The sequence below is a fragment of the Amia ocellicauda genome, chromosome 7, assembly GCF_036373705.1.
Source record: "Amia ocellicauda isolate fAmiCal2 chromosome 7, fAmiCal2.hap1, whole genome shotgun sequence".
NCBI lineage: Eukaryota > Metazoa > Chordata > Actinopteri > Amiiformes > Amiidae > Amia > Amia ocellicauda.
The window spans coordinates 320730-459901 of NC_089856.1; the positions used below are offsets into that span (position 1 = coordinate 320730).

Sequence of the window (139172 nt, forward strand, 5' to 3'; positions counted from 1 at the left end):
GCACTGAACTGAGATATATAGACCAGTGCAGTGAACTGAGATCTATAGACCAGTGCACTGAACTGAGATCTATAGACCAGTGCACTGAACTGTACTGTGTCATAGTGCAGTGTAGTTGTAGAGAGATGTTACAGTGTTGTTTTGCAGGGAGGTGCAGAAGGCACTGGGCCGGGCGCGGGGGCTGTTCGGCCACTGGCAGGAGCTGCTGGACGGGGAGGAGCTGGTCAGCAGAGACGAGCTGGACTGGAGCTGCAATGAGCTGAGGAACTGCCTGCGCTCCATCGACTGGGACCTGGAGGACCTGCAGGAGACCATCTGTATCCTGTAGAGAGAAGGGAGGCTGGGGGATGGGAGGAGGAGAGGGAGGGTAGAGGGGCAGGATGGGGGAAGGGAGAGGGGAGGACAGGAGGATGGTAAGGGGCCGCTCAGCAGGGTCAGCGCACCCCCCACAGTGTGAGCCCTTAGCAGCTCAGCCATCGTGGAGTCGAACCCACGCAAGTTCCGCCTGGAGGAGCACGAGCTTCAGGAGAGGAGGGAGTTCGTGGACAGGACCCGAGAGGCCGTACAGGTGACTGCCCGTGTGTGTGTCAGTCTGTATGTGTGTGCATGTCAGACCGTGTGTGCATGCGTGCGCATGTCAGACTGTGTGTGTATCTGACCGTGTCTCTGTCTTTTCAGGAGATGAAGGAGCAGTTGTCCAGCCCTGCAGCGGTGGCCCAGACTGAGAGGAGGACCCGGCAGGTCAGTCACACTGCTGCCCGTCTCTCTGCCCGTCTCTCTCTCTCTCTCTCTCTCTCTCTCTCTCTCTCTCTCCCTCCCTTTCTCTCTCTCATCCTCTCTCTGTGTGTCTCTCAGGCTCTGCTGGGGGTCCCTGGTCCAAGGGCAGGACTGCAGTTAGATCGGTACTCCACTCTGGACCAAAACCTGGGCTCGGCAAACTCTCGCTTTATAGATGACCAGCAGGCCCAGCAACAGGTGAGTGTGTCAATGTGTGTGATAGAGAGAGAGAGAGAGAGGAGGGGGGGTGCAGAGTCACTGGCTACACTGACAGTACCCCTGTCCTTCACTGTGTCCCTCTGTCTGTCCCTCGACCTCCAGCTGATTATCCAGGACCAGGACGAGCAGTTAGAGCTGGTGTCCGGCAGCATCCGCGTCCTGAAGAACATGTCCGGCCGCATCGGGGACGAGCTGGACGAGCAATCGCTGTGAGTGACCCCTGAGAGATGCTGCTTGTCCCCTGACACACACACACTGTGTGCAGTGTTGTATACAGTGTTTTATGCTTTTTGTGAGGAGTTTATGCGTGTTGTATACAGTGTGTTTTATGCTGTGTTTGCTTGTTGTATACAGTGTGTTTTGTGCAGTGTTTGCGTGTTGTATGCAGTGTTTTGTGCAGTGTTTGCATGTTGTATACAGTGTGTTTTGTGCAGTGCTTGTGTGTTGTAAACAGTGTTTTGTGCCGTGTTTGCGTGTTGTATACAGTGTGTTTTGTGCCGTGTTTGCCTGTTGTATACAGTGTGTTTTGTGTTGTGTTTGTGTGCAGAATGCTGGGGGAGTTCAGTGAGGAGATGGAGCAGACCAGCTCACGCATGGACTCTGTGCTGAAGAAGATGGAGAAAGTGTCTCACATGACCAGCAGTGAGTCAGTGTGTGTCTGTGTGTGTATGTGTCCGTCTGTAACAGCAGCTGTGTTTTCACAATATGAGTCGCATTGGAATAAAAATGACAATGAATCCAGTGAATATTAAGATAGCACTCTCTGCCTGTGTGTCTATCTGTGTCTGTGTGTCTGTCAGGCCGGCGGCAGTGGTGTGCGATCGGCGTTCTGGGAGTCATCGTGATAGTTGTGCTCATCCTGATCTTCGCACTCTGACCTTTGACCCCTGACCTCCTGACTCCACGCCACCTCCCTGCTCGGCCATGTTGGGAGCGCAGAGGTACAGAACCTCGCCCGTCAGCCGTGGCACTGTGGGGGGCAATGATGTCACAGTGGATTTCTCCCCCTCTCCCTCTCTTTCCTCTTTAAATGCACTGTGTGCATCACTCTATACGTTTTAATATACAGATACCTATATTTTTATCTATATACACTGTATGTATTTAATAGATTCATATATATATATATATATATATATTTCTTCTCTCTGTGTCTCTACACAAACACATTCTTTATCTCTGGGAGGCCTGGGAGGTACGCGCGGGCGTGTGTGTGTGTGCGCTTGTGTATGTCTTTGTCTATGTGTCTGTCTGACAGGGAGGGGGTGCAGGCGGGCTGTCATGCAGGGGGTGCAGGTGTGTTCATGGCTTTGAGGCTCTGGTGTGGAGCTGTGTCTGTTCCCTGTGCTGCTGTGGTTGAGGGAACGGACACCTGACTGACACACAGACACGGCAGCGACTGCGCAAGCCAGGGCTCGGCATGAGTGAGTGTGATTGTGTGTGTCTGTAGTGTGTGTGTGTGTGTGTGCGCGTGTGCGCGTGCGTGCGTGTGAGTGAGTGAGTGAGTGTTTACGTATGTGTGTGCGTGTGAGTGAGTGTTGTCAGCAGTGGGAGCTCATGCTGTTGCCCTGTGATTATGGTGCCTTTTGTGGGTCAGAGATGCTGCAGAAAGAACCTCAGACTGGTCTATTGAGAGGGGAATTATTATTATTATTATGAGGATTATTATTAGAGGAGCCGCTGTGTACAGCTGAAGCTGAAAATGTACACGGCCCTCGTCTGAAACAGTTATTCAGCCATTTTTAAAACAATATATGAAACTGTATTTAGTCTGTGATGTATATTCAGTTTGTTGAACTCAGACCCACTGACACACAGACAGAAACAAAGACACACACACTCAAAGACAGACAGACAGACAGACACACACACAAAGACAGAGGCACACACACACAGAGACACACACACACACCGATGGAGACACGACACACAGACACCCACACACACAATCGGTTGAAGACAGTCTGAGTCTCAGCACATCGACAGCCTCGGCACTATCTGACTTGATTATTGTTCTCATTGTCAGTAGAAGTTGATATCTGTTCCTTGTTGTAAGTGTTGTTTTCATGATTAAAGTGAGACGGTACTGACCTCTGACAGGGCTGTCAGAGTGTTTCTTCAACAGCAAAGATCAAATAAATATTTTATAGTATTTGATGTGTATTCTTTTATTCTTGATCTACTTTGCTTTGCCAAACACCTTAATGGCTTTAATGACCAGTAGACAGCAAAGCCCAGCCCAGCCCAGTCCAGTACAGTCCGGCGAATGGCTACAATGCCTCCTGCAGCAGCAGCTGGATCTCTCGCCCTCTCCCTCTCTGCCCCCTGCACTGTAGTTTACTGCAGCACATGTTGAACAGTGCAGTATACTGCTGTATAGCCTTGTGCAACACAGCTCTGCTCAACCCAAACACATTTCTGATGACTGGAAATGTGTGTGTGTGTGTGTGTGTGTGTGTGAGAGAGAGAGAGGGAGTCTGTGAGAGTGTGAGTGAGAGATAGAGAGTCTGTACGTGTGTGAGAGAGGGAGGGAGTGTGTGTGTGTGTTTCCCCCCAGTTTCTGTCACTGCTCCTGCAGTTGCAGTAATCCATTTTTTAACTCTGTGCTGTGACTGTCACTCTGCTCCACCCTGCCCTGCTCTCAGTATTATTATTATTATTACTATCATTATCATACCCCAATTGTTTTATTTCTATAACATTGTTTGGCTGAAGCCAGTTGACACTTGACGCACTGTGTGGTTCTGGGCTCTGGGCTGCAACGTGTCCAGAGCTCTGTCTCAGTGCTCTGTGCTCCCCAGACAGTCACTGTGTTGATCTTGTCTGACGGTTGGTGCGATGCTGGGATGGGGGGGCTGTGCTCAGTGTTACCTTGTCAGTCTGCCTCATTTCAGACACCAAGATAACTTATAACAAGCATCTGTTCCAATTATAAATGTCTTCACACACACACACACATATATAAATAACATTTCTAATGCTGCGCTCTGTAACTGTCTGCTGCTTGGACTGCAGACGGTTGAGAGAGGAGTTTTTACGGTGCTATAAATAAACATGGAGCTGCTTCTTAGGGCTGTTTGATGTGTCTGTCTGTGTGTAGCTCAGAAGCTGACGTGATTTCCTGCCAGTCTGCACTCTCGAGTTGGTAGGGAGTTAGAGAGTGACCTAATTCTTCCAGCAACTGAATAATTTGGGTTTTGGTTTCACAGATTATATACAGTGCCTATAGAGAGTCTCCACCTCCTTGAACTTTTGTCTGTGCCTCCGAGTTTCATGCTTTTAAACGAGGATTGTTTTCCTCTTCACTCCACACTGATAAGGGGAAAAGGGATTTATTGTGAAAAATATGAGATAGTAAAAATATGAAACTGAAATCTCATAACTGGATAAGTCTCCACCCAAGTCGATCCTTGTTGGAAGTCTGTGAGTCTGTTGGGATCGGTCTCCACCTCGATGCGGCCATATTGACCGCTCTTCTGCACAGACCTGTTCATCTCCCCACTAGTGGACGTTCACTCCCGTGTTCCTCGGCCGCTCCAGTGCAGTCAGTCCCAGTATCTTCTTTCTCACAGAGGGCAGCCAGGTTTTCCTCCAGGACTTTTCTGTTCTTTGTTCCCTTCGTTCGCCCTTGTCTCTTGACGAGAGCCCCAGCATGCCGCTGCCCCACCGAGCTTCACAGCAGGGTGGCGTTCGTCCGGTGATGCGCTGTGTTGGGTAACGCTTTGCATTCCAGCCAAAAGGTCCATTTTAGTTTCGTGAGACCACAACTTTGTTTGCCACAGAGCTACAGAATCTCCTGAGTGTTTCAGGTGGACTTGCTTGAGTAATGGCTTCCTATTTTCCACCTGTAAGAGAATTCCATATGCTTGTTTTTTCAGTCAATCTTAATAAATAGTTGAACTGAAAACTCATAGGTTAAATGGTTTCTCTTTTAAGATTCTTTTTAGAGAGAAGATGAGGTCAAGTCACAGATGTGCAATAATCATTTATTTGTGACCAAAATAGAAAACCAATATCATTTAATTATATTACTGAACATAAGTAATCTAAAGCTTCTGCTGGATTACAGAAAGGATAGGATATTACCCCTGTTCTCCTCTTTTCCTCACAGGGCAGCTTTGGTCAGTCTGGTCAGGTTGGCAGCAGTCTCTCTCTCTTCTCCTGCTCTTCCTCCTCTTCTTGTCTCTGTCTATTCCTTCTGTTATAAGGTTTCTCTTCAACTAATGACATTTTGCCAGCATCACAACATATTTCGATATGGCAGTAAGAAACCTAACTGTTTGGCCTTGTACTCTTATCTCTAGTTTAACTGCTAGCAGGGCCCTCGGAATCTGAGAAACTAGGCAAAAAGAGGGAGATGTCAGACAGCAAGATATTTCCCATAGAAAAATACATTCTAACGAATAATATCTTACACACCCTACTATAGGGGCCAGATGTGTGCAGTGCTGGGACACAGTCCCAGTCTGGGGGTGTAAAAGTGTGTGTGCAGGGTGGGCGGGTCAGTTCAGGGACCCTGTCCTTGTGTGTGTGCATGAGTGTGAATATGTGTTATATGTGGGGTGTTACTGTGTGGGGTTAGGGAGGGATGTTTGTGGGTTATTGTGGTCTGTGTGGCTTTCCCCGTCTTCGGGTGCTACGGCCCGGAGAGCGGTGATTGGACGGGAGGGAGTCACCGGACAGGGGGATGTATAAGGGCGTGGTGACACGCCGCTCGGGGAGTTGAAGGAGAGCTGGACAGAGAACTACACCTGAGTGAGCATTTTAGAGAACCTGCGCAGGCAAGAGTGAAAGTTGATGTACCTCTGGAGAAAGGTTAATAAAACCTCAGTTTTTGTTTTGAAATGCAACATCTGGAATTCTTGTAAAGATACCTGAAATACATTGAGATATCTCCAAATCATTTAAATATATCTGCAAATTACTTCCTGAATGTCACCTGAGATGATCACTTTCTGTTCACTTGTTCATTCATTTCTATGTAACTGAAAGCGCAATAACAGCAGGTGTCCACAGATGGGGATAGTGCTCTTTCAGAAGATGTTTTAGTTTTTTTATCAGTCTAATCGTATATTTTCAAAATGCATTGTTTAAATATAATGTGGTCCAATGCCTGCTGACACAACAGCGCATCTGTGTGTATACAAATCTAATGTTTTAATTTAGAGAGGCTATGAGGGGCATCTGAAGTGTGGTTAAGTATTGTAGCGCTTGCTTTTTTTCCAAGCAGTCGACCCCACTCATCATTGCAGTGTAGCAACAACTTGTTATATTGATTATGACTGCGGCACACGCAAAGCCCCGTAAATGACTTAAAGATATCTCTAAATGATAACCTGGCTTGCCATAGATCTGTGCCTTTCTACAGCTCTGTCCTGGATTTCCACTGGAAGCTGCTTGGTGCTCATGGTTGAGTCTTTACCCTGAAACCATGTGAATCACTACAGTTTCAGACAGGTGGGGCCACTTGACATGGTGTGCAATTCCCACACCGACACTACTACACAGACACACATTTCAAAATCAGTGCTTTTAGTTTAAGATATTTAGATTTTGTTTTGTTTTTTACAGCAAACCCACACATTGACACACAATTAAAAGCAAACAATTGACCAAAGGGACTCATGTTTTTGTTACAAACTTTTTATTAAGATATTCAGATTTTTTTAATAGTTTTTTTTTTAGTTTTTTTGTCTTTTTATTATTTTTTTACAGTAGTTAATGTGCAATTATCTTTATTATTGGGTCACAGTTAGGAATTCACAAAGTTATTGGCACTTTGAACACAGAATAAACACTGGCGATACAGGGTCACAGCGGCTGGAGCTTCAGTGGACGCTACTGCATTGCTTTGAAAAAGCGTTTCTGGATTAATACCTCATGCTGTGAGAGCACACCTAACAATCAAACTTCATTAGTGCTTCTATGTATAATATACAGTATATATATATAGAGAGAGTGAAAAAGACCTGCAGACCCCAGAGCAACAGAGACCTGCACCTCTGCTCTTTCTCTCTCTCTCAAACTCCCCCCCATCCTGCTGCTCCAAGTCAGGTTTGCTTTTTCTGTTTCTTTTGAATTTGCAAAACAAGTCAAAGGAATCCTAACTGAAAACCATGGGAGAGAGAGAGAGGGTCTCGCTCTCTGTGCCCAAGCAGGACGGGGTAGTAAGACCAGTGAAGAAGACAGGAGAGGAGAGGGAAGCCTGGGGCTGTGGGGTGGGGGGGGCTCAATTAAAACGGACACCTGCCAGTGCAAAGAGAGAGAGAGAGAGAGGGGGGGGCCGGGGCAGACTGCAGCATCTCCTCTTACGGCTCCGGGGTCGGGATTACAGCGGATATTTAGTTGGGCTCTGGATAGGAGTCTACAGGAGCGGTCAGCAAAGAGAACGGAACGCACACAATGAACAGATGAGGGGGGGCGACCGCAAGGGCCAGGCCTGCAGCGGGGGGGGGGGGGCAGCTCCAAACAGACCGGCACAGTGACCAGGGCGCGGCCCCCGGGGGTGGGGCACCCGGACCGGCACAGCTGCGGCCGCCAATCTGCCCCCCCACTGCAGATCCGGCGAGCAGCCCAGACCCCCTCCTGCCTCGACACTGTGAAGAGGGCAGACAACTATTGCACCCCCAACAGCACACACACACAGATACACCCCCTCAGCAACCCCCCCCCAGGCTGCGGAGGTTCAGGGAATGGATTTACACAGTCTTCCTCAGTCAGTATTTCATCATCATCATCATCATCATCATCACAAGCACCCCTGCCAGAGCCTGCCTGGGGGGGGGCAGGAGAGGGAAGGGGGGCAGGGGGAGCTTTACAGTTTAGAATTAAAAAAAAAAAAAAAAAAAGTATAAAAAAAATAATAATCACACAATGACCCTCTCCCCCCACCCCCCCCATCACACTCACAACAGAGAGGAATAAAAGTCATAGAAGGTGCTGTAGTTCGGTCACACAGTGGACCAGAAGGTGCTTTTCATGTATTTATTCCAAGATGAGCAGAGGGGCAACCGAGCGCCTCTCTGACCCCCCCCCCCCCGCTCACTCACTCTTATTCTTCTCTTCGGTCATATAAACAAGCCGCTCGAGTCGCTAGGTTATTTATTCATTTATTTATTCATACTTTGTTTCCTTGGTTCAGACTAAAGCAGCTCTTCGGTAACTTTAAAATATCCAGATCAAATTTAAAACATTAAATCCACCCCCCTCCCCTCTTCCCCAGTCAGACACCGCAGAGTGGAGAATCCTCGTCTAACACATCCTTAACGAGCAACTCATTGGTCCAATTAAGCCAGAGTTCAGCCGCAACAACAGAACAACAACAACAACAACAACAACAACAACAACTACAACAACAGCGACTCTCCAGTCCGGGACCAGGGCTGTCAAACCCGCACAGAATAGAACAGACACACTGTAAAGATAAAAGGCTGTTGATTTTGAACAAGGACATTTCTTCTCCCGTAGGAGCAATGCATGTTGTTTCTAACTGCCCCCCAGTCCGAGCAGTGCAGGTACAGAAGCAGAGACGGGGGCCAATTACATCAATTACACAAGTGCAACTGAGCACTGCCCTCTGGTGGTGGGATGCTGTAAGGGCAGCAGTGTAACAGTTCAGCACAGCAGGGTCTCCAGCCCTGGTCCTACAGATACCCCCCCACACACCCTGCCTCCCTCAGCACTTAAGCGGTCACTAATGCTGTACAAATATGGTTCCTCTCTCTCTGGCAATCATACATTCTCTCGGTTTTATGTTCACGTAGTTTAATTGTTTTATGATGAAGAGCAGGCAGCTGTGCTCGCTGCCCCCGCGCATCTGTGGGAAGCGAACGCTGACGTTAACTCTGTATAAAGACAGGAGTGACGGGAAGGAAGCATTACAAAAATTAAAAACAGCACGTCTCATGTCACAGTCTGCCTTTGGGGGGCGCCGTGCTGTCCGAATGGACCAGACCTCGTGCAGACTGGGCTGGTCCCTCACACCTCCCTGCCGAGCGCTCCGCCCCTCTCGCCCTTCTTCTCTCTCGCATTATTTCATTTTCGCTCTCTCTCTCCCTCCCCGTTCCTGGAAACGACAGCAAACGGACGGGCTCACAGCGCCGTGCGAGTCTGTTTGCGTTTTCTAAACGTTTCAGCCCCACACAGCCACTCACACCTCAGACACACCCCAGCAGCACCACACCTGTCCCCTGAACAGTCAGTTTCAAAGTCTTGGCAATCTTAGGATTTTAAATCAAAAGACAGACAGACAGACAGGCCTCAAAAAATACATCTATCAACAACAGCAGCAGCATCAGCTGTGGTCAAAAACAAACACTTGTTAATATTTACATCAAGAGTCTCAGGGAGTCAGACAGACAGACAGATAGACACACAGCACACACAGAGGGGCCACTCACTGGACACCCCCACCCTCACTCCCACCCTCACTCTCACTCACTCCCACAGAGCCTTGCTGTATCTGCTAACAAGCTCTCCCATTAAGGCAACAATGAAACTCAGTTTAACAGTGTGCAAAATCCTCCCGCTCCCCCTCCTGCCCGTCGGCGCGGCCCATCTCGGCCCGCTCCCTCCTAGTCCCCAATGCGAAGCGGGGCCTGGACCCGGGGGGGGCACCGCTGGGTTCTCGATACGAACCGCCACCAACATCAACAGACAGACAAACAGCCAAAAACAAACCAATAAAAACATATTTGGATAGATTTGGAAATGCAAAAATATTCGATTCGTCTTTTTTTCTTTTTCTATAAACTTTAGTGGGAATCTTCTGGACTCGGCGCCTCGGCCTGAGCTCAGCCTCGTACAGCCCCCTCATCTCCGCGCACAGCCGCCCGCACATGTGCGTGTCTATGTACACACTTACACACTCGCTCATAGATCGCTCAGCAGTCTCTCGTTTCTCCTCCTCCCCCTCCCTCGTTACAGTCTTCAGACCCGTTTCTCTCGCTCTACCTCGGTCTCGGGGTCCTTGGCATGATCGCACACACGCACACGGACACGCACGGTCACACACGCACATGATTGCACACGCACGTACTCGCACTGCTTTAAGCCGACCCTCCCCCCCGCCCCAAAAATAAAATAAAATAAAAAATATGAACAGAAATTAAAAACGCCACCCACAGCGCTGCTGGCGAAGGGGGGGGGGGGGTCAACCGGCCGAACACACAGACAGAGACCCCCCGCCGCACTGCAGACGGACCCCTCTCTCGTCTCAAGATGCCACTACAGTACAGGACAGTGTGCCGGCACCCCTCCCAGCCCCGCCCTCGCACAGATACATTCAAACATCAGGACAGTGTCCTCCCTCCCACGCAGGAAAGGAGAAAAGAGGAGAGGCAGACAGAACCCTCCTCCTTCTCCCCCTCAAACCGATACAAACACTGTGAGCGAGAGAGGGATGGGGGGGGTCCCCACACTGAAAGGTGGATGAATCCCCCCCCACACACACACTCACTCTAAACCCCCCCCCCATCCCTCCTCCGTCCCTCCTCAGTGGCGGGTGGGCTCTGGGTGGCACAGGACACCGGGGTGGGAGGAGGGGGATGGGGGGTGTCGGTGTGTGTGTGAGGGGGGGGGGGGGGGGGGTTTGGGAGAGCGGGGGCCATAAAGGTCAATTTATTAGGGTGCACCCCCACCCCCCACGGACCCCCACATACACTCCACCCCCACCCCCACCCCCCGCACAGTCACCAGGGTCACTCACTAGAACAAAGTGCTGCCGTCCGCGCCCCCCCCCTGCAGGCTCTCGCCGGCCGCGCCCGCCTCCCCAGGGGCCGCCCCCCCGCCCGCCTCCAGCGTCGCGCCCTCGAAACCGTGCTCCGCGCCCAGCCCGTCCGCCTCCATCTTCACCGCGTCCGGCAGGAAGGGTGGGTATGGCTCGCCCTCGGCCATCAGCATCTTGAGCTTCGGGATCCAGCTCTTGCGCACGACGCGGCGCGCGTTGGTACACATGTCCGCCGCGATGGCGTTCATCTCGCTCTCCTTGAAGCTCGGGGCGAAGTTCTGACAGTAGACTGTGAGAGGGAGAGGGAGGGAGAGAGAGTTTGAAATATTATTTGGTCTAAAACTAGAAAAGCATTAAGATTCCATATAGTTATTTTTGTGTGCGTGTCTAGTGTAGTGTGTACAATGTGTGTAGTGTGTGCGTACAGCGTATACAGTGCATGTATAGTGTATTAGGGCTGGGCGATATGTAAAAAATATCACATCACAGTATTTTTCCCATTTTTGACAGTATGTTGTTGTTTTTTTGGTTTGATTTTTACAACAAACAGGTCTCAATATATTGAGACTATTTCATGCCCCAGAATGGCAACACAATTAAGTGGTTTTCATGGCCATTTCATACTGTTCGTAAAGCAGAAGTAACAGGACACAACTAGCGCTGAATTATGCTCCGCTGCTCCGCGTCCGTTGTCCATTGCCAGACCGTGTCCGCACTATCAGTGCCGCTGCATCTTTCTCTGGGACAGATCCACTGGGTCCCTTTACTGGGAAGTTTCACCCGCACGACTCTCCTCCATCTGTACACTCGTCAGGCTCGTTTGTTTGTTTACATCAACATGCGATGCACGTGGCATTTATTTTCATTAATTGGCTGAGGCAGCATTCATTTCAAACCAGGGATCGCGTTCGAGACACGCAGTTCTGCGCAGATTCTGAGCCCCACCCCCGGAAACCTGTGCAGAATCGCGCAGCTGGTGCAGCTCTGAGCAGCCGCTGCGGGAGGCGAGCGGGAGACGATGCAGGTCAAGAGGGACATGCGAAGCAGAATGAACACTAATGAACACTACTGCCGACCTCGTTATCGCATGCGGAGGTCAAATTATCATCACACATCGCAGCTGTGATCGGCACTGTCAACACCATTGATGTAGAATCCCGGATCGACACTTCAGCAGTGTCAATGCTTCATTAAGTAACAGTTTTTTTCGTTATACCACCCAGCCCTAGGGTGTACAGTGTGTGTATAGTGTGTACAGTGTGTGTGTAGTGTGTACAGTGGGCAGTTTGTGTGTACAGTGTGTGTAGTATGTACAGTACACAGTGAGCCTCACATTTGACAGCGTGCAGTACTCGGCTGTCCAGCGGTTTGCGGCTCGGGTCGTTGGTAGAGGAGCGGATCCCCGTCCCACAACTGTTGGCCAAAGTGTTCCTGTGGAGACACAAAAGGTCAGGGGTCAGGGTTCAAGCAACTCTTTACTTCAGAAATGATACTCATTAATGTTTCATTAGGTTTTCCTACAACACAATCCACTGCAGTGCTGCAGAGTCACTGACTGGACCACACTGTGCAACACTATGACAACCCCGTCCAGACGGGTCCAGCGCGGCCTGCGGGCTCCAGGCTCACCTGTCGAAGAAGGAGGCGAGCAGCCGCCGCAGCAGCACCTTGTGTCGCGTGCCCGCGCTCACGTGACAGTTCATGAGCTGAGCACGCGTGATGAACACGCTGGTGCCTAAGAGAGAGGAGAGAGAGGACATTACTGCACTGTTACTACAGCCCCCTACTGTCCCAGCACTATTCTACTGCACTGTTACTACAGCCCCTACTGTCCCAGCACTGCTCTACTGCACTGTTACTACTGAACGGTGCTAAACTGACCTGTGACCAGCTCCAGTTTCTCCGCCGGGTCGCCCTCCTCATACAGTTTGGGGTGGCAGCGGTTGCCGATCTGGGTGATGAGCTCGGCGGGCAGCGAGGCCAGGTCCTGTCGCACACGCATGCGGCTCCGTGTGTCAGAGGTCAAGTGGTCGGGCAGTGCGTCCACACGCTCACCCGCTAGAGAGAGAGAGAGAGAGAGAGAGAGAGAGAAAGAGAGAGAGACCTGTGGTTAGAGTGAGTGACACACAAAGACACAGCAAAGCTCTCGACCTCCTCCACTCCTCTCCTCCTCGCTCACCTGCCGGCCCCACGTTGAGCATGCTGTACATGGTGTACATGTTGCAGATCTGCCGGTACTGCTCCTCCGTGCCCTCCTCTGTGCCTTCCTCCTCCTCGTCCTCGTCATGGTAGGAGTTGGGCGAGTCGCTGGTGTAGGCACTCAGGGTGCCGGGGCTGGTGCCCTCCGAGGCGCTGTGGTTGTTGTTGTTGTTGTTGTTGGTGCCGTGGGCCCCCACCGTGGCCACCCCCCCGGCCCCGCCGCCCCCCACCCCCCCGGCCCCGGCCTGGCTCTGGATGGCCCCCGCGCCCCCCCGGCCCGCCTCCTGCGAGAACCGCGCCGCCTTCCTCATGCCACCGCCCCCCCCACCGCCCCCGCCGCCGCCGCCCCCCCCCGCCTCGCGGCTGCCCCCCTCCCACAAGCGCTTGGCCACGGGGGTGCAGACCACCGAGTAGGACGTGGCCTCCTGCTGCTCCATCTTCACCCGGGACACCAGCGGCAGGGGGGTGAGGCAGGAGGAGGGCCGCCCCGCCGCAGACGCACCCCCCCCGCCGCCAGTCTGCGTGACGGGGCTCTGTGGCTCGGACGGGGGCGTCTCCTCGGAGTGCAGGCCCTGGGAGTCGCAGCTGGGCGAGCTGACCTTCAGGAAGAACTCGGTGCCCTTCTCCATGATCTGCTGGATCTGCAGGAAGCCGGCGGTGTACATGAGCAGGAACTGGTCGCCCACGTTCATGCTGAGCCGCCCGGTGTAGCAGAAGGCCAGGATCTGCTGGAAGCTCTGAGGCTGCACGGCGGCGGGCAGCTCCACCACCGCGCTCTTGCCGCCCGTGTTGAAGAGGTCACGGAAGTAGGAGCTGCTGGCGGCCAGCACGGCGCGGTGGGCCTTGAAGGAGTGGCCCTTGACCACCACGGACACGTCGCAGTACAGGCCCTGCAGCCGCTGCTCGTTCAGACACTCCAGGATGTTGTTGCCGAAGTTGGGAATCGCCATCTGCAGCGTCTGAGCCATGGCGATACGCCCAGCACCACAGCGTCTGGGGGGGGAGAGGCGTTGTACACAGTGAGGTGACCTGCCTGGTGACTGCACGGGATTATTCATTGTTCACAATACTTATAATTCATCATATTAATAACATGAAGAGTTATTCAACAAGGAAGTTGAACAGGACTGTATTTTGCAGGATACAAGAAATAACTATAACAGAGAGGGAGACAGAGACAGACAGACAGACAGACAGAGGGAGAGAGAGAGAGACACATAGACAGAGACAGAGGGAGAGAGTGGGTCATATTCGGCAACACCATCCACTGACACTGTCCACTCTTAGTACAACTCTGTAACCATGTGTGTGTCTGTCCGTCTCCCCATTGACAGTCGACTCTTACGTTGCATTTAAATCCATCACCTGGACACAGCGCTGCCTTGTCACAAATACAGGACAACAGCCCCTTTCTCTCTCTCCAGCCCACCCCCTCCCTCTCTTTCTGAGAATAATTAAGATGTGATATCAAATGCACACACGTTTATCTTTCAATCTGAACTTCAAGGTGCAGGAAATTAATGATTGTGCTGTAGACCTGTTCATTTCCTGCTTCCATTTAAGGTGTTAATCCCTCCAATCCAAAGACCCTCGTTTATTTAGGTTTATTGAAGTTCTATTTATATCATTTTAAATATGTAATCATTCATATGAAATAATATAAAATATAATTATATATATATTATACATACACACCTGTCTGTATCTATATTTAAGTGCATGAATCCAGAAAATAAACAGGACATCTCAGAGTAGCGCCGCTGCAACACAATGAAGCGCCTGCCAGCGCGCCTACAGCCGCCGACCCACATCAGACACGAATAAAACAGCAGCTCCGAGAAATGCGTGCATGAAGGTGCGAGCCGGGGCTTTGTGCGGCACTGGGCGCTGCGCCTGCCTGCCTGGCGGGCCGAGAGGGGCCGGGCGGGGGCGCGGTGGCAGGCTGGCTGAGCAGCCGAGTGCCAGCCTCTCTGCCCGGCAGGAGCGCCCGACTGGCACCGGCCAGGGGGCGACGGTGGCGGAGGCAGGCGCACTGTGATGCCCAGGCGTCCGCCTCGACTCTGGGAGATGAGCTCAGCTAAGCGGATTTCCAGCACGAATGAAGGTTTTCTCTGATATGATGCCGTGTAACCCGCCGCACGCCCCCCCGCCGAGCCCCGCCGCCCCGGAGCGCCCGACAGCCGGGCTGAGCTGCTCGGCCTACAGACCCGGGACAGAGCCCGCGGTGCCAGGCTGCCCGCCCCGACACAGCGCCACCCAGCCGGGCTGTAAGGCACACACGTCCCTTTAGGCATTCGTGGATTATTTTATTTTATTCTCCGAAATGTATATTTGTTGGATTTATTTTTTTTTTTTTTTTTGGGGGGGGGGCGATTGTGTGTGTGTGTGTGTGTGCAGCACAGGGGTCACATACCTGACCCGCACCCCGGCCCCGCACCCCAGCCCCGCACCCCGGCCCCGCGTCCTCGCTGCCATCAACAGGTCAGCTCAGGACAAGCGCAGAGCGGAGAGCCAGACCGAGCCGGCGGCAGGGGGCACCGCGCCGCTTTAACCACTTGTCGCCGGGCTGCGGTGCGCCGAGCCGGACTTCTCGCACTTTGTTACCGGGGGGGAGTGTCCGGTCCACGGCACGGTCCTGCGGGGACAGCCCGCTCTAACAACCCGTCTGAAACAAAGTTGCGGCTCCGCGGCGCTGCCCGCCGGCGCTGGCGGCCCGGGGGAACGGCAGGGGAGACGGCGAACTGGTTAAAGTTTTGTTGGTGCCTATCCTACCAGCCCATCCCCCACCGCACACCTTCCCAAAAACAATAACCCCAAAAAGCAGTCCGAAGCGCGGCGATTTACCCCCGAAGGGAGACCCTCTGGGGGGCGGCGGGCTCCCCACGGCCCCCCACGGCCCACCCGACCCTCGGCGGCCCCGATCGAGCGGCGCGAAGCCGGGAAAAACTCACCCCCTCACTGTAAGCTGTTGGAAAGTGTTTCAATGGAGGAGTCTGAAGCTTTCTCTCTCTCTCTTTCGCTACAAGCAGCCATTCATTGTCAGCACAGGCGAGCCGCCGAGCGCAGAGCTATCGAGGGCAAACACTTCTCCCAGGGGCTGCCGAGCGCAGAGCCACCGATCGCGCACGACTGGCTGAGTCTGTCCTGCGCTGAGCTCGCCGGCGGTCCGGCCTCCTGTGGTCGCGGAGACCCGGCTGCTTCCCGGCGCCTCCTGCTACTCTGAGACGCAGGCTGGGGTTCAAAGCAGAGCATTTTGAAAGTGTCTGGAGATCAAGACAAGGGACGCGGAAAGTGGCGAGCTCTCCACTCAGACGAGCAGAGGATTTATTATTATTCATATTTTTATTATTGGCAGTACATTTTTTTTCTTTCTATTGTGTCACATTAATGGATTGATTGTGTTGAAGTGACTTTTAAAAATTAAAAAGACATTAGTGCAGCTGTACTTATTTGTCAGTTGTTATATTAACACACACCGACCACAGCCGCATATAGCAATAGAGCAACACTGTACAGTACCACATACACACACCCCTCATGGTACCACACACACACACACATACACACACACATACACACACCCCTCATGGTACCACATGACTCATGCCCTTGCTGTTCAAGTTATAGTTCATGATGAATTAATAACGTCCGAGGCCAGAAATGTGTCTGTTTTTTGGCAAGTGTGAATCTCACTGGGCGTCTGCTCATGAAACAATGAATAGATTATTAGTTAATATCAATAATAGTAATGATAATAATTCTGCAAGGGAACAGACTAATAAAGCTCCTGGATCGGCAACACAGCCAGAAAGTCCCTGTCAGTCCGGAAGTCACAGTCAGTCTTTACTGTTGCAACATAGGGAAGAAAGGTGTGTCTTAGGGGACAGGGGCCCATCATAGGGGTCAGGAGTCTGTCTTAGGGGACGGGTGTGTCGTAGGGGACAGGGGCCTGTAGTAGGTGACAAAAGCGTAGCGGCCAGATCTTTGGTCCATGTAGTATAACACTCATTATTAGAGCACTACTGGTCTGTGTGTGTGTGTCAGTCAGTGTGTCTCAGTCAGTGTGTGTGTGTGTTTGTCAGTTAATGTGTATGTGTCAGTCTGTGTGTGTGTGTGTGTGTGTGTTTATCAGTGTGTTTCAGTCAGTGTGTGTGTGTGTTTATCAGTCAGTGTGTGTGTGTTTGACAGTATGTGTGTATGTTTGTTAGTCAGTGTGTGTGTGTTTGTCAGGTAGTGTGTGTGTGTCAGTCAGTGTGTGTGTGTTTGTCAGGTAGTGTGTGTGTGTGTTTGTCAGGTAGTGTGTGTGTTTGTCAGTTAATGTGTATGTGTCAGTCTGTGTGTGTGTGTGTTTATCAGTGTGTTTCAGTCAGTGTGTGTGTGTGTTTATCAGTCAGTGTGTGTGTGTTTGACAGTATGTGTGTGTGTGTCAGTCAGTGTGTGTGTGTTTGTCAGGTAGTTTGTGTGTGTCAGTCAGTGTGTGTGTGTTTGTCAGGTAGTGTGTGTGTCAGTCAGTGTGTGTGTGTTTGTCAGGTAGTGTGTGTGTCAGTCAGTGTGTGTGTGTGTGTGTTTATCAGTGTGTGTCTCAGTCAGTGTGTGTCTGTGTGTTTGTCAGATAGTGTGTGTTTGTCAGTTAGTGTGTATGTGTCAGTCAGTGTGTGTGTGTGTGTTTGTCAGTCAGTGTGTGTGTGTGTGTGTGTTTATCAGTGTGTGTCTCAGTCAGTGTGTGTCTGTGTGTTTGTCAGTTAGTGTGTATGTGTGTGTGTGTGTGACAAAAAGCGTAGCGGCCAGATCTTTGGTCCATGTAGTATAACACTCATTATTAGAGCACTACTGGTCTGTGTGTGTGTGTCAGTCAGTGTGTGTCTGTGTGTTTGTCAGATAGTGTGTGTTTGTCAGTTAGTGTGTATGTGTCAGTCAGTGTGTGTGTGTGTGTGTTTGTCAGTCAGTGTGTGTTGGTCAGTCAGTGTGTGTTTTTCAGTATGTGTGTGTGTTTATCAGTTAGTGTGTATGTGTCAGTCAGTGTGTGTGTGTGTTTGTCAGTCAGTGTGTGTGTTTATCAGTTAGTGTGTATGTGTCAGTCAGTGTGTGTGTGTGTGTTTGTCAGTCAGTGTGTGTGTGTGTGTTTATCAGTGTGTGTCTCAGTCAGTGTGTGTCTGTGTGTTTGTCAGTTAGTGTGTATGTGTCAGTCAGTGTGTGTGTGTGTGTGTGTGTGTGTGACAAAAAGCGTAGCGGCCAGATCTTTGGTCCATGTAGTATAACACTCATTATTAGAGCACTACTGGTCTGTGTGTGTGTGTCAGTCAGTGTGTCTCAGTCAGTGTGTGTGTGTGTTTGTCAGGTAGTGTGTGTGTTTGTCAGTTAGTGTGTATGTGTCAGTCTGTGTGTGTGTGTTTATCAGTGTGTCTCAGTCAGTGTGTGTGTGTGTTTGTCAGGTAGTGTGTGTGTTTGTCAGTTAATGTGTATGTGTCAGTCTGTGTGTGTGTGTGTTTATCAGTGTGTTTCAGTCAGTGTGTGTGTGTGTTTATCAGTCAGTGTGTGTGTGTTTGACAGTATGTGTGTATGTTTGTTAGTCAGTGTGTGTGTGTGTTTGTCAGGTAGTGTGTGTGTGTCAGTCAGTGTGTGTGTGTTTGTCAGGTAGTGTGTGTGTCAGTCAGTGTGTGTGTTTGTCAGTTAGTGTGTGTCTCAGTCAGTGTATGTGTGTGTGCGTGTGTGTGTTGGTCAATTAGTGTGTGTGTCAGTCAGTGTATGTGTGTGTGTGTGTGTGTGTGTGTTTATCAGTGTGTGTCTCAGTCAGTGTGTGTCTGTGTGTTTGTCAGATAGTGTGTGTTTGTCAGTTAGTGTGTATGTGTCAGTCAGTGTGTGTGTGTGTGTGTGTTGGTCAGTCAGTGTGTGTGTGTGTGTGTGTGTTTATCAGTGTGTGTCTCAGTCTGTGTGTGTGTGTTTGTCAGTTAGTGTGTATGTCTCAGTCAGTGTGTGTTTGTCAGTACGTGTGTGTGTTTATCAGCGTGTGTGTATGTTTATCAGTGTGTGTCTCAGTCAGTGTGTGTCTGTGTGTTTGTCAGATAGTGTGTGTTTGTCAGTTAGTGTGTATGTGTCAGTCAGTGTGTGTGTGTGTGTGTGTGTGTTTGTCAGTCAGTGTGTGTTGGTCAGTCAGTGTGTGTGTTTATCAGTTAGTGTGTGTGTGTCAGTCAGTGTGTGTGTGTGTGTTTGTCAGTCAGTGTGTGTGTGTGTGTTTATCAGTGTGTGTCTCAGTCAGTGTGTGTCTGTGTGTTTGTCAGATAGTGTGTGTTTGTCAGTTAGTGTGTATGTGTCAGTCAGTGTGTGTGTGTGTGTGTGTTGGTCAGTCAGTGTGTGTGTGTTTGACAGTATGTGTGTATGTTTGTTAGTCAGTGTGTGTGTGTTTGTCAGGTAGTGTGTGTGTGTCAGTCAGTGTGTGTGTGTTTGTCAGGTAGTGTGTGTGTTTGTCAGTTAATGTGTATGTGTCAGTCTGTGTGTGTGTGTGTGTGTTTATCAGTGTGTTTCAGTCAGTGTGTGTGTGTGTTTATCAGTCAGTGTGTGTGTGTTTGACAGTATGTGTGTGTGTGTCAGTCAGTGTGTGTGTGTTTGTCAGGTAGTTTGTGTGTGTCAGTCAGTGTGTGTGTGTTTGTCAGTTAGTGTGTATGTGTCAGTCAGTGTGTGTGTGTGTGTGTTTGTCAGTCAGTGTGTGTTGGTCAGTCAGTGTGTGTTTTTCAGTATGTGTGTGTGTTTATCAGTTAGTGTGTATGTGTCAGTCAGTGTGTGTGTGTGTTTGTCAGTCAGTGTGTGTGTTTATCAGTTAGTGTGTATGTGTCAGTCAGTGTGTGTGTGTGTGTTTGTCAGTCAGTGTGTGTGTGTGTGTGTGTTTATCAGTGTGTGTCTCAGTCAGTGTGTGTCTGTGTGTTTGTCAGTTAGTGTGTATGTGTCAGTCAGTGTGTGTGTGTGTGTGTGTGTGTGTGTGACAAAAGCGTAGCGGCCAGATCTTTGGTCCATGTAGTATAACACTCATTATTAGAGCACTACTGGTCTGTGTGTGTGTGTCAGTCAGTGTGTCTCAGTCAGTGTGTGTGTGTGTTTGTCAGTTAATGTGTATGTGTCAGTCTGTGTGTGTGTGTGTGTGTGTGTTTATCAGTGTGTTTCAGTCAGTGTGTGTATGTGTTTATCAGTCAGTGTGTGTGTGTTTGACAGTATGTGTGTATGTTTGTTAGTCAGTGTGTGTGTGTTTGTCAGGTAGTGTGTGTGTGTCAGTCAGTGTGTGTGTGTTTGTCAGGTAGTGTGTGTGTGTGTTTGTCAGGTAGTGTGTGTTTGTCAGTTAATGTGTATGTGTCAGTCTGTGTGTGTGTGTGTGTGTTTATCAGTGTGTTTCAGTCAGTGTGTGTGTGTGTTTATCAGTCAGTGTGTGTGTGTTTGACAGTATGTGTGTGTGTGTCAGTCAGTGTGTGTGTGTTTGTCAGGTAGTTTGTGTGTGTCAGTCAGTGTGTGTGTGTTTGTCAGGTAGTGTGTGTGTCAGTCAGTGTGTGTGTGTTTGTCAGGTAGTGTGTGTGTCAGTCAGTGTGTGTGTGTGTGTGTTTATCAGTGTGTGTCTCAGTCAGTGTGTGTCTGTGTGTTTGTCAGATAGTGTGTGTTTGTCAGTTAGTGTGTATGTGTCAGTCAGTGTGTGTGTGTGTGTGTTTGTCAGTCAGTGTGTGTTTTTCAGTATGTGTGTGTGTTTATCAGTTAGTGTGTATGTGTCAGTCAGTGTGTGTGTGTGTTTGTCAGTCAGTGTGTGTGTTTATCAGTTAGTGTGTATGTGTCAGTCAGTGTGTGTGTGTGTGTTTGTCAGTCAGTGTGTGTGTGTGTGTGTGTTTATCAGTGTGTGTCTCAGTCAGTGTGTGTCTGTGTGTTTGTCAGTTAGTGTGTATGTGTCAGTCAGTGTGTGTGTGTGTGTGTGTGTGTGTGTGACAAAAAGCGTAGCGGCCAGATCTTTGGTCCATGTAGTATAACACTCATTATTAGAGCACTACTGGTCTGTGTGTGTGTGTCAGTCAGTGTGTGTCTGTGTGTTTGTCAGATAGTGTGTGTTTGTCAGTTAGTGTGTATGTGTCAGTCAGTGTGTGTGTGTGTGTGTTTGTCAGTCAGTGTGTGTTGGTCAGTCAGTGTGTGTTTTTCAGTATGTGTGTGTGTTTATCAGTTAGTGTGTATGTGTCAGTCAGTGTGTGTGTGTGTTTGTCAGTCAGTGTGTGTGTTTATCAGTTAGTGTGTATGTGTCAGTCAGTGTGTGTGTGTGTTTGTCAGTCAGTGTGTGTGTGTGTGTTTATCAGTGTGTGTCTCAGTCAGTGTGTGTCTGTGTGTTTGTCAGTTAGTGTGTATGTGTCAGTCAGTGTGTGTGTGTGTGTGTGTGTGTGTGTGACAAAAAGCGTAGCGGCCAGATCTTTGGTCCATGTAGTATAACACTCATTATTAGAGCACTACTGGTCTGTGTGTGTGTGTCAGTCAGTGTGTCTCAGTCAGTGTGTGTGTGTGTTTGTCAGGTAGTGTGTGTGTTTGTCAGTTAGTGTGTATGTGTCAGTCTGTGTGTGTGTGTTTATCAGTGTGTCTCAGTCAGTGTGTGTGTGTGTTTGTCAGGTAGTGTGTGTGTTTGTCAGTTAATGTGTATGTGTCAGTCTGTGTGTGTGTGTGTTTATCAGTGTGTTTCAGTCAGTGTGTGTGTGTGTTTATCAGTCAGTGTGTGTGTGTTTGACAGTATGTGTGTATGTTTGTTAGTCAGTGTGTGTGTGTGTTTGTCAGGTAGTGTGTGTGTGTCAGTCAGTGTGTGTGTGTTTGTCAGGTAGTTTGTGTGTGTCAGTCAGTGTGTGTGTGTTTGTCAGGTAGTGTGTGTGTCAGTCAGTGTGTGTGTTTGTCAGTTAGTGTGTGTCTCAGTCAGTGTATGTGTGTGTGCGTGTGTGTGTTGGTCAATTAGTGTGTGTGTCAGTCAGTGTATGTGTGTGTGTGTGTGTGTGTGTGTTTATCAGTGTGTGTCTCAGTCAGTGTGTGTCTGTGTGTTTGTCAGATAGTGTGTGTTTGTCAGTTAGTGTGTATGTGTCAGTCAGTGTGTGTGTGTGTGTGTGTTGGTCAGTCAGTGTGTGTGTGTGTGTGTTTATCAGTGTGTGTCTCAGTCTGTGTGTGTGTGTTTGTCAGTTAGTGTGTATGTCTCAGTCAGTGTGTGTTTGTCAGTACGTGTGTGTGTTTATCAGCGTGTGTGTATGTTTATCAGTGTGTGTCTCAGTCAGTGTGTGTCTGTGTGTTTGTCAGATAGTGTGTGTTTGTCAGTTAGTGTGTATGTGTCAGTCAGTGTGTGTGTGTGTGTGTGTGTGTGTGTTTGTCAGTCAGTGTGTGTTGGTCAGTCAGTGTGTGTGTTTATCAGTTAGTGTGTGTGTGTCAGTCAGTGTGTGTGTGTGTGTTTGTCAGTGTGTGTGTGTGTGTGTGTGTGTGTTTATCAGTGTGTGTCTCAGTCAGTGTGTGTCTGTGTGTTTGTCAGATAGTGTGTGTTTGTCAGTTAGTGTGTATGTGTCAGTCAGTGTGTGTGTGTGTGTGTGTTTGTCAGTAAGTGTGTGTTGGTCAGTCAGTGTGTGTGTGTGTGTGTGTGTTTATCAGTGTGTGTCTCAGTCTGTGTGTGTGTGTGTTTGTCAGTTAGTGCGTATGTCTCAGTCAGTGTGTGTTTGTCAGTATGTGTATGTGTTTATCAGTGTGTGTGTCTCAGTCAGTGTGTGTGTGTTGGTCAGTCAGTGTGTGTGTGTGTTTGTCAGTCAGTGTGTGTGTTTATCAGTTAGTGTGTATGTGTCAGTCAGTGTGTGTGTGTGTGTTGGTCAGTCAGTGTGTGTGTTTGTCAGGTAGTGTGTATGTGTCAGTCAGTGTGTGTGTGTGTTTGTCAGTCAGTGTGTGTGTTTATCAGTTAGTGTGTATGTGTCAGTCAGTGTGTGTGTGTGTTGGTCAGTCAGTGTGTGTGTGTGTGTTTGTCAGGTAGTGTGTGTGTGTGTGTTTGTCAGGTAGTGTGTATGTGTCAGTCAGTGTGTATGTTTATCAGTTAGTGTGTATGTGTCAGTCAGTGTGTGTGTGTTTGTCAGTCAGTGTGTGTGTTTGTCAGGTAGTGTGTATGTGTCAGTCAGTGTCCGTGTGTGTGGAGTTGTACCAGCGGAGCCCCTCACAGGATTAGCAACACTCATTAGTGGAGAGTCTGATTCAGTATAATTAGCACCCATGTCTGCACGGTATTAACTGATAACCCTGTTCATATTAATTAAATAATAACAGACCTTGCCATCAGCCGCCCGTGTTGCTCAGTATCTCTGCAACAGCAGACATTAGTATAGAGCAGAGGTTCCCAAAATGAGGCCCGGGGGCCAAATGCAGCCCTCAAGGATGTTTGGTGCGACCAACCTTAACCCCCCCCTTTTCTGAACCTTATTTTTACACTTTCTGAAAATGTTCTGTTACAAATTGCACATGTAATTTGCGGGAAAATAATAAAACAACAATTAAAGTTTATAAATGTTGCGTAACTGAGATGTATAGGAAATAAAAATGTATGATTTGAGACATATTTAGTTTTCATCTGTGGTGCAGCTTCTACTGTGGCCCCCCCATCCCATGCAACCTCTGGAAATTGGCCCTCCATGTACCGACATTGGGAGCCCCTGGTATATAGAGTATTTCTGACACCAAGGAGGAGAGCAGAAACAACTACAGCAGTTAATTAAGGAAATGTTTCAATTAAGGGCACAGTAATTCATATTTCTGTTCATACAGAATTGTTGCAACTACTATCAGTACAATCAATCTGTGTGTCTGTCTGTGTTACCCTCTCTCTCAAGTATGTATCTTCTGCAGGTGATTGGCCGCATAAAAAGTGATTGGCAAGCTTTTCCGGTAAAGTGATTGGCTGCACACAAAATGATTGACAGTTACTGCTCCCACATTCCAATGTCTCCGGGTCTGCAGCAATCCCCCCCCCCCTCTCTCGCCTGAACCCGACACGGACATTACATCTCGCGTTTTCTCATCCTCGTCTAGCCTCCTCGGAACGCAGAAAACAAGCAGGCTTCCGTAGTTGCAGTTCTGTAATGTCTGGGCCCATGTGGTAGAGACGGTGAGACGGGCGCTGCGCTACTCCATTGAAATAATAACATTACTAGAGAACAACTAAAGAAAATAAAATAAATACAACTACACAACAACAACGACCCAGAAGCGGAGGAGAGGAATTCCGTGCCCCGCAGACCGTCAGCCCCGCACAGCCCGCTGCGCCGCCCGGGTAAGCGTTTGCAAGGTCCGCCGCGCAGGGGCCGGGGCAGGGGTGTCGCTGCTGCAGGGAGCCCCTCACCTGGCCCTGGGCGATCGCCTATCTTTCGTTGTTCCTATGTTTCTTTCTCCAGACCCAGCTTTCTTGCTCCTCTCTGTCTCTCTGCCGTGTGCAGTGGAGCAGCGGGTTCTGGTCCAGGAGGACTGCTGGCCGGTACCGTGCAATGCAGTACAGCGCGGAGCAAAGACGGAGAAGTGCAGCACGGGATAGGGCAGAGCAATGTAGTACAGCACAGTATACTATAGTACAGTGCAGTTCAATACTGTACAGCACAGTATACTATAGTACAGTACAGTTCAATACTGTACAGCACAGTATACTATAGTACAGTACAGTACAGTGCAGGGCAATACTGTACAGCACAGTATACTATAGTGCAGTGCAGTGCAATACTGTACAGCACAGTATACTATAGTGCAGTGCAGTGCAATACTGTACAGCACAGTATACTATAGTACAGTGCAGTGCAGGGCAATACTGTACAGCACAGTATACTATAGTGCAGTGCAGTGCAATACTGTACAGCACAGTATACTATAGTACAGTGCAGTGCAATACTGTACAGCACAGTATACTATAGTACAGTACAGTACAGTGCAGGGCAATACTGTACAGCACAGTATACTATAGTGCAGTGCAGTGCAATACTGTACAGCACAGTATACTATAGTGCAGTGCAGTGCAATACTGTACAGCACAGTATACTATAGTACAGTGCAGTGCAGGGCAATACTGTACAGCACAGTATACTATAGTGCAGTGCAGTGCAATACTGTACAGCACAGTATACTATAGTACAGTGCAGTGCAATACTGTACAGCACAGTATACTATAGTGCAGTGCAGTGCAATACTGTACAGCACAGTATACTATAGTACAGTGCAGAGCAATACTGTACAGTATACTATAGTACAGTGCAGGGCAATACTGTACAGCACAGTATACTATAGTACAGTGCAGAGCAATACTGTACAGCACAGTATACTATAGTGCAGTGCAATACTGTACAGCACAATATACTATAGTACAGTGCAGTGCAGGGCAATACTGTACAGCACATTATGCTATGGTACAGTACAGTGCAGGGCAATACTGTACAGCACAGTATACTATAGTACAGTGCAGTGCAGGGCAATACTGTACAGCACAGTATGCTATGGTACAGTACAGTGCAGGGCAATACAGCCCAGTATTATGTATAGTGCAATAGTGCATTACAAAGAAATATAAACTATAATCCAAGCACATGCCATATATATTTACTAACTTTTAACCTTTATATTTAAAATTGAAGAGACTTTGGACTGTATTTTATGTTATTTTGCTATTGATTGTGTGACTGTTATGTCACGTTATATGTTTTAATGTATTGTAATAGTTGTCATTGTGAGCTCCCTTTGTATGACCTCATAATATTATGTGATTTTATGTATGCACAAATAAGTTCCCCTCAGGGAAAATACAGTTGATCAAATCAAATAGAGTTCAGTTCGGTGCAGTAAATACAGTTGGGTGCAGTTCTTTGTGAAGTGATTGTGACGCGCACATGTGTTGTTTTTCAGGTGTGTGTGTCGCTGAATGCTTGCTGGCACTGCCTGGCTGAGCCGTGTCCTGCGAGTGTGCGTGTCCACTGCGCCTCGGTGTCCCCGGAGAGCCTGGACCGCAGGGGCCACAGCAGCCAGCGCGGCCCGTAGGCGCTTCATGGAGTCCAGCGCCGGCCCCCAGGGCAGCCCGGCTGCACCCACCCCCTCCGGATCAGAGGACAAGGTGGCAGACTCCGCCCCCTCCCAGCTAAACTCCACCACAGGCCCTGCCCTCCCCCCGCCGGGCCTGGGGGACAGTCCCGCCCCCTCGTCTGAAGCCGCACCTCCAACCAGCCGATTGGAGGATGTGCAGCCCGGCTCCTTCCCTCTGGACCAGGACACGCCCCTGGAGGCTGTGCTGCTGGCGGGGGAGACAGTGGTGCGGGAGGGCCGGGCGGTCATCGTGTTCCCCAGTGCCAACGAGGTTTTCTACAACCCTGTGCAGGAGTTCAACCGTGACCTGACGTGAGTCCAACCCCCTGTGCAAGACACCGAGTTCAGCTTCCCTGCTTCCGTGCTTCTGCAGTTTAACGACACACACTAACTCAGCACGCTGCAGTCGATACAGTACAGTACACGCAGTGCAGTGTAGTCCAGTATAGTACACTACAGTACAGTGTAGTCCAGTATAGTACACTACAGTACAGTGTAGTTTTCCTCCTTGCTCCCTTTCCCGTAGCCCTTGTCTGTGACCCTACATCTTGGCAGTACTTAGCTTTCACCATCCAGGATGTAGGAAGTCACTTACTGTACTTGTGTAAATTGTAAACTGGAACTTGTAAAATGTATTATTTTGAATTGCTGTTTTAGCTAAATTGAATTTGTAATGATTGATGCCTTGTACTTCACTGTATTTTTGCACTTATGTTGTAAGTCGCCCTGGATAAGGGCGTCTGCCAATAAATAATAATAATAATAATAATACAGTGTAGTCCAGTATAGTACAGTACAGTGCAGTAAAGTGCAGTATAGTAGTGCAGTGTAGTCCAGTATAGTACACTAATGTACAGTGCAGTAAAGTGCCGTGCAGTGTCGTCCAGTATAGTACAAACCAGTACAGTGCAGTAAAGTACAGCACAGTGCAGTATAGTGGGGCACTGTGCAGTCCAGAATAGTACTATACTGGACTACACTCTAATGCGCTGTACGTTAGTGCACTGTACTGTATAGTTCTGTGCAGTCCAGTATAGTACACTACAATGCAGTAAAGTATAGTAGAGTGTACTACTGTGCAGTAAAGTATAGTAGAGTGTACTACAGCACAATGTGATCTACAAGTTCAAAGGGAAGCTGCTGTTTGTGACACTGAATTCTTCAGGATTGAAGGGGTTTCTGACAGTTGACCACTGAGACCTGTCTGTGTGTGGACCCCCGTCTGTCTCCGTGAATTAACCCCCTGTCTGTGTGTCCAGCTGTGCAGTGGTCACAGAGTATGCACGGGAGCATCTGGCTGCCAAAGGGGTGTACGTGGTGGTGCCGGGGGAGGAGGGTCGCCTGGTCGTCAATCTGTCTGAGGACAGTGAGGGAGCGGACGGACAGAGCGAGGGGGGGGCCAAGACTGCGACCGTGGGGCAGAGCTGTGAGGTACTGTCTCTCTGTCTCTGTCCATGTCTCTCTCTGTGTTTGTGTCTCTGTCTCTCTCTGTGTCTGTGTCTCTCTCTCTCTGTGTCTGTCTGTCTGTCTGTCTGTGTGTCTCTCTGTGTCTATGTGTCTCACACTCTGTCTTTCTCTCTTACAGTCTCTGTCTCTCTCTGTGTCTCTTCTCTCTCTCTGTCATCAGGAAGTTTACTGGCATGATGAGTTCACAAAGGTGTTGCCAAAGCATTTATAGACTCAGTGAAGAAAATAAATGCCCTGTGCCTCTCATCCACTCCTCTCTGTCTCTCTATCTCTCTCTCTCTTGCGCGCGCTCTCGCTCTCTTGCTCTCTCGCTCTCTCGCTCTGCGCAGGAGGGTCTCCGGGTGCTGGAGGGCCTGGCTGCGTCAGGACTGCGCTCGGTGCGTTTTGGGCTGGAGGTCCCGGGGCTGCGCAGCATCACGGCCAATGACTGCTCCGCCCGCGCAGCCGCCCTGATCGCCCGCAACGCCCAGCTCAACCGACTGCAGGGGCTGCTGACCGCTAGCCAGCGTGATGCAAGGTGACCCTCCTGACACACTGACACACCAACACACCTGGCACACCTAAAACACCTGACACACTCCCAGGCTGGCACACCTGCTACACTCACACTGACACACTCCTACACTGGCACGCCTGACACACTTGACACACTGACCCTGCCCTGCACTCTGTGTTCCAGCATGTTGATGTATGAGGCTCGGGGCCGGAAGGAGCGCTATGATGTCATCGACCTTGACCCCTACGGCAGCCCCGCCCCCTTCCTGGATGCTGCTGTGCAGGCCGTGAGCGAAGGAGGTCAGAGGTCACCCTGTCTGTCTGTCAGGCTCACTGTGCTGTTAATGTGTCCGTTGTCAGTGTGACTCTGCCCCCTCCCTTGGTGACGGCCTGTATTAACCTCCCCTCCCTCCCTCAGGGCTGCTGTGTGTGACGTGTACCGACATGGCAGTGATGGCGGGGAACAGTGGGGAGACGTGTTACAGTAAATACGGCTCCGTGTCCATCAAGGCCAAATACTGCCATGAGATGGTGAGGGACAGACACACTGACACACTGACTCATACACTGACACCTGACTGACGGACTGACACAGTGTGTGTGTTGCAGGCTCTGCGGATCATCCTGCACAGTGTGGACCAGCGGGCGGGGGTGTACCAGCGCTACATCGAGCCGCTGCTCAGCGTCAGTGTGGATTTCTACATCCGCGTGTTTGTGCGAGTGCACAGCGGCCAGGCGCGGGTCAAGAGCTCTGCCAGGTACTGACCCCCCGAACACACACTCACTCTGAGACCCTGTAACACTCTCTCACTCACACTGACCCTGGTGTGTAACCGTGTGGGCTGTGCTGCTGTGTAGTGATTGCACTGTGTTGTGTTGCAGTAAGCAGGCCCTGGTGTATAACTGTGTGGGCTGTGGCTCCTTCCACCTGCAGAGAATGGGCAAGAAGACCAGCCAGGGCAACCAGTAAGACACTCCTCTCCCTCCCTTTCTCTCTCATCCTCTCTGTCTATCTGTCCAGCACTGACCCATCTGTCTGTCCTTCTCTCTCAGTATGAAGTACTCTGCTGCCACTGGCCCCCCTGTGGGCCCCAACTGTGAACACTGTGGACACAAGCACCAGGTGAGTGTGTGTGTGTGTGTGTCTGTCTCCACATCTGTGTGTCTGTGCGTGTGCGTGTTGTCTCTGTGCATCTGTGCATGTGTGTGCGTCTCTGTGCATCTGTGTGTGTGTGTGTGTGCGTCTCTGTGTGTCTGTGTATGTGTGCGCGCGTCTGTGTGTTTGCGCGACTGTGTACAGTGTTGTGACAGCCTCTCCCCCCACAGCTCGGGGGTCCGGTGTGGGCCGAGCCGCTGCACAACCTGGAGTTCGTGGGGCGTGTGTTGGCCGCCGTGTCGGGGAACCCGTCTCGCTTCGGGACGTCCCGGCGCATCGAGGGCATGCTGAGCATGGTGACTGAGGTCAGGCAGCTACACAACACCCTGGACCTCATAACACTGCACTCAACACACAACACACTATACACAACATACTGCACTACATAATACAACACTGTACACAACACACTGTTCTCAACACAGTGCACTCCACAACTGTGTAAACACAATACTGCACTACACATCACAACACACTGTACACAACACTGTAGATGCTGCACCACACACCATACAACACAGTAAACAAGATAATGTACACAACCCAGTTCACAAAGTGCTGTAAATACTGTGCACTATACATCAGTGTAAATAACTGCACTGTGTGTAACACACTGCATAGTGTACTGTGTGTGCTGTGCACTAGCTTCACTGTATACTGTACTGTGTGTGACGCACTGTAGACTGTTCTGTGTGAGAGTTGTTGTTGTCTGGGACAGTGTATGAATTGTTGTGTTATTGTGTCGCAGGAGCTGCAGGATGTTCCTCTGTACTACACCCTGGACAGTATGAGCAGCACCCTCCACTGCAACACCCCCTCTCTGCTACAGGCCAGGTACCTGCACTGCACAACACTACACTGCACAGCTACAATGCAAGTACCTGCACTGCACAGCCCTACACTAATCCTCTGTGTGGCAGGTCCGCTCTGCTCCATGCTGGGTACCGCGTGTCTCTGTCCCACGCCTGTAAGAACGCGCTGAAGACCGACGCCCCCCCCAGTGCACTCTGGGACATCATGAGGTGCTGGGTAAGTGCAGGGCATTGTGGGAAGGCTACAGTGTGAACAGTGTGTATGTGTGTGAAGGGGAGTGGATGTTTATCTGTATGCGTATGTGTGAGAGTGTGAGTGTTTGTGTGTCTGAGTTTTAAGCTTTTCTTGTGTTTCAGGAAAAACTGAACCCAGTGAAGAGGGAGAGACTGGCTGAGACGAGCCCCGCCTACCGCATCCTGTCCACGGAGCCCGTGTGAGTCTGAGGATACAGGGATAGAGTGGACTGAGATGCACACGCGCTACACTGAGACTCCAATTGTGTTACTGCGGCTTCCCCCTTAAGCACATAGCTGTACAATATCTGCGCTCGGCACCGCACTGTACTGGGATGTGCGCTGACTGTATTTTGTACAGATTGTACTGCAGCACTTCTGTAAAGCATCTTGTGTGAACGCGCCATGGATATAATAATAGCGGGATGCACGCTGCCCACAGACAGACTGGTACTGTCCTTCACTCTCCCGCCTGTCTCTCTCTCTTTCTCTCTCTCTCTCTCAGTCTGGAGGCGTGTTTCTCCGTCAGGGAGGATGCCAACCCTCAGTCTCGCCGGCGGCACCTCACTCGGTTCCAGGAGAACCCTCAGGCCAACTGGGGGCCCAAGGCGCGTGCCAAGGCAGGGTGAGCCAATCAGGGCCGGGGTCACAGGGTCAGCAACAAGAGGGCAGCCAATCACAGCGGGGGAAGAGCAAGTATATAGCCAGTCACAGAGGGGGTCATGTGATCAGGGACAGGAGAGTGGCCATAGGCAGCCAGGTTAACAGTACTACTGTTAACTGGTCTGTTTGAGCTGACGCGTGTTCATATTTCTCTCTCTCTCCATCCCCTCCCTCTCTTTTCCTCTCGCCAGCGGGGGGGTTTCGGAGGAGTTGGAGGACCGCAGGAAGAAGCTGCAGAACAAGAGGAAGCAGCCGAGCGGGGACCGTGCGACACTCAAGAGCTTCCCCTGCAAGCGGTTCAAGCAGGTCAGCCCCTACTACACAACGCCGCTCTACCCTACACACTCCGTTAAACTGTACACTCTGACGTGCTGTCTCTCCCCAGGGGACTTGCAATCGCGGAGAGAAGTGCAGCTATTCCCACGACAGCCAGCAGGGGCAGAGCGAGGCAGGCTGCACAGCCGAGTGACAGTCACACCTCCGCCTCACACAAGTGGGGGGTGCGTGCGAGTGAGAGTGTGAGAGAGAGTGTGAGAGGGAGTATGAGAGAGCAAAAGAGAGAGAGTGCGAGAGTGGGATAGCGAGTGTGTGTGTGTGAGAGAGCGAGAGAGCGCATGCGCAGACAGTCCGGGGAGAGCATCCTGAATTCATTGGAACTTCATTTTATTTTTATCCTCCTCATCATGCTGATCCTGAGTTATTTGTGTTGCTCATTGAAATAAATGCAGTGGAATGAATCTCACTCTGCAGTGTGTGGCGCTCGTTTGTTTGTGTGACGTGAAGCCGGCAGTGTCGGGCCTCCCGTCTCACCGGCTCTGTTGCAGGACAGACCGACAGACGTGTGCTCTTGACTCCTCACGCCTCTCCTCTCCCTCACGCAAAGATATACACACACACACACACACACACACACACACACACACACACACCTCCTCCCCACAGACCACTGCAGCTCCCAGGCAGGATTAAAAATGGGGGACTTTATTGAAGACTCAAACAGCACATCTACACAGATGGGGGTCGGAGGCTGGGATCTGTGCTCACGGATTCGGCTCCAGTCCTGAGTCTGCCCTGGCGTCTCGAGAGTTCAAACTCAATTCTGTTTTGTGGGGAAATTATTTAAAAATCCACAGGGGGGCTGTAGCTGCTTCTCCCTCCTCTTGTCCTCCCTCATTTCTCAGGGAGTGGGGCCCCTGCTGGACTGCAGTCAGGGGTTCAGTACAGCGTCTGGGTCTGTTCTGCCGGTTCTGGAGCGTTCCTGGGTGGGGCTGCCCTTACCATGGCGGCGACATGGGCTGGGGGTTCTGCAGGTATGACATCACTACCGCGGAGATGGACAGCCTGCGGACAGACGGACAGAAGACTGAGCAACTCGAACACATGGGAGGTGGAGAATCACAGAGGGACACATGGGACGGGGAGAGTGAGGGACTCGGTGGGAGACAGAGGGATGGGGCGACAGACAGAGGGATGGTAGGACGTGTCTGTGCTCACATGAAGCTGCTCATCATTTGCTTGGTGTCCTCTGAGCTCCGGGAGTTGGCGAAGCTGATGAAGGAGCAGTACACTGCGATCCAGGCACACCACTTCAGCTGTAACGCAACGCTGCATCAACACACTGCGGTCCAGGCACACCACTTGACACAGCACAGTCAGTCTCAGTGTGTTACAGTGCTTTATAATGTCTGTGTTAAATTGATTCAGTGTTGCAATTTCAGTGTGTGTGATACAGCCTCAGTGTGTTACAGTTTAAGTGTGTATTACAGTATCGGTGTGTTTCTGTGTCAGTCGGTCACCTTGAGCATCAGCCCACACATGCTGAAGATCATGCCCAGCAGGTTCATATAGTCGGGGGTGGGGTCCTCCAGCGTGGGGTTCGTGTCTGTGCTGGGGGGCTTGTACCTGAGGCACAGAGACACAGGGTCAACAAACAGACACACATTGAGGCACACACTGTGCTACTACACACAGACTCACAGCCCTGTACACCACACTGCGCTGAGAGAGAGAGAGCAATATAGTGCACAGATACACACAGTGAAGGGGGGGGGGGGGGGCTTACAAACCTACAAATAAAAGGATTTGCGACACAAACAAGAGGCTCCTTGACTCGTTACATCGTCACAGTGCATCTAATACACGCAATACTAAACAGGGGGCCAGATTTCCACGGCAGGTACTCGCTACACTCGCTTCTCAAACCCATCGCCCATCGCCGGTTCATCAGTTCCCCGTCCGTCCCGGTCGATGCATTCGCTCACCTCTGGATCTTGTTGGGTCTCCGGGGGTCCGACATACTGTTGGAGGACATGTTTCTCTGTGCGGCTGTGTTTCTGTCGTGTTTGTCTGAGAAAGATCGAGTCCCCTAATCGCCTAAACTACAGCGTCAGCGTCCGTCCCTGCCCCCCTTCCGCACGGTACTTCCGCTTCCGGTCCGGAAGAGTGACGTCACGACGCGCAACAATGGCAGCTGCACGCGTGGAGCAGATCAAACGCCACAGCTGTGCGGCGCTGATATGAACCGGCATGTAGCCTTTACAACGAAATACGACATATAAAACACTTGTAAAAGCGGTGTGTTATAACTTCGCATTGGTCTGTGCTGTAGCACTGTTCACACTTCTGTGTGAAATGAAGAATTAATTGCCTCCCCAATTACGACATTTTTCAGTTTCTAAAAAAAGTCAACTGCGCCTATTGAACACAGTCTCGTCATAAACCCTCTGTTTAATTAACAGCATCTGAGCCTTGATGCGACCTCATGAATATTCATGACGCCGGCAACTATAACAGCATGCAAAGACTGCGCTCTTGTCAGGCCAGCTGAAAACACTGATCGCTGAAAGGATAACGCGTATGTGTTCAGTGGGTGTCTGTAATACAGTCCTGGTGTTTCGTGTTTAAAAACGCAATTGTTTTTAAAAGAGAAGACTGGGTTATGAAATGAGGCGAGTTCTCAGGTATAGATATGGACAAAAGCAGCACCGGAACTCCTTGTACTCCCACAATGCATTGCTCCCCGGTCGCTACAGCAGCGCCTCCTGTTCTTCCTCCGGGGACGGAGCGGAAACGCACACGCAACTTCCTTGGTTCCGGGTTGTATTTTTTAAATAATTTAATAAAACTGCTAACACATTTCAGAGTCTAGAATAAACAAGTGACGACACATTGCATCTGTCTGCTCAATAAATACGCACGTCCGTATCCGCAGCTGACCAAAACAGAAAGAAGGCAGTTGATGGGAAGAACAGAAGCGCACATCCTCTCTGCCGGGCGGTGTCACACGGAATAGCCGCCGGGCTGCGACAGGATCTATGCGCTGCAGCGGGACACGGAGCGGCATCCCTCAGCCACCAGAAGCGCCATGAACACCCCCTGGTGAAAGAGCGGGGCGGGCGGGCAGAGACACCGACACACCCGCTGCTCTCACCGGCAGCCATAAGGGTTCGTGACTTACTTATGTGGATGTTATTGATAGTAGTTAGATGTAACTTTCTCTCAGTCAATTCAGTTCAGGTGCTTTATTGGCAGAGCCTGGTGGGCAGGGCTGCGTGGCAGACAGGCTCAGTGCTCAGGGACAGGATAAGGGGACAATCATGGATACTACAATAGGTGGCTCAGCAGATACAATCTTGGCAGCACAGGCTATTCAAAGGGACTTAGATAATATTCAGTTGTGGATGAAATTCAATGTGGACAAGTGCAAGATAATAGATGCAGGTAACAAAAATGTCCACTATAATTACACTGTGGGAGGAACAGAACTAGATGAAGTAACGCATGAGAAAGACCTAGGAGTCTATGTGGACTCCTCACTTTCTCCATCCAAACAATGTGGGGAAGCAATAAAAAAAGCAAACAGGATGTTAGGGTATATTGTCAAAAGTGTAGAGTTGAGAACAAGGGCAGTGATATTCAGACTGTACAATGCACTAGTTAGAGCTCATCTGGATACTGTGGACAGTTCTGGGCTCCACACTTCAAGAAAGATATCGCTGCTCTAGAGGCAGTTCAGAGGAGGGCAACCAGACTTATTCCAGGTCTGAAGGGAAAGTCCTACTGAGAGACTGAGGAACTGAACCTTTTCACCCTGGAACAGAGGAGACTACGTGGAGACTTGATTCAAGTCTTCAAAATCATGAAAGGCATCGACCATATCAAATCAGAGGAGCTTTTCCAGATCAGCAGGGACACACGCACCCGGGACACAAATGGAAATTGAGACATTCAAGGCATTCAAGACAGAAAACAGGAGACACTTTTTCACACAGAGAGGCGTCACAATCTGAACAAACTCCCCAGCGATGTGGCTGAAGAGACAATTTGGGAACATTCAAAAACAGACTGGATAGGATCCTTGATCACTTAGTTATTAATGGACACCAAATGAGCATGATGGGTCGAATGGCATCCTCTCGACTGGACGCTTTCTCATGTTCATTACAGGGAACTTCCTGAGGAGTTTCACACATGTGACGGACATGTTCACAGGCATTGTGTACATATCAGTGTAGTGCTGTGGACCCAGAGTATTCAGACACCTGGCACACAGTGATGCATCTCTCCCTCTCTCTCATACACATCCCCTCTCTGTGTTCATCTCTCTCTCTCTCTCTCTCTCAGAGGCATGGCGTTCCCGCAGCCCAAGCATCAGCCCCCACAGCTGCCCTGTAAACTCCTCCGCTCCCTGGACTGCCAGCAGGGTGCAGTGCGGGCCGTGCGCTTCAACGGTGAGGCTGTGTGTGAGTGTTGTACTGTGTGCGTGTGCATGTGCATCGTGTGAGTTACCCTGTGTGTGTGTGTGTTGTACTGTGTTCGTAGTGTGAGTTACCCCGTGTGTTCTTGTGCAGCGGATGGTAACTACGTGCTGAGCTGTGGCAGTGACAAGACCCTGCGCTTGTGGAGCGCGAGCCGTGGCGCTCTGCTCAAGACCTACAGCGGACACGGGTACGAGGTCCTGGACGCCGATGGGTGAGTGTCGGTCTGCCCTGTACTGCTGTGTGTTTGTCTGTATTGATCTTTGTGCGTCTCTACTGTCCTGTGTGAGTGTCTGTTCTGACCCGTCTTTCTGTGCAGCTCTGGTGACAACAGTCAGCTGTGCTCCTGCAGCTCTGATAAGACGGTCATCCTCTGGGATGTAGCGACTGGACAGGTCACCCGCAAACTGAGGGGGCATGCTGGGGTGAGTGGTGCTAACCCACTGGCCAACTGATACCCAGACCAGTTAACCAATTGAGCCACTAATTACACTGATATACTGACTGATGGACTGGTTGATACACTGACCAACCAAGAGATAAGAGACTCTTAGTGAATCCGACTGCTAACTGTATTTGCAATAGACACTGTCTCAGTCTCTCTCTCTCCATCCCTCTCTCTCTCTCTGTACAGAAGGTGAACTGTGTGCGCTTCAACGAGGAAGCCACCGTCATCATTTCAGGTCAGTGTAGCCTGTGTTAATTACAGCACACAAGACTGTGCATCATTGTACTGTGTGTGTTGTAGTGTGTGTGTGACAGTGTACGTTGTGTGTGCTGTATAGTGTGTGACACAGTGTGTGTGACACTGTGCGTTGTGTGTGCTGTATAGTGTGTGTGACAGTGTGCATTGTGTGTGCTGTATAGTGTGTGTGACACGGTGTGCATTGTGTGTGCTGTATAGTGTGTGTGTGACACTGCGTTGTGTGTGCTGTATAGTGCGTGTGACAGTGTGTCTTGTGTGTGCTGTATAGTGTGTGACACTGCGTTGTGTCTGCTGTATAGTGTGCGTGACACTGCGTTGTGTGTGACTGTGCATTGTGTGTGCTGTATAGTGCGTGTGACACAGTGTGCATTGTGTGTGCTGTATAGTGCGTGTGACACGGTGTGTGTTGTGTGTGCTGTATAATGTGTGACTGTGTGTTGTGTGTGTGACACAGTGTGTCTTGTGTGTGCTGTATAGTGTGTGACACTGCGTTGTGTGTGCTGTATAGTGTGCGTGACACTGCGTTGTGTGTGACAGTGTGCATTGTGTGTGCTGTATAGTGTGTGACTGCGTTGTGTGTGTTGTGTGTGCTGTATAGTGTGTGTGACTGTGCGTTGTGTGTGTGACACAGTGTGCATTGTCTGTGCTGTATAGTGCGTGTGACACGGTGTGTGTTGTGTGTGCTGTATAATGTGTGACAGTGTGCATTGTCTGTGCTGTATAGTGTGTGTGACACAGTGTGCATTGTCTGTGCTGTATAGTGTGTGTGACAGTCTGCATTGTGTATGCTGTATAGTGCGTGTGACAAAGTGTGTCTTGTGTGTGCTGTATAGTGTGTGACACTGCGTTGTGTCTGACAGTGTGTATTGTGTGTGCTGTATAGTGTGTGTGACTGTGTGTTGTGACAATCTGCGTTGTGTGTGCTGTATAGTGCATGTGACACGGTGTGTTGTGTGTGCTGTATAATGTGTGACAGTGTGCGTTGTTTGTGCTGTATAGTGTGTGTGCTGTATAGTGTGTGTGACAGTGTGCATTGTCTGTGTTGTATAGTGTGTGTGACAGTGTGTGCTGTGTAGTGCGTGTGACAGTCTGCGTTGTGCGTGTGACACAGTGTGCATTGTGTGTGCTGTATAGTGCGTTTGACACAGTGTGCATTGTGTGTTTTGCAGGCTCCATCGACAGCACCGTGCGGTGCTGGGACACTCGGTCCCGGCGGCCTGACCCGATCCAGATTCTGGACGAGGCGAAGGACGGCGTGAGCAGCTTGAGGGTCTCACAGTTCGAGCTGCTGACCGGGTCAGTCCAAGATACAGTCCAGAACCCAGTGCAGACCGACACAGCACACTGGGCAGAACTGCAGCCATGTTTACCCTTCTTACTTCTCTCTCCCTCTCTCTCTCAGCTGTGTCGACGGCAGGGTGCGGCGCTATGACCTGAGGATGGGAGAGCTGCACGCTGACTTCATCGGCAGTGAGTCTGTGTGTGTGTGTGTGTGTGTGTGTGTGTGTGTGTGTGTGTGTGTGTGTGTGTGTGTGTGTGTGTGTGTGTGTATACAGCGGGGGAAAAAAGTATTTGATCCCCTGCTGATTTTGTATGTTTGCCCACTGACAAAGAAATGATCAGTCTATAATTTTAATGGTAGGTGTATTTTAACAGTGAGAGACAGAATAACAACAACAAAATCCAGAAAAATGCATTTAAAAAAAATTGTAAATTGATTTGCATGTTAATGAGGGAAATAAGTATTTGACCCCTTCGACTTAGTACTTGGTGGCAAAACCCTTGTTGGCAATCACAGAGGTCAGACGTTTCTTGTAGTTGGCCACCAGGTTTGCACACATCTCAGGAGGGATTTTGTCCCACTCCTCTTTGCAGATCCTCTCCAGTCATGAAAGTTTCGAGGCTGACGTTTGGCAACTCGAACCTTCAGCTCCCTCCACAGATTTTCTATGGGATTAAGGTCTGGAGACTGGCTAGGCCACTCCAGGACCTTAATGTGCTTCTTCTTGAGCCACTCCTTTCTTGCCTTGGCTGTGTTTTGGGTTATTGTCTTGCTGGAATACCCATCCACGACACATTTTTAATGCCCTGGCTGAGGGAAGGAGGTTCTCAACCAAGATTTGACGGTACATGGCCCCGTCCATCGTCCCTTTGATGCGGTGCAGTTGTCCTGTCCCCTTAGCAGAAAAACACCCCCAAAGCATAATGTTTCCACCTCCATGTTTGACGGTGGGGATGGTGTTCTTGGGGTCATTCCTCCTCCTCCAAACACAGCGAGTTGAGTTGATGCCAAAGAGCTCGATTTTGGTCTCATCTGACCACAACACTTTCACCTAGTTCTCCTCTGAATCATTCAGATGTTGGCAAACTTCAGACGGGCCTGTACATGTGCTTTCTTGAGCAGGGGGACCTTGCGGGCGCTGCAGGATTTCAGTCCTTCACGGCATAGTGTGTTACCAATTGTTTTCTTGGTGACTATGGTCCCAGCTGCCTTGAGATCATTAACAAGATCCTCCCGTGTAGTTCTGGGCTGATTCCTCACCGTTCTCATGATCATTGAAACTCCACGAGGTGAGATCTTGCATGGAGCCCCAGAGCGAGGGAGACTGACAGTTATTTTGTGTTTTGTGGTCTTGTAGCCCATTCCAGCCTTGTGTAGGTCTACAATCTTGTCCCTGACATCCTTGGACAGCTCTTTGGTCTTGGCCATGGTGGAGAGTTTGGAATCTGATTGATTGCTTCTGTGGACAGGTGTCTTTTAACGGGTAACAAGCTGCGATTAGGAGCAGTCCCTTTAAGAGAGTGCTCCTAATCTCAGCTCGTTACCTGTATAAAAGACACCTGGGAGCCAGAAATCTTGCTGATTGATAGGGGATCAAATACTTATTTCACTCATTAACATGCAAATCAATGTATAACTTTTTTGAAATGAGTTTTTCTGGATTATTTTGTTGTTATTCTGTCTCTCACTGTTAAAATACACCTACCATTAAAATTATAGACTGATCATTTCTTTGTCAGTGGGCAAACATACAAAATCATACTTTCATACTTTTTTCCCTCACTGTATGTGTATGAGTGTGTGTGTGACACTGTATGTGTGTCATGTTATCACTTCTAGTATATTATCTGCTTGTTATTATAGACACTCACTATCATTTATAACATCATTTCAAACTGTGCTTGTCTCTGCCTCCTCTCCGTTCCCTCCTCTTCTTCTTTCTCCTCTCTCCTCCTCCTCTTCCTCTCCGTTCCCTCCCCCTCAGGCCCCATCACCTGTGTGTGCTTCAGTCAGGACGGCCAGTGCACCCTGAGCTCCAGCCTGGACTCCACCCTGCGGCTGCTGGACAAGAGCACGGGAGAGCTGCTGGGGGAGTGAGTCCACACTACACAACCCTACACACACTATACACACTGCTCTATACACACTACACAACACTACACACACTGCTCTACACACAGTATACACACTCGCTCAGTTGGTCTGTGTGTGTGTTGTGCAGGTACACTGGACACAAGAACAGCGCCTACAAGCTGGACTGCTGCCTGTCTGAGAGGGACACTCACATCCTGAGCTGCTCTGAGGACGGACACGTGTACTTCTGGGACCTGGTGGAGGTGAGGGGGCCGGAGGGGGAGGATGAGAGGGAGGGAGAGGGAGAGGCTGGGTTGCTAATGCTACCCTTGTATATGAACTGTGTGTATATGATATGTCTTTCCTGTCTCTTAGGGATCTCTGTCTCTGAAGCTGCCGGTTGGAAAAGCAGTCGTCCAATCACTGTCATTCCACCCGTCTGAGCCCCGCCTCCTGACTGCCATGGAGGGGTGTGTCCAGATATGGGGGGTGGAGTCTGAGGACAGTGAGGGGACAGGGGTGTGATCAGGACATAAACCCCGCCTCTCTGCTGGATTGACAGCAGGAGGTGTAGTCTAACTGCACAGACTGGAGTACAATGGAAAAACATGAGAAATACGGACTCTGATTTTTTTTTTATATATATATTTTTTACATTTTAATGCTTCTACAGTCATTTTGGTTCTGTAAATAAAACAGTTTTTAACACAAACAGTTCTGATGTTGCTTTTAATGGAATCACCAGTTGCCAGTTTGGACCCAGCAGCTGTAAATCAGCCTCCAGTCTGACAGGCACGACGCACCCAGCACAGTTACACACAGCCGGTCCAGGCTAGGAGCACGATGTCACTGATCCAGCCAGACCTGCACAGTCACTTGTTCAGCTAATATAAGGTTTATTATTATTATTATTATTATTATTATTATTATTATTATTATTAATAATAATTATAATAGTTTAATTCTCCCCACCCTGCTCTTCTTACCGGATACACTTGTTTTATACAGTACTGCTGTACTATTTAATCACTGCTACCCTACTTACTGTCACACACAATCACTGATGCGTACTACTACCTTATTACAACTTACTACTACTACTACTCCTATCTTTAATGGTGCTTCTGCTTAGACTCGCCTAGATACTGTCACTGATACTGACTTGTGCATTACTACACTCATCAATACATATTCACTAATATATTATGCAGAAACTACTGTCCCATGCAGACAAAGTATCTCCCAATACTTTAAACTGCAGTTGTTTGTTACGGATTAAGCTCTGCTGTCACCCATTACAGACCCGCTCCATTCAGCCAGGATGGAGGTCTATAGTGTCCGTTCTCAAAGCACGCCCCTGTCTGACGTCTGTCTGACTGATTAACTTACTGATCGCTGGTTTGACTGGAGGTGTATTAGTCTGTATGTGACAACACAGAGTCCTGTTCTCTTACAAGACTATTAATATTACATTATAATACAATATCGCATTACAGTGCAGTATAGTGTATTACAGTTCAGTGTAACACAGAAGTACAGTCAAATAAAGTGCATTTCACAGTACAGTGTATAAGGGTGAAGTCAATAGGCTTCTCTAGGGAAACCTGCTTATGAATTAAAAATTACATGCAAATAATGTAATGTAATGTTGAACAAGCGTTGCTAAAACGTGCAGCTACCTGCTCAGATTGTTGTGTGCGTTGCAATTTACCCACTTACTTTATTTCACACCATGATAATTATTATTGTTGTTATTATTAATACTCATGTGTGCCGCTCTCTCTATCTCAGATACAGTTCAGGCAGCTCCGCTCAGGCTCTTCCTCCGGCCGCACAGTCCCGCCCGAGCCGGCCATGGGGCGGGGCCTGTCGAGCTTCCGGCGGAGCAGACCCGTGCTTCCGTGTCTGTGTGTCCGTGTGTCCGTGTCTGTGTGTCCGTGTCCGTGGCGATGCTGTGATCCACAGGCGGTCGGTGCTGCTTTCTCTTGCATTGCTCGGTTATCGATCCGTCCGGATCCCGCCCGCCCCTCCGCCTCTCCTCTCCCTGCTGACCCGGCGCATCGCACTGCGTGAGTCGGCGCTCCGGAGCACCAATCCAGCGGCGCCGTGTCGGTCGTGCTGTCCTGCCGCACTGTGGGGCGATGACTCTGGAGGCGATCCGGTACCGGGACGGGTCCCTGTGGATCCTCAACCAGCTGCTGCTTCCGCACGAAACCCAGTTCGAGCAGATCCGCTCGGTCCAGGACGGATGGGACGCCATCAAGAGCATGAAGGTGAGGAGCTGTCTGTCTGTCTGTGTGACTGTTTATGTTTGTCCGTCTGTGTATCTGTGTATATATATATATATATCTGTGTTTGTGTGTGTGTGTGTGTGTGTGTTTTAATGAGTGTATGTAATATGTATGTGCGTGTGCGTGCTTCTCTGCTGCTCTGTGTGTGTGATTGCTTGTACCAAGTAGGTTACGGGAACATAAATAACAACAACAGTCAGTGAAGCCGGGATCTACAGCCCCCCCACACCCCCATTGCCCAGTGCACAGTGCTACACACTGGAGCACCAGCACAGCACCAGTACAGCACCAGTACAGCACAGCTCACACTGTAGAGTCAGAGTACAGGATGCTAGAGTGCAATAGAAATGCTGTGTCTGCAGAGCAATGTGTTGAATTATGAATCTGTCCTTCTGTTTTTCTCTCTCTCTCTCTCAGGTGAGGGGGGCCCCTGCGATTGCCATAGTGGGTTGCCTCAGCCTGGCCGTGGAGCTGAGGACGGGGCCGGAGCGGGAGGGGGCCGAGCTCGTGGACTTTGTGCGCGAATCCGTGGCCCACCTGACCTCCGCTCGGCCAACTGCGGTCAACATGGGCCGGGCCGCCGGCGAGCTGGTCGAGTTCACCGAGAGGGAGAGCCAGGAACGGAGCGGCCAGGAGCTGAAGGAGAGGTACGCAGGGAGGGGAACAGGGGGACAGAGAAACAGGCGGAGATGAAGGGTGACAGAAAGACAAAGGAGGAGAGACGGAGAGGTGCGTATTAACAGTCCACAGTCCTGGCCAATGACAGCCTTCTGTGTGTGTGTCCTGCAGCGTGATTGGCTGGATCGAGGCCATGCTGGAGAGGGACGTCAGTGACAACAAGAAGCTGGGGAACTTCGGGGCGCAACACATCCTGTCGGGGGTGCCGCGCGGCCGCGTCACGCTGCTCACGCACTGCAACACCGGGGCGCTGGCCACCGCCGGCTATGGCACCGCGCTGGGTGAGCCTGCTGTGTGTGTGGGTGTGTGCTGTGTGTTGTGCAGGTGTGGTGCGCTCTCTGACTGTGTTGTGTGTTGTGCAGGTGTGGTGCGCTCTCTGACTGTGTTGTGTGTTGTGCAGGTGTGGTGCGCTCTCTGACTGTGTTGTGTGTTGTGCAGGTGTGGTGCGCTCTCTGACTGTGTTGTGTGTTGTGCAGGTGTGGTGCGCTCTCTGACTGTGTTGTGTGTTGTGCAGGTGTGGTGCGCTCTCTGACTGTGTTGTGTGTTGTGCAGGTGTGGTGCGCTCTCTGCACGCACTGGGCCGGTTGGAGCGGGTTCTGTTCACAGAGACACGGCCGTACTGCCAGGGCGCCCGACTCACCGCCTACGAGCTCACGGCCGAGCGCATCCCCGCCACCCTGATTGCTGACAGCTGCGCTGCACTCGCCATGAGGGACCAGGGCGTCACGGGTACGAGTGTGTGCCTGGGTCTGGCGTGTCTTTTCTGTCTTTGTGTCTGTCTGAAATAGTTTTTCTCTGTGTAACACTGTGTGTGGCGCATGTGTTTGTGCGTCTCTGCCGCCTTAAAACCCATCTGTCTGTCCGTCCGCAGCGGTGGTGGTGGGGGCGGACAGGGTCGTCGCCAACGGGGACACAGCCAACAAAGTGGGCACCTATCAGCTGGCCATCGCCGCTAAGCACCATGGCATCCCGTTCTACGTGGCGGCACCCAGCACGTCCTGTGACCTGAGCCTGGAGAGCGGGCGGCTCATCGAGATCGAGGAGAGGCCAGACAGCGAGCTCACGCACATCAACGGCCAGCCACTCGCCGCCCCGGGTACGAGGGAGTGCCGGGGCGGGGGGGAGGTGCTGGTTTACGGTGGTCAGGGAGTCCGTCAGTCCGTCTGTTGGCGTTGATATCAAACCTCCTCCTCTCTCTCTCTCTCTCTCTCTGCAGGGGTGGAAGTGTGGAACCCGGCGTTCGATGTGACCCCTCACCAGCTGATCACAGGTGGCATCATCACTGAGCTGGGCGTCTTCCTGCCCTCGGAGCTGCAGGCCGCCCTCACCGGCCGCCTCACTGCCCTGTAGATCCCCTGCTGGAGGGAGGCTGCACTGCAGCTGCGCTGATATCAACACACACCGATGCTCACAGTTATTAGAGTGATACACTCACACTGGTACACAACTGCCACACTCTGAAGCACAGGCACACACTGTCACCCACACACTCTGAGGCACACACACACACACACACACACACACACTCTGGAGTGCAGGTACACACACACACACACACACACACACACTTTGTAACCCCTGTACACATGCAACCTTACACTTAAGCAGACACAAGTACTGTAACCCCTCAGTCTCCTCTGGCTGTGTGCAGTGTGTGTGTGTGTGTGGGGTGGGGTGGGGGGGTCACGCTGTCGTCTGAATGTCGGGGGCCCTGTAGGGCCACAGCTACGCTGCCTTAGCAAACCAGCAGACACACTCCTGTGCTCTGCCAGTGACAACAACAGTAATAATAATAATGATAAAGGTTTGATCTGACTACAGTCTGTCTGTTTGTAAATATTTTGTAATTATTATCATTATTGTTATTATTTTCATCATCATGTATTAGTCTGATGCCTTTCTCCTGTATAATCCCACAGGGCTCCGTCCGTGCCAATGTGGTGTCCCACCGCTCACTAGTGTAGACTACACGGACACGTGTAGAATAGCAGAATCAATAAGACACAGATTCCTCACATTGTGCCAAATGGAGTCTAGAACTGCAGATCTGGAATGTTGACGGGGGTTCTAGAACTCTGCCTTCAGAGTGCACACCATTTGTTTTGGTCTGGAGCACCCTTTGGAGCGGGGAATGTCTAGAACGCAGCACTGTAGGTTCTAGATCACCATAAGCTTCCTCTAGAAACAAGAATGTGGAAACTTGGACCCCCTGCGGCGTTATTGAGGTGATCTGTATTTGTGTGTTTGTATTGAAAACGTGAGAAGACAGGGGGGGGGTCACGAGCTGCAGGGGTTAGGGGGGTTCATAATCAGTGGTGTTTGGTCCTGTAACTGTGCTGTACGTGTATTACTGGGCAGCTGTGTGGGGTTCATGGGGGTCTCCTGCGATAGCAAAGGGTGGGGTGGGGGGCGGGCTGATGTTTTTGTTATGATGATGATCGGTTGTGATGGCTGTTTGTAATCATTGTCTATTGTTGTGATATCGTGGTGATAGTCGTCACGCATCTCTACACTGAGACAGACTGGGGGGGGGGCGTCACATATCATCTCTCTGGAACTGGGCAGGGTCGGTCTCTTCCACACGGATGGGGGGGTGGAGTCCCGGTCTGTCCTCACTGGGGCCCGGTGTATGACTTTATGTTTTTATATATAAATATCCATGTAAGCATATCTGTATAAATCTGCACCCAACGCAATTAAACGCTGTTAACAGCCTCCGTGTCGCAGTCGTCTTGCTTGTTTATCGTCGGAGCCACTGGTCCGCAGCAGCAGCACGGAAGGGCGGGGCTGTCTGTGCAGCGTCCTCTTGTTTTTGTTCTCTTGTTTTGCAGAGAAAACCCGCATCCCCTGTCGGATGCCATTTTGGCTCCAGCACCTACTATTTACTGCGAGCTCCCCGTGCGATCACAGCCATCCGATGTACCTGGTTATTATGGCCCACCGTATATTGTGCAGTAGTAAATGTGTGAATAGCTGGTGCGGTGCCTCGGACACAAGGCCTGTGAAAAGCATCAATACTGATCGCACCCGGGCTCGCACTACAGCCGCTGTGCATAGCGGCGTCTTCGGCACGCAGCGTGCTGATGACGTCAGACCTACGCGCCGGAAGAAGGGGGTCCTTTAGTGACCGGCCGGTGGGGGGCAGAAAATCCATCTGAATATCAGTTTATAATGTGTTCAACGACACATTGACGTCCGCAATTTCTAGTTCTGATGGACGGGTTCTGAAGCGCGATTACACACGACCACACTGACTGGACTGCCATCAGTCCGCTTGGCTCACTGACACACACGACTCGGACAACGATGGCAGCGTAACTGGATACAGCTCATTCACAGGTATGTTCAACATGACAACACAGTAGAATAGCGCGGCGACAGTAGGGCTGTAGTAACAGTGCAGTAGAGCAGTGCTGGGACAGTAGGGGCTGTAGTAACAGTGCAGTAGAGCAGTGCTGGGACAGTAGGGGCTGTAGTAACAGTGCAGTAGAGCAGTGCTGTTACAGTAGGGGTCTGTAGTAACAGTGTAGTAGAGCAGTGCTGGGACAGTAGGGGCTGTAGTAACAGTGCAGTAGAGCAGTGCTGGGACAGTAGGGGCTGTAGTAACAGTGCAGTAGAGCAGTGCTGGGACAGTAGGGGCTGTAGTAACAGTGCAGTAGAGCAGTGCTGGGACAGTAGGGGCTGTAGTAACAGTGCAGTAGAGCAGTGCTGGGACAGTAGGGGCTGTAGTAACAGTGTAGTAGAGCAGTGCTGGGACAGTAGGGGCTGTAGAGCAGTGCTGGGACAGTAGGGGCTGTAGTAACAGTGTAGTAGAATAGTGCTGGGACAGTAGGGGCTGTAGTAACAGTACAGTAGGGCAGTGCTGTTACAGTAGGGGCTGTAGTAACAGTGCAGTAGAGCAGTGCTGGGACAGTAGGGGCTGTAGTAACAGTGCAGTAGAGCAGTGCTGGGACAGTAGGGGCTGTAGTAACAGTGCAGTAGAGCAGTGCTGGGACAGTAGGGGCTGTAGTAACAGTGTAGTAGAGCAGTGCTGGGACGGTAGGGGCTGTAGTAACAGTGCAGTGGAATAGTGCTGTTACAGTAGGGGCTGTAGTAACAGTGTAGTAGAGCAGTGCTGGGACAGTAGGGGCTGTAGTAGAATAGTGCTGTTACAGTAGGGGCTGTAGTAACAGTGCAGTAGAGCAGTGCTGTTACAGTAGGGGTCTGTAGTAACAGTGCAGTAGAATAGTGCTGGGACAGTAGGGGCTGTAGTAACAGTGTAGTAGAATAGTGGTGGTACAGTAGGGGCTGTAGAAACAGTGTAGTAGAGCAGTGCTGGGACAGTAGGGGCTATAGTAACAGTGTAGTAGAATAGTACTGGTACAGTAGGGGCTATAGTAACAGTGTAGTAGAATAGTGCTGGGGCTGTAGTAACAGTGCAGTAGAATAGTGCTGGGACAGTAGGGCTGTAGTAACAGTACAGTAGGGCAGTGCTGTTACAGGAGGGGCTGTAGTAACAGTGCAGTAGAGCAGTGCTGGGACAGTAGGGGCTGTAGTAACAGTACAGTAGAGCAGTGCTGATACAGTAGTGGCTGTAGTAACAGTGCAGTAGAGCAGTGCTGATACAGTAGGGTCTATAGTAACAGTGCAGTAGAATAGTGCTGGGACAGTATGGGCTGTAGTAACAGTGTAGTAGAATAGTGCTGGGACAGTAGTGGCTGTAGTAACAGTGTAGTAGAATAGTGCTGGGACAGTAGGGGCTATAGTAACAGTGTAGTAGAATAGTGCTGGTACAGTAGGGGCTGTAGTAACAGTGCAGTAGAGCAGTGCTGTTACAGTAGGGGTCTATAGTAACAGTGCCGTAGAATAGTGCTGGGACAGTAGGGGCTGTAGTAGAATAGTGCTGGGACAGTAGGGGCTGTAGTAACAGTGTAGTAGAATAGTGCTGGTACAGTAGGGGCTGTAGTAACAGTGCAGTAGAGCAGTGCTGTTACAGTAGGGGCTGTAGTAACAGTGTAGTAGAATAGTGCTGGGACAGTAGGGGCTGTAGTAACAGTGTAGTAGAATAGTGCTGGGACAGTAGGGGCTGTAGTAACAGTGTAGTAGAATAGTGCTGGGACAGTAGGGGCTGTAGTAACAGTGTAGTAGAATAGTGCTGGGACAGTAGGGGCTATAGTAACAGTGTAGTAGAATAGTGCTGGGACAGTAGGGGCTGTAGTAACAGTGCAGTAGAGCAGTGCTGTTACAGTAGGGGTCTGTAGTAGTGTAGTAGAATAGTGCTGGGACAGTAGGGGCTGTAGTAACAGTGCAGTAGAGCAGTGCTGGGACAGTAGGGGCTGTAGTAACAGTGCAGTAGAATAGTGCTGGGACAGTAGGGGCTATAGTAACAGTGTAGTAGAATAGTGCTGGGGCTGTAGTAACAGTGCAGTAGAATAGTGCTGGGACAGTAGGGGCTGTAGTAACAGTACAGTAGGGCAGTGCTGTTACAGTAGGTGCTGTAGTAACAGTGCAGTAGAGCAGTGCTGGGACAGTAGGGGCTGTAGTAACAGTACAGTAGAGCAGTGCTGATACAGTAGGGTCTATAGTAACAGTGCAGTAGAATAGTGCTGGGACAGTAGGGGCTGTAGTAACAGTGTAGTAGAATAGTGCTGGGACAGTAGGGGCTATAGTAACAGTGTAGTAGAATAGTGCTGGTACAGTAGGGGCTGTAGTAACAGTGCAGTAGAGCAGTGCTGTTACAGTAGGGGTCTATAGTAACAGTGTCGTAGAATAGTGCTGGGACAGTAGGTGCTGTAGTAACAGTGTAGTAGAATAGTGCTGTTACAGTAGGGGTCTATAGTAACAGTGTAGTAGAATAGTGCTGGGACAGTAGGGGCTGTAGTAGAATAGTGCTGGTACAGTAGGGGCTGTAGTAACAGTGCAGTAGAGCAGTGCTGTTACAGTAGGGGTCTATAGTAACAGTGTAGTAGAATAGTGCTGGTACAGTAGGGGCTGTAGTAACAGTGCAGTAGAGCAGTGCTGGGACAGTAGGGGCTGTAGTAACAGTGTAGTAGAATAGTGCTGGGACAGTAGGGGCTGTAGTAACAGTGTAGTAGAATAGTGCTGGGACAGTAGGGGCTATAGTAACATTGTAGTAGAATAGTGCTGGTACAGTAGGGGCTGTAGTAACAGTGCAGTAGAGCAGTGCTGTTACAGTAGGGGTCTATAGTAACAGTGCAGTAGAATAGTGCTGGGACAGTAGGGGTCTATAGTAACAGTGCAGTAGAATAGTGCTGGGACAGTAGGGGCTGTAGTAGAATAGTGCTGGGACAGTAGGGGCTGTAGTAACAGTGTAGTAGAATAGTGCTGGGACAGTAGGGGCTGTAGTAGAATAGTGCTGGGACAGTAGGGGTCTATAGTAACAGTGCAGTAGAATAGTGCTGGGACAGTAGGGGCTGTAGTAACAGTGTAGTAGAATAGTGCTGGGACAGTAGGGGCTGTAGTAACAGTGCAGTAGAATAGTGCTGGGATAACAGTGTAGTAGAATAGTGCTGGGACAGTAGGGGCTGTAGTAACAGTGTAGTAGAATAGTGGTGGTACAGTAGGGGCTGTAGTAACAGTGTAGTAGAGCAGTGCTGGGACAGTAGGGGCTATAGTAACAGTGTAGTAGAATAGTGCTGGGACAGTAGGGTCTGTAGTAACAGTGCAGTAGAATAGTGCTGGGACAGTAGGGGCTGTAGTAACTGTAGAGTAAACACAGTGGCTTCGTTAAGTAATTGCACAGCTAGTTGTGAATGATGTATTTGTTTGTGTTGTGTGTTGTCGTTGTGTTGTGTTGACAGTGCTCCACAGTTGTGATGTCAGGGTGCAGGCCCCCCCCGAGGCCAGAGGAACGTGACAGCTCAACAGCCGCTCAGCTGTATGTTCAGCGCGTACGCAGTGGGGTGGTGGATGAGGGACAGCACCCTCTACAGGCCGCCAGCGACACTGACTCCCAGAGCCTGAGCCCCACCCTTACCAGGTCAGCTCCCTCTGCCCCCTCGCTCCTGTCCCTTCACTCTTCTCCTCTGTCCTCCCCTCTCCTGTTTCTCCTCTCTCTTAGCCCCTGTTCTCCTCTCCCTGTCTTGCCTTCTCCCATTCTCCCTCCCTCCCTCTGTCCCTGTCCTCTCTGATGTCTTCTCCGTTTCCTCTCTCTCTCTCCAGGCTCCCGCTCACTCCTCCCCTCAGCTTGTCCTCCCCCATCGTGGAGACCAGTCCCTGCCTGTCCCCCTGTGCCAGCCCCTCCCTGGGCGAGGGCTCTGGGCTGCTGTCGCTGCCCTGGGAGCCCCTCCCTGGGCGAGGGCTCTGGGCTGCTGTCGCTGCCCTGGGAGCTGCTGGCGCGGGTGGCGTCCCTGCTGCCGGCACGCTGCGTGGTGTCGGTGTTGCCCCACGTGTGCCAGGCGCTGGCCGGCCTGGGGGAGGACAGTGCCGCATGGAGGCTCCGCGCCCAGAGGCTCACGCACGGCCGGCCCTTCCCCCTGCTGCCCCGGGACGACTTCCACTGGCCGGCCGCATGCATGGAGATGGAGGATCTGATCGGACACTGGGCGGGACAGGGGGAGGGAGAGGGAGCTGTGGGGGCAGAGAGAGCAGCAGAGGGAGCTGAGGGTGCTCGGCAGAGAGAGGGAGAGGGAGGAGTGCAGAGAGAAGGAGACGGAGGAGTACAGAGAGAGGGAGAGGGGGATAGGGAGGCAGCTGCAGGTGCAGTGAGAGGGGCACAGGGCGCTGAGGGGGAGAGAGAAGGAGATGCAGAGGGAGAGAGGGAGAGAGAGGTAGAGGCAGAGGGAATGGTGGAGTTGGGGGGGACAGTCCCTCAGCACTACTCCCTGACGGGGGGGCACTTCGCTTCGGTGGACGCCGTGCTGCTGTTGGAGGGGGGCACTCTGTGTGCCTCGGGGGGGCGCGACCGCAACGTCAACCTGTGGGACTTGCGGCAGCTGGGTGGCCCGGGGGGGGTGGGAGGGGCGCTGGTGCGCACGCTGGGCTCGGACCCGGGCGGCTCGCACCGCGGCTGGGTGTGGAGTCTGGCCGGGAACGGCAGCCGGCTCTGCTCTGGCTCCTTCGACAGCACCGTGCGGCTCTGGGACCTGGGCGCGGGGGGGGTCAGCGCCGGGGAGGTCAGAGGTCGTGCCGCTGTGATCTGCCTGGCCTGCCTGCCCGACGTGCTGGTGGCCGGGTCCTACGACAAGAAGGTGACCATCTACGACCCCAGAGGTCAGTCCCTCACAGGGGCCACTGCGGTCAGTTTCTCCCTCACAGGGGCCACTGCGGACAGTGCTGTGGTCTGAGTGTTGTGTGCTGTGGTTTATTGTGCAGTTTGTCGTGTTTGACTGTGTTGTGTGCGTCTTGTTGCCATAGCATCCGACCCGCTGGTGAAGAGCCTGCGTCTCCATGGTAACGCCGTGCTGTGCGTCGCCGCAGACGACCGCTACATCCTGTCTGGGAGTGAGGACCGCACCCTGGCCGTGTTCGACCGCCGGGCTGGCAGACTGCTGCACAAGATACAGGTACCCGCCCCTGACCCCGCCCCTCGACCCCTGACCCCGACACAGTGAGAGACTGTTGCACAAGATACAGGTACCCGCCCCTGACCCCTGACCCCTGACCCTGACACTGAGAGAGTGCTGTACAAGATACAGGTACCCAACCCCTGACCCCTGACCCTGACACACTGAGAGACTGCTGTACAAGATATAGGTACCCGACCCCTGACCCTGACACACTGAAAGACTGCTGTACAAGATATAGGTACCCGACCCCTGACCCTGACACACTGAGAGACTGCTGCACAAGATACATGTACCCAACCCCTGACCCCTGACCCTGACACTGAGAGACTGCTGCACAAGACACAGTTAGCCTAACCTCTGACACAGTGAGAGACAATGCCCGAGGCACACTGACACCCGTCTCTCTCCCCAGCTGAGCTCATACCTGCTGTCCCTGAGCTACGGGCGTGAGGGGGCGGAGCTATGGGCAGGGGATAACCAGGGTCAGCTGCACGCTTTCTCCCCATCCTGCGGCTCCTTCCTGCCCCTGGGGCAGTTCTCTGTGGGGCACCGCGCCCTCGTCACCGGCGTGCACAGCTCCCCCGGCGCTCTGTACACCTGCTCCACCGACCGCACTGTCAAGGCAGGGCCTGTCTGTCTCTCCGTTCGTCCGTCTATCTCTCTGTCTGTCTGTCTGTTTGTCACTCTGTCTCTCTGACGGCTCTGTCTCTCTCTCCTCCTGTCTGTCTCTCTGTCCCTGTCTATCTCTCTCTCTCTCCCTGTTTGTCTCTCTGGTATGAGCCTTGCCAATGTATATCACACCCTCTCTCACTCTCTCTCTCTCTCTCTCTCTCGCAGGTGCACCTCCCCTGTGCCCCCCCCAGGACACTGTGCACACTACAGCACCACAATGTTATAAATGGGGTAACTCCTCCTGCTCTCCCCTCTTCTCTCTCCTCTTCTCTCTCCACCTCTCCTCCTGTCTCCTCTCATTGTCAATGTGGAGGATGTCAGTTCAGTCTCTCTCTCACATTCAAATTGACAGTGTGCTTTATTGGCATGACAAGAAAGCTCCAGTATTGCCAGAGCTTTTCAAACAGCAGCACATCGTACTGAACGAGTGAATGGAAACCACCCGGGGACGCAGGTCGGAACATAATATAATTAGAAAATACATAAATTAATACATTGGAGGGAAACTAATCACAGATAGCCAACAATAAAGTGAAACAATGATCAATCAGTTGTGTGTGTGTGCGGTCTGTCTGTCTGCAGTCTGTCACAGTCAGAGACCTGCCCGTACTCTGGAGATATGTCTCCCTTGGCTCTGCTGTGTTTAAGTCTCTCTCTCTCTCTCTCTCTCTCTCTCTCTCTCTCTCTCTCTCTCTCTCCAGCTCAGTGTGGAGGGAGGGATGCTGGCGGCCGCTTCGGGGGACATGTCAGTGGAGGTGTGGAAGGTGGAGGAGTGAACGAGGGGCTGAGATGCAGAAAAGAAGGGATGAGCTCCAGATGAGAGAAGCCAGTTTCAGTCCTTTATTCTTCAGCTCTAAAACTCAACTAATTGCCATTCCTGTCCTGTGACGCCAGGCAGCCACTTCTCCGTGCCGCTGGTCTCGTATAACTGTGTCTAGCACTCTGGCCGGCCCCTTGGGGCCACTCCTACCCCAGCCCTGGTCTGGAGACAGCCGGCACTGCGGTACTGACCCATTCCTGCAGTCCAGTCCCCTGCTGAAGACACACTAAGGGCTCATTCATACCAGAGGTTTGTTTCGTACTCAGTGTGGTTCGGTTCGTTTGGAGAAGAGTGTGAACACATTTCGATTGGCAAACGAACCGAACTGAACTGAGACACCGATATGACTGCTACAGTTTGTTTACATATTGGACCCATATATGGTTTGGTTGTATCAGATGACTGTCACATGTGTTAGACTACTGCATGTAGTGACTTTATTGCCGTCATATAGATTTGTTATTGTACGCGTTATGTGGCCATTTCTTATTTGCACTAATCATGTAAAATGTAAATATCCGGTGTTTTATTAATACAAAACTAACCAAGCTCCCTGTTTATTGCAATGTGATCTGAGTCCTGAGAAAACACAGAAGTGAACCACGAAAACGAACCCGAGTTTGTTTCCAAACGAACTGAGCACGTCTACACAAGGCCAGTGTGAGCGGCTGCACACTGATACATTGTTTCACAGCAAACGAACCGAACCGATTTGGTTTCACAGGAACCCAGTGTGAACAGGGGGTCAGAGACTGATTTCTCAGAGGAACTCATCCCAGTTCAATGTTTACAGAACCATCAGATCTGATCAGTTGAGGCATGAAGGTGTGGCTTATGAACCCTGCCGGACTGACTGGGAAACACCGAGGGGCTCCTGCAGCTGAACACAGACTGAACACACACACACACAGAGTGAATGCACACGCACATACTGAATACACAACACACAAACACAACACGCAGACTCAACTGAACACACACACACTCTTTAAGAACATAAGAAAGTTTACAATCGAGAGGAGGCCATTCGACCCATCGTACTCGTTTGGTGTCCATTAATAACTAAGTGATCAAGGATCCTATCCAGTCTGTTTTTGAATGTTCCCAAATCGTCTCTTCAGCCACATCGCTGGGGAGTTTGTTCAGATTGTGACGCCTCTCTGTGTGAAGAAGTGTCTCCTGTTTTCTGTCTCGAATGCCTTGAAGCCCAATTTCCATTTGTGTCCCCGGCTGCGTGTGTCCCTGCTGATCTGGAAAAGCTCCTCTGATTTGATGTGGTCGATGCCTTTCATGATTTTGAAGACTTGGATCAAGTCCCCACGTAGTCTCCTCTGTTCCAGGGTGAAAAGGTTCAGTTCCTCAGTCTCTCAGTAGGACTTTCCCTTCAGACCTGGAATAAGTCTGGTTGCTCTCCTCTGAACTGCCTCTAGAGCAGCGATATCTTTCTTGAAGTGTGGAGCCCAGAACTGTCCACAGTATCCAGATGAGCTCTAACTAGTGCATTGTACAGTCTGAACATCACTGCCCTTGTTCTCAATTCTACACTTTTGACAATATACCCTAGCATCCTCTTTGCCTTTTTTATTGCTTCCCCACATTGTTTGGATGGAGAAAGTGAGGAGTCCACGTAGACTCCTAGGTCTTTCTCATGCGTTACTTCATCTAGTTCTATTCCTCCCATAGTGTAATTATAGTGGACATTTTTGTTACCTGCATGTAATACCTTGCACTTGTCCACATTGAATTTCATCTGCCAGGTGTCGCCCACAACTGAATATTATCTAAGTCCCTTTGAATAGCCTGTGCTGCCCAGTCAGTCAAATGTGACAAGTTTGCTAACTATCCCAGAGTCCAGATCATTAATATAGATTAGAAAAAGCAAAGGCCCTAGTACTGATCCCTGTGGAACTCCACTAACAACCTCACTCCAGTTAGAAGTGACTCCTCTAATCGACACCCTCTGTTTCCTAGACATCAACCAGTTCATAATCCATCTACTTACATTACCCTGAATGCCTACAGCTTCCAATCTGAGGATCATTCTTTGGTGTGGAACCTTATCAAAAGCTTTTTGAAAATCTAAGTATATCATATCATATGCTTTCACATGATCTACAGCTGCAGTTGCATGTTCAAAAAATTCTAATAAATTAGTAAGACATGATCTGCCTCGTCTAAACCTATGTTGACTATCTCCAAGAATATGGTTTTCATTAAGATGCTCCTCTAATTTCTGTCTAATAATTTTTTCCAACATTTTACAAGTGATGCAGGTGAGACTGATTGGTCTGTAATTTCCTGGCTCAGTTTTGTCCTCTTTCTTGTGGATTGGGATGACATTTGCTGTCTTCAGGTCAGTTGGCACATCCCCTGTTCTAAGTGTCATTTGGAATATTTGACTTAGCGACCTATACATAATTTCCCTCATTTCTTCGTTTCTCTTTCACACACACACACACACACACGCACACACACACTCTCTGCCTCTCACATACATACAAACATACACACAGACTCTCACTCACACAACACATTGATGTTTACACTCACAACACACAGACGATACACAGTCACGCACACGCGCACACATGTTGTGCAGGGGAGGAGCAGGCCACGGGCCACAGTGATGTTTCTGTGTAATGCAGTCCTGTTGTAAATACCTGATTCATTAGTACATGGCTGTAATAAATAAGTTTGTGTTACAGGTCTGTGTCCCTGTGTTTCCCTGAACGTTGTTTACACGCTGCTGTATGTAAACAGTGGAGACTCCAGCACTGCTATCATCCCAGAGACGTTTATTGTACATTCAACAACAACAACAACAGCAGCAGCAGCACAGACAGACAGTGGCTCCAGTGTGTGTGTGTTGTGAGAGTGTGTGAGTGAGTGTGTGTGTGTTGTGTTTAAGTGTGAGTGAGAGAGTGTGTGTTGTGTATGAGAGTGAGAGAGTGTGTGTGTGTTGTGTGTGAGTGTGAGAGTGAGAGAGTGTGTCTGGTAGGAGGCCTGGAGGAGGATTATGGGGTCTAGGGTTTGAGAGCTGCCAGGGAGGAGTACATTGTCCGTGGTTTTGTGGTGTCCGGGGGTTTGAGAGCCTACAGGAGCACACAGGGCTTCTTGTCCTTGAAGGGATTTGCCGAGGCAGGAACACCGCTGAGCAGGGCGTCACTGCGGCTGTGCTGCTGGCAGAACTGCACCAGGTCCCTGCCTGTGACCGACACCTGTGACACACACACAAAATGAACTGCACCAGGTCTTCCCTGTGACCAACACTTGTAACATGCACACACACACACACACGTAGTAATGTTGAGACACACAGACACACAATTACACACACCCAATGAACTGCACCAGCTCAATGCCTGTGACCGACATCTACCACACACACACATTGAGTTGAGTTTGTTGTGCTGATGGGGGGGTACCTGCATCCTGTCCAGCCCGGCCTCCACTCTGAGCTGCTCCACAGCCCTGCGCGCCTGAGCCACACTGACACTGCTGCACACCTTCCCAGACATCGCCTGAGAGAGGGAGAAAGAGAGAGATGGAGAGAGGAGGTGGGGTGAAGTGGGGTGGGAGAGGGGTGAGATAACACCCTGCAGACGGACAGACAGACTGACACCAGTTGCAGTATTCAATTACCATGTGATCTTTCACCCTTAACTGCGTGAGCAGTGCCCTGGTCTGCCTGATTGTATCTCTGTCTGCCTGTCTGTCTGATTTTGTCTGTCTGTCTGTCTTTCAGTCTTTCTGTCTGTGTGACTGTATGTCTGCCTGACTGTATCTCTCTTGAAGTGTGTTCTGGGCACCACACTTCAAGAAAGATATCGCTGCTCTAGAGGCAGTTCAGAGGAGAGCAACCAGACTTATTCCAGGTCTGAAGGGAAAGTCCTACTGAGAGACTGAGGACCTGAACCTTTTCACCCTGGAACAGAGGAGACTACGTGGGGACTTGATCCAAGTCTTCAAAATCATGAAAGGCATCGACCACATCAAACCAGAGGAGCTTTTCCAGATCAGCAGGGACACACGCACCCAGGGACACACATGGAAATTGGGCTACAAGGCATTCAAGACAGAAAACAGGAGACACTTCTTCACACAGAGAGGCGTCACAATCTGAACAAACTCCCCAGCGATGTGGCTGAAGAGACAATTTGGGAACATTCAGAAACAGACTGGATAGGATCCTTGATCACTTAGTTATTAATGGACAGCAAACGAGCACGATGGGGCGAATGGGCTCCTCTCGATTGGACACTTTCTTATGTTCTTATGTTCTTCTTATGTATGTCTGTCTGTCCCTGTCCAGTCTATGTTCCCAGCTCCTGCTTTCTCCTTTCACACTGAACGGGAAGACTCAGTTCTCAGTTCTCATTTGGTGCCAAAATGTCCAGTTCTTAATTCCAGATTCCTGTGCCTGTCCTCACACTGAGTTTGAGTGTTTATGTAGCAAAGTTTACCGTAACATGATGACGCCTTTTTTGGACAGCTCAGTACAACAACCACACATACACACACATAATTGATTACAGCTGTGCGACACTCTTATACTCACAGCATCACAGCATCACTCTGTCCTTGCATTGTAAATATCAAACTGCTCCACTGACTCACCTGTCTGTGTCTCACGAAGGAACCGAAGAAACCCCCTTCCGACCGTCTTCACGATTATTATTATTATTATTATTATTATTATTATTATTATTATTATTATTATTATTATTATTATTATTTCCAACTTGATTATTGATGATGTGTATTAAAGAGTGAAGGAGACAGCAGTAGCTGGTTCAGTGTTGTGCAGGGTGAGTGGTCTCTCAGGCTGTTTGTGTTTGCTGGCAGCTGACTACAGGGAATGGGATCTTTACATTCAAAATGCCTCTGATTTAAACACCAACTCCCCCAAACACACACACACAGACAGGGCTTCAAAGCCCCTGTGATGTCGGCGCCTCTGAGCGGAAATGTCACGGAGTCACACAGAGCGGCCATCAGGCACAGCGTGGCCCTTGAGGGTCGGGGGCAAAGACTGTGAAGGGCAAAAGTGATTATTTAAACACACCTTTTACTTATTTAGGGGTCTCCCTCTATATCTATCAATAATATAATATTAATAATTACATCAACAATAATAATAATAATTATTATTATGATAATAATACGTGTTTCTGAGGATGGATGGATAATAATAATACATGTTTCTGTGTCGTGTCTTTAAATCTGACCGGTTTAGGGACAGACAGACGCTACAGCAGAGCGGGAGGCGGTGACACTAAAGGCGCAGCTGCGTGTCCGCCACACGCGTCCGCTCGGTCTGTGCTCTCCGGCAGCCCGTAGATGACGTCAGCAGTCGGGTAGCTGTCGGGCTTGTCCGGGAGTGGCACTGCGCCTGCGCTGAGAGACCCGGCAGCGCGGCGGCCCCGTACGGACAGGTGAGCTGCCGAAACGCGGCGTTTCGGTCCGTGTGTGTGAAATGGACCGGCACACATCGGCACACTGCTCGCGGTTCTGCGGCGAGTGTGCGAGTTCAGCAATACCGCGATGGGGCCTCAGCGTTAACATGTGCTGTGGCTAATAATACAAATATTATAATGATGATGATGATTGTTCAGCGTAAATACTTTTATTTGGATCTTTTCGTCAGGTTTCGATTCTTCTGACTGTAATGTCTGTATTCAGTGAAGGGGAATTTAAAAACATACTCCTGAACACGGCAGCCAGATACACTATTCGCTACTTAAAAACAGTTAAAGATTATTTAAAAAATAGTTCGGTACTTTCATAGCTACATTTATTTGTCAATGTATAGACATTCCCCTGACTGGACTGGACTGGACTATACTGGACTGTAGAGTCACTGACTGGACTGGACTGCAGAGTCACTGACTGGACTGGACTGTAGAGTCACTGACTGGACTGCAGAGTCACTGACTGGACTGGACTGGACTGTAGAGTCACTGACTGGACTGGACTGGACTGTAGAGTCACTGACTGGACTGGACTGCAGAGTCACTGACTGGACTGGACTGGACTGGACTGGACTGGACTGTAGAGTCACTGACTGGACTGGACTGGACTGAACTGCAGAGTCACTGACTGGACTGAACTGCAGAGTCACTGACTGGACTGGACTGTAGAGTCACTGACTGGACTGCAGAGTCACTGACTGGACTGGACTGGACTGTAGAGTCACTGACTGGACTGGATTGCTGTAGAGTCACTGACTGGACTGGACTGAACTGCAGAGTCACTGACTGGACTGGACTGGACTGGACTGCAGAGTCACTGACTGGACTGGACTGCAGAGTCACTGACTGGACTGGACTGTAGAGTCACTGACTGGACTGCAGAGTCACTGACTGGACTGGACTGGACTGTAGAGTCACTGACTGGACTGGACTGGACTGTAGAGTCACTGACTGGACTGGACTGCAGAGTCACTGACTGGACTGGACTGTAGAGTCACTGACTGGACTGGACTGGACTGCAGAGTCACTGACTGGACTGGACTGCAGAGTCACTGACTGGACTGGACTGCAGAGTCACTGACTGGACTGGACTGTAGAGTCACTGACTGGACTGCAGAGTCACTGACTGGACTGGACTGGACTGTAGAGTCACTGACTGGACTGGACTGGACTGTAGAGTCACTGACTGGACTGGACTGCAGAGTCACTGACTGGACTGGACTGGACTGGACTGGACTGTAGAGTCACTGACTGGACTGGACTGAACTGCAGAGTCACTGACTGGACTGAACTGCAGAGTCACTGACTGGACTGGACTGTAGAGTCACTGACTGGACTGCAGAGTCACTGACTGGACTGGACTGGACTGTAGAGTCACTGACTGGACTGGATTGCTGTAGAGTCACTGACTGGACTGGACTGAACTGCAGAGTCACTGATTGGACTGGACTGGACTGGACTGCAGAGTCACTGACTGGACTGGACTGCAGAGTCACTGACTGGACTGGACTGTAGAGTCACTGACTGGACTGCAGAGTCACTGACTGGACTGGACTGGACTGCAGAGTCACTGACTGGACTGGACTGGACTGTAGAGTCACTGACTGGACTGGATTGCTGTAGAGTCACTGACTGGACTGGATTGCTGTAGAGTCACTGACTGGACTGGACTGGACTGTAGAGTCACTGACTGGACTGGACTGCAGAGTCACTGACTGGACTGGACTGTAGAGTCACTGACTGGACTGGATTGCTGTAGAGTCACTGACTGGACTGGACTGTAGAGTCACTGACTGGACTGGACTGCTGTAGAGTCACTGACTGGACTGGACTGTAGAGTCACTGACTGGACTGGACTGGACTGCTGTAGAGTCACTGACTGGACTGGACTGGACTGGACTGTAGAGTCACTGACTGGACTGAACTGGACTGTAGAGTCAGTGACTGAACTGGACTGGACTGCTGTAGAGTCACTGACTGGACTGGACTGGACTGGACTGTAGAGTCACTGACTGGACTGGACTGCAGAGTCAGTGACTGGACTGGACTGGACTGGAGGCGCTGGGTGTTTTGTGCTGCTGTTGTACTGACTGACAGTCTGGACTCCCGTGTCGTCCTCAGTGCTGGTTTGTGTCCCTCTCTTCTTCAGACCAGAGGCATTGTCTCCTGATTGGCTACATGCAGCTCTGATTGGTCCAGTGGAGATGGCGGAACATGCCCCCTCTGTGGCCCTGGATGCCGTGCTTAAGGAGAGCTCCGCCCTGCCTGAGGGTACCCCAAAGATCAAAGGTTACGAGTTCAACCTGGGGGTGGATCACCGGGCCCTGCTGCAGTCCTACATGCACACGGGTTTCCAGGCCACCAGCTTCGCACAGGCGGTGCTGGAAATCAACAACATGGTGAGAGGGAGGGAGAGGGAGAGGGAGAGGGAGAGGGAGAGGGAAAGAAGTACAGAGATGCTCATGGACATTCCTCTCTCTCAGATAGAGAAGCGCCTGGAGCTGCCGGGGGAGTTGGAGGAGAGTGAGGTGACCTCTGACCTCGGCCCCCCCCGCTCGGGCTGTACCATCTTCCTGGGCTTCACCTCCAATCTGATCAGCTCCGGAGTCCGAGAGAGCATCCGCTACCTCGCCGAGCACAGGATGGTATGACCTTCTGTCCTGTGTGCCCTGTGTGTCTCCTCTCATGCTCCACGCAATCTCTCTCTCTCTCTCAGTCTCTGTGGATCATGGCACAGTCGTGTATCTTCAGTATCCTGTATGCAGGGATGGCAGGGTTACTTTTAAAAAGTATTCCGTTAGAGAATACTGATGACCTTGTTTTGAAAATCATCAGTTAGCTAATCCAATACATTACTCCAAGTGCATAACGTAATCAGAATACTTCTTTATTAAAAGAACAAATGCAGTTGAGTTCAAGAAGTGAATCACAATGTACACATTCTCAAATGGATGACAGATTGAAATTGTTTATTTTTATCCACAGTACAAACAATTAAAATGGTAATTTTGCATCAGTTGAATTTTCTTGCGTATTTATATTTTGCACATGTAGTAGTGGATGCACTTTTAAACAAGCGAAACTGCATTTTGATACCCTTTACATTTTTACAAACCGACATAAATCAGACATCAATAATGCCTTCATGTCACAGAAGTGCGTTCTGCGTCACTGTAATGCAGGCGTCGGTTTCAGTTTTCTAATCACTGATATCAAGAAACATGTTCTTGAAAACTTAAAGAGGTGCCTTCTCTGTAAACTGTACGTGCGTTTAATGCTTATAAAGACTACACTTTATTGTGTTCTATCTGTGGAGATACACGGATCAAGCAACTTGCTATAATAAAGGGGGTTTAAATGCCATGTCTTGTTATCCATGAGAATGGCAGTCACCGGTTTCAATTCAGCGGCACCAAAAACACACCTGAAATCAACGCAGGCGGGATTGTTACGCATCAACAAGGAGGGATGTTGTTGTGCAAAACCCGTCTGACACGAGGAACTGTAGCGGAAATAGTTTTCACAATCCTGTAACCTGACTGCGTAAGCCACTACTTGTATCCATTATCCCAGCCCTGCCTGTGTCTTCCGACCCCCTCCTCAGCAAGACACGCAGAGAGACGGTACAGGGTGGACGTGTTTGTCTGTCAGGGTGTAGATATGATCAGGACTCTGACTCGGGTCACTGTGTGGAGAGGCAGGTCAGGATCCACAGGCTGCTGCTCACACAGACGAACCAATGCAAACCCCGAGCGTCTGAAATGGGGTCTGCGTCAACCCCACATACTCTGTGTACTGCAGTATCTCCTGCATGTCGTTTGGGTCGGGCAGGGGTGGAAGGAGTGGGTCTCCAGTGAGGCTTCCTGTGGGATTCCTCAGCGTGGAATTGAAAGTGTTTATTTTGCGCTCGGAAAGCTGCGCCGCTGTCAGACAAGTTGTGCTTCATGTTCAGTTATTATAATGTGCGATTATCCGGTGTGTCCAGCCTGGTGTCTGTCCTGTCTGTCTCCTCTCATGTTCCACACTCTCTCTCTCTCTCAGGTGGACGTGATCGTGACCACTGCGGGGGGGGTGGAGGAGGACCTGATCAAGTGTCTGGCCCCCACTTACCTGGGGGAGTTCAGCCTGCCAGGCAGGGAGCTGCGACAGAGGGGCATCAACAGGTCTGTCACCTGGACTGACGGCATTCTGTAACTGACCCGTCTGTCTGACTCGTCCCATTTACATGCCCTGTGCTGAACGCTGTGCTGAACCTGTCCCTCAGGATTGGGAATCTGTTGGTGCCCAATGACAATTACTGCCATTTCGAGGAGTGGCTGATGCCCATCCTGGACCAGATGGTGCTGGAACAGAAGACTGAGGTGAGACAGACTGCCCCCCCGCCTCTCTCCTCCACCAAGCCTCACTTCCTTCCTTTCTCCTCACTCTCTCTCTCTCTCTCTCTCTCTCAGGGCACACACTGGACTCCATCTAAGATGATCCATCGACTTGGCAAGGAGATCAACAACCCAGAGTCCGTGTACTACTGGGCGTACAAGGTGAGCCTGACCCTGACACACCGACGTGCTGACACATTGACACACTGAAACACTGACTGACTCACTGACACACTCACGTTGAGACACTGGGACACTGTGTGTCTGTCTGGTGCAGAACAAAATCCCTGTGTTCAGCCCGGCCCTGACGGACGGCTCTCTTGGCGACATGATCTACTTCCACTCCTACAAGAACCCAGGACTGCAGCTGGACATTGTGGAGGGTACGTCTGCCGGTGTCTGCCGGTGTCTGCCGGTGTCTGCCGGTGTCTGCCGGTGTCTGCCGCTGTGTTGTTGACAGTGTTGTGTTGTGCAGATATCCGGGGGATGAACAGTCAGGCTGTGTTTGCGCGGCGCACCGGGATGATTATTCTGGGAGGAGGACTGGTCAAGCACCACATCGCCAATGCCAACCTCATGGTAACCCTGACCCCTGACCTCACCACACTGTCATTCTTTACGGGGGCCCTGCCTGCTGTCATCTCACCCCCTCCCTCCCTCTCTCTCCCCTCCGCAGAGGAACGGCGCTGACTTTGCGGTGTTTGTCAACACCGGGCAGGAGTTTGATGGCTCAGACTCGGGCGCCCGGCCAGACGAGGCCGTGTCCTGGGGCAAGATCCGCCTGGATGCCAAGCCGGTTAAGGTAACGACAACGTTGCCACACACACTGTTGCCGCACACACTGTCACTGTACACACAGATGTGTTGATCTGCTGCTGATAGGCGGTGAATGGTGTCAGTGTAAGCGGTGTCCACCGGCTTGGGCTGCTCACCGGCTCTCTGTGCTGCAGGTCTACGCGGACGCCACGCTGGTCTTCCCGCTGCTGGTGGCGGAGACGTTCGCTCGGCACGCTGACCGGCTGACCGCGGCCGGCAAGAAGGACTGAGCGCTCCGTCCCCGTCTCTACGCACCAGAGATATCGCCGCCGCAGCTGGGGAGAGGACTGACACTGCTGCACGTTCATTTAGGGCTTTATGTTTTTTTAAACGCGTGTGTATTTCGACACACACACACACGTCCGTAGGGGTGTGTGAATATAGGAATGGACAGGGTGGCAGAGGTGCGGACCCAGCGGCGCTGCAGGCTTCTCCCAGAGAGGAACAGCGTCCCACTGCGTTGTTATCCTCGTCTCCTGTGGGACTCTCTCTGGGCGGGCAGCGGTGCTTTTAATAGTCATAAAGTAGCAGAGTTTGCAGAACGGAGTAAAAATCAACTAAACCTTTTGTTTGAGCTTTGAAGGAGCTTCAGACTCGGACTGGAGGGGCCCATGTCTGAATACTCCTGCAGCGTTGTCTCTGGAGCCGGGGTCACTTATTTAAAATCACACAGGCGGGCCATTTTTATTGGCACTGATCTACATTTTTGTATATAGGAATATATAGAGTGTATTTGAGACAAAGACAAGGCCGAGTTGTTCGTGCAGTGGCAGGCTTGAGGAAGGTCCTGATGGTTCTGGGCTCGGTGTGGCCGGGGAGCCACACGGTTTCCAGCCCCCACTTCAGTACTTTTACCCAGAACACGCGTCCGTGTTGCTATAACGTCCTCTGTGGTTGTTGGTTCGCCTCCCTTATTGCATGCCTTGGGTTAAAGTGTGTGGAAGTGAAGCGCTGGGTCTAAACGCTGGTGTTCTGCAGAGGGAGGGGAATCGTTGGGGGTCTGGGGTTGGCTGGGGCCATTCATTCTGTTGTGAAAATAAATTGATTTTAAAGGAGAGAGTTGTTTGACTATTAAATGTGTTTTGTCAATCTGTCTGGAAGGTTTTGCTGTAATAAAAGTACTGTCAGACAGACGTCACCCCCGTTGTTTTTGAAGAGTGCAAACGCAGGGACAGCCACGCGGCTCGGTGCTCGGGTGCGACCGTATCAATTCATAAGATCTGTGTGAGCCACGACCTGCGCAGCCCAGAGAGGAGCACCCTCAGACAGCGGGTTCGCTGACTCACCGCACAGACACACTGACAGCGACCCACAAACACACGATCAGAGTAAACCACAGAATTTCAGCACAAACACAACCTATTGGGAAACACAAGCACAGTAAACTGCAGTGCTATCGGGCCCTAAAAATACTGTTTTATTTGGTGTAGTATTTTACATTTCATAAATAAAAACAATTCAATTTTTTAATACTTATGATTAAAATCTTTAAAAATCAATTCTTAAAATCACTTAAAAAATTTTAAATCTTTCTGATTTTAACAAAAAACAAAACAATTAACTTCAAAATAAACGTGCCCAAAACAACAAAACAAATGTGATTAAAGCAAAAACTGCTCACCAACATAAAAGTCAAATACATTGAAAATAACTGAAAATGCATTGGACAAAATAAAGAAACAATTAAAAAGGTAAAAATAAAAAACAAACAAAAAAGGTCCAATGCATTTAAAATTAAATCCAAAACGGTCAATGTATTTGACAAAAGAATATAACAAAACTAAACCAAAAAAACCCTAAACAATTAGTGGTTTAAAAGCAACTAAATATTTAAAAACAATTAAGATTCCTTTTTAAAATCGTTTTAAAAACAATCATCCATAAATTAATTAAAAGAACTTGGACGCGGGCTCCAGCAGGGGGAACTAACCGTCCCCGGAGGTGGGTCCCATCATGGGATCTTGAGCTCCCCCAGATCTTGTATGTGCCAGTTCTTATAGGCTTCCTCCTTGCCCCTCTGATGGACCTCCAGATTGACGTAGTCCCTTACGAACACCATGCCCCTCCGCGCGATGACAATCGGGTCCAGCTCCTGCTTATTGAATAGACAGATGTTCCGTCCCTCCCACAGTGCCTGCTTCACTGCGCAGACGACACGCCACCAGCACCTCAGGGTGGATGATGATATTCCCCTGGCCGGACCGTACAGGATCTGCTGGGCGGTCGCCCGCGCAGGAACGGCAAACCTGTGGAGGAACGGAGAAAACAGGAGCCAGACCCTGTGGGCGTAGGGGCACTCACTAAAAATGTGAGCCTCCGTCTCCTTCCCCAGGCAACCCTTATAGGGGCAGGTGTCATAAGGAGCTATGCCCCTTCTGTGCATGAACACTTGGGTGGGGAGACACCGACTCACAGCCATCCAGGAGACATCTTTCTGCGTATTCGTGAGGCAAACGTGCGTAGCGTTAGCCCAGATAAACCGGCAGGTTTCGGGAGGGAAATCTTCTATCCGGCTGGTCTCCTGGGTAGATCTCATCTGGCTACAGATGGTCTTATAATCCCAGGAGGCCAGCACGACTTTATGGAGGCCTACTTCGAGCGCAAAGGCTCGGAGCGCCCTGTAGAACGGCGGGGGATCCCACGAGTGCGGCCTGGTGTTATCCATGGTGCAGAGGCCGAATGGTCTCAGGCTGCTGGCAAAATAGAAGCGGTTCATGAAACTCACTTTCTTGCCAGCAGCCTGGATGTTCTTGACCACATAGGCCAGCCCCTATCGGGCCCTAAAAAGACACGACACAGTGGCAGAATACCTGAAAACCAACCTCGAAACATCGAGACGGGCAGAGATGGCTGCCCAGAGAGGAGTGTCTCCCTGCCGAGACAGAGCGGCACTTTATTATAAAATGTAAAAATATAAACGTATATGAACACATATTTCCCCCAAGATAACGGAGCTCTATAAGAATTGTCCAGACACGTAATGCCAATAAACTCTTGACGTGAATTGTGCACCCGTTTCATTCTGGGGTGAAATCTGCAGCACGGACCCGTCTGAGCAGATGCATGCTGGTCACTGTGATGTCATTGCTGACCTGGCAACAGGTGATATGGGAAGGGACAGCGTGGCTGTGCTCTGTGATGTAATCGCTGACTCGGCTACAATGGGTGAATGAGAGAATGGAGAGAGGGAAGAAAATATAGAAGTGCATTATCTGAATTTGTTTTCTTTAATATGTATGTAGGTAGGTAGCAGTGGCCACACTGAGTCTAATCAATGTATACCAGTGGCGGCACCAGTGACTTCTCTGGTTTTAAACCCCCTACCAAGAACTGGGTCTGAGCTCATGATCGCTGTGCTTGTTCACGAGTTGAACTGGTTTGATTAGTGTTTACGTACGATTACAGTGTACATTGTCCTGGTCTGTGCTCGGCCGCTCGTGGAAGGATGTGCTTTGCTTTGTCTGTGTCTCAGATTGAAGATGAGGGTGTCTTGTAATTTTTAAGAGTTAAGCATCATTAAAGATTCGTCATGTTTAGCTCATCTGCTCTGTTGTTACAGATATCAAAAATGTCAACCCTCCAAAAAAACAAAAAGTGATGCATTTACTCCCATTTCATAGGACTGTTTAAAATTAGTATAGAGGTGCACAACTGTTGTATCTGGGCTTTTATGACATGTTGTTGGTTGTATCTGTGATTAATTTGATGCCGAATCCCTGATCAGGAACGCAGTCCACACTCGTCACTGTTCTCCGGGGGAGTAAGGTGTGCGCTATGTGTCTGCTCTTCACATGCTTTCCAGGAAGGCATTGTGTCATAGCAGCAGGGACGGCCGGTGCTGTAGACACATTCAGTTGTAAGAGAACATGTATTCCTTGAAGACTCACTATTGTAGTTTTGATCTTTACATGATCTTATAGTTGTTATCTTTATTGTCTTTCTTCACTACTTACGAATACAATCTTTTTTTTTTTTTCAGCATGTCCATTTCCTGATTTATTCTACAGACTTTAAATAATAAATTCACAGGTGCAGTTGTTCCTGTAGTCTCCACTAGGTGGCAAACTTTCCCTACAAAGCTGAAACGTAGTAAAGACATCAGCCAGGGCTTTTGGGTAAACAAAACAATGTTTCATGAAACTAAGGAGAAAGGGTTACAGACACGCACACACAGGCACAAACACGCACACACACAGACACACGCACACACAGACAGACACGCACTCATGCACACATAGATAGATATACACACGTACACAGACACACACACGCACACACCACAGGCAAAATCAAAGAGGGGGTGGGGTAGCATTATATGTCAAAAATGACATTGAGGCAGAAGAAGTCAAATTAGATATCAGTAATGAAACAGAATCTTTGTGGGTGAAACTTTTGGACAAGAGATCTGGAGGATTAGCAGTAGGAGTGTTACAGAGCACCCAACTCAGATATTCAGCAAGATGCTGCATTGTACAGTGTAATCAGGACTGCATGTAGCAAGGATGTGGCTGTTATAATGGAGGATTTCAATTTCCCAAACATAGACAAACAAAGACCAGTGGGGACTACAGAAGCAGAAATAGAAATGGTTGAGATGGTAAATTACTGCTTTCTAACTCAATTTGTCAGGGAACCAACCAAAGAGAGCATGCATTGACTTGATCTTTTCAAATGACCAAGACAGAGTCAGAGGGACACTAGTTAGAGAACCAATGGCAAACTGTGATCACAACATGGTTAGCTTTGAGGCATTCTTTCAAAAAACAAGGACCAAGTCTAAAACAATGGTCCAAAATTTTAGAAAAGCCTCGCCTGCTTTCTCTTCTTTTTTTCACGAACAGAAAAACGCGTATGTGTTAAGTTACTGTTTGACTGATAACTAAGCTAATTTCACTAGATTTGAATTTAAATCAGCGCATGATCAGATCGTGCATTAAAAAGTGCAGTTTTCTGTTGTCAGAGCGCGCATGCGCTCTCTCTCTTTCTTAAACACAAGTGTGTGTACCCAGGTCGTTGCCAATGCTGTGGCTTGAGTGGATGGTAAAAATGGAGGGTAAAATGATGCCAGGAGGAGCTGAAAATGTCAGGTTAAGAAAAAGAAAGGCATTGGAGGATGATGCAGCCAAATGTGCCAAACTGACAGATGTGTTTTCAAGACGACAAACGAGCACACAGGAACTGGCAACTCGAGGTAAAGTGACTATAGCAGGGGCGTCGCTAGACTTCAGGTTTAGGGGGGCTAAAGCCCCGAATGGGGGGTGGGTTAATGCCGTTATGGTAAATAATCGGAGTACAAATATTATTTTGCAATTGGATCAAAAGACCCGGGGCTAGTACTAAAAGACTTTTCTCAGATTTTGCTTGTCTTGACCCTAAAAACTATTTGTGTACCTCGACCACTGTTTCCCGGATTCTCCATACCAGCCTTATCGTTGCCCTCTGCTTGCCTCATCGACCTCGCCTTCGGATCCTCGTTGAAATTGCTGGTTGCTGGTATTGACCCTCGCCTGTCCCTGGACTCCGTTACTCCGCACCTGGGTTTCTCTCATTCAATCTGCTATGTTACACATACCTATCTTCAAGAAAGGGGACAAAACTGAGCCAGGAAATTACAGGCCAATCAGTCTCACCTGCATCACTTGTAAAATGTTGGAGAAAATGATTAGACAGAAAATAGAGGAGTATCTTAATGAAAACCATATTCTTGGAGATAGTCAACATGGGTTTAGATGAGGCAGATCATGTCTTACTAATTTATTAGAATTTTTTGAACATGCAACTGCATCTGTAGATCATGTGAAAGCATATGATATGATATACTTAGATTTTCAAAAAGCTTTTGATAAGGTTCCACACCAAAGACTGATCCTCAGATTGGAAGCTGCAGGCATTCAGGGTAATGTAAGTAGATGGATTATGAACTGGTTGATGTCTAGGAAACAGAGAGTGTCGATTAGAGGAGTCACTTCTAACTGGAGTGAGGTTGTTAGTGGAGTTCCACAGGGATCAGTACTAGGGCCTGTGCTTTTTCTAATCTATATTAATGATCTGGACTCTGGGATAGTTAGCAAACTTGTCACATTTGCAGATGATATTAAAATAGGTGACTCAGCAGATACAATCTCGGCAGCACAGGCTATTCAGAGGGACTTAGATAATATTCAGTTGTGGGCCGACACCTGGAAATTCAATGTGGACAAGTGCAAGGTAATACATGCAGGTAACAAAAATGTCTACTATAATTACACTATGGGAGGAATAGAACTGGATGAAGTAACATAGCACTGTGGAGTAGTGGTTAGGGCTCTGGACTCATAACTGGGTTCAATTCCTGGGTGGGGCAGTGCTGTTGTACCCTTGAGCAAGGTGCTTCACTTAGATTGCTCCAGTAAAATACCCAGCTGTATAAATGGGTACAAATGTAAATTGACCCGGAATAAAAGTGTCTGCTAAATGACAAATAATGTAATGTAATGTAACACATGAGAAAGACCTAGGAGTCTACGTGGACTCCTCACTTTCTCCATCCACACAATGTGGGGAAGCAATAAAAAATAGAACACGGTCTTCTAACAATCATGAATTTAACTGGTCGTTGCTGTTGCCGTTTGCCCTGAATGTGGTAGCTATGCTAATTTGTGCAAGTTTGAATGAATCATCATATTTAAATATACAAATCGTTTATTCCACAGCGTATGTTGCAGGAAATACACAATCTAATCAAGGAGCTGTATCAATTAATCTGTACAAAAATTACTATTGAGATAAAAGACGCTTATTCTCATCCTCATCCATGGTAGCCTGCTAAAACATTTAGATTAAAAAGCAAGGGAACAGGCAGAGATTAATGTTGCAATTAACGCAATGTAATGACTACTGCATTGATGAAGGCCTAATTGTATCCTAATTGTATTGGAATGTATTTCTTCCCAGATATGTATTTTTTCTTGTTTTTACCAATAAACTTTATATTTGTAGCTTTTAAAAGCTTTTAATATTTTAATATATAACCTGATTTACAGTAGTGTATAACTGGGTGCCACAGCATCATTAAAGCTACCTTCTAAAATTACACTTATAATGAGATATAGACTGTAGCATTGAGGACATTCAGTAGCTTGTAAGAGTTACATGAGAGTATCAGGAAAGTGGCGAAAATGTAGCTGATTGGATCATTACTGTCTCTGATCACAAGAATGTAGGTTGTCCGTTCTGATTAATAGAAGATCTGCTGATAACGTTGAATTCAATGTAAGATCAATTAATGCCTGTGAATTGAAAATGAAGCAGTTTTGCTAAGGGTCAAACATAGCGCATTAACTATCTTTTCTAGAACATCTGGACACTATATTTTGAATATTGTGCCATTTCCATTGTATTTAAAAAATGAAAAGTTGAAATCACTGAATATATTGAATCATGTTTTTGTTTATGCTTTTTATTATTGTTAATATTACAATTTGATCTCAATCAAAGGAGCTTCTCTTTCTCTAGTGGCTGCTCGTCCTGTTTGCCTGCCCTGCTCATCAGCCTGGCTGTTGCCCTCAATCTGCTCACTCGCCTCCGTTATGCTCTTCGCTTTCTTTTGTCTTTTGTTCTTATGTGAATTTTCTACCCGCCCTACTGAGGAGCAAGGTCCGTCCATTTGAGGTTTTCCCACAGTGTCTTGTGTTTTAACCCTTGCTCCTCGTTGTAGCCAAGCATGGTCCAATATGTCGTCAACTTCAATACGCCTTGCGACGTCGGGGTTAAGCATGCGGCATATGAGGTCTTTACAGTCTGGCGCCAGATGTTTAGTTTTGGGGAAATCCGCTCGGCGCGCCCTTTGCATTTGAACCATCTTTTTAATGTTCGAGTCATCGTAGGGCATGCATCCACACACCATGATGAACAGCACCACACCCATATTCCAGACGTCACCCAGTTTGGGGTTGTACGGGATGCCTTCCAAAACCTCGGGTGCCTCATACGCACGTGTCCCGCAGAATGTTTTACTCAACTGTATTTCATCCTCCTCATAGGCACACCTCCTGCTAAAACCAAAATCCGAAACCTTTAGGTTCAAATCTTTGTCCAGGAGCAGATTCTCGCATTTCAGATCTCTATGGACTATGTCCTGGTCATGGAGGTACTTAATGGCCAACGACAATTGGCAAAATAGATCTCTGGAGAAGTCTTCGGCCAAAGCCCCGTGGACCATTATATAGTCCATCAAGTCTCCCTGGACACAAAGCTCCATGATCATGTAGACTTTTCCAAAAACAGTTTCAAAAATGTCGAAAGTCTTTACGATGTTGGGGTGGTGGACGATTGGAAGGATATTCAGCTCTCGAGGAAGAAACTTTTCCAAGATGTCTGTAGGCGTTTTTTTTTGGTTGAGGATTTTGACCGCAACATGGGTCTTCAGGCAGGCAGAGTAAGCTGATTTGACTTTGGCATAAGATCCCTGTCCTAAAGTTCTGCCTAGCTTGTAGCCTTTTTTCCACAGCACCATGGCGTCCAACGTGGCAAAATGTCCCCGCGGTTTTATTTCCAGTCCCGATTTTGACTTCTCCAAAGACATTTCAGTACTTCACTACATTTAATTATGAAGACAATCAGTAGTGGATGACGTATTTCAGTTTGCCCTGCGGTGACGTTGCATTCTGCATTATTTCGTCATAGTGAGTCTAAGTTCTCAGGTTTCACGCATTGAGGCTCCATCTCACGCACAGTCGCTAAAATCTCACGAATTCACCAAACATATTCTGTTGCATTGTCGGGTTAAGTAATCCTCTCGATTAACAATTATCGGTGACTGTTGGCACTCATTTAAACTAATATTGGGATTTCCCAGAACACGGCATAATAGTGTTCTGATTAATCGCGATCTGTCTAACATAGTCAGAAACTCAGTCTTGAAGAATGTCCCTGTGTGTATAATCATTCATACCCAATTCAATACAAACTACACAGAAGTGTGATGGTGATGTAAATCAACATTAAAACTGAAAACATACAAATAAAAGTTTTATTACATCCAAGAAAACATAACTTTTTTTTTTAGAACAGATTAATTTACCAAAAGAAACGTAATAACATAAAGTGTCCAATCGCCCCATCGTGCTCGTTTGGTGTCCATTAATAACTAAGTGATCAAGGATCCTATCCAGTCTGTTTTTGAATGTTCGCAAATTGTCTCTTCAGCCACATCGCTGGGGAGTTTGTTCATTAAATTATTAACTCTGTTTTTGTGAATCTCTTTCCATAGTACTTGATTTCGTCTGATTCTCCTAGAACTTTATTGTATTGGAAATGGTATTAAATTCATCACCCATACCAGTCCGATATGTATTCTGTAGAATATACAGTGGTTGTGTTCGTGTGGCGCAGATTTGCGGACATCTGCGCTAGATCGCAATCATGCAGTAATACCAAAGATCCTGTATTTAAAAAGAGGAGCTCCGGGGCTGCAGGATTTATTTTATTGTTGTGTCGGGTGTGATAGTGAATGGAGGATCAATGTTGCCCAAAGCTGACAGCCGCAGTTTCGCCCTTCTCTCCTCTTCGCCCTGACAGACCCTCCACGGACAGGTCAGGTGGGTGCACATCTGGTCTGGAAGAAAATGGTTGACGAAAAGCGTCGAGAAAGATATTGAAGTAAGCACTATGGGATGCACGAGTAAACAATAATGTCAATCTTCGTATCATTATCTACCTTATGCAAATTAAATGCATACATTATGACTGCATAACAAGCAGAAAGTTATCATTATTAGTTAAGAAATATCCATGTGGTTGTATTTGTCATTAGACTCCTTTAGTGCACAGCTTAATGCTTCTCCAGGTTTTCAGGTGAATGGGCAGAGCTGTGGCAATGCCCGCCCAGTGCCCACACAACTGCTGCTCTTTGGACCTGAACGCTCTACATTGCTTTTCATTTTCAGTGACGCCCTGTAAAAATGGGGCTGCAGTGCCACCTACAGGCCACATCATTTACCCATGCTGTAGGTTTACAGTAGCAGGTAGTTATTTACAGTTTCACTGAATTACAATCCAGGATGGATCATATATTGTATACACTTGTGTAAATTTGAATTTGTAAAATGTTTTATGCCTTGAACTGCACTGTATTTTTGCACTTTGTATTGTGCTTATATTTTGTAAGTCTGCTAAGAAATAAACAATAATTACATACAAATATTTTTTGGAACTATTGACAATTTTTAAAGCACAGTTCAGAAGACACATAACTCAATGGCATTTTTCAGATTGTGGTGGAAGAAAGATTTGGAGTTGGGAGTTCTAGTCAGAATTGATTACGTGCACGGGAGGAACAGCGCAACACAGAACTCAAAGGATTTTAGGCCAGCATGACACTGTTCCCCAAAAGTTTTGAGACAGAACACAGCTTTTATACCCCCTCTGGGACATACCCTCAAGGGGCCTTAACATTTTACAAACAGTGTCTGAATGGTCATTTCTAATAACTATCAGTGATTTCATTGGCATTCTAAACTACGCCTTCCCATCTTGTCAATATTATGATTATTACTCATGAATAATAATCATTAACCTCTACATTGCCAATTGCATTAGAAGGTACTTTGCAGTTAATAAGTTGCAAGAAAGGAATTTGAGATGCTGATAACCAAGTGAGGAGTAACAGCACACCAAGGACAAAGGCAGGATAGGATTTCTATATTTTCCCCCCACAAAATCATGAATATAACAGTAAATACATTCAACAAAAACCTATACTGTCTTCAAAATTTCTAATACATTTACCATACGTATATACTGCACACAGAATAATGAATGCAAACACAATCATATTATAGCTCACACTAAATATCTCATAAGTATGACTCTGAAACGCATAAGCTAAAAAAGTATTAGGCATTGTCTCTCCTATACATCGTCTACGTCACACAATATATTTTCCCCAGCCAGCAGTGCGTAAAATACCACTGTGTGCCCGGTCGAACCCTGGCAAGCCTCAGCTCTTCTGTCTTCACAGACGGCCCATGGCATCCAGGAGGGCAGCCTGCATATGGGGACGACGGTCGTATACTTTCCAACACCAGGCGGAATAAAACTCTTCAGTGGCATTGAGGAATGGGGAATATGGTGGGAGGAAGACCTTCAATATACAGGAATAGGCTTGGAACCATTCTTGCACCTGGACACTGTGGTGGGACCTTACATTGTCCCAGATGATGACATTGTTGGATTGAGTCCCCTCACCTGCAGCATCTTCTGCTTCTCAGCTTCTGGGCCATCAAGAAATGCCAGAAGACTGTCAGTGTTGTAAGGACTGATAACAGCATGGTGATGTATCACACATGCATAGTAATGTTGTCCCAGGCTGACCAGGGATGTCAACAGTTGCCCTCTGCCTGATGACATTCTGCCACACCTTCTCTGCTGTGTGAGATTAAGACCTGCTTCATCAACAAACACACACTCCTGTGTCTGAGACAGTGGATCACAGCACGAGCATCACAGTGCAGTAGAACACTGTGTCACAGGCTCCACAGGGCAGATATAGCGTATTAGATTTAAGGCTTTTGTTCATATTTTAGGACCATACTCCGTACAATATAGTAACACACATGTAAAAACACTTTGGCAAAGCTTTACAAACCTCATCATACTGGCACCGGATGTCCTTCAGCCTCTCAGGGTTCTGGTCATGGGGGACTCTGTACACTTGTTCTCCTGAACCACGTCCACTATTGCAGTTTCTTGTTCTTCTGAGAAGAGTCGCTGGCGGCCGCCTCCACATGTTCTTCTCTGAATTCTAGGCCAGCAGCAGAAACGTTCTTGGTATTTACAGCACTAGAACAGATAGTTGTCCAGCAAGACCATATAATCAAACCTCCTGATTTACAGTACTGTACACACTGTAGCATAATTTGCTGTGTAGCGTAAGGTACACTTATAAATTTCAATTAAAGAAGTGAATTTATAGTATCACCTTATCACGAATCCTGGAATCTTGTAGAACTCAATTTCTGTAATAATTGGACGCAGACATCAATTCCAAAGATATAAATTGTCAAATTTATTCAAAAACAAAGACTAAATGTAGCACTACACTAATTATACAAAAGGGAAAAACTAAATAAAATTCAACTCTAGATCAACAAATCAAAGACAAATCACTTCTGTGACCAAATCAAAGACCATGGGATCGCATATGATATCACACAAATCGTTAAACAAAAAAGGTTATAAACACATTGACTACAATACCAGTTAGTAAGACGAAGGTGAGTCTCTCATTAGTATTGTTAGTCAGACATTAAATAACTACGCAGGTTAGTCTTTATGTCAGGTAACTTCTCGTTATATATATATCAGTCTCATTAATGTTTAGGTGCCGAGAAAGATCCTATCATTACTTGTTACCACAATTTCCCTTAACTGATTATTATTCAATGATTAAGGATAGGCAGGGCCACCAATAATCTAATGTCTATTCACTTGTGTCAATTTCAGACTAAACAGTTAAACAGGAATGAGAAGATATTTCTTGGCGTTGACAGATTTTATTTTTAAAATTATCAACAAAACAATTGAATGCAACACACATTTATATTTAAGAAAACTAAATTATATTACACATTCTAGAGTTATGAATCACAGATTAACATTTCTAATTGATTTCTCAAATGTCATGAATCACAAACTCCAAACTGTTAAACTTATCTGAACTTCGTTGCAGAGAGGCCTCTCTGGCTTCGGGCTCAGATAACAGCACACGGCACGAGGTCCGTGTGGTTTGGAACAAAGGCAGTCCGGTTCGGCTTTGTCCAAGAACTTCCACTCAGTCGATGCACCTGGAAGTTGGGGTTTTGCGAATGTAGAGTCTTTTCCAAACAGATTTTCCACTGGCTTGAAGGCTCCAAGGTTGTGCACAAAGTCTTCTTTGTAAGCAGGGTTCCACCGTAGTTACTTGAAGACAAAGTCTTTGAGGAAAGCAGGGCCCTGTTCGTTCCAAGGGTCAAGTTTCTTAAGACTCAAATAGCTATTTAAATGACTGACACTTTCGTATTCAGTCGACTTGTCAATTGTCCAGCTGTAAAACTCCACTGATCAGGTGGGCACAGGCGGGCAGCGCAGTCTGTAAAGTTATTTATTTAATAAAGTCCTTTAAAAGAATTCTTCGTATGGCTCAATCTCCTTCTCCCAGTTTAACTCTTCTGTTGCCGGCAAAGACTTGGTTGGTTTCTGGTTCCGGTTCGGGCAACAGAGCTACAGGTTGAGCTGTGGCAGTGAGTTTCTGGTTCAGGTGAGAGAGAGAGAGAAAGAGGCTGTGCGCTGTTCTTTATACGTCTGTCAGATCAATAGGTGATTGGTTCTTGAGTTTTTGAGATTGGATTTCGGTTTCAGCCCCCAGTGTCCTATTGGAGGGGGGCTTGATTTATGACTGATGTCAATCCATGCCATCTTTTGGAAATGCCGGTTGGCCCGGGTTCGTACCTCTATGTCGGGATTTCGGCTCTCGTCCATTTCAAAGAGTTTTTTTATTACCTACAGGCCCCTTTCTCCAGACATCTCATAGCAGGATTCCAAACTATTTGGCCTCTTCTCGGTGCCATCCTCCCCAAAACTGTCATTTTGATGTAAACCAGTTCCAAGCTGATGAGTTAAGGAAATCTGATAACTTTGGGGGGGAGAGGTCTTCTTTAGATCAGTGCTTCAGCTCAGAGCTAAAATGCTCTTATCAAAATACACCCAACATAACGCTACAGCTGTGTAATTAATTTAGGACAATTTGCAGATTATATTTCTCAGTTTGACATTATGGACATGTTCTGTGTTGATCAGTGGCATAAACTCCAGATTAAATCCATTCTATATATATATATATATATATATATATATATATACAGTGAGGGAAAAAAGTATTTGATCCCCTGCTGATTTTGTACATTTGCCCACTGACAAAGAAATGATCAGTCTATAATTTTAATGGTAGGTGTATTTTAACAGTGAGAGACAGAATAACAACAACAAAATCCAGAAAAAGGCATTTCAAAAAAGTTATAAATTGATTTGCATGTTAATGAGGGAAATAAGTATTTGATCCCCTATCACTCAGCAAGATTTCTGGCTCCCAGGTGTCTTTTATACAGGTAACGAGCTGAGCTCTTAAAGGAAGCGCTCCTAATCTCAGCTCGTTACCTGTATAAAAGACACCTGTCCACAGAAGCAATCAATCAATCAGATTCCAAACTCTCCACCATGGCCAAGACCAAAGAGCTGTCCAAGGATGTCAGGGACAAGATTGTAGACCTACACAAGGCTGGAATGGGCTACAAGATCATCGCCAAGCAGCTTGGTGAGAATGTGACAACAGTTGGTGCGATTATTCGCAAATGGAAGAAACACAAAATAACTGTCAGTCTCCCTCGGTCTGGGGCTCCATGCAAGATCTCACCTTGTGGAGTTTCAATGATCATGAGAATGGTGAGGAATCAGCCCAGAACTGCACAGGAGGATCTTGTTAATGATCTCAAGGCAGCTGGGACCATAGTTACCAAGAAAACAATTGGTAACACACTACGCCGTGAAGGACTGAAATCCTGCAGCGCCCACAAGGTCCCCCTGCTCAAGAAAGCACATGTACAGGCCCGTCTGAAATTTGCCAATGAACATCTGAATGTTTCAGAGGAGAACTGGGTGATAGTGTTGTGGTCAGATGAGACCAAAATCGAGGTCTTTGGCATCAACTCAACTTGCCGTGTTTGGAGGAGGAGGAATGACCCCAAGAACACCATCCCCACCGTCAAACATGGAGGTGGAAACATTATGCTTTGGTGGTGTTTTTCTGCTAAGGGGACAGGACAACTGCACCACATTAAAGGGACGATGGACGGGGCCATGTACCGTCAAATCTTGGGTGAGAACCTGCTTCCCTCAGTCAGGGCATTGAAAATGGGTCGTTGATGGGTATTCCAGCATGACAATGACCCAAAACACACAGCCAAGGCAACAAAGGAGTGGCTCAAGAAGAAGCACATTAAGGTCCTGGAGTGGCCTAGCCAGTCTCCAGACCTTAATCCCATAGAAAATCTGTGGAGGGAGCTGAAGGTTCGACCTGCCAAACGTCAGCCTCGAAACCTTCATGACTGGAGAGGATCTGCAAAGAGGAGTGGGACAAAATCCCTCCTGAGATGTGTGCAAACCTGGTGGCCAACTGACCTCTGTGATTGCCAACAAGGGTTTTGCCACCAAGTACTAAGTCGAAGGGGTCAAATACTGATTTCCCTCATTAACAAGCAAATCAATGTACAACTTTTTTGAAATGCGTTTTTTTAGATTTTTTTGTTGTTATTCGGTCTCTCACTGTTAAAATACACCTACCATTAAAATTATAGACTGATCATTTCTTTGTCAGTGGGCAAACGTACAAAATCAGCAGGGGATCAAATACTTTTTTCCCTCACTGTATATATATATATATATATATATATATATATATATATATATATATATACACTCACCTAAAGGATTATTAGGAACACCATACTAATACTGTGTTTGACCCCCTTTCGCCTTCAGAACTGCCTTAATTCTATGTGGCATTGATTCAACAAGGTGCTGAAAGCATTCTTTAGAAATGTTGGCCCATATTGATAGGATAGCATCTTGCAGTTGATGGAGATTTGTGGGATGCACATCCAGGGCACGAAGCTCCCGTTCCACCACATCCCAAAGATGCTCTATTGGGTTGAGATCTGGTGACTGTGGGGGCCAGTTTAGTACAGTGAACTCATTGTCATGTTCAAGAAACCATTTTGAAATGATTCGACCTTTGTGACATGGTGCATTATCCTGCTGGAAGTAGCCATCAGAGCATGGGTACATGGTGGTCATAAAGGGATGGACATGGTCAGAAACAATGCTCAGGTAGGCCGTGGCATTTAAACGATGCCCAATTGGCACTAAGGGGCCTAAAGTGTGCCAAGAAAACATCCCCCACACCATTACACCACCACCACCAGCCTGCACAGTGGTAACAAGGCATGATGGATCCATGTTCGTGGGGTCTTCTGCTGTTGTAGCCCATCCGCCTCAAGGTTGTACGTGTTGTGGCTTCACAAATGCTTTGCTGCATACCTCGGTTGTAACGAGTGGTTATTTCAGTCAAAATTGCTCTTCTATCAGCTTGAATCAGTCGGCCCATTCTCCTCTGACCTCTAGCATCAACAAGGCATTTTCGCCCACAGGACTGCCGCATACTGGATGTTTTTCCCTTTTCACACCATTCTTTGTAAACCCTAGAAATGGTTGTGCGTGAAAATCCCAGTAACTGAGCAGATTGTGAAATACTCAGACTGGCCCGTCTGGCACCAACAACCATGCCACGCTCAAAATTGCTTAAATCACATTTCTTTCCCATTCAGACATATATATATATATATATATATACATGTATATACACTCACCTAAAGGATTATTAGGAACACCTGTTCAATTTCTCATTAATGCAATTATCTAACCAACCAATCACATGGCAGTTGCTTCAATGCATTTAGGGGTGTGGTTCTGGTCAAGACAATCTCCTGAACTCCAAACCAAATGTCAAATTGTTTTCTTGAACATGACAATGAGTTCACTGTACTAAACTGGCCCCCACAGTCACCAGATCTCAACCCAATAGAGCATCTTTGGGATGTGGTGGAACGGGAGCTTCGTGCCCTGGATGTGCATTTCACAAATCTCCATCAACTGCAAGATGCTATCCTATCAATATGGGCCAACATTTCTAAAAAAATGAATTAAGAATTAAGGCAGTTCTGAAGGCGAAAAGGGGTCAAACACAGTATTAGTATGGTGTTCCTAATAATCCTTTAGGTGAGTGTAATATATATATATATATATATATATATATATATATATATATATATACATGAGCTAAAAAAATACTTAATTATACAAATTGTCTCGGAAACAATTGAATTATATACCTGACGTTTTAAACTTTTCATTTGTTTATATGTATTTATTTGCTTGCTTTTATATTCTGAGGCTTTTTTTCTCTTTCACTATGTTCATTTAATTTTTAAATGTATTATGAGGGTAAAGTTTTGTGGAGCAAACAGCTGCATGCTTTGAGCAGAGAGCAGAGTGGCTAAGAAGAGTCCAGGACACAGGGTCTCTATGCAGGTTTTTTAAATATATATTTTAAATATTTTAACAAATATTATCAATACTGAGCTCTAAACATAATTGTCTGTTTTGTTTTATGAAAGTGTTGGGATAGTGTGGACTGTAAATATTTGCATCACATGCATATAGATGGTATCATTTGAGAGGAAATTGCTTGAATCAGAGTAGAGCATGGAGTAACACAATAGAAATAATACAAGATTATATACAGAAGTTGTTTTTTCTGCACGTTGTTTCAATATGCAAAATCATGTTTTACATCACCTAAAGAAGGCACCTCTATGTATAGCTCACTGAATCTCCCAAGGAATTTCAGATCCGATGATATAAGACAGTTGTGTGTCAGTGCACTGTACAGAGAGTGTTTACTACCTGACATTCTGAGCTCTGCACTGGCGTGTGTTGCTTCTACTATAACCGTTTCGTTTTCGTTTTCTTCAGCAGATCCCCCTGCTTGTGACCCCGACCACGCCTTTCGCTTCTTCCTACCTGGACTGTCTGCAATTGGATCCTCTCCCCAGTTGGCACCCGAGTCCCTGGACCTGACACTGGCTCACCCATTGAGCAAGTGTTTTTAGTTACTATATTGTTCAAGAACAAAATCTCATATTACAAAACCACAGAGAGATACATTTATACAAATATCTTAAAGTATGAACAACAATTCAGTTTTAGTAGCTTCCTTATTATTTGAGTGTAAGATAGTATGTATTGTTTAAGTAAGGTTTTTTGTTTACATACTTGCATTTATTAATATGGAGTTTAGCTAGAAGAATGAGAAGATTATGTAGCCGATGCGGGTCGGAGCTCCTCGCCCGGGATTCGATACCGCTCACCACTGGCGCCCCTCCGAGCGGCTCCAGCGCAGTACAGTGTTAAGCCCTCTACGCTAAAAGGCCGGGTCTCCTACCACGGGAGGCTTAACACTGTACTACTTTTACTGAGGGGTTACGTCACTTTGTAACGAATGAGCCCCGGTTACATTAACTAGAAGTTTCAGGCAACTTTTGAGGCTTCCAAGTGTTTGCAGTAGTGAAATGTATGGTTTCAGACTCGTACAAACATATACCAGATGAAGGAAGATTTTGATTTAAAAAAATCCTTAAAAGTTTTCATGGTCAATTTCCCCCTCTTGTGGTCAGTAAAGCCAGTAAAAATCTTAACAAATCAACTACCTTTATTTTATTTAAATATATATATATATATTTTATTAAGTTAGTAATAATCGAAATAGCTCTGGTATGATAATACATTAGTAAAGACTGACTTCTCTAAGTTTCCTTTGTGTACTGATTTAAATAAGAAATAAACAAAAAAACTGCTGCAGCTTATAAATTCATAGCCACCTTCTAAGCCATATTTAGTTGCCTACCTGATGTGTCATTTGGTTGTCACATTGATTTCTTACGTGTACGGTATATATAATTCCAGCTTGTAAAAGCAACATATATAATAAAATAGCTGAAAATATTTTATTATACCGCCTCACCGAGTATGTCCGGTTTTTCACGTGTATCATTGGATAGTAAACATCTTATGTTCACCCTTTCAACTGTCCTGTATACAGTAAGCGATTCTGCACAGTTCTGTATATAACGTTACCAAAAGTTGCGATTTCACTGAAAGAGAAGAACACGGAGTTGTGCCCCCCTCCCGTGTATGCATTGTTAAAATGATTTAAAGAGGAAATCAAGCACTCACGATGCAACACCATTTCACTTTGATTTTTATTTTTTTTAAATCAAATTTGTATTGGCTTTTATTATCACAGAAATGTCAAAAAATGAAAAAATTATAATAATACAAAAAAACATACATGAAATACAAATACATGATTATAATGAATATATAAATATAAAATACATATTATAATAGTAAAACATTATAGTAATTAAAATGGAAGAGAACAGACCAAAGGAGTGTAAACCTTTTCTATGTTATAGCCTATACCAGGAGAGGCCAACCCCGGTGCCGAGAGCCCCAGAGACCTTACTGAATTAATCTGAACTAACCTGATCCAAATATTTGGCAAATAAGGATCCATAGATACCTACAGAAACCCACAGGACTGAGGCTCCCCAGGAACACGGCCAGGCCACCCCCAGCAAAAAAATAAACTGAAAGTCAAGGTGATTCAATTGACATGAACTAAGGTTTGCCCCGCCCCACTCTCAATATAATCCCACAAGGGAGACCATATATTCCAAAATGTGGCAGATTTATTGTGTAGATCATATGTTAGTTTTTCCAAAAGTAAGATATTTGATGCATGAGAGGTCCAAAGTGTTAAAGAGGTGGCTGTGTCTGAGTTCCATAATAGAAGAATGGACTGTTAGGTTAAAAATATTAGCATGTCAAGAAGTTTCTCTCGATTAGGATCTAGAACTAAATTTGGCTCCATACCTAAAAGATACAAAAGGGGTGACATGTCAAATTAAAAATTGAGTATATCTTGTATAGTCCGATGAATAGAGCACCAAAATGGTTCGATAGCCATACTTCCTGCCCTGGCTGATATTGAGGAGCTGGTCTCCGGTGATGGTCTGCCGGTGCCTTCTGGTAATGGATGGCTCAGTTGAGATGCGTGTGAGCTGTTTGCCTGACTGCAGCGCTTTGGCGTAGATACCATCCAATCTCTTGATTTACTAATTCAGTCTGACCATTGGACTGGGGATGGTAGCCTGAAGAGAGACTTATGTTTACATGCAGAGCTTTAAAGAAGGCAGACCATACCCTGGAGGTGAATTGAGATCCCTGATCGGACACGATGTCCTCCAGCAAACCGTAGAATCTGAAGATGCGATGTAACAGGGTTTCGGCAGTGTCCAGTGCAGTAGGAAGATCTTTAAGGGGATCAAGCTTGCAAGATTTAGGAAATAGAGCGACTGTCACAAGTATGGTGGTATAGCCCAGGGAGTTTGGCAGATCAGTAATATATCAATAGCGATATAGAGGTTCAAGGAGACTTACAGGGTGTTGATGGGGGGATTTAGATTGAGCCCAGGGTTGACAGGCAGCAATGAAGCAGGTGACATCAGTAAACAAGGTGGGCCACCAGAACTTTTTTCGGACCAGAGTGACTGTAGGATTAATCCCGGGATGACCGGAGGTGGGAGTTGAATGAAGTCAATGAAGCAACTGGGAACATACAGAGGCAGGGACATATGTGCGGTTAGGTGGACAGTTAGATGGAGCTGGGTCAGTAGTGAGTGCTTGTTGAATATGATCCATTATATCCCAGTGGATGGGAGCCACAAAGCAGGTAGAAGGGAGAATGGGTTCTGTAGTGGAAGGAAGGCAGTCTGATTGTCAAATAGTCTGAGTGTCTGCTTTTGTATTCTTAGAGCCAGGCCGGTATGTGAGAATGAACTGGAGTCAAAACAAAAGGTGGCGTGGTCGTGAGTGTGTCGCCCATACGCACCCCATAGGCGGTGACACGTTTTTACATAAAGTTCATTCTGCAACAGACACAGGAGCACCTGGCAGACATGGGAAATATGTTCAGAACGTAGGGGTATACATGAAAATATCATCAATATAGGTGATGACAAAGCCATTTAAATAGGGTCTCAGTACCTCGGTAACAAAAGCCTGAAAAACAGAGGGGGCATTGACAAGACCAAAGGGCATAACGAGGTACTCATAATGGCCATCGGCAGTAATGAAAGCAGTATTCCACTCATCCCCCTCTTTAATTCTGATCAGGTTGAAGGCGCTTCTCAGGTCTAATTTTGTAAAAATACTGGGCTCCACGTACCTGTTCCAGAGAGGTGGGTACCAAGGATAGAGGGTAATGGTATTTAACAGTGACAAAATTAAGTCCTCTGTAATCAGTACATGGCCAAAGTCCGCCATCCTTTTTGGCCACAAAATAGAAGCTTGCCGCAGCTGGTGAAGTGGAAGGACGAATGATGCCTTGTTCCAGAGCTTCCTTAATGTATTCCTCCATGGCCTGAGATTCCGGGAGTGAAAGAAGATGAATATGACCCCTTGGTGGAGCTGAGCCTGGGAGGAGATCAATGGCACAGTCCCAGGGTCTTTGAAGTGGCAACTGGGATGTGACATGCAAGCCAAGGAAGTCCTGGACTGAGATCCGCACCAGGGGAATCTGTAGCCAGGAGGGAGAGTTCTTCTATGTGGAGAATACCTATTTGGAGACAGAGAGGGACTGTTTGGTGATTTTCGCTTTGATGTGTATGGGTAACTAGCAGGCATTGGGTGCTACTCACTGCGGGATCTCTGGAAGTGCCAGGGCAGACAGGGCAGGTGTCACGTCCCTCCTGACTGATCTGGAATCTAGTAAGACATGATCTGCCTCATCTAAACCCATGTTGACTATCTCCAAGAATATGGTTTTCATTAAGATGCTACTATTTTTTCTGTCTAATCCAACATTTTACAGGTGATGCAGGTGAGACTGATTGGTCTAATTTCCTGGCTCAGTTTTATCCCCTTTCTTTTGGATTGGTATGACATTTGCTGTCTTCCATTCAGTTGGCACATCTTCTGTTCTAAGTGTCATGTCTTTGCCAAGGTCAGCGTTTCCCCGTAATCAACTGCTAGACAACTTCTCAATTCTCGATTTGCTATACCAACGAACAGTTGGTCCCTCAAATGCTAATGCAAAACCTCCCCAAACTGACATGGTTCAGCGAGTCCCTATGTACTGTGACACTGACTCTGACTGCATTTGCTGGCAGCTATCAAAAGCATATCGATCCGTCACTACGTTTCTTTGTGGCTCAAATCGCTCCCGCATCACCCTCAGTAATTCCTCTAGTTTTAATTCCTGAGTACTTCTTGGAGCGATTAAGTCTTGTAACAAGGCACAATTCCATAGCACAGGCTATTCAAAGGGACTTAGATAATATTCAGTTGTGGGCCGACACCTGGCAGATGAAATTCAATGTGGACGAGTGCAAGGTAATACATGCAGGTAACAAAAATGTCCACTATAATTACACTATGGGAGGAATAGAACTAGATGAAGTAACGCATGAGAAAGACCTAGGAGTCTATGTGGACTCCTCACTTTCTCCATCCAAACAATGTGGGGTAGCAATACAAAATGTCAGTTTGATCTTTCAGCATTATATTTATGATGATTTTAAGACAGCTTTATGTTGACATAATTTAAGGCATTCATTTCTTCTTTTGTAAAGTTGGCCTTTCTTGAGCTACCTGCTGCCATTTCATTGTACTTTAAAATTGATTGCCGAGTCACTGATTTTCCCAGCAGATTCCTAATCTAAGCAGGAAATCTTTAGAAATGTTTTTTTTTTCAGTTTCAATTCTGTTTAACTGTGTACAGAATGGTACAAATCCTGACTTGATCATAGGAAGGTGTGAAACCAAATAAAGCAGATAGTCTGCATTCCTATGCTGTGTATGCTATACTAATTTTATACTATTTTATATATATATATATATATATATATATATATACACTCACCTAAAGGATTATTAGGAACACCATACTAATACTGTGTTTGACCCCCTTTCGCCTTCAGAACTGCCTTAATTCTAAGTGGCATTGATTCAACAAGGTGCTGAAAGCATTCTTTAGAAATGTTGGCCCATATTGATAGGATAGCATCTTGTAGTTGATGGAGATTTGTGGGATGCACATCCAGGGCACAAAGCTCCCGTTCCACCACATCCCAAAGATGCTCTATTGGGTTGAGATCTGGTGACTGTGGGGGCCAGTTTAGTACAGTGAACTCATTGTCATGTTCAAGAAACCATTTAAAAATGATTCGACCTTTGTGACATGGTGCATTATCCTGCTGGAAGTAGCCATCAGAGGATGGGTACATGGTGGTCATAAAGGGATGGACATGGTCAGAAACGATGCTCAAGTAGGCCGTGGCATTTAAATGATGCCCAATTGGCACTAAGGGGCCTAAAGTGTGCCAAGAAAACATCCCCCACACCATTACACCACCACCACCAGCCTGCACAGTGGTAACAAGGCATGATGGATCCTTGTTCTCATTCTGTTTATGCCAAATTCTGACTCTACCATCTGAATGTCTCAACAGAAATCGAGACTCATCAGACCAGGCAACATTTTTTCAGTCTTCAACTGTCCAATTTTGATGAGCTTGTGCAAATTGTAGCCTCTTTTTCCTATTTGTAGTTCAGATGAGTGGTACCCGGTGGGGTCCTCTGCTGTTGAAGCCCATCCGCCTCAAGGTTGTACGTGTTGTGGCTTCACAAATGCTTTGCTGCATACCTCGGTTGTAACGAGTGGTTATTTCAGTCAAAGTTACTCTTCTATCAGCTTGAATCAGTCGGCCCATTCTGCTCTGACCTCTAGCATCAACAAGGCATTTTCGCCCACAGGACTGCCGCATACTGGATGTTTTTCCCTTTTCACACCATTCTTTGTAAACCATAGAAATGGTTGTGCGTGAAAATCCCAGTAACTGAGCAGATTGTGAAATACTCAGACTGGCCCGTCTGGCACCAACAACCATGCCACGCTCAAAATTGCTTAAATCACCTTTCTTTCCCATTCAGACATTCAGTTTGGAGTTCAGGAGATTGTCTTGACCAGGACCACACCCCTAAATGCATTGAAGCAACTGCCATGTGATTGGTTGAACAGGTGTTCCTAATAATCCTTTAGGTGAGTGTATATATATACACAGTGAGGGAAAAAAGTATTTGATCCCCTGCTGATTTTTGCCCACTGACAAAGAAATGATCAGTCTATAATTTTAATGGTAGGTGTATTTTAATAGTGAGAGACAGAATAACAACATAAAAATCCAGAAAAACGCATTTCAAAAAAGTTGTAAATTGATTTGATGTTAATGAGGGAAATAAGTATTTGACCCCTTCGACTTAGTACTTGGTGGCAAAACCCTTGTTGGCAATCACAGAGGTCAGACATTTCTTGTAGTTGGCCACCAGGTTTGCACACATCTCAGGAGGGATTTTGTCCCACTCCTCTTTGTAGATCCTCTCCAAGTCATTAAGGTTTCGAGGCTGACGTTTGACAACTCGAACCTTCAGCTCCCTCCACAGATTTTCTATGGGATTAAGGTCTGGAGACTGGCTAGGCCACTCCAGGACCTTAATGTGCTTCTTCTTGAGCCACTCCTTTCTTGCCTTGGCTGTGTGTTTTGGTTCATTGTCATGCTGGAATACCCATCCACGACCCATTTTCAATGCCCTGGCTGAGGGAAGGAGGTTCTCACCCAAGATTTGATGGTACATGGCCCCGTCCATCGTCCCTTTGATGCGGTGCAGTTGTCCTGTCCCCGTAGCAGAAAAACACGCCCAAAGCATAATTGTTAGGTACAACTTGACTGCCAGTCAAAACCCTTCAGGTACATGTGGATCGCTTCCCAAGTGTATCACAGCAACAGTAGGAACCCTTCAGTGCATTACGAGCCCGGGAAGTAAAGTCACCGACACAATGTCTTCAGTTTATTTTTGCAACAACACACACTTTTATAAATGTCAGAAGTTTGTTTGCCAAGAGTTCCGGGGCAGGAACATACAGATATTACAAACATATTACAGATCTAGTTGCTAGGCAGACATGAAATGTGTTCGATATCATAACTCCTAACACACTCGACAGTTTCAGTTGACATATCTGCACGGTTTGCCTAGCAGTAGATGATGTGGGACTCTATCTTATTTCTGGTTTGTCTGAAGAGCAGTATGTATATTGTTTATGTTATTAGCTCTGAGCTGTTCCTCAAAATATAATCTAAATATAGGGAGTTTGTGGTTTGACATTTCCAAGATAGATTGGAGAAGGCCGTGAGTTCAAGTGTGTAGACTTTCACAGAAATAGTTATGCGCAAGTATGTTATTTATGATATTTCTGCAATTATGACAAATTTCAGCCCCCCTGCCACGGCAACATTTCCAGTGAGATATTTTAACAATGTTAACTCTGCAACTTCTGTTAATGGCTAATCCTACAATAAGAATACAATACAATGAGTTACATGGTTACAGTAGGTTAAATAATCAGTATGCCCACCAAACTTAATTATCCCCAACAGTTAGTATATGAATATGTTATATAAAAATCCTTACAATAATGTTTCCACCTCCATGTTTGACGGTGGGGATGGTGTTCTTGGGGTCATTCCTCCTCCTCCAAACACGGCGAGTTGAGTTGATGCCAAAGAGCTCGATTTTGGTCTCATCTGACCACAACACTTTCACCCCGTTCTCCTCTGAATCATTCAGATGTTCATTGGCAAACTTCAGACGGGCCTGTACATGTGCTTTCTTGAGCAGGGGGACCTTGCGGGCGCTGCAGGATTTCAGTCCTTCACGGCGTAGTGTGTTACCAATTGTTTTCTTGGTGACTATGGTCCCAGCTGCCTTGAGATCATTAACAAGATCCTCCTGTGTAGTTCTGGGCTGATTCCTCACCGTTCTCATGATCATTGAAACTCCACAAGGTGAGATCTTGCATGGAGCCCCAGAGCGAGGGAGACTGACAGTTATTTTGTGTTTCTTCCATTTGCGAATAATCGCACCAACTGTTGTCACCTTCTCACCAAGCTGCTTGGCGATGGTCTTGTAGCCCATTCCAGCCTTGTGTAGGTCTACAATCTTGTCCCTGACATCCTTGGACAGCTCTTTGGTCTTGGCCATGGTGGAGAGTTTGGAATCTGATTGATTGATTGCTTCTGTGGACAGGTGTCTTTTATACAGCTAACGAGCTGAGATTAGGAGCACTCCCTTTAAGAGAGTGCTCCTAATCTCAGCTCGTTACCTGTATAAAAGACACCTGGGAGCCAGAAATCTTGCTGATTGATAGGGGATCAAATACTTATTTCCCTCATTAACATGCAAATCAGTTTATACCTTTTTTGAAATGAGTTTTTCTGGATTTGTTTGTTGTTATTCTGTCTCTCACTGTTAAAATACACCTACCATTAAAATTATAGACTGATCATTTCTTTGTCAGTGGGCAAACGTACAAAATCAGCAGGGGATCAAATACTTTTTTCCCTCACTGTATATAATATATATATATATATATAAAATGTACTTTTGTTAGTATAGCATACACAGCATAGGAATGCAGACTATCTGCTTTATTTGGTTTCACACCTTCCTATGATCAAGTCAGGATTTGTACCATTCTGTACACAGTTAAACAGAATTGAAACTGAAAAAAAAAACATTTCTAAAGATTTCCTGCTTAGATTAGGAATCTGCTGGGAAAATCAGTGACTCGGCAATCAATTTTAAAGTACAATGAAATGGCAGCAGGTAGCTCAAGAAAGGCCAACTTTACAAAAGAAGAAATGAATGCCTTAAATTATGTCAACATAAAGCTGTCTTAAAATCATCATAAATATAATGCTGAAAGATCAAACTGACATTTTGTATTGCTACCCCACATTGTTTGGATGGAGAAAGTGAGGAGTCCACATAGACTCCTAGGTCTTTCTCATGCGTTACTTCATCTAGTTCTATTCCTCCCATAGTGTAATTATAGTGGACATTTTTGTTACCTGCATGTATTACCTTGCACTCGTCCACATTGAATTTCATCTGCCAGGTGTCGGCCCACAACTGAATATTATCTAAGTCCCTTTGAATAGCCTGTGCTATGGAATTGTGCCTTGTTACAAGACTTAATCGCTCCAAGAAGTACTCAGGAATTAAAACTAGAGGAATTACTGAGGGCGATGCGGGAGCGATTTGAGCCACAAAGAAACGTAGTGACGGATCGATATGCTTTTGATAGCTGCCAGCAAATGCAGTCAGAGTCAGTGTCACAGTACATAGGGACTCGCTGAACCATGTCAGTTTGGGGAGGTTTTGCATTAGCATTTGAGGGACCAACTGTTCGTTGGTATAGCAAATCGAGAATTGAGAAGTTGTCTAGCAGTTGATTACGGGGAAACGCTGACCTTGGCAAAGACATGACACTTAGAACAGAAGATGTGCCAACTGAATGGAAGACAGCAAATGTCACACCAATCCAAAAGAAAGGGGATAAAACTGAGCCAGGAAATTAGACCAATCAGTCTCACCTGCATCACCTGTAAAATGTTGCCGTGGCAGGGGGGCTGAAATTTGTCATAATTGCAGAAATATCATAAATAACATACTTGCGCATAACTATTTCTGTGAAAGTCTACACACTTGAACTCACGGCCTTCTCCAATCTATCTTGGAAATGTCAAACCACAAACTCCCTATATTTAGATTATATTTTGAGGAACAGCTCAGAGCTAATAACATAAACAATATACATACTGCTCTTCAGACAAACCAGAAATAAGATAGAGTCCCACATCATCTACTGCTAGGCAAACCGTGCAGATATGTCAACTGAAACTGTCGAGTGTGTTAGGAGTTATGATATCGAACACATTTCATGTCTGCCTAGCAACTAGATCTGTAATATGTTTGTAATATCTGTATGTTCCTGCCCCGGAACTCTTGGCAAACAAACTTCTGACATTTATAAAAGTGTGTGTTGTTGCAAAAATAAACTGAAGACATTGTGTCGGTGACTTTACTTCCCGGGCTCGTAATGCACTGAAGGGTTCCTACTGTTGCTGTGATACACTTGGGAAGCGATCCACATGTACCTGAAGGGTTTTGACTGGCAGTCAAGTTGTACCTAACAATTATGCTTTGGGCGTGTTTTTCTGCTACGGGGACAGGACAACTGCACCGCATCAAAGGGACGATGGACGGGGCCATGTACCATCAAATCTTGGGTGAGAACCTCCTTCCCTCAGCCAGGGCATTGAAAATGGGTCGTGGATGGGTATTCCAGCATGACAATGAACCAAAACACACAGCCAAGGCAAGAAAGGAGTGGCTCAAGAAGAAGCACATTAAGGTCCTGGAGTGGCCTAGCCAGTCTCCAGACCTTAATCCCATAGAAAATCTGTGGAGGGAGCTGAAGGTTCGAGTTGTCAAACGTCAGCCTCGAAACCTTAATGACTTGGAGAGGATCTACAAAGAGGAGTGGGACAAAATCCCTCCTGAGATGTGTGCAAACCTGGTGGCCAACTACAAGAAATGTCTGACCTCTGTGATTGCCAACAAGGGTTTTGCCACCAAGTACTAAGTCGAAGGGGTCAAATACTTATTTCCCTCATTAACATCAAATCAATTTACAACTTTTTTGAAATGCGTTTTTCTGGATTTTTATGTTGTTATTCTGTCTCTCACTATTAAAATACACCTACCATTAAAATTATAGACTGATCATTTCTTTGTCAGTGGGCAAAAATCAGCAGGGGATCAAATACTTTTTTCCCTCACTGTGTATATATATACACTCACCTAAAGGATTATTAGGAACACCTGTTCAATTTCTCATTAATGCAATTATCTAACCAACCAATCACATGGCAGTTGCTTCAATGCATTTAGGGGTGTGGTCCTGGTCAAGACAATCTCCTGAACTCCAAACTGAATGTCTGAATGGGAAAGAAAGGTGATTTAAGCAATTTTGAGCGTGGCATGGTTGTTGGTGCCAGACGGGCCAGTCTGAGTATTTCACAATCTGCTCAGTTACTGGGATTTTCACGCACAACCATTTCTATGGTTTACAAAGAATGGTGTGAAAAGGGAAAAACATCCAGTATGCGGCAGTCCTGTGGGCGAAAATGCCTTGTTGATGCTAGAGGTCAGAGCAGAATGGGCCGACTGATTCAAGCTGATAGAAGAGTAACTTTGACTGAAATAACCACTCGTTACAACCGAGGTATGCAGCAAAGCATTTGTGAAGCCACAACACGTACAACCTTGAGGCGGATGGGCTTCAACAGCAGAGGACCCCACCGGGTACCACTCATCTGAACTACAAATAGGAAAAAGAGGCTACAATTTGCACAAGCTCATCAAAATTGGACAGTTGAAGACTGAAAAAATGTTGCCTGGTCTGATGAGTCTCGATTTCTGTTGAGACATTCAGATGGTAGAGTCAGAATTTGGCGTAAACAGAATGAGAACATGGATCCATCATGCCTTGTTACCACTGTGCAGGCTGGTGGTGGTGGTGTAATGGTGTGGGGGATGTTTTCTTGGCACACTTTAGGCCCCTTAGTGCCAATTGGGCATCATTTAAATGCCACGGCCTACTTGAGCATTGTTTCTGACCATGTCCATCCCTTTATGACCACCATGTACCCATCCTCTGATGGCTACTTCCAGCAGGATAATGCACCATGTCACAAAGGTCGAATCATTTTTAAATGGTTTCTTGAACATGACAATGAGTTCACTGTACTAAACTGGCCCCCACAGTCACCAGATCTCAACCCAATAGAGCATCTTTGGGATGTGGTGGAACGGGAGCTTTGTGCCCTGGATGTGCATCCCACAAATCTCCATCAACTACAAGATGCTATCCTATCAATATGGGCCAACATTTCTAAAGAATGCTTTCAGCACCTTGTTGAATCAATGCCACTTAGAATTAAGGCAGTTCTGAAGGCGAAAGGGGGTCAAACACAGTATTAGTATGGTGTTCCTAATAATCCTTTAGGTGAGTGTATATATATATATATATATATATAAAATAGTATAAAATTAGTATAGCATACACAGCATAGGAATGCAGACTATCTGCTTTATTTGGTTTCACACCTTCCTATGATCAAGTCAGGATTTGTACCATTCTGTACACAGTTAAACAGAATTGAAACTGAAAAAAAAAACATTTCTAAAGATTTCCTGCTTAGATTAGGAATCTGCTGGGAAAATCAGTGACTCGGCAATCAATTTTAAAGTACAATGAAATGGCAGCAGGTAGCTCAAGAAAGGCCAACTTTACAAAAGAAGAAATGAATGCCTTAAATTATGTCAACATAAAGCTGTCTTAAAATCATCATAAATATAATGCTGAAAGATCAAACTGACATTTTGTATTGCTACCCCACATTGTTTGGATGGAGAAAGTGAGGAGTCCACATAGACTCCTAGGTCTTTCTCATGCGTTACTTCATCTAGTTCTATTCCTCCCATAGTGTAATTATAGTGGACATTTTTGTTACCTGCATGTATTACCTTGCACTCGTCCACATTGAATTTCATCTGCCAGGTGTCGGCCCACAACTGAATATTATCTAAGTCCCTTTGAATAGCCTGTGCTATGGAATTGTGCCTTGTTACAAGACTTAATCGCTCCAAGAAGTACTCAGGAATTAAAACTAGAGGAATTACTGAGGGCGATGCGGGAGCGATTTGAGCCACAAAGAAACGTAGTGACGGATCGATATGCTTTTGATAGCTGCCAGCAAATGCAGTCAGAGTCAGTGTCACAGTACATAGGGACTCGCTGAACCATGTCAGTTTGGGGAGGTTTTGCATTAGCATTTGAGGGACCAACTGTTCGTTGGTATAGCAAATCGAGAATTGAGAAGTTGTCTAGCAGTTGATTACGGGGAAACGCTGACCTTGGCAAAGACATGACACTTAGAACAGAAGATGTGCCAACTGAATGGAAGACAGCAAATGTCATACCAATCCAAAAGAAAGGGGATAAAACTGAGCCAGGAAATTAGACCAATCAGTCTCACCTGCATCACCTGTAAAATGTTGGATTAGACAGAAAAAATAGTAGCATCTTAATGAAAACCATATTCTTGGAGATAGTCAACATGGGTTTAGATGAGGCAGATCATGTCTTACTAGATTCCAGATCAGTCAGGAGGGACGTGACACCTGCCCTGTCTGCCCTGGCACTTCCAGAGATCCCGCAGTGAGTAGCACCCAATGCCTGCTAGTTACCCATACACATCAATGCGAAAATCACCAAACAGTCCCTCTCCGTCTCCAAATAGGTATTCTCCACATAGAAGAACTCTCCCTCCTGGCTACGGATTCCCCTGGTGCGGATCTCAGTCCAGGACTTCCTTGGCTTGCATGTCACATCCCAGTTGCCACTTCAAAGACCCTGGGACTGTGCCATTGATCTCCTCCCAGGCTCAGCTCCACCAAGGGGTCATATTCATCTTCTTTCACTCCCGGAATCTCAGGCCATGGAGGAATACATTAAGGAAGCTCTGGAACAAGGCATCATTCGTCCTTCCACTTCACCAGCTACGGCAAGCTTCTATTTTGTGGCCAAAAAGGATGGCGGACTTTGGCCATGTACTGATTACAGAGGACTTAATTTTGTCACTGTTAAATACCATTACCCTCTATCCTTGGTACCCACCTCTCTGGAACAGGTACGTGGAGCCCAGTATTTTTACAAAATTAGACCTGAGAAGCGCCTTCAACCTGATCAGAATTAAAGAGGGGGATGAGTGGAATACTGCTTTCATTACTGCCGATGGCCATTATGAGTACCTCGTTATGCCCTTTGGTCTTGTCAATGCCCCCTCTGTTTTTCAGGCTTTTGTTACCGAGGTACTGAGACCCTATTTAAATGGCTTTGTCATCACCTATATTGATGATATTTTCATGTATACCCCTACGTTCTGAACATATTTCCCATGTCTGCCAGGTGCTCCTGTGTCTGTTGCAGAATGAACTTTATGTAAAAACGTGTCACCGCCTATGGGGTGCGTAGGGGCGACACATGTTTGACGGTGGGGATGGTGTTCTTGGGGTCATTCCTCCTCCTCCAAACACGGCGAGTTGAGTTGATGCCAAAGAGCTCGATTTTGGTCTCATCTGACCACAACACTTTCACCCCGTTCTCCTCTGAATCATTCAGATGTTCATTGGCAAACTTCAGACGGGCCTGTACATGTGCTTTCTTGAGCAGGGGGACCTTGCGGGCGCTGCAGGATTTCAGTCCTTCACGGCGTAGTGTGTTACCAATTGTTTTCTTGGTGACTATGGTCCCAGCTGCCTTGAGATCATTAACAAGATCCTCCTGTGTAGTTCTGGGCTGATTCCTCACCGTTCTCATGATCATTGAAACTCCACAAGGTGAGATCTTGCATGGAGCCCCAGAGCGAGGGAGACTGACAGTTATTTTGTGTTTCTTCCATTTGCGAATAATCGCACCAACTGTTGTCACCTTCTCACCAAGCTGCTTGACGATGGTCCTGTAGCCCATTCCAGCCTTGTGTAGGTCTACAATCTTGTCCCTGACATCCTTGGACAGCTCTTTGGTCTTGGCCATGGTGGAGAGTTTGGAATCTGATTGATTGATTGCTTCTGTGGACAGGTGTCTTTTATACAGCTAACGAGCTGAGATTAGGAGCACTCCCTTTAAGAGAGTGCTCCTAATCTCAGCTCGTTACCTGTATAAAAGACACCTGGGAGCCAGAAATCTTGCTGATTGATAGGGGATCAAATACTTATTTCCCTCATTAACATGCAAATCAATTTATACCTTTTTTGAAATGAGTTTTTCTGGATTTGTTTGTTGTTATTCTGTCTCTCACTGTTAAAATACACCTACCATTAAAATTATAGACTGATCATTTCTTTGTCAGTGGGCAAACGTACAAAATCAGCAGGGGATCAAATACTTTTTTCCCTCACTGTATATAATATATATATATATATATATATATATATATATATATAAAATAGTATAAAATTAGTATAGCATACACAGCATAGGAATGCAGACTATCTGCTTTATTTGGTTTCACACCTTCCTATGATCAAGTCAGGATTTGTACCATTCTGTACACAGTTAAACAGAATTGAAACTGAAAAAAAAACATTTCTAAAGATTTCCTGCTTAGATTAGGGAGTTAATAAATGGGCAAATTTCACACATGAGTAGTAATGTTAAAATGATAGCTTGGAAAAACGTTTGGTATCCCATGAAAGCAGAGACTCTCAGCTTTCTAACAATGTGAAGCATTTTCTGATGTGAAAAATTAGTTTTTTATACCCCTCCTCCGCATTCTGAAATGGGGGGTGGGGGGATTCTTGGTCTGAGTAGGAATACAAAATCTCACAAAATATTGACAATTATGACATATTCTGGAACCAGACAGTCTACTGATCAAAACAAGACCATCCATGTTCTAGTAGAAGCAACACACACCCACATAGAGAGCTCAAAATGTCAAGATGGAAAACCCTGTTTACAGTGCACTAATGCACAATGATTTTACATCATTGGATCTGAACTTCTCTGTGTTTCATAGAAAATCAAATAATTGATTAATCGTTAGGTTGTTCTAAACAAAACAAGCCTATTTGCAAAGAAATCCGATCAAAACCGAGTGACCTGTGACCGTCTGAATGAGACCCCCCCAGCGGACTGCACGTTTCCCCCCGGGATCTGAATGACGGGGCAACACGGACACTGTGAATCGGATGTGTCTGAGAATGAAACGCGCTGGTAGCTGAGAGAATAAGCTTTCAAACGTTGTGCGCATTGCAGGAATACAGTGTCACTTCTATGCACAGGAGCTGCGCGTCACACTGCCAAACAATGCTTAAGAGGGTGTAGTAACACAGTATATCACTCTGAAATGTACATTATTTTTCAGGTTTTGGTAACCTAAACTTGTTTTTTTAACCTGGCAGTATACCACTTACCTTTGTACCATTTCAGGTTATTCACTGGACTTGAACTGGGTAAATTTCAATACAAACTGGAAAATGGGGGTGTTCTAAAACTTTTGACCACTAGTGTATATATATACAGACGGGTAACAAATTATAGGAAAAACCCACATGAACCGTCTCAGTGAGGTGTTGGGCACCACGAGCCTGCAATGCTCTTGGCACAGATTCTACGAGTCTCTGGACTCTACTGGAGGGATGGATACTGTTAAGGTACAACCACTTCACCAGAAGTAAACCCTTCAGGTTCCCTGGACTAGGATAACCCAGCACTGTCAGTGCAGGATGGTGGATCCTCCGCAGGAGATGAGCTCGGGAAGAAAAAAAGTCACCAACACAATGCCAGATCGTTTGTCTTCAATTTATTTCTGCCACAGCACACAGTTTTATACATGTCAGAAGTCCGTTTTGGGGCAGGACATATTACAGATTTAGTTGCTAAGCAGACATGGAATGTGTCCAATATTATAACCCCTAACACACTCGACAGTTTCGGTTGACATATCTGCACGGTTTGCCTAGCGCTAGATGACGTGGGACTCTATCTTATTGCTGGTTTGTCTGAAGAGCAGCATGCATATTGTTAATGTTGTCAGCTCTGAGCTGTTCCTCAAAACATAATATAAATATAGGGAGATTGTGGTTTCACATTTCCAAAATAGAGGTGAGGGGAAGGCCGTGAGTTCAAGTGTCTAGACTTTCACAGAAATAGTTATGCGCGAGTACGTTATTTATGTTATTTCTGCAATAATGACAAGTTTCAGCCCCGCTGCCACGGCAACATTTCCAGTGAGATATTTTAACAATGTTAACTCTGCAACTTCTGTTAATGGCTAATCCTACAATAAGAATACAATACAATGAGTTACATGGTTACAGTAGGTTAAATAATTACTATGCCTACCAAACTTAATTATCCCCAACAGTTAGTATATCAATATGTTATATAAAAATCCTTGTACTCTGTTCTCTCAACATGCAGAGTATTATACAGTGGGTATATACAATACATAGGGGGCAATTTTACCCCAACAGACACCATTCTTCCAAAAGATATTCCCTCATTTGGGGTTTTGGGCAGTACTTTCACCTGGAAAGATGACCAGAATGTCAGTGTAAGTGAGACATGATGGGACAGACTGGAGTTTCGTGAAAGGCAGAAGTATAACATACACAGGACCTGAAATTAACAATTGTACACGGTTAACAAACTTTGAAGAACAAACTTCAAAAGAAGGAAAAAATAAATTTGATCCAATTTCAACTCATTTCTTTCATCAGGTGGTGAAAATAATGATTTGAAATGTGTTGTGTGTGCGTGTAATTGGATCAATTCTTTTGAATTTGTTCCATAATTTAAAATGTAAAATGTGTGAACTTTGAAGCAGTGTGGATCATTTGGAACAAGTGCAAAGTGTGTGGCCAAGTCTCTCCACAATCTCTCTAAAGGATATGAGGTTTGTTGGACCTTTTCAGCTGTGAAGACGTGGGTTTGGAGACACGACTATTTTAATAGACATTACCAGTCACATCTGTGAGTAAACAAGCATTGCAGTGCATGAATATTTTAGTTTTTGTTTAGAATCAATTTTGTTTTAATATTAATATTAGTGTCATACCCTATTTAGATTGAACATGTATTATACGGTATTGAGTATAATACATATCATATTCAGGTTTTCATGTTTTTTTTTAGGTTTGGCAAGGAACATCATCCAGACAGAACCACTTAACAGTTTCTCACTGTGCAGACTTCTAGTTTTTTGGGGGTCTCATACTATTCTCCATCAGAAATGACTCAGAGATCTTTTAACAGGAGATATTATAACTGACCATTATTTGATATGGTTTTCAATTATTATTATTCACACAGCCCCATTATTCATATTCATGATCTTTGAAGTCTTTTTAGAGCAGTGACATTCCTCAATGTGTTGACCAAATCTGGAAGCTTTATTCTAAGTTAGGTTTCACCAATTAATAATCATTAACATTAACATTAACTCCCTTTATTTACATTCCATTGAAAGCTCTGATTGATATCTTTGTTGGCTGTGAACTTTGACAGGTCCTATGACTCCTGCACATTCTTTTGTTTGGTCTCCACCCATTCAATGGCATTGGAGGATTCATGGGTTTGATGAAATTCTATTTGAATACTTCTCCTTATAAAAGCCAACTATTTTCATGTCCCAGCAACTGCACATTTCCATTTCTTTGAATCCACAACAGCGTGAATCAGCACCATGCCTCTGTTCATCAAAGAGAAGGCTGTTTGTGATTTTGAAAATTTGGAAGAGTTTTGGGCAAAGTATGGAGATGATTTAAAGGTATGTGATTTTTTATTTATTTATCATGTCATAATAATGCTAGCTCTAGAAAGAAAACAAAAAGGAAAAAATAAATATTTCTATATTGTTTTCTACAACAGATCTAAAACCTTTGGGAGCTATTTGTAGATTCCAATAGCTAAAGCATGAATAGATAAAAATTTAAAATATATATTAATTACCCTACTGAAATACAAAGCACAGAACAAGTGAATTAATAATACAAAATAAAAAGTAAAAAAAAACTCAACGTGAAAACACTGTAAAAAATTTATTGTTGAGAAAACGTAAAAATATGAGGCAACTTGATGCAGTAAGACTTTTGAGTTGTCTCAACAATTATTTTTTAGTACTTCTCAGTAAAGATACTTTGTTTAGCCAACGTAAATGTGTTTGTTCATGCAATGTTGATAGTGGTATTTTGCTAATAAAAATATTCTTGTCACAGCAACTGAAACAATTACTGTTGTTGAGGTAATTAATTTTTTTCTGTTTCCTGGATGGAAAAAAATGAATTTGTAAAATAAAGTGTCACTACACTATCCTTTTTTTTTAGTGATTTTATATCTATTTACAAATGACAAATATGGACTTATTCTTTTATCAGTTTCTTTTATTTTATTATTAAAGCAAATGCAAATTGTAACAATTGTATTAAGAATGTAGTGAAATGTTATATAACTCTTAAGGGATAGTTCACCCAAAAGTGTAAATTCTGTCATCATTTACACACCCTCATGTTGTTCCAAAGATATTTTGAAGAATGTTGGTAACCAGACAGTTGACAATAGCCATTGACTTACATAGTAGGAAAAAAAAATACTATGGACATCAATGGTCGTCAACTGTGTGTACACAAAAGTGTACTTGAGGTTTTTAGGATAGGAAAAGTTAAGAGAATAGAGAAGCCCAAACAGGTATGCCAGAGCAGTAAAGGGAACAGGGAGATCTTCCAGAACAACAACCTCCTCCAGTACAACAGCAATGTTCTGGATCATTGGTGATGTTGTTTGGGTGTTATCTTCCAACACATAGAGAATGCCAACAGAGACCCCTTTTGTTTTATCTTCAGTTTCCTGTGACACAAACACAATAGGAATACACTCACCTAAAGGATTATTAGGAACACCTGTTCAGTTTCTCATTAATGCAATTATCTAACCAACCAATCACATGGCAGTTGCTTCAATGCATTTAGGGGTGTGGTCCTGGTCAAGACAATCTCCTGAACTCCAAACTGAATGTCTGAATGGGAAAGAAAGGTGATTTAAGCAATTTTGAGCGTGGCATGGTTGTTGGTGCCAGACGGGCCAGTCTGAGTATTTCACAATCTGCTCAGTTACTGGGATTTTCACGCACAACCATTTCTATGGTTTACAAAGAATGGTGTGAAAAGGGAAAAACATCCAGTATGCGGCAGTCCTGTGGGCGAAAATGCCTTGTTGATGCTAGAGGTCAGAGCAGAATGGGCCGACTGATTCAAGCTGATAGAAGAGTAACTTTGACTGAAATAACCACTCGTTACAACCGAGGTATGCAGCAAAGCATTTGTGAAGCCACAACACGTACAACCTTGAGGCGGATGGGCTTCAACAGCAGAGGACCCCACCGGGTACCACTCATCTGAACTACAAATAGGAAAAAGAGGCTACAATTTGCACAAGCTCATCAAAATTGGACAGTTGAAGACTGAAAAAATGTTGCCTGGTCTGATGAGTCTCGATTTCTGTTGAGACATTCAGATGGTAGAGTCAGAATTTGGCATAAACAGAATGAGAACAAGGATCCATCATGCCTTGTTACCACTGTGCAGGCTGGTGGTGGTGGTGTAATGGTGTGGGGGATGTTTTCTTGGCACACTTTAGGCCCCTTAGTGCCAATTGGGCATCATTTAAATGCCACGGCCTACTTGAGCATCGTTTCTGACCATGTCCATCCCTTTATGACCACCATGTACCCATCCTCTGATGGCTACTTCCAGCAGGATAATGCACCATGTCACAAAGGTCGAATCATTTTTAAATGGTTTCTTGAACATGACAATGAGTTCACTGTACTAAACTGGCCCCCACAGTCACCAGATCTCAACCCAATAGAGCATCTTTGGGATGTGGTGGAACGGGAGCTTTGTGCCCTGGATGTGCATCCCACAAATCTCCATCAACTACAAGATGCTATCCTATCAATATGGGCCAACATTTCTAAAGAATGCTTTCAGCACCTTGTTGAATCAATGCCACATAGAATTAAGGCAGTTCTGAAGGCGAAAGGGGGTCAAACACAGTATTAGTACGGTGTTCCTAATAATCCTTTAGGTGAGTGTATATTTTAGTTTAAAATTAAAGTTGTTAATGTTTTATTCTCAAAGAAAAAAAAAGTAAAAAGCAAGTGGTATTTTAATGTTTTAAGACTATGAATAGACTATGCATTAGATTAATTTTCAACTTTGTAGTGGTAAATAGTTTTATAATGTGAAATCATTAATCAAAAGTTAATATTATAATAAAACAGATAACAAAGAATTGCATGAACAGGTCTAGAACAAGTTTTATTTGCAAAAGATCACAATGACGCATGTGTGTTGTGTTGACAAGAGAGCAGACGTTCTCACCCGGAAGCGCTTCACTGTTTAAAAGCAGGGGAAGAGGGATGCTGTATGCAAGCTTTGTTTATTAAATTCTACATTGATGTTGCTTTAGGTCTTGGTTTGTTTTCTGAAAATGGTGCTTCCAGGATGGGTGAGAACATCTACTCTTGCGTCAATACAACACGCATTTATTGGAGATTTATTTTTTGTGAATAAAAGACGTCTTTTTTGTTTTGCACATACAGCATTTGTGTCACTTCACAAACTAGAGATTAAACCACTAGAGTCACATGGGCTACTTTTTAACTGTTTTTACTACCTTTCTTGGGCTTGAAAGTGGTAGTGGTGTAGGCTGTCAATAGAGGCACTGAAATCTCTCAGATTTCATTACAGATATCTTCATTTGTGTTCCGAAAATGAAAAGTCTTACATGTTTAAAATGAGATAAGGGTGAATAAATTATTACAGAATTTACATTTTTTGATGAACTAACCCTTTAAGCCAGTGGTCTCAAACTCAATTCCTGGAGGGCCACAGCTCTGCACAGCTTTTCTCCAACCCTAATGAAACACACCTGATCCAGCTAATCAAGGTCTTCAGGATTACTAGAAACTTCCAAGCAGGTGTGAGTTGGAGCTGGTTGGAGCTAAACTCTGCAGAGCTGTGGCCCTCAGGAATTGAGTTTGAGACCACTGCTAAACTCACTACTAAACACCACTACTAAGCCTTTTGAAGTTTTTGATACATACTTTACACTTCTTGAATAGCTCAGTTGGGTTCTCACAAAGAAAGACAGGCAGGCCTTCCAAAGCAGCAGTCCTCCTGTGATTAACAATGTCTGTTGTCTTGAAAAACATACAAAAGAAACAACCAAATAGCCAAAGTATGAAAAGTGTATTTATTATCAGCCAAAGTAACAAAGATAAAACCATCAAAACACTGAAATTTAACTTACCCTTCATCAAGTCTTTCTAGGAGCACAACCATGTCCTGACTGAAAGCTCCTTTTCTGGCTCTGTAAAGTTTCAGGAGCTTAGGTGTGCACATGTCAACGGCTGCCATGAAGACTCCCAGAAGGGCTTTGTTGGTGATTCGAAAAAAATTCCTCACAAATCTGTTCATAACAAACAATTCAATTGTATTGACGAAACTTGAAACACTGCATTAAGTCCTTAGATCATCCTGGAAAATAGAAAATTATCAGTTAGAACCTTATATTGTAAAAATCCCAACCTTATATTAATTACAATTTTTATAAAAAATTAAAATGTAATGCATTTAAGAGCCATATTCTACACTTTTACAACATATTTTATCTTTATGTCCCCATATTTAAAATCATATGATCTACATCTCTATGAAATCTCTGAATATTTTTTAAATAATTATCTGTTCTATACACACACATATACATATTTACATACATATGTGTACGTGTGAAATTTTAACGATGAAACCGCACATAGAAACGGCTAACATACATTTACATAATAGTTTATCCATCCATACATTGTGTAAGTGAGGCTTTCACATTTACACATTAAACATTTACACATTACACGTTCTACCTCACCGGTTAAATGATTCCCACATCTCTCCGCATCTTCTTTCTCTCTCACAAACACGCAGAACAGATACACAATCAGCGCCACCTACAGACAAAAAAACCTCAGCGAACAATAAACGACTTAAATAATTGTATGGTAAACAGACATATTACTCGCTAATTTCAGTTTCGTTTATCTTGGCTATTGTATTGAAACTTTATCATGTGTACAATTATTTATTATTTATTTAATTATTTACTTGGCAAGTATTATCGTGTAATATAAGCGGGATAATATACTGAGTGCTGGGATCCCGGTCACTTAATTGAAATGCTTAAAATAAATTATCTAATCTATGATGATCTGTCTAGTGAACTTTAATGAGCTGATCTTCCTCTGACCAGTGACACAGACATAAACCATGTTAGGCCACAAGCTGTTTTTTGTGCATTTAGCCTACATAAAACATTTTTGTTAATGGCAACGGTGCTTCCATGATATGTCTTTTAATGTATAATTATAATTATGCCAATATATGAGTTAAGACATCATTAAAAAAAAAACTATACATGAATTATTCAGTTTAACAATTTGCATTTTTAACCTTACACAATAATTCATATATCTAATAACACACCGTCAGCTCAGAAATATGCAATTCATTGCATGCATAAAATTAAAAGTAATATTAATACTAACCTAAAGCCGTATGGCAATATTTAGATCCTCGAAGAATCAGGATGAGCGAACTCCAACACAGCACTGATAAAATGAGGAGCTAAACCACAATGGAGAAGGAAACCCCGTGCATTCGGCACGATTTTCTGGCTCATCACGCATGCGCAAACTATTTAGATCTTACCATTGCTGTTCAACATAAAAATGTTTGTCCAGAAAACTTTGTTAAACATGTAGCGGTGACATTTTGGAGAATGTTGTTAAACTAACATGTATTTTTATGATTCACAGTTATTCACAATTCCTAATATATGTGACTCAAAAAGCACAGTATGCTGGAGAAATGGTAATTTCATTTTTTACAGTGAACAAACTCCACATTAAAATACTTTAGTTAAAACAAAGATACAAGATTAAAACAGTTGCACGTGAAAATTAAATAGCATCCGTAAGAGCTCCTGAGGTGGACCGTGGAGACAATGGATTTGTAAACTAAAACCAGGGAGATCCACACCAAACTGATGACTAGAGCAAGTAACAGCAATATTAACGCAGTTCCTCTCTGGGCAACCCGCTATTTTAATACTAACTAAGGTTTCCCAAGCGAGAATACGCGTTTCTCTGTAGGCCATAGTTCTCCCACTTCGGGGGCTTTTGTGCCCCTTTTCCACTGGTATATCCGTGCCATAACCAAACCAAACCAAGAAGATAATTATCTTTTAAATACGATAAACCATATGCATGGATTATATGTAGGGCTTCACATTATTTGATTGTTAATGTTACCCAGCTTACACACACCACTGTGGCAACAGTCTGTTAGCAGGGTAATTGTCTCCATAGTGGTAACATTAGGATTACAAACTTTGATAAGTAATTATGTTTTTGCACATGGAACATTACATGATACATTAAGCATTTTAGACTGTGTCGTGCCATAATGAAATACAATACACACACTGTTAAACAATACAAGCTTATTTTTGGGTTGTATACCTGCTGAATTGCTTTCTAGTATCGTACCCAGCTAACACAACGTTGTGGCAATGTTATGTGTTAGCTGGGTAGTATTATAATGCCACAATTAGATGTAATATTAATGCTTTACATTGCATGCACAAAACCCATCAAGAATAGGGTTTTATGGTGTAGCGCCCAGGACCTCGGGTGCAAATAAGGAGCAGCGTTGTGGGAGAAGTTTAAAATGGAATCAAGTTTAAAATGGATTAAAATGCACAAAACGCAAACAGCGCAGTGCAAGTGTGAGGATCAGCAGCGCGGATTTCAAACAAAGCCCGTCTTCCGTCTTCCGTCTTCCGTCTTCCGTCTTCCGTCTTCCGTCTTCCGTCTTCCGTCTTCCGTCTTCCGTCTTCCGTCTTCCGTCTTCCGTCTTCCGTCTTCCGTCTTCCGTCTTCCGTCTTCCGTCTTCCGTTGCTCCGGCCCAACCTGCTCCTGTCAGCAGCACTGGTGACACAGGGGCTTTAAATGCGCTGTTCAATTATTCAATTATCCAATTAAACATGGCACTGCATGAGGACTGCAGGGGGAGGACACAAATTAAACCAGCAAATGTGAAATGCGTGTAGGTAATTTAAGTGCAAAACGTGCAGTGGACTGAGACTGCTACAAGGGCATTGGGTTTTAGATAAGCAACTATTAAATAATCGTTTTAATCAAGTTTTGGAGCTATTTTGAAAACTTGTGTGCTCACTTGTTTTTGTAATAGCTGGCTGCGTTGAACACAAAGCTGAACCATTTGAAATCCAACGTGATTCGCTGATTAATTTACAACTGATTTACAAAAAATAGAAACCATGTTTAAAGAAAATAGCTTGTTTTAATTGTTTTAAAGGGCGTAATTAGAAATTACATTATATATATGTAATTTCTAATTACGCCCTTTCTAATAACCTGCAACATTATTGTCTGAAGCTGTTTTATGTGAACCTGGAGTTTTATTGGTTAAAATGGGCGCGTCTGCTCCTATTGGTTAGAAAAGTTTGTTTGGCACAGTGCATGATTGACAATTGGTCTGTTCATCTGGAAGTTCTTTGGTTTGTTTCGAAGTTTGTCTGTTTATATTAATGTATAGCCGCATGAATTACACAGTTGATTGATGTAATTATGGATTAAATGACACACGAATCAGACAAAGTAATAAACAACTTGACAGATTCCTGGATTAATTTACTCCTGTATGACCAAATTGCCGGCTGAATGGCCAAATTGATGGATTTCTGACTGAATTTCCCAGTGAACTACCAGATTTACGGACAAAGACTTTTGGCACAAACGGCGCTCCATATTAATAGACGGACACTGATTGGCTGGAGGTTGAGATGGGCTGCGATTAAACCAATCAGTTCAACTCAGGGGTGAACCACGTCCATAGCCCCGGCCTGTATGTTAATCTGACCCAGGCACCGCACCCAGCATGTATTTAATTGTGTCTCTTCACGCCAAGCCATCGTGTAAAACAACACACTGACGCGCTGCCATGTCATGTGTGTTGATAGTTTGGTGGTTTTATGTTCTGTTGTCTAATACATTGACTGTTCTTATTTTCTTTAAATGCATCAGATTGTTTTGTTTTTGTTTCTTTTAGTTTTCTTTGTTTATCTGATGCATTTCCCATTAATTTCAATGTATTAGACTGTTTTGCTTAATTGTTTATTTTCTCTTGGCCATTTGAGCACACCTTTATTTAATGCATTTTGTTTTGAATCCACTTTTGTATTTTGGTTAAAGTCACGATAGGATTTTAAAAGTTTTAAATGATTTTAGAATTTAATTTTTTTAAATGTTTAATCATTAAAATTTTGAATGTTTTTATTGTGTAATGTAAACAACTTTTACCAATAAAACAGTATGTGTGTTTGAGAGTTCATTCAGTCACTGCCCAAGCAATGTAAAGCATTAGGATTACACTGAATTTTGGCATTACAATACTAAAATACTATAAAGCAATTCAGCAGGGATAAAATGCAAGAATAAGCTTGTATTGTTGAAAAGCGTGTGCATTGTATTTAATTATGGCAATACGCCGATCATTTTTGTATATATGTATTGTTTTGTATTTTGGCACTAGAAAGCTTCCATAGCACATGACAATCTGGTAAATGAATTAACACAAACTAATATTTATCACAAGGCCCTAACACGTTGCTACAGTGAGGTCTATGGAAAACCTTACTTTAAATAGATTAGAGAATTGCTTGAACTGACAGCGGATGCATTTTGTTTTACAGCCTACGGCACAGAAGTTCCTAGACCAACAACCTCATTGCAAATCGCAACACTTACTTTATGTTTTCCAAAGGGAATATGCAACAGTTGATCTTGCTCATGGTAGGCATTTTTAATTGTATGAAATTTTAATTGCAAGTTGGTAGGAGTACACTAGTGAGATTTGACCTCCTCCTGTGGTGTTTGCCTCGTTATAGGGCTCCATCAGTGCCTGTGCCCTCTGCTGTGTTATCAGTGAGAGCTGCATCAGTCCTCCCTCGCAGAGGAGAGGATGGCTTGGTATCTTGTGTGTTAGCTGCTTATATCCCTCCTGTGTGACCTGTGACGAAGGATGGAAGGATTGATTTTATTGTATTGTATCAAATTTTTATTCTTTCTTTGCAGGAGTTGTGAAAACAATTGGCACTGATCAGGCAACAACTTGCCACATGATTGTCCTCCATTGCCCAAGTAGGTGGCTCTACATTTTGAGTTAATGTCAGAGATGTTTAGTTCTTGTCATGGAATTGTCCTTTGTGATCTAAATGAACTCCAAACTATTAGATCAAAAACTTTGATTGGACTTTTTTCATTACTGCCAGCTATTAAGCATTTGCAATGATGTGGGCAAATTAGTAATTAAATTAGCAAAAGTATTAATTTTGTTTTTCTCGAATTAAATGCAAGGAAATTGTGTACAAACTCTGTTATGAGTTATTCTGGGGTCCCTTCTTTTTAGAAACCACAACTTAATTTAGCAAACTCAAACAGATAGCGTAAAAGGTGGACAAAATCAAGATAAGGATTGTTTCTTTATCTGAGCCTCTTGGCCATTCATTAGTGACTTTGCTTTTGACAAGGACAGGGAATTCTGTTTCCACGTGGGCTCTTATTGATGAATGTGTTCTTTAGTGCAAATGTCTTGACATCCTGCAGGACTGAAACATGAATTATCTTCTTGTCAGGCACAGGCATTGTCAGTCTGGCTCACATTGATGGAACTAAAGTCCCTGTCGGTGTGAAGGGTATGATCGACGACATAAAGACTTTGATGCCTTCCTTTCCAACGTATGTATCTACAACCTTTTGTTAAATACATTAAAGGAAGCATTATCTATCAGAAGTAAGAACACAATACAAATATCTTCTTATATAGTGCCCAGTGTTCTCCCTACCATTGTACTGGGGGAGGACTAATATTACAAGTGCTGTCAGAAGAGATGCGTCTTGATAAGCGCCGGAATGAGGTCAAGGACTCTGCTGTTTTGACTTCGGTGGGCAGGTCGTTCCACCACTTAGGGGCCAGGGATGAGAAGGAGCGGCTCTGGAGGAAGGAGAGTGGAGAGGAGGCAGAGTTAGTCTTCTGGCACTGGAGGAGCGCAGTGGTCTGGTGGGGATGTATGGAGAGACATGTGACTGAAGGTAGCTTGGTGCAGTGTGGTTGAGACAGCGGTAGGTCAGGGTCAAAGTCTTGAACTGGATGTGTGCCGCTATCGGGAGCCAGTGGAGGGAGCGGAGCAGTGGAGTAGCGTGTGCGAATCATGGCAGAGAGAATACCAGACGAGCCGCAGAGTTCTGGATGAGCTGGAGCGGCGGGTAGTGGATGGAGGCAGGCTGGCCAGGAGGGAGTTGCAGTAGTCCAGGCTGGAGAGGACCAGTGACTGGACGAGTAGCTGAGTCGAGTAGTCATTGAGGAAGGGACGGGGAAGGGATGTTGCTCAGGAAGAATCTGCAGGTGCGCGTCAGCGTGGTGATGTGTTGGGAGTAGGAGAGCGCAGGATCGAGGGTGACTTCTAGATTTTTACCGGAAGAAGAAGGAGAGAGTGTGGTGGATTCCAAGGGGATCGAGATGGGGAGGTCAGCAGAAGGTGAGGAAGAGTGGGGGAAAAAGAGAAGATCCGATTTGGAGAGGTTGAGCTTGAGGTGGTGAGAGTGCATCCAGGCGGAAATGGCAGACAAGCAGGAAGAGATGCGTGAGGGGATGAGAGGGTCAGAAGAGGGAAAAGACAGGAAGATCTGGGCATCATCAGCGTAGAAGTGGTAGGAGAAACCATGGGAAGCGATGAGGGGGTCCAGGGAGCAAGTGTAGAGAGAGAACAGGAGCGGGCCCAGGACGGAGCCTTGGGGAACGCCTGTGAGGAGAGGTTGGGGGGTGGATGAGGAGCCTCGCCATGTCACTTGGTAGGACCAGTCACTGAGGTAGGAGGAGAACCAGGTGAGAGCAGTCCCAGAGATCCCAAGGTCAGCGAGGCAGGAGAGGAGGATGGAGTGATCAACGGTGTCAAATGCTGCAGAGAGGTCAAGGAGGATGAGGACTGAGGAGAGGGAGGCTGCCAGAGCGCGGCTGAGGGAGTCAGTGACAGTCAGGAGAGCTGTCTCAGTGGAGTGAGCTGTGCGGAAGCCGGATTGCAGAGGATCAAGGAGCGAGTGTTGGGACAGAAAGTCCGAGAGCTGACGGTGGACTGCTCGCTCGAGAGTCTTGGAGAGGAAGGGAAGTAGGGAGACAGGGCGGTAGTTCTGAGGAGAGGTGGCATCAAGGGTTGGTTTCTTGAGCAGTAGGATGACAGCAGCTTGTTTAAATGCAGAGGGGAAATAGCCAGAGTGGAGTAAGGAGTTGAGGAGGGATTAGATGAAGGGGAGAAGATCAGGAGCTGTTGCTTGGAAGAGACGAGAAGGGAGAGGGTCCAGGTCACACGTTGTGGGTTTGTGACGTAGGAGGAGAGTGGAGACTTCAGCATCTGAGAGAGGTGAGAATGAAGAAAAGGAAGCTTGGTCGGTGGGAGGTTTCGGTGTGATGAGGGTGGAGTATTGAAGAGCCTGCGGATGTCTGCAATCTTGGAGGAGAAGAAGGAGGCAAAATCATCAGCAGTGAGAGATGGGGGAGGAGGAGGGGGAGGGGGGGCAAGGAGGGAGGAGAAGGTGGAGAAGAGTTTGCGGGGGTTGTTGACAGTGGATTCGAAGAGAGATTGGAAGTAAGACTTCTTGGCTGAGGTGAGAGAGGACGAGAATGTGGACAGTAGGGAGCGGTAGAGTTCGAGGGCAGCTGGGAGTTTGGTCCTTTTCCACTTCTGTTCGGCGGCACGCAGACTAGTTCGGGTTGCACGGAGAACAGCAGAGAGCCAAGGCTGAGGAGGGGAGGGACGGGCAGGATGAGACGTGAGAGGTGAGAGGACACATGACACACTTGGCACACGAACCCCCCCCCATCATGTGTCTGAAGTTTGTTTGTCAACAAGGGTTCTGACTGGTATTTATTATGCCTCTGCCTAGAAAAGTGAACTGCCCCCATCCGTTGTACAATCCACTCGCACCCCCACCCCCCCGTTGATTATACACTAGCCCCTCCCTGCCTATGCACATTCGTGGGGGAAACACTGGTGCCCTTCATGCTGAGGTCTCACATAACTAAAAACAAGCAAAACAGCCTATACACAAAATACAACTACAGTCAGAGTCAATAACATATTTATATTTATACTTCAAATATTCAAAAGTATGGCATGTACAGTCCAAGACTATCCATTGGACACCCAATGAGCTAACTCTGTGTTTATACATTATACATTTGTTTATAGTACTTCATGATTAAATAAATAAATCCCATTTTAATATCATAAGCAAGTTCACTGATGTGGCCCTTCACAGTATTGTAGAATGGAAGTCATATGGAAGTCTAAGGTAACAGCATTTCTCAATTTCATTGGGAGGGGTTTCTCTCTGTCAGTGTGACCCCATAGTGAGGGGATGCTACGGAATAAAAATATTTAGTGTCTGTTGTAGCCACTACACCTCTGGAGGTAATTCACTACCACAAACAGTTTTTGTTTTACCCCTCCCAAAATAACACACTTCATAAAAAGCAGAATATGTTTCCCACTGCACAAATGCAAGTATAATAAATACATTGAAAACAACAAATAAAACATGGCATTAATTAAGTATAATTATAGGATGTACAAGAAACATAAAATACAAGTTGGAACTTGCAACAACATGCATTAATAACTCTGCTTCCTTCCTATGAAGGAATGTGTTATAACCAGAGTTTCTAAAATGAGAAACTGCTGTAATACCAGACTTCAAATGTAGTTTGAAAGAGAGTTCTGTATTCAAGCTAGAAATTCTTTATACCAGAAGATGGAAGAATGGAGTTGCCTTCAATGTTAAAACGTAATCATTTATTTTGCATTTTCAGGCAACTAACACTGTAACTGTTTCCAACAGGCTGGATCTGTACATGGTTGGTGGTTTCCATGATGAGAGACGCATTTCCTCTGAGAACAGCATGATGCTTCTCAGTAAGTGTGCCTGAGCTCGGAAAGGGTCTCCTGTCAGATTAAGAAAGTCCCATTCACACTGAAATGCCATCAAAATACACACAGTGTTTGCCTGCTTTTTTCCTATTGCTCCCCATTCACTCTGGCTTTGAAAGCCGACAAAATACCATTTTACCGAGAATGCAGGCATTAGCATTGTGGCCTTGGGAGCAAGACGCTACAGAAGACTGTGGACTGCTTGTTTGTAAAAGTGCAATAATTTCCCCGTTTTGCCAGTTTCTTCCATTGTGTTTACTGGGCAATTGGTTCTGACCAGGGCGTCGGTTCGACTCATTACCAAGAACAAATAATCAGGAGGGATGCAAACGATGCGTCAGTCTAGGTGCGTGTTCGTGCTGTGCCCAGGTCATCAGGTTGTGTGATTTAGCGGTGTGGTCACTGGACCCAACAGTCACAGATCATCTGAACCAGTGAACCCAGTATGAGTGTGTGGGACTTGACATATTCTGCAGCAAAGTTAAATCAACTGAAATAAATGAGAAAGAAAGGATGACATGACATTGTGTGCATATCTATCTCTACCAAAAGTCTGGGTGTGCAGCTCTGCGATTGATCGATTGCTCAAAACTTATTTTATTTTTCATTTTTTTAAAGTTTGACATTACTGCCTTAAAATCTAATTAAATAATTCAAAACAAACCACCGTCAGTGTCACTGTAATGCACGTGTGCCTGTATAGAGAGGGAATATTTTGCATGATGTATTGTTGTATAATTCCTGACACACGTGTGACAATAGTTACATCACATCTGTCACCAACCTGTTTGTTCTTCAGAAACACTCAGAATTGCTGCGACTGCATTATTTTCTACCTCCGCCATGTCTAACGGTCCGTTTCTTGTTACGGTCACAGGTTCTTGGTCAAAGGAGGCTTAACCTTGTCAAATCCGCCCCTATTCTGACTGGTTACGCCGGTTAGCTGACGCACTGCGTCGACAACGCAAGGACGTGATGCGTCATAACAAATGTTTTTGATGGCTAGCCATAATGAGCAGGAAGGTTCTAGGTCCTGAGAGCCAGATAAGGGCAGCAAAAAAGTATCTAGGCTAGTTGAATACTCATATATGATTTAAAGTGGAATTAACAAGAATACTGATTTTAATTTATTTTACAGTACGTGTGATTGAACACAGGTGTGTCTTTAGCCTGTATTTTAGATTCACTTTTCTTTCCTAACCTTGTTTCAGGGGAATTTATGAAGCAGGACATAGACATTAATCTTCAGCTGGCCTGTGTGTCAGGTAATGCCACTTCTGTCATTAACAAACATACAACATGCGTGTAAGTGATTAGTATAACAGTTTTCATAATTGTATTCTACTGTGTAATGGTTCTTGTTTTGTAGAGCTCAATGATGTTGTCAAGGAAGAGAATCACTGGCCGAAAGTGTACGGCATCGGTAAGAACAGTGTCACACCTACACAACCGAAATGCAAAATAGTTCCAGGTTACCTTCACTTTCAATCTGTATATTGTCAAAGTGTATCCTCTTTTAATGTAAAATAGTAAGATTCAAAGCAAGGATAATATAAATAAAAGGAGAGTAAAAGCAAGAAACACATGCCTAATTCAAAAAATAAAATATATGAAAATACATAATGAGTGAGGCAGAGATCTTGTACAATAGCCCAGCTTGTGTGGACTCAGAGTTGAACTGGTGTTAAACTATACATTATGAAAAAAAATTCTCCTGTTTAGAGATGGCAATAAACCTACACCATGAAAAAGTATTAGCCCCGTCTGCTCTTCTGCATTTGTGCGTATTTATGACAAAAATCAGATCATCAGTTATCAGGTCTTCAACCAAAACCTATTAGATAACAAATAACACAAATATTCTTTAATAAATAAATGAAATAAGTAAGTTATGCAGCACTCAATGCCCTTGTGTGAAAAAGTAATCACCCCTTCCTGTCCGTAATTCTGACAAGTCTCTCTCTTTTGGATCACTCTTCCATGCAGAACTGCTTCAACTCAGTGACGTTTGTGGGTTTTCAAGCATGGACTGCTAGTCTCATGTCTTGCCACAACAACAATGGGGTTTAGGTCTGGACTTCGACTAGACCATTCAAAAACTTTGTATTTCTTGTTCTTCGGCCATTCTAATATGCATTGCGTGTAGAATGCTGTCTATGAGGTTCTTACTGTGGAATGCAGTGTTTGGTTTTTGCAAGACATAATGGTACCCATGTCGGTCAAAAGGTTTCACTTTTGACTCATCCGTCCAAAGAATATTGTTCCAAAACTCTTGAGGATCATCATGTTTTTTGGCAAACTTGAGACGAGCATTCATGTTCTTCTTAGTGAGCAGTGGTTTCCACCTTGCTATTCTGCCATGAATGCCATTTGTTTGTTTCTGATGGTGGAGTCATGAACATTGACCTAAGCCGAGGCAAGACAGCCCTGCAGATGCCTGGGTGATCTTCCAGGGTTCTTTGTGGCTTTCTGAACGATTTTACGCCTTGCTCTTGGAGAGATTTTGGCAGGACAGCCACTCCTGGGGAGTTTCACTACTGTGCCAAACTTTCTGTATATGGACAGTATGACTGACTGTGGTTCGGTGGAGCCACAGGGCCTTAGAAATGGCTGTGTAACCCTTTCCAGACTGATAGACATCATAACTTTTTGCCTGAGCTTTTCAGGAATTTCTTTTGGCCCGTGTCATGATGTGCCTCTAGAACATCACTCAGAGATAGTCAGATTTATATAAGTAGGCCTTACTATCCCAATAACTTTTTCACACCTGAAATTTACATTAAATTACCTTGCACACCAAAGAAATAAAAGAAGCACCAAACTTTGGTTTCATTTTATTCTCTCAGACTCCCTCTATATACTACTACAACCCACAAAAAAGCAGACAATGAGACAGGGGGGCAAACATGTTATCATGCAAATATACTGCATGTGCATAGGTGTGTGCATGAGTCCATGTGTGTGTGTGTGTAGGTGTGTGTAGGTGTGTGTGTAGGTGTGTGTAGGTGTGTGTGTGTGTGTGTGTGTGTGTGTGTGTGTAGGTGTAGGTATGTGCATGTGTGTGTGTGTGTAGGTGTGTGTGTGAGTGTGCACACACATTTATTTTCAATGTTTACAGTACACTTACGTGAATGTATTTATCATTCATATTGCAGGAGTTCAACTTCAAGGCCTGTCGATCTCTGTTTACCCAGCTAAATTTCCAACCAGACTACCTGAGACAAATCTCAGAGGAGCCAGACTCTCCATGGACAGAACGGTACAGACAAATTCAGTTCTTAAATCATTTAAGAATTGTATCCTTATGTTAAAATAATAAACATTGAACTGCCACTTTCTATGTTTACGTAATTTATGATCTTGTTCTTGTATCCTTCTTATTCTGCAGATGCGACGTGTGTACGACCAAACAAAAGGTGTACTGACCCTCGGGCCGTACACGTGGTTCGCAAATATTCTGAAGAGTGAGGATGCCAGCCGGAATTTGACGGACGGTGAAATCCGGAGGGTAAAATACTTCTTCTTGACTACTTTTTTGTGGTTATGTAGGGTATAAAGAAAAACGAACAGATTTTAAGTACTTGTGTGTGGTGTGTGTGGTTCAATCAGAATATATGGCTGTGTACTTAAACTGCCTCCCCACATCACTGTTCTTAGTGTATTTGCCTAAAGACTGCAACACTGTCAAGACTGTCTTAAAATCCAAATATATTCTTTATTTTTTGGCAGAAATTTTCAACCTCCCCTCTGGTTGAAGAGCCAGAATTCCCACAAATGCTTCGGGATTCGTACAAGTACCTTGCTGACAATGTGATGCTTACTTCAACTGGGAAGATGCCTCTTGTGTATGAAATGAATGGCAATGGAGACTGGATCCTTCGCACCAACCTGTCTCAATAAATATTTGAATTTGCTGAGTTTTCAACAGTAATTCAAAAGAACATCAGAATTAATAAAATGAATATATAGAACTCACTGTCTCTGGTGGAGAACAGAACTGTCACAAAAATAACATTTGATTTGCTCCTAATCTTAGTAATAAGAATCAAGTATACCTTAAATTACATGCATGAATAACAATACAGTTTTGTATTTTAATTGGCTTAGCAATTGTGGTTGTATCTAAATAAAGAGAGGATTTGTCATATGAGTTTTAGTCATTCCAAAGATCGTGCTTCAAGTGAGAAATTGAAATGTGTAAGGCTGAATTACAACAGCTGTGGTAGAATGGGTAATGAGTAAACCCACAAAGCTGCACCCCGACAAAAGAGGCAACTCTTTGGTCCTATCGGTTGTGCGTGGGTCTTGTGCTCCACGGAAGCTGTGATCAGATACTGGCTTTGGCACGGAGCAGCACCATGTCAGCGCAATTGGCCCCTGGAAGGCCTGAACACCGCTTTCTGAGTGCGTTGCTGTGGTATATCTCAGGACTTTCAGAGTTGCTGTGTATCTCTTTACCCTCAGCCTCATTTTCACCTAGTATGAACTTCTTAGATGCACAAATGTTTAATATGGACAATAAGGACTAAAGGTATGTGACGCCTATCAAATGAAAATAGACAAACTGTAATATAATTTTCTGCATCGCTGATCATGATCAAACAAACTATAAGACACTACTACCAAGTTTTTTCACAAAAACAGAAATGCATTTTCAGAAATTGACATTTTTGACCTTTTCCAGCATTATAAGGGCCACAAGCATGTGGGACTAATGAAAGCATATAAACCACATAATAAGTTTCTGTATTGTTGATCATGATTAGACACACTATATTACAACACTAACACCTTTTTGTCAAGATAAATGATAGCACACTTGTGTATGGGTGGACCAAAGACTGCTGGAACCCTTCAGGGCTGGGGTGCGGGCAGTTGGGGAGGCAGCGGTATGCATATATCTGAACAGCAGTGCAACCTGATACCAGAAAACTATGTATCTAACATGATCTGGTCTTAACTCAGAAAAGGTAGACATAATCTTGCACAAATACCATGGTTTTGTAATATGTATAGTATTTTATCTGGCTTTCAATGTGCTTTAAGTATAATAATACTATTTAACATGGTATGGACTATGTGAAAATAAGCTTTATAAAGATATACTAAAATACACACACCATACTAATACTGTGTTTGACCCCCTTTCGCCTTCAGAACTGCCTTAATTCTACGTGGCATTGATTCAACAAGGTGCTGAAAGCATTCTTTAGAAATGTTGGCCCATATTGATAGGATAGCATCTTGCAGTTGATGGAGATTTGTGGGATGCACATCCAGGGCACGAAGCTCCCGTTCCACCACATCCCAAAGATGCTCTATTGGGTTGAGATCTGGTGACTGTGGGGGCCAGTTTAGTACAGTGAACTCATTGTCATGTTCAAGAAACCAATTTGAAACGATTCGACCTTTGTGACATGGTGCATTATCCTGCTGGAAGTAGCCATCAGAGGATGGGTACATGGTGGTCATAAAGGGATGGACATGGTCAGAAACAATGCTCAGGTAGGCCGTGGCATTTAAACGATACCCAATTGGCACTAAGGGGCCTAAAGTGTGCCAAGAAAACATCCCCCACACCATTACACCACCACCACCAGCCTGCACAGTGGTAACAAGGCATGATGGATCCATGTTCTCATTCTGTTTACGCCAAATTCTGACTCTACCATCTGAATGTCTCAACAGAAATCGAGACTCATCAGACCAGGCAACATTTTTCCAGTCTTCAACTGTCCAATTTTGGTGAGCTTGTGCAAATTGTAGCCTCTTTTTCCTATTTGTAGTGGAGATGAGTGGTACCCGGTGGGGTCTTCTGCTGTTGTAGCCCATCCGCCTCAAGGTTGTACGTGTTGTGGCTTCACAAATGCTTTGCTGCATACCTCGGTTGTAACGAGTGGTTATTTCAGTCAAAGTTGCTCTTCTATCAGCTTGAATCAGTCGGCCCATTCTCCTCTGACCTCTAGCATCAACAAGGCATTTTCGCCCACAGGACTGCCGCATACTGGATGTTTTTCCCTTTTCACACCATTCTTTGTAAACCCTAGAAATGGTTGTGCGTGAAAATGCCAGTAACTGAGCAGATTGTGAAATACCCGTCTGGCACCAACAACCATGCCATGCTCAAAATTGCTTAAATCACCTTTCTTTCCCATTCAGACATTCAGTTTGGAGTTCAGGAGATTGTCTTGACCAGGACCACACCCCTAAATGCATTGAAGCAACTGCCATGTGATTGGTTGGTTAGATAATTGCATTAATGAGAAATTGAACAGGTGTTCCTAATAATCCTTTAGGTGAGTGTAAATCATGGTATAACCATAGATTAGTACAGTAATAAACAGGACAAAAATATGGAATTTATGTTGAACGCAAGGTTAATCGTTAACGCTTTATTTGAATGCAGCTCTGTGTTGTCATAATGTTGTGACAGATGTTAGGAGTGTGTTATGAACAAATATGCTCCTGTTATGCATGTTATGACATATTATGGAGGCTTTATCGAGGCATTATGTAGTCTACACAGAGCTGCATTCAAATAAAGCCTTACCGGTTAATCAGTGCAACCATGTTAAAAATTGAAAAGATGTATGCAGGGGCATCACTGCAGTCATTACAATCAGCTATGTCATATCAATGTCACTGAATGACATTTGACATCATAATCATAAAACCTTAACTTGTTTACTATCAAGGAACTGAAACATAAAACTTATGTTCAAAGTTTCAGTGAATTATATGGCTCGTGTTATTTTAATTTTATTTATACATCATATACATTTATACATTCTGTTAATGGGGTGGTCAACTTCACATCACGTCCAGGTTTTATGAATATATGTCACAAATTGCCTAGTGTATATAAGACCTGTTAGAAAGATAGGTTAGAAAGATAACTACTGTAGTTTTTGTACTGAGATATTCCTCTTTTTCTATTTATTGGATTTTAACATCAGTATTATTATAAAAGCACTGGGGTGTGATTTACACGAATCTAACTAATAAAATAAAAGTAATAAAAGAACATCACATGCTATTCCTATTCCATACTAAGAATTTGATTCCTTTTTCCATCTGTAAACCATGACTAGAAAATAAGGAGTTTTTGTCTTTTTATAAAAGACATGGAAGTGGGAACTTGTGTATCCTACAGCAGACACGTGGGGCAAGCCGATATATAGGGGTGCCCCAGTTCCTGCCGGAGAGAAGCATTGAAGAAGCAGTAGAGAAAATGAGTTCTGTGTGTTCCGGTACAAATCCCTTTTTTCATAATTACACTGAAGCCTCTCCTATTATTTGTTGTTTTTGTCAGTTGCTAAGCCAGTAGTAAAAAGGCCAAAAGGCTATAGTATAGTATCTTTACACAGTCCTTAAAACATCACAATTAGCATACACAAAACAAAGTAGAAGAGGTGAGTGATATAGTTTTTAATTACACGGAACAAGTGGTAACTAACACTATGGTGACTCTCACAGCTACCTGTCAGAGAAGGGCCTGTTGCAGTGTGTGGTTGGCTGTTTGTGTGTGCTGCCTGGGCATTTCGAATCAGTATCAGATCTGTATTTACAGGCTGTTCTCTCCAGACCACACAGAAGCTGGTGGCTTTTCGCTTCAGTTCAGTGAGAAACATTTAGAAACAGCAAAGCGAGTATTTTCATTCATAGTGAAAATTCTGTGCTCTTAGAAAAGCTGTTTTGCATGGCACAATGCTCCTCTGTAGAACAACAGCCAAGCTGGTGAGTGTACAGCTCTCCTGGATCCGAGGTCTTACAGCGGAGCATTGCGGTCTTACGGTCTCCCACCTCCTTCTGTCTGCGCATCCTGATAGACTACAGTCCTGGATGTCACTGTTGTCAACCGCTCCCCCAAGTCTAAATAAATAAATACAAAGAAGAGCTACTCTTATTTTGTTTATATTGAGAAGTTCAAGCGTATTTTTGTGCCATAAATATGTTTTCGTACACAGTTGTCTTGAGTTTCAACTTAAATATATATATATATACAATTAGGTCCATAAATATGTGGACAGTGACACAACTGTCGTCATTTTGTCTCTGTACGCCACCACAATGGATTTGAAAGGAAACAATCAAGATGTGCTTTAAGTGCAGACTTTCATCTTTCAGACTTTTTTAAGGTGAAGTTGAATGTTCAGAGCATCACCAGGGAAGAAACCCAGCATCTGGTGATGTCTATGGGTTCAGACTTCAGGCAGTCATTGACTGCAAAGGATTCGCAACCAAGTATTGAAACTCACAATTTAATTCATGATTATGTTAGTTTGTCCAAATACTGTTGAGACCCTAAAATTGAGGGGACCACATATAACAATGGGTGTAATTCCTACACTGTTCACCCAATTTGGATGTAACTACCCTCACATGAAAGATGAAAGTCTACACTTAAAGCACATCTTGATTGTTTCCTTTCAAATCCAATGTGGTGGCGTACAGAGACAAAATGACGACAGTTGTGTCACTGTCCAAATATTTATGGACCTAACTGTTGTCAGGCCTGCAGTTTTCAACCTCACCACTAGATGCCCCCCTTGCTCCAGCTTTTCAGTTATTTTCCTGATTCTCCTAATCATTCATTCAAATCAAAGCACCTGACCCTTATCTCACACCTCTTTAGCCCTGGTATTTAAACCCCCGTCTCCAAACACTTGTTGTGAAGTCTACTTCTCTTGTGATTATGTTTCTGAGCAGTCTACTGTGTTATTGAATTCTGTGTTTCGACCCTGCCTGGCTTTTTGACTTTGAATTTTGGATTCTGTATGTGGCTCTGTTCGATCAACCTCTAGCCTGCCTCCCTAATTATGATTTATGGATCTCCCCTGTAATCTAGTCTGCCAAGCTCCTGTCCCTGTCCCTGTTTTCCCTTCTTCCCCGATAGCCCTGCACCTGGATCCACACTCCAGCTCCTTCCCAGGATGACTGACATGTGAAAACACACACTTCCTGTCCTAACAACACTAAATACTGAAACAAATCAAAAACACAATGATAACAAATTGATGACTATAATAGGAAAAAAATGTATTGTCCTGATTAATAGGGTATGAGGAGTCTAACTTTATTGATACGTTATTCTCCCAGCACCTGCTCATGGAGCGGCCACAGCAGGATTCGAACCCGGATATGACAGAAGTATCAAACTCATCTTCCACAGCTTCGATGGTGGTACCGGCTCTGTCAGTGTCTCTCTGCTGATTATGGCAAGAAATCAAAGTTGCAGTTTGTGGTCTCCCCAGCTCCCCAGGTGTCCACATGTGGTGGAGCCCTACAACCCCACACTGACCACATCTGATCAGCCAGGAGGCCTTCTATGACATCTGCCGCCGAAACCTGGACATCAAGCATCCCACCTACACCAACCTGAACCGGCTAAATGGCCAGATCGTCTCCTCTATCACCGCCTCCCTGCGCTTCGATGGTGCCCTGAATGTGGACCTGATGGAGTTCCAGACCAACGTGGTGCCCTACCCCCGTATCCACTTCCCCTGGTCACCTACGCCCCGGTGATCTCTGCTGAGAAGTTATCCAGGGAAGCTACCTGTGGCCAACATCACCAACGCCTGCTTGAGCCAGTCAACCAGGTGGTGACGTGTGACCCCCGTCACGGCAAGTACATGGCCTGCTGTCTGCTGTACCACGGAGACGTGGTGCCCAAGGACGTCAACTCTGACATCGCCACCATCAAGACCAGGCGCACCATCCAGTTTGTGGACTGGTGTCCCACTGGCTTCAAGGTGGGCATGAACCACCAGCCCCCCACCGTGGTGCCCAGCAGTGACCTGACCAAGGTGCAGAGGGCCGTGTGCCTGCTGAGCAACACCACTGCCATCGCCGAGGCCTGGGCCCGCCTGGACCACAAGTTCAGCCTGATGTATGCCAAGCCCGCCTTCATCCACTGGTGCTTCTGTACAGTGTCATTGTTCCTCGTTCCTTATTGTTCTGTTATGTTCTGTGAAACAAAGATCTGCAGTGTTCTATGGTCTGCATTTTTAATCTCCTACTTTGCCTACTTTTCATTCTGGGTTTTGAACAATGAAAGCTAGTCTGGGTGGTTCTTCTACGACTGTCTGGATTCACTGTGTGCTGGTACTGGAGATCCTTCGTGTTGCAGAACTTCAGACCGAGCTGCTGGCTGGAGTGACCGTTTTTGACATGTGGATGGTTTGGGTTTGTATTCCATTACTATAATGTGGAATTCCTTCAATAGCAGAGAGCAGCAGATACTAATGCAGTGTTTACAGTGGAGGGAGAGTCCATAACTTCTAAGCCACAGTTACAGGAACTGGGTTGTTCAGAAGAATTATCATGATGTTTTGATCGAAGTGAGCATATTGAAGGTACATGGATTAACAGTAAAGCGCTTATTTCACATTTGCCCATTGGACGTACATGGACTGATACTAAAGGAAAGTATTGTTGCACTTATTTTGTTTGCAGTCACTAAAGCTTTAACTGAAACTGAAGTTACTGTACACTGGTGTTCAATAATTGTGACTGATTTTTATTGGCCTAAGCCAGGTAACCACACAATGCCAAGTCTACATGGGCTCTCATGAAACATGTTGGGTGTTACAGCACAATAACATCTAATCTAGTGTGGTGAGATTATCGTATGTGCAGAGAAGTGTGCAATGTACATGAGAAGGTTTAGTTAACCAAAGCTGTGAGCTGCTGGAAAAGCTTTGACAATGCACCTCACAAGTGCTTGAATGTATTTGTGTGCGTGATACAGTTGTATAGGCCTACATACAGTATTTTAACAGTATTTTTACAGTAGGCTGTAAATAAGACAAAGTGTGATGACTTCAGACCTAATCAAAGTAACTACAATAATACTACTCCAGTGCCAGTGGAAGATAAAGCACAGGTTAAATTAAATTAATGGCAAAGCAAATTGGATCTAATTTTATTTAGTTAAATCACACTTTGTAATCTTATTTAGAATAGCCTACAGGTGTGTTTGTGTCTGTGTCACATTGTGAGTATGAAATCAAAAATGATTTATGTCTGATAGTGTAAAATCATAACAGTGTATGATGGTGGCAAGTACAACAAGGCATATTTTCATGTACTAGAACTGAAATCCAATTTTGGCTACAGTTTATCAGATGATATAGTAATTTCAATGATAGCATGTTTTTAATTTGTTAACGGTTTCCATGTAATTTTTGTAGTTATACGATTTTACAGTCATTAACAAGAGTTTAAATAACAAGAAACACATATTTTGTATCTGTTGCGTTCAAGGCACTTGTCCCTGAGCAATATGGCCCCCGGCTTACATACTGCCCCTCATAGAGCGAATATAGGCGGGCCGCTGTAGATCTCTATGGCCTGGGCTCGCCAGTGACGGCAGTTTGCGAACGAACGAATCAGTTCGATGGAATGTTGTAAGAGACCGGAAGGAACGGACGCGTCACAATTCTTCTTGTGATCACCGGCCCGCCCGCTGCCCCCTCGCCCGCCCTGTCATTGAGGGGCGTGTGCGTCCGCCAAGACAAGCTCAGTCTTGCTTGATTTGAGTGGGGCCAGTGCGGAGCGCCGCTGGGGGTCGGGAACGGAAAGACCCGAATAGTCCAGTGCCGTCTTTCTTTCAGTTCCCAGAGAGCTGGAGACTCGGAAGACACGGCTCTGCTATTGGGTCCGTTCATGTGGGGCTGCACTGGCACCTTCCCGACCTTCGCACTGAACTGAAGAAGAAGAACCGCGATTCCCATCCCCAGGGCTCTCCAGCCGGGTCCTCGGTGGGAAGAGGGGCTTGTGCCGGATCAGGGCAGGGAAGGCGCTGTATTGATCTGGACACAGAGCAGCTGCACTGACCCTGCTGTGTGTTCAACACTTTTAACGGTTCACAATTGTATAAAAGCTTTATATTAGTTTTCTTTCCTGTTGCGGTGGTTGTTGGGAATGCTTTCTTACAGTTTGGGTGAGAAGTACCTGTGAGAAGTGATTTTAAAGCAAATGTATCTAGAACTGACAGACTTATTATGACTTTAAGATTGTTAAACCTTCTGCTTTTTACAGCTTGAGTGCAATAGTCTCCTGCATTATATTCTTTTTAAATAAAGGACACAGTAAATCAAATTAAAATCAAATCACATTTATTTATAGAGCACATTTAAACACATCAAATGCTACACAATAGATACAATAAAAAACAAGCACATAAAGCAACACATACAAAACTAACACTATACACATGACATAACATAACATAGCTGCCCTTATGCACACTGGTAGGCCATGGAGAAGAGATGGGCCTTCAGACAGGATTGGCGTGTGTGAGTAGTAGGGGTAGACCTCACGCACAGTGTGAGGCTGTTCTCTGTGGTGAGTCCGAGGCTCTGATGCGTTTGCTATTCTAACACATTTGGAGTGCTAACAATCTGCTAGATATTTATATAAATAAAATCATGTCAGCCGCCAGCAGTCGCAGAGAGGCCGGCCAGCGGGCGACCAGAGTGGCCAGAATAAAGGGATTTCCTGGTGATAGAGAGGTTCATTGTTCCTCTGGTTTTGATACAGGTGTTTTCCCCGTGTTTGTAAAGGCTTGTTGTTTTGACACGGGGTGTGTTGCACTTGGCGAAGTCGCCCCAGAGTGCTTCACAGATTAAAGCACACAATTGTGCATCATACTTCTCCTGAGCACAGGGGTGTTATTTATCAGTGGACTGCATGAGTTATTTCTTAGCATTTTAACATCAAAAAGGTTTTACAGTGTCAGTAGCTTTAGCCAATTGAACTATAACTTATAATTGAATGTATAACATACATTTTCTTGGTGACTATGGTCCCAGCTGCCTTGAGATCATTAACAAGATCCTCCTGTGTAGTTCTGGGCTGATTCCTCACCGTTCTCATGATCATTGAAACTCCACGAGGTGAGATCTTGCATGGAGCCCCAGACCGAGGGAGACTGACAGTTATTTTGTGTTTCTTCCATTTGCGAATAATCGCACCAACTGTTGTCACCTTCTCACCAAGCTGCTTGGCGATGGTCTTGTAGCCCATTCCAGCCTTGTGTAGGTCTACAATCTTGTCCCTGACATCCTTGGACAGCTCTTTGGTCTTGGCCATGGTGGAGAGTTTGGAATCTGATTGATTGATTGCTTCTGTGGACAGGTGTCTTTTATACAGGTAACGAGCTGAGATTAGGAGCTCTCCCTTTAAGAGAGTCTCAGCTCGTTACCTGTATAAAAGACACCTGGGAGCCAGAAATCTTGCTGATTGATAGGGGATCAAATACTTATTTCCCTCATTAACATGCAAATCAATGTCTAACTTTTTTGAAATGCGTTTTTCTGGATTTTTTTGTTGTAATTCTGTCTCTCACTGTTAAAATACACCTACCATTAAAATTATAGACTGATAATTTCTTTGTCAGTGGGCAAACGTACAAAATCAGCAGGGGATCAAATACTTTTTTTCCCTCACTGTATGTAATACATGAAACTAATGGTGTAAACATTTATTTAATTAAAATCATCCACATAGTTTTCTCGATTTAACTGTACTATAATGTTAATTAAATAGATGAAATGCTGTTTTGTATTCGGCCAAATTTCTATAAATGACGATGTTGTATATTTATGTGTGCATAATCCTTCTTTTTTTACCATGGTGATGTACACATAAATATATGTACCAATTTTGAAAGGTTATACTGTCTGTATATTTTAAAAACTATATATATATGTATATCCTAACTTTAAGGTCTTTGTTTTAGAGAAAGACCACACATCACTGCATGAAATATTACAGTATTTTGACATTATTTTTATTCTTCTTCTTAATTAGCTTATTCATTAAATGCATCATCCGTGAGCTGCTGAAATGTACTTGATTGTTTGGTACGTTATAAAGAAATTAAAAGAAAATTGGGAAACGAACTTGTCTTCTATTTAGATTTGTAAGCTTTCGTTTAACATGTACTATTATTATAACCACTCTTCCAGTGTAGTCCCGCAGCTTCGAGTGCAGTAGCGATTGCCGCTGGGAAATGAATTCCAGGCAGGTGGGATTGGCACAGATTGGCACAGATTGGCACAGATGAGCGCGGAGAGGAGGCGGGAACAGCGCTCTGCCTGAGCTGAGCTCTAACCTGGGAGGACCAATTGCTCTACAGGAACATTATAAACTGCTGTTATTAATGTAGCCCTGATTGATGACACCGCTCTGCTCTGTGGCGGGTCGGCACCCTGTCCTGTGTGCAGCCCAGGCTCGGTTCCCCTCCTGGAGGCTCCTCACACACCGGGTCGCAGGTGCGAGTGACACACTCCAGCGCGGTGCTGTGTAAGGACTTGTACCGGCGCCAACTATAATAAATCAGCCAGGAATCCGCCATATTTCTATCAATCATACCGCAACTTGGCTTTGCTAAGAATTTTGTTGTGACGTCACCTTCGGCGGCTCTCGGCTCTCTTCGTAATCAACGAGGCATTATGGGAAATATTCACCAGAAAAGTCCGTATAGTTTCACCCAGGATCTTTGCTATACGGACGTTTCTGGCGAACATTTCCCATAATGCGTTGCTGCTCGCAAAGACAGCCGATAATCGCCGAAGGTGACGTCACAACAAGAAGAGATTTAGTGGACAAAATAATCCTTAAAAGTCAGGTTTTGACTCTCTGCTGCCGTATAGTGGCCTAAATAATGTTTAAATATTTCAGGTTTTGTATTTGTGCTGCTGTAATATACACTCACCTAAAGGATTATTAGGAACACCATACTAATACTGTGTTTGACCCCCTTTCGCCTTCAGAACTGCCTTAATTCTACGTGGCATTGATTCAACAAGGTGCTGAAAGCATTCTTTAGAAATGTTGGCCCATATTGATAGGATAGCATCTTGCAGTTGATGGAGATTTGTGGGATGCACATCCAGGGCGCGAAGCTCCCGTTCCACCACATCCCAAAGATGCTCTATTGGGTTGAGATCTGGTGACTGTGGGGGCCAGTTTAGTACAGTGAACTCATTGTCATGTTCAAGAAACCAATTTGAAATGATTCGACCTTTGTGACATGGTGCATTATCCTGCTGGAAGTAGCCATCAGAGGATGGGTACATGGTGGTCATAAAGGGATGGACATGGTCAGAAACAATGCTCAGGTAGGCCATGGCATTTAAACGATGCCCAATTGGCACTAAGGGGCCTAAAGTGTGCCAAGAAAACATCCCCCACACCATTACACCACCACCACCAGCCTGCACAGTGGTAACAAGGCATGATGGATCCTTGTTCTCATTCTGTTTATGCCAAATTCTGACTCAACCATCTGAATGTCTCAACAGAAATCGAGACTCATCAGACCAGGCAACATTTTTCCAGTCTTCAACTGTCCAATTTTGGTGAGCTTGTGCAAATTGTAGCCTCTTTTTCCTATTTGTAGTGGAGATGAGTGGTACCCGGTGGGGTCTTCTGCTGTTGTAGCCCATCCGCCTCAAGGTTGTACGTGTTGTGGCTTCACAAATGCTTTGCTGCATACCTCGGTTGTAACGAGTGGTTATTTCAGTCAAAGTTGCTCTTCTATCAGCTTGAATCAGTCGGCCCATTCTCCTCTGACCTCTAGCATCAACAAGGCATTTTCGCCCACAGGACTGCCGCATACTGGATGTTTTTCCCTTTTCACACCATTCTTTGTAAACCCTAGAAATGGTTGTGCGTGAAAATCCCAGTAACTGAGCAGATTGTGAAATACTCAGACTGGCCCGTCTGGCACCAACAACCATGCCACGCTCAAAATTGCTTAAATCACCTTTCTTTCCCATTCAGACATTCAGTTTGGAGTTCAGGAGATTGTCTTGACCAGGACCACACCCCTAAATGCATTGAAGCAACTGCCATGTGATTGGTTGGTTAGATAATTGCATTAATGAGAAATTGAACAGGTGTTCCTAATAATCCTTTAGGTGAGTGTAGTAAATATTGTAAATAAATAATAATGTTGAAATACATACATGTTTAAATAAAAAAATAAACGATTAAACAGTTAAATAAATTAATGATTACATAAATGTATACATTTCGGTATAATTTCAACATTTCTTTATTTATCATTTTGGCATGGATATAGTATAGTATAGTGGTCAAAATAATGCTTTAAAAAAGCTTTTTTTTAAATTTATATATTTATCCCTACTGCCGTATAGTTGCCAAATAATGTTTTTAAATCTGGGACACCCAAACTATGGCCCGGGGGCGTAATCTGGCTGCAGACACAGAAGGGTATGGCATGAATAATGTATGAATAAAACACCTTTTAAAAATCTCCTTTTAACTCCTTTTACCCTCCATAGTATGCAGTTGTTTTTACTGCAGTTAAAGAAACAGCCATTTGCTTGATATGACAGGATCCCACCACTGTAATGAAGGAGTACAATTAAACGAAACACAATATACCACAGTACACCACAAAGCACTTTACTGTGTTTATACCACACTACACCACCTCTCCTGTCTCTCAGTGACCACAGAAAACAATCAAAAACATATTTATTATTTTAAACTATTTGTTTTATTCCCAAATTAAATATGCAAGGCATATTTCAGTGTGCCTCCTGCCTCTACCTTTCTTTCCCTTCTCTTCATGAATCACCTCTGCTTCTCCTTTTCTCCAGGCGGGGGTTATTCTAAAGTCCGTCAGCCGTGTGTGCGGTGAGGCCGAGGGGCCCCAGCTGCATACGACGGGCTCCTGCCCCAGCAGCGTGGCCCCACCACCCCACCCGTGCTCACAAACAGCCGCGGCTGGAGTGCAGCGGGGGCGACTCTTCCTGTCTCTGCCCTGGCCTGTGTTCGCAAAAACTTCCTGTCATTGTTGTGTCTGTTGGAAATCACAGAGCTGTGCCAAGCACCCTCCCCCTCCTGCACGTCCCCCAATCGCCCCAATACTGCTCTCCCTCCATCCATCCCTCCCTCCATCCGTCTCTCAGCATCTCTCCCTCCATCTGTCTCTTAGCCCCTCTCTCTCTCCCTCCGTCTCTCAGCCTCTCTCAGTTCAATTCAATTTGCTTTATTGATGGGAAGAGCACCTGACTCGCTTCTTCCCCGTGAATGGCGTCTATAAGACAGGGCAGCAGCCAGTCCTGCTGCAGGGAGGCAGGAGACGAGAAGAACGAGGGAGATTTGCTTGTGCACTACGATCACGACGTCGGGTGTCTTGTCTTTATTCAGTTCTCCGCGCAGTGAGGGATCTGTGCAGCCGTCTAGCCGGGCTCAGGAGGTGTGTGGATTTCTGTTTGTGTTTTTGGTTTGGCGCACTGTAAAATAAACTGAAAACTTATCTGCACCATTGCTGCCTTAAACCCCAACTGAGAGCCCCAGCAGGGCTGGACCCCAACCCCCCACCCTCCCACAACCCAAATATCACCACAACCGGTCCACTCCCATCCCCCTCTCCCTCTGTCTCCAAACTCTGTGTCCCTCTGGCCCTCTGTCCTTGCTCCTTCCCCTCTCTCTCTCTCTCTCTCTCTCCCTCCCTCTCTCCCTGACAGATTTCCAAACAATACACAATGTGTCTGTTGCCCATGTGTCTGTTCAGCTGTTTCACAGACATTTCTGGCATTTTTCACTCCATAGCCGACATTGTGACAGCTTTTGTTTTGCACAGTAAAAGACTGAAGCCTCTCTCTCTCTCTCTCTCTCTATATATATATATATATATATATATATATATATGAGAGAGAGAATGTGTCTATCTCCGTCTTTCTGTCTTTGTTGCTCTCCTTCCCTGCGCCTCTCTCTTCCTCTCTCAGATTCAAATTCAAAGTGCTTTATTGGCATGACCAATCCTCTCTCCATTTCACCTTCCTTTTGTCTCATATTTTCTCATTGATTCACCCTGCAGTTTTGTCCTCTCTCTCTCTCTCTTTCTCTCTCATTTCCTGTTTCTCGACGCTGGGCCAGCAGTAACTCCATGTATTAATGCAACTTAACTTGATTTATAACTTTGTAATTTGGACGGGTTGAATCTCTCTCTCATTCCTTGGCTCTCTCTCGCTCTTTCTCTCTCCCTTCTTGGCTCTTATCCTCCCTCTCCCCCCCTCCTCTCTGAGGTTGGTGCAGCTGCATCTGAGGGGAAACGTCTACAATTACTCTCGCATGAGTCTTCATCATCGTCATCCTCATCGCTGGAGAGCTGCAAGGCACTTTTGCGACGGTACGTTCGTTTGGCAGGGGAGAAAGAGAGAGCGGGCGTGGCAGGTGTGTGTGGAGTGGGGGCAGAGGAGTCTGGGATGGGGGATGGGGGGCCGGGGGGCCTTGAGCTGAGGCCACTGGGAAAACTTTCAATCCCCCATGGCAACAGGGAACAATAAGAGGCTGCTGTGATTGTGTGGGGAAGGCAGAGACGGGGAGACAATCTCTGCACAAGGTTTTGTAAACGTGTGTCAGTATCTGTGAAATTCCTGAAGATGCACCGGCTACACGTACCTGAACCAGCACCCCGTTCCCGAGCCACAGTCGTGACAGTCGAGCTTTTTTCTCTCATTGGATTTGGACCTGAGAGGGAGGGAGGGAGGGTTCTCAGTGTCACAGCTCATTCACGACTCCATCATCCAGACACAGCGATTCACACACACACGTCATCCAGCACCGGAATACACACGTCCGAGTTAGGAATTATTGCTATTACTATTGCTCTTCTATTTCTCTAACTCTTTTTTATTTTACTTCTCTTGACTCTCTGGGTGTTTCCCTCTCTTCCTCTCTCTCTCTCTCCCTCCTCCCCATCACTCCCTTCCCAACTCAGTTCACTTTGATTAATTTGAAACTGTCTGAATTGCCAAAGCACCCACAGGGCAGAAGCACTCAAATATATACAAGAATAAATACACACACACATGCAATACCTATAAGAGTAAAATAAACACGAGAGGTTTAAAAGTGTGCCCCCCCCCATCTCTCTCTCTCTCTCTCTCTCTCTCTCTCAGTGTGAAGTGTCCGCCCCACTCGGGCCCGGCGTGGAGCGCCCATTGTGCAGCGCGGTTGCTGTGCGCTATTGTGTTGTGGATAGATGGCGAGGCGAGGCCGGGGGGGTGTAGCTGGAGTGAGAAACAGCGTGAGAAGGGGGGTGGCGGTGTCTCTGAGGATGACATCATCCCTGTTGAAAATAAATCTCCGCTCGGGCGGTGATTGGATGTGGGAGAGAAAGAGAGAGGGAGGGATTGGTCGGCGGCAGACGCGTCTTTTCTTTTCTCTTCCCTTTTCCCTCCTTTCAATTTCCACCCCCCTCCGTGCGCGCGCTTTGGCTTGGTAATTCCCTAACCCAACCCCCCCCCCCCCCGACACGCATCCCGGCCCCATCGCTAGTGCGCAGGCGCGTCAGGCCAGCTGAGCCCGAGTTGGTATCGCAGCGACGCCCGGAGCCCACAGACCGTCCGCGGCCGCTTTTGTGTGAGAAGCAGCTCTGCAGGCTGGCAGACACGGCACGGCCACAGCACAGCCAGCGCCACCGACACACCGGACCTGCCCTCGCTGCCTGCCGCTGCACCGTTCTCTCCCCACCGCCAGCCCGGCGCAGAGAGCCCGGCGCGTCCCGTCCAGCGCAGGTAAGCGCCCCTTTGTTCGGCAGCGCGCTGGGAGGGGCGCTGCTTAAACTTGGTTTTATTGTTAACCGGTGGAGCTACAATGGTTTCCACGGGTAGTTTAGATCTGGGAGGGGGCTGGGCTGGGCTGGGCTGGGCATGGCAGGGTGTAGCCCGTCTTCTGCCCGTGTCTCCCCCACGCCAAGACCCAAGTGCTGCTGGATGTGTTTGAGCCACTAAAACCCAACTGGGAGAGAGAAGCGCGTCGGCCCGTGTCTCGGGTGGCCCGGCCGCTTCCCTCCCCGCTCCGTGTGACGCCTTTATAATCCTCTGTGTGCAGCCGGCCCGGGAATGGAAATCTAGGCAAATGCTCCCTGTGTGGGGGGGCGGGCTGGAGGCGACGGCCATGGGGTTTCATGATGACAAAGCTGGTGGAGCTCGTATCGGCGCTGCTGGGAAGCGCAGAACTGCCTCAGCGCCCCAGTTCTGCGCCGGGCCGGTGACTGCGCACGGCAGCCCCGCTGCTCCTCAGGTGGGGTGTGTGTGTGTATATATATATATATATATATATATAAAAATAAGATGCACCTCGCAGTCATTTTACTCTTATCGGAGAGAATATACTTTTCCTTGTAGGATGAAGTGATTGTCTGTGGGGTGTTGTAGTGTGGGTGTAGCTGTGTATCGATGATCATGTCAGCTGGTGTTTTATGGATTTGTCTACAAAGAGGAGAGGTATGTACACACACACACACACATAATAATGAACCCCGCAGCCGGGAGGGCTGGTCTGCCAGTCCGGTGTGTTGGTCTCCGACGGGGGTCGTGTCTGAAGCTCTTTCTGTTTCTCTCCATTGTCCTGCCCGGGAGGGTCTGTGCCCAGCTGGGGGTAATTTAGCTGCGGGAATGCATCCGTTCACGCAGTTTGCATTTGCAAAAAAAATAATATATATGATTCGTAGTTATATACCGAGAATATATATATATATATATATATATATATATATATAATCTACGAAGCTCCATATTGGCTGTTTTTACAAGGCGACGTCTGAAATGGTGAGGCGCACATGATGCCGGGGGCAAGTGTCCGGCCCTGGATGACATGCGGGCAAATATGCGCTGAAGGTTTAATTATAAGGCAGACAAGTGCGTGAGCAATGGGAGGAACCCGTGGCACTGGATACACTGGACGCGCTTCTCGCACGGCGACACAGAGCCACCCTGCGGCCGGAGCGGCGGCTCATTGTCCGTGTATCTGTGCGCCGAGGCTGGGGCTCATGGGCACCGACCGATGCCAGGGAGACCCCAGAGAGATTGCGGGAGGGGCGGGCACCGCAGCGCCGCATCCTCACACGCAGTACAGGCCTGCGTGACGGTTAACCCTCTCATGGTCCTGGAGAGAAAGTCCAGACGCCTCTACACAAAGGCCGGGCTGAGCACAGAGGACGCGCTCACACTGGCACAGACTGGGGGTACTGAGACTGGGGGGGCAGTGCATAGCTGGCTGGTTACGCAGTGGCGCATAAATGGAAATGGACACAGGCGCTCGCTTCTGTTGCCGAAGGCGGTTTGCACAAGGAAATCGATGGCGAATAATTTAATACAGGGAGGAGGAGGAGGAGGGGGCTGGGAGCGGTCGCCGGACCCTCTGGTCACTGTGCGGTTTGGTATGATGTCACTGTGCGGTTTGTGATGATGTCACTGAAGTCTCCACATGCAGTTTTGAGATGGCGTTTGTTTTTAATTGGGCTCATATCCTCATCCTGGTCTCTTACACGTCGCTCCAAATGTCTCCGCATCTCGTTTGCGCTCCTCTCCCTCTGTGAGTTTGCGGGCGGGCCGCCTCGGTCCTGTTGGCTCCGAACAGATGCTCTAGTGTCTCTGGGCGTGTCCCCGGTGCGGTGCGGGCCGGGGCAGAACCGCCTCTCGGTGTCCCTCCTGTCCCGCAGTGTTGTGCTGCCCACCGCTGTGCGCTCTGGGGACAGGCGGTTTGTCTGGACCTTGTTATGCATTTCACTATTGTGGTTGACAACCGTGTGTATTCACTGCGCTGTTGCACTGCTCCTCTGTTCTGTTCTAGTGTCACACTGCCTTGTGCTACAGGCTGTGATGTTGTGTGTTGCGCTGTACTGTCCTGCATCCCCAGGGTCTGTACAGCAGTACGGTGTTGTGCTGTTGTGTACCACACCCTCTGTTGTGGCGCTGAGCTTTGCCGTGCAGTGTGGAGCACCGCTCTCCTGTAGACGGGTGTGAGCTGAGGCTGTGTGTTAAATTTATATTGATTTAATCCCGCTCTGTGTTGTGAAACTGTCTGTCAGTGCTGTTGGGGGGCGGAGAGGGACATTTTGCGGTCTCGTTCCCCGCCGTGCTGTCTGTCGCTGTGGTGGCAGTGCTGTCTAGCCAATAAAGGTTTTTCAATTGAGTGAGACAGAGGCCCCTGGCACACTGGCCCGGGTTCCGGTTGTTGTCCGTTTGAAAGTGACGCACACTGGGGGCAGAGTGTTTAGACCCGGGTCAAGAGCACCCTGCCAGGGCCCACCAGCATTGACCAGGGCGGAGCGGTAGAGATGAGGCGCCACACACAGAGGACTTCCTGCCGTGACCGCAGACCTGCCCGGCTGATATGACACCGCAGGGCGAGGGGGCGGCCGACCTGCCGCACCACGTCAGAGCCAGGGGGCAAATGGGCCGATGGTGCTGGAGTGAGAGACGGAGACGCACACTGCGAGAGAGAAGGTGGGGTGCACAGAGACCCCTTTACACCGACTGTCCTGTGAGCAGGTTGCGTCTCCAATGGGTCTTCTGTCTCGCCACAGTGGGACAGCACAGCTGAGGTGTCGGAGGGTGCTCACTGTCTCCATCTCTCATTACCCTTCTTTCTTCCTCTATCTCTTGTTTCCTTCTCACTCCTTGCCCCCCCCCCCTTGTTCTACATTTATTTTTTTTGTTGGCCCTTATAGCCTTTCTCTCATTCCTTTTCGCTCCCTCTCCTCTCCTTCATCTCTGCCTGTGTCCTGGTCCCCCCACCCGCCCATCTGTCTGTGCGTGTCGGTCGCTATTGTTCCGGCCCCTGCTGGCCACCCTTTGACCCCGGCGCGGTGTGATTGAGATCTCGGTGAAGTGGCTGGGTGCGAAGGTCACCAGCTGTGTAACAGGTGAAATATCGAACTCGACACAGGCAATAAGGAAGGGCAGACTCCAGAAGGTTCAGCGGGCATCTGTGACCAGGTCTAGTGGCACGCTGTGATTACCCCTCCATACCGTGTCCTGTGTGTTGAGGCGACGGGGGGGTGTCTGTGTGTGTGTGTAGCCGTGTCCCAACCCCTCTCAGGCAGTCTGCTCACTCACTGGGCACTAATCCCTCTGTTTACAAACACTCGCTCTCAGTGGTGGGTGGGGTCCTCTGCTCTGACGCTCCATCCCTCCAGACCCCCCTGGGCCCCTGACCCAAGACCGAGGGCCAGCGCTCTCTGCTGCTGTGGGGCGGCCCTCATCGACCGGCCTCTCGCTCCAGATTAGTGTCAGCGTTTGTGCACAGCTAACGACCCACCTTTCTTTAATCCCCCCTTCCCCCCTCTCTCTCTCTGTCACTCTCTCACTCGGGGACAGTCTGCCGGAGCCCGGTGCTGTGGTGACGCACGACTGTGTGAGTGGGGGGGGGGGGGACTGTGTTGGGTGGCCGAGGGGGGCACATACCGCGACATTCCTGTACTGTGACCTCATGGCTGTTGTGGTGGAGGTGGCGGCTGAACTGGCACAGTAGCAAAACAAACAAATCAGACCTGACCTTCAGTTCCCCTCTGTCCCTCGCGTTTAGGAATGCTGTTGTCTGTTTGTTTCATCGGCTGTGGACCGATTCTCCTCCGAGGCCGAGGGTGTTGAGGAATTTCACTCTTTCAGATTACAATCTCTCGCGCTCTGTGATTCTGCAGGGGGGGAGCTCTTCATCTCTCTCTCTCGCTCTCTGCAGGCTGTTATGTAACTTTCATTAGCTACACTGTCACTGTAGAGGGGTTAGTTACAGTAGGGGCTGTAGTAACAGTGCAGTAGAATAGTGCTGTTACAGTAGGGGCTGTAGTAACAGTGCAGTAGAATAGTGCTGTTACAGTAGGGGCTGTAGTAACAGTGCAGTAGAATAGTGCTGTTACAGTAGGGGCTGTAGTAACAGTGCAGTAGAATAGTGCTGTTACAGTAGGGGCTGTAGTAACAGTGCAGTAGAATAGTGCTGTTACAGTAGGGGCTGTAGTAACAGTGCAGTAGAATAGTGCTGTTACAGTAGGGGTAGCTGTAAGACTCAGTGGGGGGTGCAGGCAGCAGCTGCTCTGGGGTCTCGCAGGATGTTTTGATCAGCCCCCCCTCCCCGGATGGATTTGTGTATATATTTAAGTGGACTTGTGTTCAGGTCTGCAGTCTTGTGTGTGTTTCTCTCTCTCTCTCGCTTGTGCAACACAGCCTTGTATGGACAGACTGCAGCGTAGTGCACACGCCTCCCCCTCCCTTTCTCTCTCGCTCTTGTCATTTTTTAATGACCGTTCAATTCCCTTTCCTTTCTCTCCTCCCTCCCCTCTCTGCTCTCCCACAATCCTTCCCCATCCTGTCTTCCTCTCCTGCCTGCTCCTCATCAGTGACAGTGTGTTGCTCCCCATCTCCTCCAGTGTGTCTGCCGGCTGTGTTGATGGCGATGGTATCAGATGTTCTTCCCCCCCACCCCAGCTGCAGACATTGCCAGACACCTGCCCCACCAACCCCCCCCAATCGGCGTTCCATCCGTTCCCTAAATTCCTGCCACCCTGCGCATCTACAGCTCCCAGACTGACTGGCTGACCGGCACACAATGGGAGCTGTGTTGATCAGCATGGCGGAGAGGGGAGAGTTTGTCAACACTGTACTGGGGACTTTGTTGTCCTGGCATTTCTGCAGTGTGCATCTAATTTGACCATGAAATTGAATGTCTTGTCTTTGCGTCTCTCGCTCTCGCTGTCCCCCACCTCAGCCGGCTCCAAACACGGCTAACCAGGGCAGGAGGAGATGGGAGAGATTTGAGCTGGGGAGGAGAGGGGAGATGCGGGTGACCTGATTACAGAGGGGCAGGTGGCGTGCGTGTCGAGCAAAATCGGATGCCCTCACAATGCGCGGTGCTGCAGCTCGAAGCCATGTAGTGCCAGGCTGGCTCCTCCGCACTGAAGCAGCACCTGCGCCGGTGTTTCCTTCAGCTGGCGGGGAATGTTATCGGCTCCGTTGGCGATCTGATGTGGGCGGTGCATGAGCGGGGGTGTGCTGGGATCTCGCCCCGCAGTGTGACCGCGATGCAGATACAGAAGAAATGCCAACCAGTCATGACTTACTGCTCTCTGATCAGGGCAGTGCTTCAGTGTTTGCCTACACTTTATAGGGGTCTGATAATGTGGACTATAGTATAGGGTAGGGCCCGGACTGGAGCAGTTCTGTGCGACTACAGTATAGTATAGTGTAGTATAGGGAAGGGCCCAAACTGGAGCCAGCGCTGACTCATCCTGACAAACTGGTTACATGTGTTGACGCCGTGGTGCAGGAGAACAAAGTTACGCTTCAGTGCTGCCTGAGATACAGTGGCGCGCGCTCGCGCTCTCGCTCTCCCCTGAAGCCTGTGAGCGCAGTACACAGTACACTCTCCTCAGACAGGTTACAGCACTGACCTCCTGCAGGAATGGCACACCTTGTCCAGACAGGCACCCACACCCCGTCTCTGTTTATTCCAAGTGGGGTTGTTGTAGGTGTTGGATCACGAGCTTTGGGTTTTTACTGAAGTCTGTGGTTCTTGCATCTGTTTTGCTTGTTTTCAGTGGAGTGTAATGTGTGCGGGGGGGTGTGTTTTGTTTCTTATTCATTGCCGTTTGATGAAGATGGTTGTCTGTGTTGGGGGGGTAGGGAGAGGATAAACAGTAGGGGGGGCCTATATAGGGTATATTGTGTAGTGCAGTACAGTGTGGTGCAGAGGGATAAACAGCGAGGCGAGAGGTCACTGCGCTGAGGGGCGGTCCTGGACCTGCTGCCGGCCCTGTGATACGTCCCCCCTCCTTGATCACTCACTCCCCGTCTCCTCTCCCTCTGCAGGCCAGCCAGCCGTCCGCAGCACGAGGCTTACATCCCGGACCCACCCGTGACCAGCCCAGTGACCGACGACGCCGGAGCTGCTGGGGGAGATGAAGCCGGATGGGGTTGCCACGGCAGCTATGCAACCTACAGACGTTCTGGAGGCGGGGCCTGTCATCGAGGAGGCGGGGCCTGTCGACAAGACAGCACCTGTAGGGGAGCAGCCTCCAAAGGCAGAGACCCCGCCCCCCTCGGAGCAGCCAGTTGTCGCACAGCAGCCGACTGCAACAGAGACGGTGCCCTCTGAGGCCAAGGAGGGGAACAGCAAGCCCGCCACCCCTAAAGCCAAGACAAAAGGCCCGGCCGCAGGTCCCGCCAAACCGAAGCCCGGTACCACTGTGGGGAAGACGGCCGCAGCCTCCCGACCTGGCACAGCCCAGAGCCGCACCCTGAACGGGGTCCAGAAGCCTCTGTCCAACGGGGTGGCCACCAAGAAAGCCAACCCCACTGCGTTGGAGAAGAAGAAGCCCTCCGCCGCCTCCACGGCCACCAAGAGACCTGGCAGCAGTGCACCCGCCTCCCCGGCCGGCACTGCCGCCAAGGCAGCCGACAGGAAGCCCGTGGGAGCCCCCCGCCCCGCCTCGGCTCCCGCACCCGGGACCAATGGGGTGAAGACTGGGGTGGCAGCGGCCCAGCCCAGCCGGAAGGTGCCTGGAGTCACCAACACTGCCAGGGTGCGGCCCAACACTGCCGGTAGGTCCAGTGTGATGGCAAATGTTTGTGTGTGACACCGCCCCGCCCCCGTCTCCCAGAGCAGGTCCAGACTCCTCATCTCTCCCTCTCTCTCTGGCTCGGGCCCTATCCTTGCCTCTCTCTCTCTCCCTCAGAGCCTGCGCTACAGGCCTCGTTTACTGCACTTGGGCGCCTGCGAACTCGTTCAATAGTTCACTCCCTGCGCGTGTTCATCGGAACATGCAGCTGCTCCTGCGGTTCTTATTTTTCTCCCTTTGCAATCGGATACATTAATCAGTCACTAGTGTTGAGGCTCTGCGTGTAAAACACATGACACAGGTGATCGGCGCGCAGTGCGCGGGTCGTGTGGCGGCTTGCTGCCGGTGCATTGGCTCTGACTGGAGGGGCGGGGCTAGGCTGGGCGCTACTCGCCTTCTGGGCAGGGAGAGGAAGGTAGGGCAGAGCAGGGGGAGGGGGCGGCAGCAGCAGCAGCAGCAGCAAGTGAGTTATACCCTGGAGGTGCCTGACTGAGGACTCTGTTCTGCTCAGTTTCATTTCTGTCTCCCCCACTTCCTCAGGGCTCACGTGCACTGCTCCCTCTCCTCACTCTCCCTCTCTCTCTCTCTCATCAGCAGTCATTAAATGTCGCCTGTAATTGATATCAGCCGTGTGACTGTGAAGTCTCTCCAGCTCCTCCTGCACTCTGCTGCTCATTTCCTGTCCCCCCTGCCCGCCCACTTGTGCAGTTGTCAGTTTTTCCCTCCCCCTCACCCCTCTCTCAATATTCATCCCCCTCTCTCTCCCCAGGTCCCAGACCCAGCTCCACTGTGCCTTCCAAAAACACTGCAGCCGTGACCAAACCCGAGAGGCCAGCTGCTTCTAAGACAAGGTAAGCAGCCAATTGTGTGGTCTGGCTGGCAGCCCGACTTCCCCGCCTCTCCCATCCTATGAGGACAGGAGTGGGCGGAGTTAGATCCTTGACAGTTAAACAGTGCAGTGTACCGGGGGAAGTGTGCGTCAAGATGTCGGGCAGCTGCTGATGTGTGCGAATGTGTGTCTGTTGTGGAAAACATGAAACCTGTGCCTCCCAGGGATTCGCTGTAAGGCGTGTGGGTCTGACAGATCTGTATCTGACGGGGGTCCTGCATGTTCATGGGATTTGCACGATGCAGATGCTGCTCCAACACACTGGCGGTATTGTGCGCTCACTCT

General features: G+C 46.7%; 12 protein-coding genes, 1 long non-coding RNA gene and 1 pseudogene across 16 annotated transcripts in view; 10 read left to right on the top strand and 4 right to left on the bottom strand.

The window, feature by feature from the left end:
• Nucleotides 1–3148, top strand: part of stx10 (syntaxin 10) — a 4162-nt gene extending 1014 nt beyond the window's left edge. The window contains exons 2-8 of the mRNA XM_066707719.1: nt 148–317; nt 474–568; nt 679–741; nt 856–975; nt 1099–1205; nt 1544–1638; nt 1797–3148. Coding sequence (XP_066563816.1) covers nt 148–317; nt 474–568; nt 679–741; nt 856–975; nt 1099–1205; nt 1544–1638; nt 1797–1873 — 727 coding nt within the window. The 3' untranslated portion in view covers nt 1874–3148. The remainder of the gene's footprint in view (nt 1–147; nt 318–473; nt 569–678; nt 742–855; nt 976–1098; nt 1206–1543; nt 1639–1796) is intronic.
• Nucleotides 3149–6623: 3475 nt separating this feature from the next.
• Nucleotides 6624–15958, bottom strand: nacc1b (nucleus accumbens associated 1, BEN and BTB (POZ) domain containing b). The gene is made up of 6 exons (XM_066707718.1): nt 15874–15958; nt 12903–13915; nt 12605–12781; nt 12353–12458; nt 12057–12154; nt 6624–11012 (listed from the first exon to the last, which is right to left on the bottom strand). The coding sequence occupies exons 2-6, from the start codon at nt 13888–13890 to the stop codon at nt 10702–10704; spliced, it is 1680 nt and encodes a 559-aa protein (XP_066563815.1). The 5' UTR covers nt 13891–13915; nt 15874–15958; the 3' UTR covers nt 6624–10701.
• Nucleotides 15959–23969: 8011 nt separating this feature from the next.
• trmt1 (tRNA methyltransferase 1) lies at nt 23970–31559 on the top strand. Its single transcript, XM_066707721.1, has 16 exons — nt 23970–24206; nt 25817–26302; nt 27250–27421; nt 27787–27974; nt 28137–28252; nt 28371–28483; nt 28562–28710; nt 28835–28918; nt 29006–29075; nt 29279–29413; nt 29857–29942; nt 30029–30137; nt 30278–30354; nt 30660–30779; nt 31009–31123; nt 31203–31559. The coding sequence occupies exons 2-16, from the start codon at nt 25833–25835 to the stop codon at nt 31284–31286; spliced, it is 2088 nt and encodes a 695-aa protein (XP_066563818.1). The 5' UTR covers nt 23970–24206; nt 25817–25832; the 3' UTR covers nt 31287–31559.
• Nucleotides 31560–31777: 218 nt separating this feature from the next.
• On the bottom strand, nt 31778–33517 carry wdr83os (WD repeat domain 83 opposite strand). Its single transcript, XM_066707723.1, has 4 exons — nt 33079–33517; nt 32614–32719; nt 32312–32409; nt 31778–32158 (listed from the first exon to the last, which is right to left on the bottom strand). The coding sequence occupies exons 1-4, from the start codon at nt 33126–33128 to the stop codon at nt 32092–32094; spliced, it is 321 nt and encodes a 106-aa protein (XP_066563820.1). The 5' UTR covers nt 33129–33517; the 3' UTR covers nt 31778–32091.
• Nucleotides 33518–34036: 519 nt separating this feature from the next.
• On the top strand, nt 34037–40347 carry wdr83 (WD repeat domain containing 83). The gene is made up of 10 exons (XM_066707722.1): nt 34037–34261; nt 35441–35547; nt 35668–35788; nt 35894–35999; nt 36209–36257; nt 37450–37576; nt 37683–37750; nt 39547–39655; nt 39784–39898; nt 40011–40347. Exons 2-10 carry the CDS (start codon nt 35445–35447, stop codon nt 40158–40160), a joined length of 948 nt encoding a protein of 315 aa, XP_066563819.1. The 5' UTR covers nt 34037–34261; nt 35441–35444; the 3' UTR covers nt 40161–40347.
• A 1140-nt stretch (nt 40348–41487) lies between these two features.
• Nucleotides 41488–45319, top strand: mri1 (methylthioribose-1-phosphate isomerase 1). The gene is made up of 6 exons (XM_066707724.1): nt 41488–41908; nt 42344–42573; nt 42716–42885; nt 43157–43333; nt 43476–43700; nt 43821–45319. Exons 1-6 carry the CDS (start codon nt 41777–41779, stop codon nt 43952–43954), a joined length of 1068 nt encoding a protein of 355 aa, XP_066563821.1. The 5' UTR covers nt 41488–41776; the 3' UTR covers nt 43955–45319.
• Nucleotides 45320–45698: 379 nt separating this feature from the next.
• Nucleotides 45699–49881, top strand: LOC136752419 (uncharacterized). The gene is made up of 3 exons (XR_010817303.1): nt 45699–45943; nt 49405–49583; nt 49766–49881. It is a non-coding gene; the product is annotated as an uncharacterized LOC136752419 (long non-coding RNA).
• A 3-nt stretch (nt 49882–49884) lies between these two features.
• fbxw9 (F-box and WD repeat domain containing 9) lies at nt 49885–55307 on the top strand (the record flags this gene model as incomplete). Its single annotated transcript, XM_066709311.1, has 5 exons — nt 49885–50815; nt 50960–51108; nt 51524–51733; nt 51949–52014; nt 52485–55307. Coding segments are annotated over 5 exons (1431 nt in total), but the record flags the coding sequence as incomplete, so codon positions are not given.
• A 388-nt stretch (nt 55308–55695) lies between these two features.
• Nucleotides 55696–56121, bottom strand: LOC136754003 (guanine nucleotide-binding protein G(I)/G(S)/G(O) subunit gamma-7-like). Its single transcript, XM_066710373.1, has 2 exons — nt 56029–56121; nt 55696–55821 (listed from the first exon to the last, which is right to left on the bottom strand). Exons 1-2 carry the CDS (start codon nt 56119–56121, stop codon nt 55696–55698), a joined length of 219 nt encoding a protein of 72 aa, XP_066566470.1.
• A 1809-nt stretch (nt 56122–57930) lies between these two features.
• On the top strand, nt 57931–64321 carry dhps (deoxyhypusine synthase). 3 transcript variants are annotated; one of them, XM_066707725.1, is made up of 10 exons: nt 57931–58038; nt 60224–60473; nt 60558–60719; nt 62116–62237; nt 62339–62435; nt 62526–62612; nt 62728–62833; nt 62926–63029; nt 63127–63252; nt 63401–64321. In XM_066707725.1, the coding sequence occupies exons 2-10, from the start codon at nt 60279–60281 to the stop codon at nt 63494–63496; spliced, it is 1095 nt and encodes a 364-aa protein (XP_066563822.1). In that variant the 5' UTR covers nt 57931–58038; nt 60224–60278; the 3' UTR covers nt 63497–64321. The 3 variants fall into 3 exon arrangements, with proteins under 3 accessions (XP_066563822.1, XP_066563825.1, XP_066563823.1); XM_066707728.1 differs by having other exon boundaries at nt 57962–58038; nt 60196–60473; XM_066707726.1 differs by lacking the exon at nt 57931–58038 and having other exon boundaries at nt 59727–60473.
• Nucleotides 64224–72268, bottom strand: LOC136753331 (testis-specific serine/threonine-protein kinase 1-like). Its single transcript, XM_066709334.1, has 2 exons — nt 70945–72268; nt 64224–64238 (listed from the first exon to the last, which is right to left on the bottom strand). Exons 1-2 carry the CDS (start codon nt 71827–71829, stop codon nt 64224–64226), a joined length of 900 nt encoding a protein of 299 aa, XP_066565431.1. The 5' UTR covers nt 71830–72268.
• A 26850-nt stretch (nt 72269–99118) lies between these two features.
• On the top strand, nt 99119–115762 carry LOC136752421 (protein N-terminal asparagine amidohydrolase). Its single transcript, XM_066707729.1, has 10 exons — nt 99119–99262; nt 107323–107422; nt 107705–107770; nt 108265–108367; nt 111524–111597; nt 112824–112877; nt 112982–113035; nt 114768–114871; nt 115001–115120; nt 115342–115762. Exons 1-10 carry the CDS (start codon nt 99179–99181, stop codon nt 115510–115512), a joined length of 930 nt encoding a protein of 309 aa, XP_066563826.1. The 5' UTR covers nt 99119–99178; the 3' UTR covers nt 115513–115762.
• A 77-nt stretch (nt 115763–115839) lies between these two features.
• On the top strand, nt 115840–134602 carry LOC136753339 (tubulin alpha-8 chain-like; annotated as a pseudogene).
• The window catches only part of prr36a (proline rich 36a), a 12807-nt gene continuing 4572 nt past the window's right edge, over nt 130938–139172 (top strand). Inside the window, exons 1-3 of one of the 2 annotated variants that reach the window (XM_066707730.1) lie at nt 130938–131177; nt 137250–137981; nt 138768–138849. In XM_066707730.1, coding sequence (XP_066563827.1) covers nt 137339–137981; nt 138768–138849 — 725 coding nt within the window. In that variant the 5' untranslated portion in view covers nt 130938–131177; nt 137250–137338. Of the gene's footprint in view, nt 131178–131364; nt 131686–137249; nt 137982–138767; nt 138850–139172 lie in introns of those variants that run through there. The other variant, XM_066707731.1, reaches the window with a different exon arrangement.

Excerpts from the sequence above, each read along its gene's own strand:
- trmt1 (XM_066707721.1), top strand. The coding sequence starts at position 25,833 with ATGCTTGCTGGCACTGCCTGGCTGAGCCGTGTCCTGCGAGTGTGCGTG. Across the intron at positions 27,975-28,136 it reads GCTAGCCAGCGTGATGCAAG|CATGTTGATGTATGAGGCTC; the intron begins GTGACCCTCCTG and ends TCTGTGTTCCAG. Across the intron at positions 29,943-30,028 it reads CCCTCTCTGCTACAGGCCAG|GTCCGCTCTGCTCCATGCTG; the intron begins GTACCTGCACTG and ends TCTGTGTGGCAG.
- LOC136753331 (XM_066709334.1), bottom strand. The coding sequence starts at position 71,829 with ATGTCTTTGGAGAAGTCAAAATCGGGACTGGAAATAAAACCGCGGGGA.
- mri1 (XM_066707724.1), top strand. The coding sequence starts at position 41,777 with ATGACTCTGGAGGCGATCCGGTACCGGGACGGGTCCCTGTGGATCCTC. Across the intron at positions 42,574-42,715 it reads GGCCAGGAGCTGAAGGAGAG|CGTGATTGGCTGGATCGAGG; the intron begins GTACGCAGGGAG and ends TGTGTCCTGCAG. Across the intron at positions 43,334-43,475 it reads GAGGGACCAGGGCGTCACGG|CGGTGGTGGTGGGGGCGGAC; the intron begins GTACGAGTGTGT and ends GTCCGTCCGCAG.
- nacc1b (XM_066707718.1), bottom strand. The coding sequence starts at position 13,890 with ATGGCTCAGACGCTGCAGATGGCGATTCCCAACTTCGGCAACAACATC. Across the intron at positions 12,459-12,604 it reads GAAACTGGAGCTGGTCACAG|GCACCAGCGTGTTCATCACG; the intron begins GTCAGTTTAGCA and ends CCTCTCTCTTAG. Across the intron at positions 12,155-12,352 it reads CTCGCCTCCTTCTTCGACAG|GAACACTTTGGCCAACAGTT; the intron begins GTGAGCCTGGAG and ends GTGTCTCCACAG.
- dhps (XM_066707725.1), top strand. The coding sequence starts at position 60,279 with ATGGCGGAACATGCCCCCTCTGTGGCCCTGGATGCCGTGCTTAAGGAG. Across the intron at positions 60,720-62,115 it reads ACCTCGCCGAGCACAGGATG|GTGGACGTGATCGTGACCAC; the intron begins GTATGACCTTCT and ends TCTCTCTCTCAG. Across the intron at positions 62,834-62,925 it reads GCAGCTGGACATTGTGGAGG|ATATCCGGGGGATGAACAGT; the intron begins GTACGTCTGCCG and ends TGTGTTGTGCAG.
- LOC136752421 (XM_066707729.1), top strand. The coding sequence starts at position 99,179 with ATGCCTCTGTTCATCAAAGAGAAGGCTGTTTGTGATTTTGAAAATTTG. Across the intron at positions 111,598-112,823 it reads GAACAGCATGATGCTTCTCA|GGGAATTTATGAAGCAGGAC; the intron begins GTAAGTGTGCCT and ends ACCTTGTTTCAG. Across the intron at positions 112,878-112,981 it reads TCAGCTGGCCTGTGTGTCAG|AGCTCAATGATGTTGTCAAG; the intron begins GTAATGCCACTT and ends CTTGTTTTGTAG.
- wdr83os (XM_066707723.1), bottom strand. The coding sequence starts at position 33,128 with ATGTCCTCCAACAGTATGTCGGACCCCCGGAGACCCAACAAGATCCAG. Across the intron at positions 32,410-32,613 it reads TGTGTGGGCTGATGCTCAAG|CTGAAGTGGTGTGCCTGGAT; the intron begins GTGACCGACTGA and ends GTTGCGTTACAG. Across the intron at positions 32,159-32,311 it reads CAAATGATGAGCAGCTTCAT|GCTGTCCATCTCCGCGGTAG; the intron begins GTGAGCACAGAC and ends GTCTGTCCGCAG.
- wdr83 (XM_066707722.1), top strand. The coding sequence starts at position 35,445 with ATGGCGTTCCCGCAGCCCAAGCATCAGCCCCCACAGCTGCCCTGTAAA. Across the intron at positions 35,548-35,667 it reads GCGGGCCGTGCGCTTCAACG|CGGATGGTAACTACGTGCTG; the intron begins GTGAGGCTGTGT and ends GTTCTTGTGCAG. Across the intron at positions 37,577-37,682 it reads CAGTTCGAGCTGCTGACCGG|CTGTGTCGACGGCAGGGTGC; the intron begins GTCAGTCCAAGA and ends TCTCTCTCTCAG.
- LOC136754003 (XM_066710373.1), bottom strand. The coding sequence starts at position 56,121 with ATGTCTGGGAAGGTGTGCAGCAGTGTCAGTGTGGCTCAGGCGCGCAGG. Across the intron at positions 55,822-56,028 it reads CCGGGCTGGACAGGATGCAG|GTGTCGGTCACAGGCAGGGA; the intron begins GTACCCCCCCAT and ends TGTGTGTCACAG.